This window comes from Rattus norvegicus, chromosome 3 (genome assembly GCF_036323735.1).
Source record: "Rattus norvegicus strain BN/NHsdMcwi chromosome 3, GRCr8, whole genome shotgun sequence".
NCBI lineage: Eukaryota > Metazoa > Chordata > Mammalia > Rodentia > Muridae > Rattus > Rattus norvegicus.
Genome location: NC_086021.1, coordinates 164,074,119 through 164,196,014, shown reverse-complemented (window position 1 = coordinate 164,196,014; position 121,896 = coordinate 164,074,119). Strand labels below are relative to the sequence as shown.

The following is a 121,896-nucleotide window of genomic DNA, read 5'->3' as shown; positions in this document are numbered from 1 at the left end:
CACTACTGCTCCTTATGAGAGGCCGTTGATGCAGATGTCCAAAGATTAGAAAAATCAATGACAGCCCCAGAAAAGTCAATCTCTTCCCTAGCTGGAGTGGTTTTGCAAAATTACAAGGAGGGCTTTGTGTGGCCCTACAAGAAGAATGTTGTGTACATGCAGATTACACAGGAGTTGCCAGAGGAAATATGGCCAGATTACAGGACAGGCAGCTAGAATGAGAACATTCTATGGAATGGTATGGAAGTTTACTCAAGGGATCCCCCTGGCTAACTACACTGGTATCTTCTGTGGCTGGGCCGGTTATTCTATTGCTCCTGTTACTTTTGGACCCTCTACTCTTATTTAGTTAACTTTGCCAAAGACTGAGTCAACACTGTCCAACTTATGGTCCTTAGGTCTCATTATCAATTATTAAACCTTGAGGCCATGGTAACTACTGAGGTCCCAGTATTGCCCTCTTAAAGAGGTACTTGTGAAGGGGAGGGGAGAATGAAGGGCCCATCAGCTAATTCTGTTTTGTGTTCAAATTCCATCTTATATCCAGCTTGTCCTCAATTTGAACTTGGTAACTGGAAAATCCACAGTTTGTTTCAGGAACCAAGATACCCCCAAGTAACTGCCACTCCACCCTTGGTAATGGGAAATGACCAGTGTCATGTCCAGGGCAAATGACTCAAGTTAACCACAATTAAATATATATAGCAAAGTTTATGACACTAGCTAAAATTTTTATGCAACCCATGCTTTCTGAAATGTCATCCAATCATGTAACTGCCAAGTAGGAAAGCCCCTTACCCAGCTTAAACTGTTTAAAAGGCAAGGCTGACACCACTCTGCACCTTCCACACCCATCCGCTGTGCGGGAGAACTTGGAGAAGTCCAAGCATGAGCTTGAAGAAAGACTTTTTGTTTCTGCATCCAGGTTGCACTCCTGGAGGTCCTTGGTGGTCTGTGGGGACCCCACAGTCTGGGCATAACAGTATACAATACGTTGTGGTTACGCCTACCCCCTACCCCAAGTCCCCTCCTACCTTCTCCAGCAACCCCGGCTCTAGCTCTCACCCCACTGTCATGGATTGAATCTGAGCTCCTATGTAGTCTTGAGTGCGATACCTAGCCACAATAACTCAGCAGCAGCTATGTTTGGTCTTTTGAGACAGGATCTCACTGAGTTTGGAGTTTACCTAGTCAGCTATGCTGCCTTTCTGGCCAGAGTTTCAGGAATCTGCCCGTCTCGGCTAGTGCTGACAAGTCACTGCACTAGGCTGTTACATGTGTACAGAAGACCCAATTTGTGTCACAGCGCACCTTACAGACTGAACCGACCGTCTCCCCAGTCCCTCAGATCAGTTTTTGCTGTATCAGAAAGGCAATTCCGATAGAGGCCCCTGCACATCTCCTCTTCCAGCAGCACCTGAGTTGCAGTTCTGCATTTTTCCACACCTCACAGTCCAGACGGGCTGTAGACAAGCCACCATAGAAGACGTCACATACAAAGCTTTCCTACAGGTGATGCACACCATTTTCTTACCAGAACCAACAGAAAAGTATGCAAAATGAAGGACTCAAAAAACTTTAGTTGTAAACAGTCTGACAACCTTCTGAAGGACTTTAGAAACCTGACTCCCTGTGATGTGTGGTGACCTGAGTCACCTTTGTCTGAGAGACAAAGGGAGGCTAGGCCAGCACAGGGACAGTGTCCCACTCCCTGGTTGACTTAATGAAGACACATACACAAAGGCTAAGGGAAAACCAGAAACGGTTGGTGGCGGCTGGAAATAACAACAGTACTGCACCGAAGTAGTGACCCTTAAAGAAATTTAGATCCCAAACAGGCAAAAATGTTACCCCGCTAACATGTCAGGTAATTTAACCAGATAAGTAGGACACGGCAGAGAGGGCCGGGTGAGAGCTCTGGTGCAGGTGAGCCAACCCTGGGTGAGGAGTCTGCACCTAGATGTGAACAGTCACTGTGAGTCTTGGAGAAGGTGGAAGGAGTTCATCACTGTCAGTGCTGTCGCTCCACTGCACGGCAGCCCTGTTGTAGAACCCATCGAAGAGCAGAAGAAAAGGCAAATGCTCATTTTACTCTGTTTTTATTTCAATGTAACATGCAGTAAGAAAAAAAAAACTTAACAGGTTGATTAGCATTTATGATGCTTACAGAGAAAAAGGTCTTAAAAGCAACTTAGTCCAGATTTAAGGAAAATCGCTAATTAAACACTCACAATAAATCTATTCCAAAATACTCATTTTGGACCAAAATTTGAAAGCATTTGGTAATATTTATGTCTGCTGTTTAGGTGCATTATCTTATATACTCTCTGATTCTTGGGATATCCAGCCCCCGTTTTTCTAACACAGCAGGGAAGACATATACATGTGATCAATTAAATTAAAGGAAAAAGTGGAGTTGGGAGACTCCAGGGCTGCAAAAATATATACAAGCATTTACCTTTTCCAGAACTAAACATTTCTTCCATAAAAATATTAAATAGCCAAGCCCTATAGAACTAGGGCCAGGACTACTTCAAATATAACTTCTGTATTTTAAAAATATAGGGCAGAAAGCCTTTTGGATGATATTTATACATTTTCACATAATATTTCTAGGTCCCTAAACGAATCATGAAGCATTATGCAGACTCAACAAAGCCTATTTCCTTACATTATCTCTTAATTTATCTCATAAATCTCTAGTGAGTATGGTAGGTAACTATGCTTTAGTACAAGAATTGGATTCAATAGGAAGTCTTTGTGGAAGGCTTAATATTTATAGTCATTTATTACCAAAGTTCAGGCCTATGTAGTGAATGGGAAGTTGGCAGACATTCGCTCTGTAAGACAAAGCAATAGCATATACATTTTTAACCCTACCAACACAAAGGCAGAGATTCCCTACTTTGGAAATGACTAGGGCTTCTAGAGATGACATGTATCTGCTGTGGTATGAGGGTAAAGAGGGCTGGGGAGGAGCTGAGTCCTCCCTTCACTGACAGCTTCTCAATGAGGCAACCCCTCTGTCACACGTCTCTGCTGATGATGGCAGTGTTAAGGAGTACAGCTGCACGGGTTCAAACTGTCCCAGGACGAGAACAGGACGCGCAGCTAGGGACACAGAAACTCTTTCCTACGGGACAGGGGTTTGTCACACTCTGTGTTCTTGGCTTTATGCTATGCCACCAACACCTTTCAAGGTCCCTATTAGAATAATAAGGCTGATTTTGGGATTTGGCTACAAAAGGGACTCAACTGGCTGAGGTTTCATCCTATTGCCCATAATGTCTATGGCGGCAGCCATCTTGACAGTCTAATGCTAAGCCAAGGTGAATTAACTACAGAGAAGGTCAAAGTGCATTCATCAGTTACTAAAGGAGCAGTCTAAGATAAATGAGTCATGGAAAGAAAAGGGAGATCTAAAATTTTTAGAGGTGAGAAAACTATTGCGGATCAGGACCTGAAGAAGGTAGAAACGGCTCCTGCTGTGTCAGGAGTGGAGTGTGAAGACAGCGCAGCTGTGTGGCTGCTGGATGCTGTTCTGACTGCAGACACTGCACCACTGAACTGACCTCCATCTGTGTTAGAAAATGGTTGCAATTTGAATATTTTAGCAAGGATGAAATGTAACTAAGGTGTTGGATTACATCAACACCATTAAGCTTTAATTTATGTGTAGAATTTAAAAATCAGGAATGATCTTACATGAATTCATCTGAACTTATTTTAATTCTAGATAAATTTCTAAAAACCGTGAGGGAGCCACAGTGCTGATACTGTCTGTAAGTATGGTTTCATATGTGCAAGGCAATAAACAATTACAAACTGAATGAAGAGAGGTATGAAGTCATATGTTGGCGGGGACCAAGTTTTCCCTGAATTCAAATAGACACAACTACTTTGTAGAGAAATGCAAGTCCTGCGTCACTTCCAGAAATAACAGCAGGATGGTGCACTGGTCATGCTTCAGGAATGAAAAACAACAGTCAGGCCAGGCTGAGAAGAGCGGGAGAGCACAAGCTGCAGCTGCTCGTGTGCCCAGACGCTGGGTTAAGCTTGCACCTCTTAGCTAGAGGCTTTACCAGGAAGACCTTGTGTACTGCAGTTTCTGAGATGTCCCTGCAAAGCCCTTTACAACAGCCACTAAGAGACCTGCGCCCAAGTGAGACTCCGGACAAACAGCAAACTGTTGTTAAGGGAACAATCTAGTGGAGTAAGACAGGGAGAATTCATCGCTGTGTTAAATCTCATGTTAAGTTTCTGACTACTGTTTGTAGATCTGCTTTCTGGAAACGTTGAGTAGAAATCCAGAATGACTGGAAGATCTCAACGATAACATTAATTTACTTACTCTCAGATAACTCTCTAGTCACAGTCCAAGTTTACAATAAGATGTGCAACAGGCAGAGAAGGAAAGGGACAGACACTGCAGACGAGTCCCTGGCCTCTGGTGGCCTAAGGTCTCAACAATTACTCTTGTCCAAATCCTTCTGTTTCTTCAATGGCAAATAACAGCTTTTCCTTCAGTTGCTCATAGCTCTTGTAGGGTGGGAGGTCCAGGCGGTTAAAACTGAAAGAAAGAATTGTTGGCTTGAGAAAAGGAAACTACAAAGATGCACAGGCAGTGCCCACAGCATCACTTCCGAGGTCTGACAATGTGTGATTAAACCACACAGCCTTCAAGAACTGCCTTTACCCTTCCAAGTGTCTTCTCTGGTAAACTGGGGCAGCAGCACCCACCACGGTGGTACAGTTAGAAACAGGCACACAGCACCTTGCAGGTACTTAGCAGACCCTCAGCAAATGCCAGTCTTCTCCTGCTGCTCCAACTACCCACTGTGGCCCAGTGGTCAGCAATCTTACTGTAAATGCAGGTGGTTTTAGGTGTATCATGTTAGAATACGAAATGAGGGACCAGCTGTGGTGGCGCAAGCCTTTAATCCCAACAACAAGAGGAAGGGGCAAATGGGCCTCTGTGTGTTTTAGGCTAGCCTGGTCTATGTAGGAAGATTTTGTCTCAAACAAAATCCATATAAACAAACTAAACTAAAATGATCCTCACCTAATACTCTGTTCCCTCTAGAGTCTCCTGTTCTGTTCTTAGCTGTGAATTTCTCCAGCAGAGCCATAGATTTTTTTTTAAAGCAGGGTCTGGTTTCTGTATGTTTCTTTTTTTTTTTTTTGTTCTTTTTTTCGGAGCTGGGGACCGAACCCAGGGCCTTGCGCTTCCTAGGCAGTCTGTATGTTTCTTGAGGCTGGGTCCCACAGTCCAGGCTGCCCTCCAGCTCACTGTATAGTTAGGGTGATTCAGGGCTTCCAGCCCTGCTGCCTTTACTTCCAAGCCCTGGAACTGCAGGCTTTATGCCGCCATCCCTGTCCTAAGTGTCCTCACATTTGTGCAATGCCATCTTCATAAGGTAGCAAGGAAGCTGCTCCTGAAGATGTTACTCATGAAGGAAGATAACTGAGCTTTGTTATCTCTTTGTCAGTATGTTTATGAAGAGCTGGTGAATTAAAACATACGTGTACAACATGAGTGCAAAACCAGTTATATTCTTAGATGGCTCAGCAGGTCAGATGACCCAAGTTATGTCCCTGAGACCCATGTGGTACAAATGAAGGAAATCCTTCATGGCCCTGCCATGTACAAATGTAGTAAGACATCTGCTTCATGTATCTGCTTGTCTGTGTTGATTGTGTACCACATGTGTGTGGTGCCTTTTTAGGCCAGAGAAGAAAGAGTGTCAGGGTCCCTGGAGCTAGAGTAGGTGGTGGTGGTCACCTAAGAAGCTGCTTTCAACCACCAAGCCATCGCTCTCTCCAGCTCATTTCAAAACAAGAAAAAGAAAAAAAGAAAAAACAAACAAAAAAAAAACCCTCCAAAAATCTCCCAAACTGAGCACAGGTCCACACCTTGCTAATAAACTCAGAATGTTAAGGATGAGGCAGAAGGATCCTGAGTTTAAGGTTGACCTGGGCTGCCTAATGAGACCCTACCTTAAACAAAAACCAACCAATTACTTCCTAGGCTGGTGAAATGGCTCAGCTGGGGAAGAGCTTGCTGCCTTGGGTCAGAAGGTGGAAGAAGAAACTGACTGTGTAGAGCATCCTGTGACTTCCTACCGCATGCTACTGCAGCGCCTCCACGCCCACAGACAGACATGCACACACTCAGATAGGCTCATGAATGTAAAAAGTGGCTTCCATTAAAACCACACTCCTTTCTGTAGTAGAACCAATTTTAATCTTGCCCCTGGCTAGCTTACAAACACGTGTAACTCGGACTATGGTTATTTTATTTGGCTTTGATAATTACTGAGGGGCAACCTTTAATCTGCTTCTCTAACTGCTGGCCTGGCCACCTCCCCACCCCAGCGGTGTCCCCTAGATGCCTGGTGTTTCTCCAGGCCTGCGCTAGTGCCACAGCCCATCTCCTCTCTGGTACTGTGTCCCCTCTCCCCATTCAGTCTTGGCCTCTAGCTTCTCCGCCTCCAACCAGGTAACTCAAAACCCACCTATCTTATTTAACCAACAGTTTTAAACTAGGAAACAAGGTTTGCACAACAAAAGCCTGTAACTGTGAGAATTCATTCACAGGCCTAGAGCTTAGGATACAGAATTTAGCATTACAATACAATACATAGCAACAGACCAAACCTCAACAGCTTTCTTAGTGTGAATCTGACTCCCTGCTGCTGCCAGTAGCCCCTACAAAGTCAACTGTGTGTCCCTAGGGGTATTGTACAAAATAAATAATTTACACCCCCCCCCAAAAAAAACCCCAAGAAACCATACATTAGTCATACAAACTGAGGGAAGGATCTGATTCCATACATAAAAAGTACTTGACTTAACCAAAGTCCCAGAGACATACATACTGTCATCGGGAGCTGGAGATTACAAGTGTGTGTTTAGAGAGCACACACCAGCCAATGGATGACAGGGATGCCAGCCCACTTAACAGCACTAAACTCCACACACCTATAAATGGTTAAAGTCCAATGTGCTTGACAGTAGACTGAATTCCAACATAAACTAACTGTACCTGAGATTAAGACCAGTTGATTTTTAGTTTAGTGCATTTTGGAAATGAGGTTAAACTACATTTTAAAAGAGAAAACAAGGGCTGGGGATATAGCTCTGTTACCAAGTTTGCCTGGTATGTGCAAGCAATTCCGAGGATTGCAAAAAAAATTTTTTTTCCCTGTTTACCATATTGCTAAGTAAGGATTCTTAAGTTCAAACTCTGTTTCTTGTTTCAGAGAAAAGGTACAAGTATTCTAACCCCATGGCAAACAACACATAGGGATCCTCTGTAACAATTACGCGGCTGCTTGCATTACCCTGTAAGCCTACCGAGTGTCTGCAAATGAAGATGGGTTTAACTGCCTGGTACAGTAGAAATCCCAGCATCCGGGAAGTAGAAAGATGAGGCATTCGAGAGAAGCTTGAGCTATGAGTCCTGTCCCAAAAAGGGGTGTGTGTGGCACTGCTGAGACAGCTCAGAGGCTAAGCGCTCTCTTGTGGTTCTTCTGGAGGACCTGGGTTCAACGGCCTGGAGCTGCATTAGTGGCTCAGAACACCTGTAACTTACACATGATGCGCATATACTCATGCAGCCTCATACACACACAAAAATAAATCTTTATTGGGTGATCCATAAATTCTGCCTCGGTAAAGTTGTTGAGATACGGGGGAATTATTTAAATTATTTCTTTACTAGTAAGTAGCCATTCATTAGTAAGGCTAAATGAATAAAAGACTGTTTTCTTTATTTCTGATTTTGCTTACCAAGTATGGCTTCTGGGTAACCAATTTTCTTTGCCAACTTTTTCGATGCAGAACTTCTGTGGTCCATTACTCCCTAAAACATAATGAAAGTACAAAGTTTGTTGATTCAGAGTTCTTTAATTATGCTTCCCAGTTCAACAGCAGTATTGCCATTCAGAACCACTGATACACAGGACCTGTCCCAAACCTACTGCAGTAACAACTCCAGGAACAGAGGCCATGCTACATATTTTAACAAGCTTCCGGGTGCTTCCAACAAGTGCTGGCATTTGAGAATCATTTTGTTAATGAAAACCTGCAAATGTATTTATCATTCCTTAGCACATAGCACAATCACGTATTTAATAACAGCCCACATAAGAATACATGAATGTCCAACTGTTGAAACTTTACCCTTTGGATTCAACAGGAGGCCAGTCCACACAGGCCTGTACAGCTGAGCTTCAATGGACCCTCGCCTCTCCACGAGGCCTGCCTCCCCTCCCGTTGGACACAGCTATGCTGCTCATCAGCACCGAGTACTGCTTCACTGACAGGACACTGCTGTTCCCTCGGAAGCATTTACTGTGGCTAACATGACTGTAGTGTCGCTGGCTTCTTTGAACTAGACGGCCCTGATGCCAAATGTTCTAAGTATACAGGACAGCCATGCACAAAAAGTCCCTGTGTCCTACTGACTAAATCCAGAGCAACAGAGACTGGGAGTTCTTTTGTGTCTGCAACAATGAGTCCTGGTCACTAGTAGTGATATACCCCAGTGAGGTAAGGGAACAGGAATGGTTATCACATACAAGAACTGTCAGAAATGTGGACTAAAGAAGACAGTCATTCCCTCTGCATGCTTCCTTTTGTTCGCTACAGTGTCTCTAACTACAGAGACAAGCAGGAGACGGGTCCATTAACATGTAATGGAGAAGATTTGGAATTCAGTAGAGTCACATCCCATGTGTCATAGGGCCATCGCCATGACTGCTCTTTCAAACTAGATGAAACAGTGACATACCAACTTTAAGCTGGAGGTCTGTAATTTCAGTATTGGGAAGTACTATCTGCAGACCAGGTCAAAGCCAACCTCTCCTACAGCTGAGGTCAGCCCCAGTTATTTGTCTAAGAAAACAAGTAAAGAGGAAGAGATAGAAAAGAACATAACATATTTAAATTATTTCTTAGGCTGCCTGTTTTTATCCTTACCTTGACACTGTGCCATAATTACATATCTTCTATGCAGACTCCTGCACTATAGTCCTAATTTTAGTCACCTTTCAAATGAGAAAATACCCTACCATTAAATTTTTTTAAAATATATTAGACCCTTGATTTATGGGGAAATTTTATGCAATAAAAATACAATAACAATAATGCAGGCATAGGGTTTTGTGTGTGTACTTGCATGCATGCTACAGTGCACAACTGGAGGGCACAGCTTTGTAGAGTGGTTCTTTCCTTCTACCTTTACATGAGTTCAAATCATCAGGCTTGTACAATGTCTATCTGCTGAGACATCTGATTAACACACACACACACACACACACACACACACACACACACACACACACACACACAGACGCGCGCACGTGAGATGTTTACATTATTTTATGTATATGGGGGTGTTATAAGCATGTATGTCTGTATCCCAGGTGTGTTACTAGTGGCCAAGAAGCCTGAAGAGGGCATTGACTCTCTTGAAACTGCAGTTACAGTTGGCAGTGAGCTGCCATGTGGGGGCGAGAGTCAAACCCCAGTCATCTGAAAGAGCAGCCGGTGATCTTAGCCTCTTCTCTCTAGCCCCTAAGAATATATATTTTAACAATAAAATTTGTTTATTCCTTTTAAGGATAAAATTCAGGGCCTCAAGCATGCTAGTGAAGGGCTATACCACCAGCCCATCAGTATACTTTTATTAAGTAAGACCTATCTTATTTTTCTCTGACCTTTTATAATTCACTTGGTAAGTGTTTTACTCTACTATATTAAGCCTATTCCTTGTCTTTATTTTTGCGGCTGGGTCATATGTGGTGCAAGCCAGCCTCAGTCATGCTGTGTAGCTAAGGGAGACTGGACTCCTAATCCTCTCCCGACAACCCCCATGTGTGGATTATAGGCATTTGCCAGCATATCCAGCCATTCCCATCTTTCCTTATGCTTTATGATTTTTCCAATGCTTAAGACTTTTTTCTTAAACTCAAATATAATCTTAAAAATGGTAGTAAGAATTTGTCTACTTAAATTTATCTTTGTCTATAGCTCTTTATCGAACATATATGTAGAGGCAGGAGGACCAGGAATTCAGAATTAGCCTTGTCTACAGAGTGAGTCTGAAGCCAGTCTAGGGTACATGAGAACCCGTCATATAAAATAGGAGAAAATGTATTGAGATAACTCCATAGTCCAGGTCAATCGTGGCTGGTTAGAACAGGACATCTGTCTGTTGTGTCTGATGTGTGGCATACACCATTATCTCACAGAATAAGACAACCAGTCTTGGGGTTGGGGATTTAGCTCAATGGTAGAGCACTTGCCTAGCAAGTGCAAGGCCCTGGGTTTGGTCCCCAGCTCCGGGAAAAAAAAAAGAAAAAGACAACCAGTCTCTACACAGACCTCCCGCTATACACACCCATGAGGTCAGCAAATCCTCCCACTGGCAATCGGCAGGTTCCGGTAACAAACTGCAGAAGTCGCATCCTCTTCTCGTTATCAATTTCTTTAACAAACTGTTAATATCACATTTAAGGAGAAATGTAAGTCACACATTATATACAGCATATTAAGCAAGAAAGGAAATGATCATTTCAAAACTGGAAAGAACATGAGGAGTCAGCAACACTAGACAGGAAATTGACCCATGCCCGCCAGAGCCTCAGCTCTTTCCCTACTAGATCTCAGGATGATTTCTGCAGGCCATGCAAGGCCTCACAGCTCCCTCCTGTGCAGCACAAAGGTCTACTTTTCTAGGGCAGCCTTACCTGCTCTCTTTACACCTGGCTGTCCTATAACGCACTGCTGTAATTACGCAGGACTCAAATGCCTAGCTTGAAATTTCTTGGTTTTATTACCAAATCAAATCAAACTCATGAAACCCAATAGCCTCTTTCCTCAAAATTTTAAGAGATTTGTAAGCCACATGTATGAATGGGTTTTTTTTTTATCTCTTAAAAGTCTGGGTCTAAGTATAAGGTATACAGCAGGTAGTATACACTGTAGTGTATTTTGGCTAAGTGAAATATATTTTGTAAGGAATTATTCCCCCTATTTATGAATGCCAATTACTTATTCAGCTGGTTTTGAGACAGGGTCTCATGTAGTCCAGAGTAACCTCAAGACTGCTATATAGCTGACAATGTCCTTAAAAATTCAAAACCTTCCTGTTTTAGCCTCCTAATGCTAGGAAAATAGACATAATTACTTCAGCTAGTCTTTCTGAGGTTGTGAGGTCTGGTGGTGGTGGTGGTGGGTTGTTTTTTTTTTTTTTTTTTTTTTGGAGACAGGGTTTCTCTGTGTAGCCCTGGCTGTCCTGGAACTTCCTCTGTAGACCATTCTGGCCTTGAACTCAAAGATCTGCCTGCCTCTGCCTCCCAAGTGCTGGGATTAAAGGCCTGTGCTCCCACCACCCAGCTCATCTTTGTATTTAACGTGAGTTTTGTTACATGTATAGAGAACATTTTACATTTTATTTTTAAAAGTTATGGTAAGTGGCCAGTGAGATGGCTCAATGGACGAAACTGCTTGCTTTGGCCTGGTGTCTAAGTTCTCTGTCTGTAACCACCTGACAGCAGGAAAGAGCTGATGCTGGCAAGTTGTTCTAACTCCACACACAAATGGTGACACGCATGAACATATACATAATAAACAGACAAATAAGTAAACGGAAGACTGTGGTAAAAGTCCCCATGTTAATTATTGTATGGGTATATAAACTTGTCATGTGCACATGCACGAGTACACATGGGTGCTCATGCGCCTATGTGGAGGCTAGAGGTCAATATTGGATATTTTCCTCAACAGCTCATTACCTTGTTTTTCCTATCTTTGAGACAAGATTCTCGTGGAACCCACAGTTTGTGCTTTCAGCTATGCCAGATGGCTAGAACACCTCAGGGTCGCCCCTGTCTCTGGCTCCTCAGCTCTGTGATTAAGGAGTGTGTTGTTGTGTCCAGCTTTTTGTGTATGTGCTGCAGATTTAAACTCAGATCCTCACATTTTCCTGACAAGCACTTTATAGACTCAGCCATATTCCTAGTTCCCCATGTTCATAATTTTAAGTGGACAATACAGCTGCATTAACTCATCCACACTATTATCTATTGTTACTATCATGAGAACACTTTCATAATCCTAAACAAAATTTACTCCCTATTGCCCGTTACCTCAATCCCACATTCTGTTTCAATAATCCTGTACATATAACCAGGCAGTGTTGGCGCACACCTTTTAATCCTTCTAACTCTAGAAGCAGAGGCAGGCAGATTTCTGTGAGTTTGGGGCCAGCCTGGTCTACTGAGTGAGTTCTAGGACAGCTACACAGAGAAACCCTGTCTCAAAAAACCCAAAACTAAAATAAAATAAATCTGTCCACTTAAAGAATAAACACGTGTGTACATGTCTGGATTCAATTATTTAAAAATTAAGATATGCCTTCAGTAACAGCAGCTGGTAGGTGAAAGGCAGAACTGTAGTGATTCTCCAGCTTCCTGAGGACTGGAAGTACAGATGTGTGCTACCAAGTCAGGCCTCAAAACGTATTTCTTCGCACAGTGCTGGGAACTGAACACAAGGCCTAGGTACAATAACTAGGCAAACATTCTGAGCTATATCCCCAGCCCCGATTGTTTCTTAAACACCCCTTAGCCCCAGTGTTGAAGACTGAATTTGGGGCCTGGAGCATGCTGGGTAAGCTGTACCTCCAGCACAAAATTCACATGTTTTCCTACTTCTGAGATAGGCTTTGCCTAGGCTGAGCCTCTAATACCTGTAATTACAGGCATGAGACACCATGCTCAGCTCAAAATTCATGCTGCTTTAAAGCCTTACACAACATTATGTATCAAAAGTTTCATTCATTTTTGGGGGCTAAATGATATTCCATTATACATACGTACTACTTCTGATTTGTTAATCCATTAATATGCATATGGGTTAATTCTGCCTTTGGGTAAGCCTGAACAATGCTGATAAAAACACTGGTATATAGCAATACCGCTTAGTTTCGTGGTTTTAATTCTTTTGAAGGGAAATTGTTAAATCATGTTAACTACATATTTAACTGTTTTTGTTTTTAGGCAAAATCTCATGTAGCTAAGGCTGGCCTTTACCTCCTGATCCTTCTGCTTCCTAACTGTTATTATAGGAATGTGGCCGCCATGCATGGGGATGTCTGATGTTTTGATGAACTGCCACTCTGTTTCCCACTGCAGTGCATTAAATTCTTACCAGAAATGAATGAGGGGTTTGGGTTTTCCACATGCTCATCAAAGATTATTTCTCTCCATTTCCTAAATTAATGTGCACAAAGTCCTATCTAGCTTGGGTTTTAATTTCCATTTCTTTAAGAGTTAAAGGTTCTAGGGCTGGAGAGATGACTCAGGGGTTAAGAGCACTGACTGCTCTTCCAGAGGTCCTGAGTTCAATCCCAGCAACCACATGGTGACTCAGAACCATTTGGAATGAGATCTGATGCCCTCTTCTGGTGTGCATGAAGACAAGAGTATTCATATACATAAAAATACACAAATCTTTAAAATGTGTCTTATGTGCATGTGACTACAGGTGCTTGTGAAGGTCAAAGGCATTAGATACCCTGGAACTGGAGCTATAGTTTTGAGCCATGGACACGGGTACTAGGAACTGACCCTGGGTCCTCTAGAATAGCAAGCAGGTGCTCTTAACTGCTGAGCCATATGTCCAGGCCCTGATTATTTTTTAAATTACTTGTTTTTGTGTGATTGTGTGTGGAGAGGGTAATAAGTGCATGTGAAATTCAGAGGACAGCTTCCACGAATCTGTTCTCTCACTGTATCAGGTGGACCCTGAGGATCAAATTCAGGTCATGATTCTTGTTGGCAAGTGCACTGGACCACTACGCCATCTTACCAGTCCCATTTTTATTTAAGAAAGAAAGAAGCAAACAAACAAATGAAAGGAATAAGGAAAGAACAAAAGGGAAGGAGGGGTTGGGAAGTTTAAAAAAGACAAAAACTCAGTACCTATTTCATGTGTCTGTACCTGAGTTTATGTATGTGCACCAACTGTGTGCAAGTGCCCACAGAGACTGAAAGAGGACATCAGATCCCCTGACAGCGGAAGCATAGCAGTTTCTCAGCACTGATGTGGTTGCTGGGTCCTTTGCAACCAAGAGCAACAAATACTCTGTAAACTGCTGAGTCCTCTCTCCAGATCCATTTCATTTTTTCAAATAAGTTTAATTGCATTTTTATTTATTAAGTATGTGTCTGTGGGCACAGGAGGGCCCCAATGCATGTGGAGGTCAGAGGACAACTTTCAGAAGAAGTACAACCCAGTCCAGCAGGACTGGCAGCAGGCACATTTACCATCTAAGCCATCTCTCCAGGTTCCAGTGTTATTCTTGCAGTTGCTGGTGGTGGTGATGGTATGTACATGTTGCACAATGTGTTGAAGCCAGAGGTCAATGTTGGAAATTTCCCTCTATTCTCCAGCTGTGTGCGTGTGCATGTATATGTCTCACTGAACCTGGAGCTCACTTACTGACTAGAGTGGCCACTGAGCCCCCAGGGTCCTCCTATCTCTGCTTCCTGAGGGGGCCCAACCTTTCTCCAGGTGGGTATTGAAAATCCCAACTCAGGTGCTCGGTGCTTCCATGGTAAGCAGTTTACCTAAGGAACAGCACGGACAGCAGGCAATTTTTGAGAGATCTCACTATGAACCTAAACTATATCTGTTAAATCTGGGAGCTGAACATTATATAATTCTTCATGAAGTAGCAGGGATCAAACCATACATGATGGTTCTAAAAGACTCCAAAGGAGTCACATCAAATGTAAATGAATCAATTATTTATTACAATTTTTTAAGACTTGTTTATTTTATGTGCATGAGTGTTTCGCCTGCACATAGCACACACACGTTCCTACGGATGGTTATGAGCCACCACATGGGTGCTGGGAACCAAACCTGGGTCCTCTGAAAGAACAGCAAGTGTTCTTTTTTTTTTTTTTAAAGATTTATTTATTTATTATATATAAGTACACTGTAGCTGTCTTCAGACACACCAGAAGAGGGCATCGGATCTCTTTACAGATGGTTGTGAGCCACCATGTGGTTGCTGGGAATTGAACTCATGACCTCTGAAAGAGCAGTCGGGTGCTCTTAACCGCTGAGCCATCTCTCCAGCCCCGCAAGTGTTCTTTATAGCTGAACTATCCCTCCTACTCTTAAATGAGTGAATTTTACCTTCTGGAGTTATCTTACACTCTAGCAAAGGAACACGGTTTGTGTTGCTTGTAATAGTCTTTAAAGGATTTTGTTAAAATCATACTCATTTCTTACAAGGTATTATTACAATGCATAGCACAGAATACCTATTGGTAAATTCTAAGTAAAATAAAATAAAATGTATGTTGTGTCTATCTACAGAAATAAATTCATAAACGAACCTGCCAAAACCACACGATCTGCTTGCTCGTCCTGGTATAGTGACGGTAGATGGCGTGTCTCTGCCAGTCATTCAAATCGATCTCCTGCATCCCACACAAAAGGACCTGCAGGAATGAAAAGCAACATAGCAAGTTGTTTCTTTAGGTAACGAAAAGGGTAAAACCAACCACAGCAATTGAAACTACACAGAGCAAGCTTGAATAGACTCAACATCAAGAGTTCTGTCACAGTGGGCAGTTTCCACGTGCAGTGTCACATACTGAGCAAAATAGTTACTGAGTTGCAGAAAAACCTTACTAATAAGACTTTTTGAGAACCCAATTCTTGACTTATTTTATGTGTGTCTACATATGCGTCTGTGGAGCACTTGAGAGCCTGGTACCCTCAGACCTGAGAATGGAAGTCACGTCCTCTGGAAGAGCGAGCACTGCTCAGAACCTCTGAACCACCCTCTCCAGTCCCAACAGTACATTTTTTTTTTTTAAAGTAATGCTCTTTTTTGCTTTAGTATAAATTAAGGGTATTTCAAACATGTGCTAGCATAAAAAATACAAATACACTGAAACTAAGATTTTAAAATAGATATCTGAAGGAATATTTACGAGTGTGCTAAAGTAAATAAAATTCATTACCTCTAATTCCTTCGCATCAAAATATTGCAAATATTGCTGAGGAAGAATTTCATTAAAGCCCTCAAAGAAAGCTTGTGTCTGCTCTTCAACTCCCCGAGACAACCTCCACTCAGCGACCATCCTGGGAAATAAGAATGGAGACTGTGTCAGAAAATTAAGATTTTACTTTATTAAGTACTGCACATAAAATTAAAAATGTAAACCTTATTATGAAAACCTGAGATATATATATGAGTAGAGTAGCATGAACTTCTGTCATTTAAGAGAGGATCTTACATAGAGGCCCAGGCTGGCCTCAAGCTCAAGACAATCCTGCCTCAGCTCCTATGGCTGTGAGAACAGGTATGGACCACATGCCACATCTGAACACATAAACATTTTAAGAGAATTACTTTCTCTAAACTTTTCTTTACCAAAAAACTGTAGATGCCAACTCTTTTTATATACATCTCTCAACAGTTAAAATCATGTAAAAGTTTTAGTTTTGTTTTAGAATATTTATTTTCTTTAAAATCTTTCTGACAGGCTGGAGAGATGGCTCAGCAGTTAAGAGCACTGACTGCTCTTCCAGAGATTCTGAGTTCAATCCCCAGCAACCACATGGTGGCTCACAACCATCTGTAATGGGATCTGATGCCCTCTTCTGGTGTGTCTGAAGACAGCTACTTGTATACATAGAATAAATCTTTAAAAAAATTGTTTTTTCTCTGACAAACAAATGGGTGTATTTTAGGCATCTGAGTCCTTGACAGTAACTAACCCAACAACAGGAGCACATATGTACACAAGACAGACCATATGCTGGCTTATAACACAAAATGACATTTCAAGGACCTTCTCTGACCACAGATTTATCAAATTAGAAAAATAAGAGAAAGAAAGCAATTGGGTCAGGTTGGTTGACTGGCATATTAAGACCTGACTTTTGTTTTTCATCTATTTGATCCATCACTCATGTCTCCCTCTGTCCCTAGCCAAGCAGGGGCCCACTGAGCTGTGCTTGTTTTATTCAGGCTTGTAGCGCAGACCTGCCTCGGTTCTGCTCTGTAGCCAAAGATGACCTTGACCTCCACACCACTGTCTAACCAGGGGGACTTCAGTCTATGCCACAATGCCTGAGGCAAATCACACCTCGTTGAAAACAGAAAAGAACCAAGTTTTACAAATATATCTTAGATTAAAATTTGTCAATGGCTGATTATTCACCAGCAATTAGTAACTTGATTACAGCAATTGGTAATAAAGTCACCACTCTCATCCAGCACAGGCCCAGGAATGTCTAAGCTCAGCTGCAGTTGGCTCTCACAAAGGTGAGTGAGCAATGAATGAACTGACTCTAGGGTCACAAGTGTGAACCAATGTAAAGCAGCATTGAAGGATGGACCACAACAACAGTTTTCCTCAAACGCTCTTACTACATCTACAGCACTCTCTGTGAAAATATATGCTTTTCAGATTCTTGTTTCAACAGCTCAGTGCATGGCAAAGTATTACAAAAGAGGACACCCATTCCAGGAGTGGCGGTGCCAGCCTTTCATCCCAACATGGGAAAAGCAGAGGCAGGAGGACCTCTGTGAGTTCAAGGCCAGACTGATGTATGTAACAAGCTCCAGGACTGTCAGGGCTACATAGAATCTATCTCGAGATAGCAAATAAATAAATTAGTTAAATTAAGTGAGTCCCATGACTCCCTACCTTTAAAATTCAATTTTTAGGCTAATACTAGAAATAAGTGTTTACGTAAAAATGATTACCATAAAACAAACACATTTTAAAAATACCACCCTTTCCTATTATTAGACAATTAACAACAAAAAGGCTAAATAAATGTTGTCAGAAGAAACATTGTCTTTTCTTCTAGAAATGATGAATATTCCTTTTCTTTGTGTTTAGGTTGTGCGTGCCATGTTTGCGAGTTTCCAAGGAGGATGGAAAAGTGCTGGACCCCGAGCGAGCAGCTGGGGCTTCAGATGGTTGTAGGCCACCTAATGTGGGGGTGGGGATCAGATCAAGTGTCCTTCACTGCTGAGCCACACACTCCCTTACACACATACTTTTAGGGACACTGCTTCTTACCTGATGTACTCTTCCTTATTTTCTTCTGTCACCAGAATATTGCCACCATTGGGTTTCAAATCATGACTCTTAATTTCACCCAGAATTTCTTTATCAACTGAGAAGTACATTTCCAAACCACATTCCTCGATATTGTTTTCTCTGCACAAATGAAATTAGCACTATTCGTTATACATGCAATTCAATCATAATTCAAATGTTTTGATTAAATTCAAATTCCAAGTTTAAGTAATAAGCCTTAAATCATAACATCTAATTCAAAGAAGTTGGATTACAGTCATATTACCTAAGACCTGGATGCACTTCTACAAGGTGTGTCACACTGAACAATGGGAAGGTCTGACATGCAATGAAGCAGTGACATGGCTGTGGTGGGAAGAGCTCACAAGCAGCACAATAAAGCACAAACTGTATTTTAATAAAGGTAAAGAAAACTTACTTAACCCAGATGAGAGAATTGTAAAATTCTGGATCGATAGATTCTAAATCCTTAAGTCCCACTGGTTTATTCAAGATACGTTTATAGAATGGTAAAGAAAATCCGGTATCTATGAATTTCCCATGGAATAGAGCCTATAGGGAGGAAGCAATACCATTTAAGATAATTGTATAAAAGTCATTAGACATCAAAATATTAGATAAAATCTCCATTCAAAAGCAGTGTCGAGGCTGGGTATGGTGGTGTTTGACTTTAGAGGCAGCACTCCGTGACCAAGGGAGGCAGATCTGTGAACTAGAAGCCAGCCTGTCTACACAGTGATAGCCAAGACAGCCAAGGCTATAAAGTGAGACACTGCCTAACAAGCAGGCAAGCATCTCTCTCTCTCTCTCTCTCTCTCTCTCTCTCACACACACACACACACACACACACACAGACACACACACACACACACACACACACACACACACACACACACACACACACACACCACACACTTTCCCTAAACATTTCTAGCTGGAAAGATGGCACAGTAGTTAGGAGAGCTGGCTGCTCTTGCAGAGGGTCCAGGTTCACTCCCAGCTCCCACACAGGGGTCACTCCTGTCTAAACCTCCAGTCCCAGAGGATGTGACGCCTTCTTCCAGGCTCCACAGACACCAGGCATGCACATGGTGCACAGATATACAAGCAAGCAAAACACATGAACAGATACAATAAATAAATAAAAGAAAATTCTGTCACATGGTCTGTTATAACACTTGCACAAAAATTTAGTATTGCTGAGGTAGTAAACACAGTTTTGTGCCTGTACTTACCATGGCAATAAATCTGCCAATAAAACGGAAGTATTTCAGGTGGTCTGGGTTGATATAAGAAGCGGGGTTTATCTGCAGGCAGTAGTTATCCTTCCCTGCATATTCAAACAGGCAATACATTGGGTTCAACACTTCATGTGACAAAAGAAAGAACCATTCTCTGAAATCAAAAGAAAACTTAGGATGAAAAATTTTGTAGGTAACCATGTCCACAAATCACAGAGCTGTCAGGACCTGCCCACATCAACTGGGATGGTTTTCTAACTGCTGTTGAGTTTTCTTGGTTCTGTTCAAACTCCCATTATGTTACACAGGATAGTTATATACTCTTAAATTTCAAATAATCTAATATCTCATTAGCTTTAAAGACTCTGACTTGATTGCCCAATAAAACTTTTCTATCTGTAATCATAATATGCAACTCTAATCTCAGAGATATTAAAATGTGAAAATGGTTTGAGTTGATAGAAGTTTATACACAGGCAAGTTTAAAATTCACTGCTGGGCCAGATAATTAGAGCAGCTGAATGGCAACTACTAGTCTACCTTCAATTAAGTTTCACAGTGTACTTCAGGACAGCCACTCTGCCAGACATCTCATTGTCACTTATTCCAGTCACTCAATTATTAGGAAAACGCCCTAAAAGCTTCTTTTATCCATGGTCTGCCTGTCTGTCCTTCTGTATGTGTGTGCGTGCATGTACACAAGTCACAACTGCCTTTAACTCTCATCCATCTTCTGAACTCTCAGCACTGCATTCTAGCATAACCACCTCCCACCCCAACACACATACATAATTACAGACAACAAACCCTTTGTTGTTGTCGTTTTCCAGACAGGGTTTCTCTGTGCAGGCCTGACTGTGCAGGAACTCATTCTACAGACCAAGCTGGCCGTGAACTCAAGAGCTGCGCCTGCCTCTGCCTCTGCCTCTGCCTCCAAGTGCTGGGATTATAGGCGTGCACCACCACCTCTTGCTAACAAGTAAAATCTTAAATAAGATTAAAAAAAGAGAGAGAGAGAAACCTAGTAACTAGTGAGATGCACTCACCAGTTAGTAAGCACACAAAGATTTGGGTTCTGAACTAACTCATCAAAAACCAGCATTTCAGGGAGGCATGGTGGTATATACCTTTAATCCCAGTACTTAGAGGCTAGAGGAGCTCTGTGAGTTCAAGGGCAGCCTGGTCTATATAGTGAACTCCAGGATAGCAAGGGCTATGCAGACAGACAATGTCTCAACAGACAGGCAGACAGACAGACAACATTTAAGAAGCTAGAGAAATGGCTCAGTGGCTCACAGGACAGGTTGCTCTTGCAGAGGACCTGGGCTCAGTTTCCCAGCACCCACATGGTGGCTCACAACTATTTGTAACTCCAGTTCCAAGAGATCCAAGATCTTCTTTTGGTTCCCCAGCACCATGCACACATGTGGTGCATATACATACACATGGGAAAAACATATATACACATAAACAAAACTAAATCTAAAGACAACAACAACAACAACAACAACAACAACAACAACAACAAGCCCAAAAAGCCCTCAGAGGCTGGAGAGATGGCTCACGGTTAAGAGTGCTTGTTGGGGGGACCTCAGTTTGGTCTCTGCACCCCCACGGTGGCTCACAAAGAACCAGCACCCTCTTCTGGCCTTCAAGGGCACAAGGCACACACATACATGTAGGCAAAATACTCATGCATATAAAATAATATAGGCAAATATAAAGAAAGTCAAAACACAAAAACCCAAACTAAGTATTTCTACTCTTCCTAATAATCCTACAAAGATATTTGCTCAAAATAATAAAAACATTCAAATTCAGTCTTTCCTTCAAAACTCTTGCCTTTCCACATTGTTACCACTTGGTAATTTATTATTTTATTGGAGAAAGGGTTTCATGTAGCCCAAGCTAGCCTTGAACAGATCCTCCTACCTCTACCTCCCAAGTGCTGGGGTTAGTCATGTGCCACCATACCCAGCTTAAATTTTTATTATCTATTCATTTTAAAAATATTTGGTTTTCCTTTAATTTTTATTTATTTATTATCATTATGTGCATGCTAAATGTGAGTGTGTGCAGGTGTATGTAGGTATGTGCAGGTCAGAGCACACAAAGGCCACAGGGTGCATGTGGAGGTTACATGCACATTATACTTGGAGAGTTGGTTTCTTTCCTTCTATGGATTTTGGGAATACACTAAAGTTGTCAGGGTTGTAACTTTACCCACTGAGCTGCCTGTGGCCCTGGTTTAAATTTTAAACTGCTGTAATACCGTCGCAACAAGCAGAGGTGTCTCTTGCTCAAGGATGGCTGGTTTGAACAAATGCTCCAAAATGAATAGAACAGGACAGAGATCCCCAACTCTCCTCTTCACAGCACTGTATTCTCAGTGCTCAGTGAATCCTAGGTACTGCTAACTCTACCATACACTAGTGAAGAGGAAATGACTTGGTCACTGCAGGCTTTAGGTAATCCATGGAGCAGACAGGAGCTGGCTGACTGACACTAGTTACTGGTCAGAAAGTGAAGACCTTACATCTGCACAGCATGGCTCTCTAAATTTCATCATCTACCACAGGGTTATTCTGAGGACCAAGTGAGTGACGTAGGTGCAACCGACTTAAAACAGGCGCTGAGCTAATGTTTGCTGGCATTCTGTAGTTGCAGCATTGTAAAAGCTATAATAACTTTCTAATTTCACTTTCCTGAAACGTAATATTGAGAAAACACTGTGAACAAAGTGTAATGATACCTTTGGAGGAAAGGAACTAAGTTCTGAGTATTCATATATCACTACCTTGCTACACCTCCATAATCTAAACCTTCTTCTCCTGGGAAAATCACCCACAAACGTCTTCTCAGATCTTGCGGACTGAAGCTCATGATCTACAAAACAATAAAGCAAAGAGAGCTGTGACTGCAGCCATGGAGCCATCCCCATCACCTCCCACTGACTCCGCTGTAGGTGACTGAAGGTCCATAGCAGCAGTGCTCAGTTAGCTAACGGTATACATACAGAAATGATAGTAAGGTTTCATACATTTACTATAAGCATCTATATTTTTATATACTTTATAAATGAAACATGTGAAATAGTTCTATCAACTGTGTAGTGTACAGAGAAACTCTAGGCATCAGAGCTGAGTTGGAGGGAAGAGTAGTCGTAGAGCTGATTAGGGTTGGGTTTGTTTCAGTCAAAGGATACACACAGAAAGCTAACTGACTAACAGTGGCTACAAAGAGAACTCACTTATCTTTGGAACATACATGGTGGGAATCTATAAACTATATAGAAGAACTACTACATTGCCTCCCGCCCTGGGTGGCCGACAGTGTCGTGTTCAGATGTGATGGGCAGTAGCACTACAAAGCTACAGTGCATAGATAAACTTGTCTCACCCTCAGTAAAATCTGTTTAATTATGTCCCTTTAGGAAAACCCCACAGGGGCCTGGAGAGGGATAGCTTGATATAATACCTATACTTTATTAAGTGATAAGAAGAATAAACTGTTAACACTGATTGTTAAATTCTCTCAGTTCCTTAGGAAACAGAAACAGATTCACCACTTTCAGGAGTTCGCAGGTTGCTCAAACAGCCACCATCCACTAGAACAAAAAGTCTAGTTTGGCTCTCACTGCTGTGCAAGGTTATGATAAAATACCCTACAGCACCATAAGCTAGGTACTCAGCTACACGCTTGAGGGACATCACTAGGCTACCACTAGTTTGAACAATTCTCTTTAACAAGTGCTAATGTAAAGGAACTTCTTTCTCCATAAACTCCTACCATAAACAGTTGTACCATGCTAATTAAAAACATTAAAAACATTAAAAAAATTAAGGGGTTGAGGATTTAGCTCAGTGGTAGAGCACTTGTTTAGCAAGTGCAAGGCCCTGGGTTTGGTCCTCAGCTGGGGGGGTAAGAACAGGGACAAAATAACAGAAAGACCAAAAACACCATTTAAAGCAATTTTATCCAGCACCTATGAAGAAAACCTATTGCTAACCTTTAAATTTTATCTTATTTTGATATCAGATTTATTACCTTTACATTATAACTGCTCGTAAATTTAGTGGATGCCAAATCTAAGTTGAGAGTTTTAAATGTTTTAGAACATTATTGTGTCTGCAAAAGCCTTTCAGTTTTAAGAGCAAAAAGATAAAGGTCTTGTTTAATCATGGTTTGCTTCTTGTCACTATAGCTACCAGTGAGTTATAGATAGTACAAAAATTAGACAAAATAAAAGATTCAAAAGGCACTGACAGCTCAGTGACAAGAGAGTAACCAAGAGAACGACCGTTACAAATGCGTAAGGGCTGGGCTGAGAATGGCCAAGGAACCTGACATCAGGCCATGGGTATAAACAATTCCCTAAGAGCCTCAATCTCCAAGTCCTCCTCTCTGTACCTATGTAGCAGGGTGCCAACCAACTGGCTTGTCTTTTATGTTAATAACTGAGGTTCCATTAGAAATGGAACGAACTCTTCCTAAAGTGAAGCAGCCTGCTAAGCCAGTGGTTCTGATCTCGTTCCCTTCTGCACTCAGCTTGGTGCTCCTGGAGCTCTCACGATCAGTATACTGCAGGATCTTGAACATCAAGATTTCCACATGGAGTAATAAGACAAAGATGAGCAAGACACTTTAAACAAAATCCCAACCACAGGGTGTTTTACTACTCTAACACAACCGAACGCTTATTGGCCTGATCGTGATAGCTCAGGTAGAAAGGTCAATAATGAACTCACTGAGGGGAAATGAAAACTTTACGGACTACTAAAATTCATACAGCATCTTTTAGATGTTGTTACCAATGGCTAATTTCTTTCCTACTTAAAATCACTAATTCTAAGAGAAGCACATGCTTACAATAAAAAAGTAACAGGAAAGTATGAAACCCACCCCCCTTTCCCTACTCATCACACTATTCATGTGGTTATTTTTATAGCTCTGTCTAGTGACAGATTATGTTTCTACCTATATATCTATTTTGGTTCACACACAGAACTTGAGATTCACTAATCACTCTTACACTGAAGAGAACGCTGCACGGGACACTCACTCACTCCTAACTGGGGAGCACTGACACAGCTGGCAGTAACTGAAAAGTTCAATAGGTGCTGGGGAGTTAGCTCAAGGGGTAAAGCACAAGCATGAGGTCCTAAAGTCAGATTCCCAGCAACCACATAAGAGCCTGGTGGGACAGTGCATACCTGTAAACCCAGTACCAGAGCAGCAAAGACATAGCCTAAGGTTTTGTAGCCAGCTAGCCTAGCCCAGTCGTCAGTTCCAGGTACAATGAGGAACCCTGTCTCAAAATGCAAGGTGGAGAGTGATGGAGCAAGGCACCTGACAGATACCTCTGGCCTCCACACCCACACACATAGACATACAGACACACACTCACACATTCGCTCTCACTCTAAACCTTTGGTGATCTCCAACCATAAAATGGTTTTTGTTTCTACTTTATAATCATAATTTTGCTACTATTATGAATCATAACCTGAATATCTGTGTTTTCAAATCATTTTAGGTGACCCCTGTGACAGGGTCATTTGACAACTCCCAAAGGTTGAGAGCCACTGTTCTAAATTATTATGATCTTACCACGAGTAACAGAAAGTAGACAATATTGAGTAAAGCACATAAAGCACATAATACCTGTTGAAAGGAATCCTCAAACAATGTTTTTCTTGTCACTGTGATCTTTATATGCTGTGGCATGGCCAGTTGCTGAAATGTAAGAAGGATTTAAGTCAACTCTCACCATTAAATAGCCTGGCAACAAAACCAAAAAAGTTTTACATCTTTGTTAATAAAACCAGACTTTGAATATGAATTGATACCCATGACTACCAACACCTTTGTCAGCATTCACACTGCTTCTTTGAGATATGAGGAAAATCAGATCTTATATGTAAAGTACTTATGTAATGACTCAAGTAAGTCTTTGATTTTCAAATTTTAATTCAGAATTATGTTCCTCAGTTAATTATAAGAATTTGAATTTAAATCTTTAACATACTTTGATTAATGCATTCATTTTATTTAGAGTCCGTTCAGACAACGTTAGTCATTTATTTAAACATCATAGAAGGAATATTCAATACACACACACACACACACACACACACACACACACACATTCATATGTGTACTCATCAAAAACTAGACATGGAGTTACACATCAAGCACACATTTATACTCACACCATTCAGGAAGCTGAGGCAGGAGGAATGTGAGTTCAAAGCTAGTGTGGGCTATTTAGATTGTTCTGTCTCAAAAAAAACAAAATCTAAAACACACACATACACAGCCGGGCAATGGTGGCACATTCCTTTAATCCAGCACTCATTTGTTGAAGACAGGTGGATCTCTGGGTTGGAAGCCAGCCTGGTCTACATAGTGAGTTCCAGGACAGCCAGAGACTACACTGAGAAACTCTGTCTTGAAAAACAAAAGACAAAGCAAAACAAACCCCTTTTTCCACATACAAACGTTTTGTTTCAAGACGTATACAACATGAAAATAACAGGTACTGCAGAAAAAAGTGACAATAGTTTCATATCCAAATGATTTCTAGCTTAATCTTTGGACAACCGAAGACACAATTATCTAATTGATCAATATATTTCATTGTCCTAAAGATGCATGACTCCAATGCTTCACACGTTTCTTGTTAATACATGTTTTCATACTGCTGTGTAGCATAAGTAATATAACAAAGAGATACAGACACACAGAGCCAATACTAACCTGACACCAGAACCGGAAATACTGAACTTTTGCCTTGAAGTCCCGAACATAGGCTATCTGGGGTCCGTTGTCTCTGAAGAACAAAGATAAACATGACACATGCAACCGCTTGTAAAAGACATGCTAAAGGAAAGCAATACCCACCTTCCACTCAGTACCAGCCAAACACTAAAGCATCCAGCAGAGCTATCTGTAATGTTCTTTTGTGAATGTTTCCTAGGCACTATTTCCAAGAAAGATCTTGTTGAAGCCTCTGCTGAGGGTGCTTTTTTTCTATGTGGGTGAATCTAACACAGCTGGATAAAAGAGTTCCTACAAAGGAATGTCACCCTTCACATCTACTACTCTATCCTTTGTCCTTAAAAGAGGCTCATGATCAACCAGCAAATGTGACCTAGGACAGACATTTCCCAGTGTGACTACAGGTCGTCTAATGAGCTCTAACTACAAGTGCTGTCAGGGCTTCCAAGAAGTGAAATTTTTAAAGAAGCAAAGATATCAGTTAAGAGTTTTGCTGTTCACCATTCCAGTGTGACCTTTTTCCAAATGACAGCACAATGAGGGAAACCATGCAGCCAGTTGTAGAACAGGGAGAGTTCCAAGTCACTGGAAGCCTCCGTGTTGACTGTGTTTCAATACAGAAGTGATTTTGAAACCTGCAATCCTGGAAACTTGACCACTTTGAGTAGCTTCCTCTATATTCCTCACAATCTCGCTACATATAATTTTCATCTGTGTGAAAGACAGACACCTTAATTCTTCCTCTCCAGCCTCTCTTCTACATCCTTTTCTTATTTTTTTTACACTTGGTTGCCTATATAATACTGAATGGTAGCAATGATCATAACCATCTTCGATCTTATAGAGTAATTAGTCATCATTAGGCATGATGTTGGCTGAGGCTTTTGTCTGCACTCGTGTATGTAAGAGCTTTCCAAGGCAGGTGAAAGTGGATCATAAGATTGCTTTGAATTTCATCGAAAGTTTTTACTGAATTATATGACTTATTTTAAAAGATTCATTTATTTGTATGTACATGAGTCTTGGCCTGGCCTGTATGTATCTCCATATACCATGTAAGTGCCTGTTGCCCAATGAGGCCAGAGAGGACACCGGGAAGTGAATTTACAGATGATTGTTAGCTGCTAAATCGATGCCAGAAACTGAACTGGAATCCTCTTCAAGAGCAGCGATGCTCTTAACTCCTGAGGCAACTACCCCAGGTCGTAGGAGTTTTCTCCTCTAGTCTGTTTTTATGGTGAGTTTACACTGTTGGCTTTAATTTTATCAGAGGAGGGAGTGGGTACCAGAGGAGGTACTGGGAAGGCACTCACCTCCCGGCACCTGAGTTACAGGTTATACATTTATACAGGCATACATCGTTATCGGCCCAGATTATTTTTAAATATTGTGGAGAAATATGCTAATATTGAATATAAGCTATTATTGTTGTAGGACTTTGTGTTATATGTACCCAAACTTAATTATAACCAAAATGAGTAATAACATTATCTACTTATAATTTACTTCCACATCTAAGTTATCTCTATAACTTTATTAGTGCCTGATTGGACTGATTTCTCAGTTTCTGCTGTAAACACACATGCTTTTAATATGCAGAAGTACAAAACTCTCAGCAAAATAGTAGGAAAAGTATTTTAGCATAATTAAAGAATTGATGTCTGAATCCTTCATACCATGTGGGAGTTACAGTTAGACGACACATGAAATCATGTATTGACATAACAACAACCAAGAGGGCTGGAGAGATGGCTCAGTGGTTAAGAGCACTGACTGTTCTATTGAAGGACCAGAACTTGGATCCCAGCACACTGGCTAGGTGGTTTACAAATGTCTGTGTATCCTGATTATATCATTTTTCTCACGCTTGACTTAATCTTGTGTTTTGTTCATCGTGATCTTAGGCTACATCTGGGCTGAGTGTATATAATACATAGTCTAGCTGCGAAAGTATATTCTTCAATGCTCACATAATGAGGCATTTCTCATAACACGTTGAGTGAGTCATACCAATGTATAAGGAACTCCTAGGCAACTCTTTAAGAACAGCAGAAGCAGAGCCAGGTAATCTCTATAAGTTCAAGACCAGGATGGTCTAGAGGGTGATTTTCAGACCACCAGGGCTCATAGCATATCTGTTTCAAAAAGAAAAACCAACAGCAAAAACACCCCCCATTCATAAAATATGACCAAAAAAACTAAACAATTCAATTTAAAAAACATGCAAATGCTACATTGTGGTGGTGCATATCTTAATCCCAAAATATTAGAGGCATTGAAAGCAAAGGTAGGCAGATCTCTGTGAGTTCAAGGCCAGCCTAGTTTACAGAGTGAGTTCTAGGTCAGTCAAGGCTACAAGGTGAGAATCTCTTCCCTATCCCTAAGCAAAAACAAAACAAAACAAGAAAACATCAAGATTACATGTACCATGACCTACATAGGAGCCACCTCAAGTACAACTTTGTCTTTGTTAACTGAAATCTTTCGTGAAAATCCAAGAAATTAGCTGTGCTTCTGATTTATAATGTTTAGAGAACTTACAAGGCTGACTTTCCTGTGCGTGGATCTATGTAGGTAGTTGCTCTTCTATTGTGGTCCACAAAATATGGAATTCCATCCACTGTGAATCGCATTTCCCAGCCTTCTGGTAAGGGCTTTTCATTTAACTGACTAAAAAATACAGAGGAAAACAAAGAATATTAAGACTTTCTTTGGGGTTGGGGATTTAGCTCAGTGGTAGAGCGCTTGCTAGGCCCTGGGTTCGGTCCCCAGCTCCGAAAAAAAAAGAAAAAAAAAAAAAAAAAAAAAAAAAGACTTTCTTCTTTACCAAATACAGAAACTAAAAATACCCACGAACAATAAATCTTTCAGAAAACATACATGATTCTGTATTTTCAGGTATACAATAAGAGATCCCTAGCTGGACATTTTACACACACATTAAAGTCATCAACAACAACATTCAAAATCAATCATCACAGTTCTATCCCAATGCTCTCCCATCCACTCAACAAGTCACCTCCAACAGCTATGGTACCTCAGCTCCCTCCTCACTACCCTCTGACGTCTTCACACCTACCCTTATCTTCCCTCCCACCATGGCTCTAGCTCTCCTCATCTGCACTGTCCAAGCAGCCGCCTATATGGTTCTGCTGCTCCTGGTCTCACCTAGGTCTACATATGATACTGCTGACAGACCTCGTCAATCCAATTTCCCTTTTACACCCCCTCTCAGGAACCCTGAGATCGCACACACATGGCTATTGATCATTTTCCCGAACAAGTCACAACTGTCACAGCCAAATAACATATTCCCCCATTGACAAATTGTTTTCTCTGTTAAAGCAACTTAAATTTCTTTATGAAATATCCCTACCTACTTCCTTCACTTATCTTTATACCAGTCCTGGAACTCTGGGCAACCTTCTTTAACCTTTAAACTTCAGTTTTTTTATCCATAAAATACAGGCAACAGCCAGGCATAGTGGCACACACCTTTGATCCAAGTGCTCAAGAGACAGGGGCAGGTGAATCTCTGAGTTGCAGGACAGCCTGATCTATATGAATGGACATAATGAATTCCAGGATAGCCTGGTCTATATACTGAAATCCTGTCTTAAAACAAAACAAAACCCAAAAAGCGAAAGACAAAACTGGAGGCAACACATGGGCCTAAATGAACTACGTGGGCTATTTAAAGAAACATGATGAGGATATAAAGTTAAGCTGCACTGGGAGAAGCCAGGCAGCAATGCTGCACACCTTTAATCCCAGTGTTGAAGAGGCAGAAGCAGGCAGATTTCTGTGAGTTTGAGGTCAGCCTGTCTACAGAGTTCCAAGACAGCTAGGGCTACACTGGGAAACCCTGTCTTGAAAAAAAAAAAAAAAAAAAGAGATGGACTGAGGAGAACTGGAGGAGCTGGGAGAGGGATGAATAAGACCAAACACACTGCAGACATGAAATTCTCAAAAGACATATAAAAATATTAAACAATCAAGACAATATTATGTAGTAAGACTATATGAGAAAATGAAGTAAAAGAAAGTCTCTCCCAGGACTTCCTATGCACTGAGCACAGCGTCCTCGTCCTTCAAGGTGTATGTTGAAACCCTCCACTTTCCGACTGTTAAGTGAGGGTAGAGCCTAAGTGGATTATAAAGCAATAGTGACCTCTGTAAATAACCTGTTATGTGCCCCATACTTGATGCATTTGCACAAATATTAAAATGAATTCTAGTAAACCCGAGAATTTACAGTGGACATAAATGCAATCAGACTTTTCAGATGGTTGGGTAAAATGAATGAGACTTTTATTCATTTACTTTTCTCTCTTTCTTTTCTTTTGAGATAGGGTCTCATGTATGCTGGACTTGAACTCATCATATAGCTAGCTTAGCACAGCCTTGAACGTCTGACCTTCCTGTCTCTACTTCTCTAGCACTGAAATTACAGGCATATGCCACCCATGGGGCTCTTAAAGATCAAAACCAGGGCTCCATGCAACAACACTGTACCAACTGAGCTGTAGCCTTGCCTCCCACCCCTGTGTCAGATCTGATGGGCTTGCTTTGAGCAAACATTGGAAATACTTAAGTTTACATTACAAAAAACAAAAAGCAGAGGCTTTGAGGCATTTAACATCACTCTATAGAGAAACACTACTAGTTTGGACTGTTAAAGTAACAGTCTTTAAAATGTACTTTAAAAGGATAAAGTACTGTATTCAGAAGAACACTGTCTTTTTTTTTTTTTTTTCTTTTTTCTTTTTTTCCGGAGCTGGGGACCGAACCCAGGGCCTTGCGCTTGCTAGGCAAGCGCTCTACCACTGAGCTAAATCCCCAACCCCAAGAACACTGTTTTAATTGTATTTTATAAACTATTAAAAATGTTAGGAATGTTTAGTCCGAAGACATGGTATGGTTATTAGCCATAAAGTACATGATAACCACACTATAATCAACAGACCAAAAAGAAGCTCAAGGGAAGATGGTTGAATCTTTCTCCAAAGGGGAAATAAAATAGGTATGGAGGTGGATGCAGGGAGGAATCTGGGTGGGAGAGGGGATTGGGTGGAGAGTAGGGTGGGGAATCAGATATAGGGAGAGCAAGGAAGAGAGAATAGAAATTGGTGGTGGGGTGGGGGAGATCTCAGGAGATGTCAGAGACCTGGGATGGGGGAGGATCCAGAGGGTCTGTGGGGGCAACTCTAGCTCAGACTCCTAGCAGTGGGGGATATGGAGCTTGCAGTGGCCACTTTCTGTAGCAGGCAGGACGGACTCCCAGTGGAGGGATAAGGACACCAACCCACCCACAAAGCCAAAGATGTGTCCTGCCTACAAGATGTGCAAATATAAAGATGGAGCAGAGACTGAGGGAGGGAGTGCCTCACACTGAGACCCACCCCATGGGCAAGAATCAATCCCCGACAACACTAATGATGCTCCGTATGAGCGCCTCACCCAGCAGCCAGTGGAAAAAGATTCAGAGACCCATGGCCAAACATTAGATGGAGCTTGGGGAGTCTTATGGAAGAGTTGGGAAAAGGGTTGAGGGACCCAAAGAGGACAGGGACACCACAGGAAGATCAACAGAGTCAACTACCCTGGACCCTTGGGGGCTCTCAGAAAAGGAAACATCAACCACCGAGCACGCCTGAGTTGGACCTAGGCTCATATGTAGGGCACATAGGTAGCAGATGGGCAGCTCGGTGTTCATGCAGGTCCCCCAACAATAGGAGCAGAGGCTATCCCTGAATCTGCTGCCTGCCTGCTGTGGATCCTGTTCCCTTTACTGGGCAGCTTTGTCTGGCCTCAGAGGGACAGGAGGTGCCTAGTCCTGCAATGACTTGATGTGCTGGGGTGCTGACATGGGGTGGGGAGTAGTAGGAGGGTGAGACCTAGAGGGAGCGCCACCTTCTCAAAGGAGAAGGGGAGGGAGAAAATGGAGGATCTGTGTGAGGGGGGCAGGGAGGAGAGGGGGCTGATACTGGGATGTATAGTGAATAATAATTTTAATAAAAAATTTAAGAGAATATTTAGTCATATTCTATAATTCAATACAAATGTCAGTATGTAGGTGGAAGAATGGTCACTCAGGGTAAATGGACATCTCACTGGAGTCCACAGACTTCCCTGGTTTGTAACATTTACATATTACCAACATTAAAGCATGCCTCTCTCCTTTAGCAATGGGGATTAGGACTCCTCTCAGACTTGTCTCTGTAAATGTCTTCCTTCTACTGTCTCTAGTATTTCTCTATAAAAAATATGACTGAATATAATTCGGCAACTCTAGTGGCTTTTGTTATTGCTGTTGCTGCTGCTGTTCTCAGGCAGGGGCTCACTAAGTAGTCCAGACTAGCCTGGAACTCACGATCTTCCTACTTAAAGTCTCCTAACTGCTTGAATTACTGGTGTATAATGCCATTAGAGAGATAGAGATAGGTAGATAGACAGACAGACAAACAGACACACGATTATATATAATTATATATTACACTTCCTATAGGATATATCACACATCTTATAGGACTGGTGTTTATATAAAGAGGTGAAATTGGGGGGTTGGGGATTTAGCTCAGTAGTAGAGCGCTTGCCTAGCAAGCGCAAGGCCCTGGGTTCGGTCCCCAGCTCCGAAAAAAAGAAAGAAGGAAAAAAAAAAAGAGGTGAAATTGGAACAAAAATGTATATATAAAGAAAGCTGGGCTGGAGAGATGGCTCAGTGGCTAAGAGCACTGATTGCTCTTCCAGAGGTCCTGAGTTCAAATCCCAGCAACCACATGGTGGCTCACAACCATCTGCAATGGAATCTGATGCCCTCTTCTGGTGTGTCTGAAGACAGCTACAGTGTACTCACATACATTAAATAAATAAATAAATCTTTAAAAAAAAAAAAAAGAAATGAGGTTGGAACCTCACTCAGTTAAGCTAATGAGTGTTATTAAAAAAAAAGAAAGAAAAGAAAGCTATTTGAAGACTAAAATACTGCTGATACAAGTCAACAAACTATAAGTTAGGAAAAGCCAGGCATGATGACCCATTCCTTTAATCCCAGCACTTGAGAAAACGGCAGGCACATGTCTGAGTTTGAGGGCAGCCTGGTCTACAGAGTGCGTTCCGGGCGGCCAGGGTTACGAGGAGAAACCCTGCCTCAGAAAACAAACCAAGGAGGAGCAGCAGAGGAGATAGAGTAGTGGCTGCTCGGGGGCTGGACCACACCCTTCCCTGTGCCTTCAAAGGTGTCACAGAGTCTGGTGACACCTTGATCTCTGATTTCTAGCCTCTAGAGCGCTAAGAAGATATGCTTACACGTAGAAATAGAAACAGAAACAGAGTTACTCAGTCTACCTCTGCCTCCCAGTGCTGGAATTAAAGGCATGTGAATTACTTTGAGCATGTGTATTTTTTTTTGTTGTTGTTTTGTTTTGTTTTAAACAAGGTCTTAGCTAGCTTTAGCACACAGAATGACAAACAGCTCAGAGAAATCATTGTATAGTGTCATCAAAGCATTAAAAAGGCAACTTGTAACGATAATATCTCTTCATATATGAAATGATAAACATATAAATATACTGAGATGTCTACAACTACAGAATTTTTTTTTAGTTCTGTAACTGTATTTGGTGGGAAAGAGTTGTGCCCTGCCCCATGAAACTCATGAAATTCCAGCTTTTCATTACAGGTAATGATTAATTACATTATAAGCTAATTACATTATGAGCACTCATTTTTCATCTTCAAAGATATGCGGGTAATTCATTGTAAGGTCTTTGGGGAAAATACATAAACGAGTCAAAGGTACATAACCTCTAGAGGCCACACACACACTGAAGTTCTTACCCTTGGCTTCTGGGGTCTTCCCACTGTGTAATCCGAGTGTTGTGGTTGACAAAATACACTCTGCCGTTGCTATCAGTTCTCTTCTCTTCATTAAATAAAAAATGAAACACACAGCATTAATGTTGGAATAGTTTTCCTCTCAAACTAAGACAAAATAAGCTGAATCTGCCCATTCGGTGATTGCTGACTTTGTAATTTCTTTTTCAGATCACACACGTGAAAGTATATTCTAGCTTTTGAGCATATGCCTTGCCCCCATCTCACTAATCCAGATGTTGGAATAATCTTTTTGTACACTGTGTGAAGATGTGTCTCTGTCCTCCTTCACCTGCCTATGGCACCTTTTGATTGGCCTGATAAAGAGCTGAACGGCCAATAGCAGGACAGGAGAGGAGAGGTGGGACTTCCACAAATTCTGGGAAAGACTCATCCAGGGTGTCATCAGCCAGAAACTGAGGCAAGGTAACAAGCCACAAGGCAGAACGTAGATCAGTATAAATAGGTTAAGTTACGTGAGTGAGCTGGGAACAAGCCATCTAAGGTCTAAAGCATTCATAATTAACATAAATCTGCATGCCAGTACATGGGGAACTGGTGAGTCAGAGATAATCCAGCCTTACCCACTCACACTTTTGAGAGTTCTTTCCAAATCTTAGTAAAATTATAAAATATTATTTTTGGGCTGGGAGCGGTCTTTGCACTTAAGAGCACTTGTGCTATTCTAGAGGACCTAGTTCAGTTCCCAGCACCCACATCAGGTAGTTCACAACTGTTTGTAACTCAAGAGTACTCGAGGTTTCTGAGGTATTATGTGCACATATCCACACATAGACCCACATATCCACATAAAATAAAAAACAAAAAAAATTTAAATAAAAAAATTTCTAAGAAGCTAAAAATGATTATTTTACATTGTCCTGCCCATCTAACTTTCCAGCTACTTAGCTTTACACAAATGACATCTCGGTTGGTGCGTGTTAAAGTAGATGTGAACTTAAAGTCTATGAGTACTAACTAGGTAAGCAATTTATGCCTGAGATACTCCTCCCGTAGCTCAGTCTCACAGATACAGAAGGCAAGAACAACCGTGCAAGAAAGCTTTTCTATAAGGGCAACACAGCCCACAACTCAAAATGCTGAGACCAAGGGGTGATCTTTTCTACAGCTGCTTCAAAAGAGTAAAAATGGCGTGATAATAATCACCACCATAAAGACGAGTCCAAGTTCTTCTGCCATCAAATGAAAGGTCGGGGCTGGAGAGGTGGCTCAGTGGTTAAGAGCGCTGACTGCTCTTCCTGAGTTCAATGCCCAGAACCCATGTGGTGGCTCACACCCATCTGTAACTCAAGTTCCAGATCTGACCCACTCTTCTGTAGGCACCAGGTTACCCATGGTACACAAATACATATGCAGGCAAAACATGTGTGCATTATAAAAGTAAACATAAATCCTAAGAAACAGAGGGTAGAATATAAACGTAGGGCTTTCATCTATACACAAATAGGACTGTAGAAACAAAGCATATGATCGATGTGTAGCAATGCAATCTGACAAGTTAGTTTCAACACCAAAGGGTCACACCTCCTTTTCTAAAGCATTTTGTTTTGTTTTATATCAACCATACACTGACCATTCCACTACCCTGACCATCCCTACACACCCCTTCTTTACAGAGAAAGGGCTTATTTGGCTCTGTTTGGTGATGGCTGTATATATGCCTAGTGGATGGGGATGTGCACATATACAAGCACGTTTATGCACATGCATATGGAGCCCAGAGGACAGCCTCACATGTGTTCCTTCTCAGGGACTACTTTGTCTTTTGAGCAAGAGTTTTTCCTTGATCCAGGACTCATTTGATTGAGCTAGCTTAGCCAGCCAGCAAACTCTAGGGATCCTCTCAGGTATCTTCTCCCCAGAGATTATAAACACCTGGCACCACACCCATCTTTCTTCATAGGGAGTGGAGAGTAAACTCAGGTTCTATACTTATACAACAAGCACTTCACTCTCTTTCTGCCTTTGGTTGTTTTGTTTGGTTGAATCAGGATTTCCAATAGTTGATGCTGGTTTTAAACTCAGTGTGTAGACAAGGCTGGCCCAGAACTCCTTGTGCTGAGGTTAGAGGCACATACCAACCATCTCTCTGGGTTATTACTAAAATGTTTTGAGTATAAATGATTTTAAGAAAAGAAACGATGGGTTTTTCTCAAGATGGATTATATATGTTCCCGTCTATGTACAAGCCTGGCTTCCCTCAGATTTTTAGACGAGTCTCTCTGATCCTGGAGGTCCCATTTGATAAGGCTCCGCTGACCAATAAACTTCAGGGCTCTCCTGGTCTCCCTGACTTCCATAGGGCTGCAGGCATGTGCTACCATGCCTGGCTTTCTACCTGAGTTTTGGGAATTCAACTCGGATACTCCTGTTTGCACAGCAAACCTGTTTCTTACTTAAGCCATTTCCCCAACTCAGCTTCTTTTCATTAGAGATGATCTGGTCTAAAGTGTTTGGTGACAGTAACAGACACTGGCATCCCAAGAGTACTACAAGAACATAATCTTGTGAAAATGGCCTTCCTCTGTAAGCATTAGCATCCTTGAGTTCCTTCCAGATTACTGTATCAATAATCTGTTTCTTTTCACTTTTTTACAATGCTAGTGACTAGACTCGGAGCTCTACCCTTGCTAGACAAACATTTCTAGTCCTGATTTTCTAATTAACAGATTTTTTAAATTAAAAAAACTAATGTGCTTACCCCATCCAGGGGGCAAAGGACCAAGGGGATCAAACTCTTTGTTTTGTGATGTAGCAAACAAATCTTGATTCTATAAAAGAAATAAATAATTAAACAAATATAATTCATAACATAAACACATGATTTCAGAGCAAATGTATGAATTTCAGTATGACTTCCCTAGTGTACACAATACAACATATTCTTATAGAATTCACACCTTAGAGAATTTTATACAGTACTAAAATACTTACTTACTAAAAATATCTTTGAAAACCCTATGTTATAGCAATAAATGTTGGTTTAAGATATAGCAAAAAAAAAGAAAGAAAAAAGAAAAAAGAAAGAAAGCAAGCACTATGGAATATTATCTAACATTTAAAAATTATGTAAAATTAAAATAGTACGTAATTACATAAATTCTTACCTATAAATTACTAGGTTTTTTTTTGTGATACAAAGTTTCCTCTACTAGTAACATAAAAATTATACTCCCTACCTCCCCACAAGACATTTATAAAACCAAAACCTAGAGTGGTAAGATAGCTGAAAACAATCTTGCATGTGTACTCAAAACCACAGAGAAACAGGAGACAGATGGAGCTGGAAGTAGAAAGACAATAGGTGCCACCAAAGGGTATTAAGTATCTATTTCTAATAGAAGGCAAGTGAGTCCTGGCGAGATTAAGTAGCTTATTCAAAGTTACTCAAAGTAACTGTGGAACCAAGAACCAGATGTATCTGACTCCCAAGTTATCTGAGAATCCTATGGGAACTAGGGTTGCAAACAGCAGGCAAGTTTAGTAGCCACACTTAGAAAAACAGAAACTAAAATGTAAAACAGAACAGAGCTAAAAAGAAGAAGAAGAAGAAAAAAAAAAAGAGGAAAGAGAGGATATGACTGGCATGAGCTTCTAGCTGTTTAGAAGGCTTAGCCAAGAAGATCTGAAGGTGAAGGCCGGCCTACACCAAGGAAGAGCAGCAACAATGTCTGCATTGGCCCATGGCAGTAGGTTCCCACAAGGACACAAGGTTATGAGGAGTATAGCAAGCTGAGGCATGGCCAGCACTGGGATCACCTTTCCAAGCACATAACGTTTCTGTGGCAAATGATAAGGGGGTATGTGGCTCTGCACCATATGAACAATGCTTCGTGTCACTTGGTTCCTAAGCCACGTGAGCCCTCAGGCTCATGAAGAAGATGGTGAGGATGTACATCCAAGCAAGCCCAGAGGATGTGTGAGGAGCGGAGATGGTGTTGACTGTCATGAGGAAAGCAGCTGCCAAGAAGTTCTAAGTCTACCTACCCCTCAATAAACATGCCCCCACACTGTCTCTGATGAAGACGAATTTGTCCACTCAATAAACAGACACCATTCTAATGATGAGGTCCAACAAAAAAGGCAGCAGAGGCTGGAGAGATGGCTAAAGTTAAGAACACAGGCTACTCTTGCAGAGGACCTAGGTTCTGCTCCCAGAACCTTTATGGTGGCTTCACAACCATCTGTAATTCTAGTTGCATGGGGATGTGAACTTCTGACTCTGAATACTACATGTATGTGGTGTACAGATAAACATTCAGGTACTCATACACATAAAAGTAAATAAGGCCCTAAACAAACAAACAAAAGAAACAGGCAAGAAAATGGAGGAAAGGTACTCTCTGGGAGGGAAAGGAAAGCCATTTTCCTCTGGTGCAATGTGAAGAAAAGCTCACACGGTGCTGCGGCACCAGCAATGGAGAGGCTCAGCTTCTCCCAGCCTGCAGAGCTGGTTCTTTGGTTTAAATTCTATCCACTACTGCAACAAACTGATTTGTTTTGACATGAACTATTTTACTTTTCTCAGACACAGTTCTGTGATACTTTATGACTTTAGGTTATAACATTCCTAGCAGCAAATCACACAGCAAGGAAAACACTGATATATACTTTGTATATTTATCACTATATTTACATTATTAGTCTGAAGAAAAATATGTATTGACATTTAGTAAAGGTTTTTTGTTTCTTTTTGTTTTGTTTTTTGTTTATCTCTACTCTACCCTGACCCAACCCAGACAAGGTGGCTGACCTGGAACTCACAACATAGACCAGAATGACCTAGAAGTCAGAGATCCAATTGCTTTCACCTCCTGAGTGCTGGAATTAAAGCCATGTACCACCATGTCTGGTTATCTTTGGTGTTTTGGGTTTTGTTTTGTTTTGGTTTTGCTCTTGTTTTTTTAGTAGTACGTTAGTGTCTTGAGTTGTCTGGGCTGGTCTTGAACTCTTGAGCTCCACTGAGCCATCTGGTCAACTTCCCAAATGCTAGAATAATAGGTGAACACCATCAGCCCAGCTTTGTAAAGCAAGTACTTTGTAAACTTCCACGGAGTAGACACATGTATAATGTAACACTTTGAGGACCACAAGCTCTTCAGCTGAGCAGCACACCAGTCTATTCAGGAGACTTTATCAGTAAGTTGTTAACCATTCCCAACTATGCAACTAAGTCAACCACTCTGGAAATCAATTTGGAGGTTCCTCAGAAAATTGGAAATAGGCCTACCTAAAGACCCAGATATTCTACTCTTGAGAATATACCCAAAAGATGTCCCACCATGCCACAGGGGCACGTGTTCTACTATGTTCATAGCGGCCTTATTTGTGATAGCCAAAAGCTGGAAACAACCCAGATGTCCCACGACAGAAAAATGGGTACAGAAAATGTGGTTCATTTACATAATGGAATACTACTCAGCTATTAAGAACGAGGACATTCTGAGTTTTGCAGGCAAATGGAACTAGAAAAATATCCTTAGTGAGGTAACTCAGATCCAAAAGGACATGCACGGCATATTCTCTCTCTCTCTCACACACACACACACACAGACACACACAGACACACACAGACACACACACACAGAGAGAGAGAGAGAGAGAGAGAGAGAGAGAGAGAGAGAGAGAGAGAGAGAGTCTACATAGAACTCAAAAAGCTGAAGGGCCCAAGTGGGGACACCTCAGTCCCACTTAGGAGGGAGAAGAAAGCAACCACAAGTGGGAAGGGAGGGAAAGGGGATGGGGTGGGAGGAGAGGGGAACATGATCTTGTATTGGGTTGGGGGGAAAGGACTGAAGTCCTGAGGACCAGCAGAAAGAATGGAAACAGGTAACCTTAGGAGGAAGGAGGTTGGGAGGACCCTCCAGAATGTACCAGAGACCTGGGAAGTGAGAAACTCTCAGGACTCAAGGGGGGGGGGGGAGCTAGATGAAAGGCCCTACAGTGGGGAGAGGAAACTTATTGAATCCACCTCCAGCAGAAAGACAGGGCATCTAGGGAGGAATGGGGTTGCTATCCCACAGCCAAAGCTCTGACCCATAATTCTTCGTGTTTGAAAGAAATGCAGGGATGGAAATGGAAAAGATCCTGAGGAAAAGATGGTCCAGAAACAGACCCCAAGTGGGATCCAGCTCAAGGGGAGGCCCGAGGACCTGACACCATTACTGAGGCTATGAGGTGCTCACCACCCTCCAAAACACCCAACAAACAGCTGAAAGAGTCAGATGCAGATATGTGCACCAACCAATGAACAGAAGCTGCTGACCCCTCTGGTTGAATTAGGGAAAAGCTGGAGGAAGCTGAGGAGGAGGGCAACCCTGTAGGAGGACCAGCAGTCTCAATTAGCCTGCAGCCCTGAGATCTCTCAGATACTGGATCACTAACCAGGCAGCACACACCAGCTGAGATGAGGCCTCCAACACTTATACAGCAGAGGACTCCTGGGTCTGGGTTCAGTCAGAGAAGATGCACCTGACCCTCAAGAGACTGGAGGCCCCAGGAAGTTTAGAAATCTGGTAGGGTAGGTGGGGGGGGGACATCTTTGTGGAGACGGGGGTTCCGGGGGAGGGTATGGAATGTGGAACAGTCAGAGGGTGAGCCAGGAGGGAAATATAATCTGGAGTGTAAAAATAAATAAATTAGGCTCCCTGAGACTTGAACTTTCAATTTTTCTAGTAAGTTACAGGCAATTCTACATTTAGAATTGTTTTAATTCTTTTCAAAGTGCTTGGGTTCATTTTTATTAATCCTTTCTCCATGGATTTTAAAGAGTTCTAACTTCTTTTCTGTCTCTTTTTAACATTAATAGGAAAGAATCCATGACAAGATCAATACCTACAGAGGGCAGCACCTAGGTTACCATCCCACTGCCCTCCATTAGTGCTCACACGATGCATGCAATCAGGGTTTGAACACTGAAGACTGCTTGTTTATACAGAGTTTTGCCTGCATGTACACCTGCATGTTAGAAGAGGGCATAGCTAACTGTAGCTGGTTTTGTGTCACTATGCAGTTGCATGAATTGAACTTAGGGCCTCTGCAAGAGCAGCCAGTGAGTGGTCTTAACCTCTGAGCCTTCTCTTCAGCCCAACACTGAAGACTTTTATCAATTACAATAACCAATAAATCAACCGCTCTTACCCCAAAGATGAATCTCTGGTTAAACTGCTGCATTGCTCCCTGAAGTTGACTACGCTGGAGCTGCCACTGCTCATAGTTCCGGACAGATTCCAAGGTCGGCCTCTGCCATGTTGTGGTTCTCGTGAAATGGTCAACATAATAAATACGTCCCATATTGTCCACACGCCGTTCCCAGCTGAACCAGAAAAGAAACCACTAATTTAAGAAAACTTGTACAAAGCATGTAAGGCTTTTACCTTGAGAAACGACTATTTTTCTCTTTGTACTGACAACGAAATCCAGGGCCTTACACATGCTATTGAATACAGTGTCACTGACCTGCATTCTCAGCTCCTGATTTACCTGAAGTCATTCATTCATATTTACAAAGTGAACTTCAATGTTTCTAAAATTTTGTCCTTTAAAAGCCTGTAACATGGGCTGGAGAGATGGCTCAGTAGTTAAGAGCACCCAACTGCTCTTCCAGAGGTCCTGAGTTCAATTCCCAGCAACCACATGGTGGCTCACAACCATCTGTAATGGGATCTGATGCCCTCTTCTGGTGTGCCTGAAGACAGCTACAGTGTACTTATATATAATGAATAAATAAATCTTTAATTAAAAAAAAAAAGCCTGTAACATGTATCAGTGAGGCCTTTTAAATGTAATATATATTCAGAATAAGTATCAAATGAAAAAACAGTTTACACAGGAATACGACTAACTTTTAATTTACTTGTAATAATAACTTTAAGACAAAAAAGGTTTTTCTTCAAATTATTTCATAAGTATACTATACAGAATTACTAAAGATTGATATATATTATATCAGATTCTTTTGGTGGAGACAAATTAACACTATTGCCAGCATTCCTATAGAGTTTCTCATCAACACTTAATGATATTACCTGCCAATTTAACAAGTCAAACCACTTTTAGGTATGCATTTCTATAAGGGTTAGTCAATATTTGTTAATATCTAGCAAAGTTAATATTTTTCTAAAGATTCTGCACTTCTATGTATATGCACATGTGTGCTGGTGACTGCACAGGTAAGAAGGTAATGGATCCCCTGGAGCTTGAGTAATAGGCAGTTGTAAACTGTCTCATGTGAGGGCTGAGAAACAAATTCACAAACTACAAGGCAAACTCTCAAAGCCATCTTCAACCTCAGAAACACATACCCCTCACTCCATATTTGCTACATATTCCCTTTGAATTAAAAAAATATATTATCTTTCAATTTTATATAATATATACATTAAATGCTTAGTACCATGTGTACCATTTGCAATGATTTTAGTAAACATTAATTTTAATAATAGAGACTTTATCTTAATATCTAATAGGAGCTGCAGTTCTTTTCTTGGAATGGAGCCGCTGAGGCAGGTCTTACAGCACAGGCTGGCTTCTAACTTTATGTAGAGCTTTATGTCACCTTGCTCTCCTGACTCCAGCGTTTACTTCCCGAACGCTGATAATTCAGACAAGTGCCACCATGCTTAGTAGAGTTATACCTCTTGAAGAAACTAATTTAAAATTTTGTGGCTCTTAGCTGGCTAAAAAGCTCAGAGAGAAAAGTAAAAGAATAAGAACTATGGAATCTTTAAATTAGACAAGATAAAAAGAAAAGTCACTCTTCGTGGTATGATACGCATGCTATGGCACACAGGTCTGTAACCTCAGAACTTGCAAGGCTGAAAGGCTGAGGCAGGAGGATCAAGAGTCTTCTCAGGATATGCAGGGAGACTCTAACAACAGCAACAGCCCTCTCAGCGTGCTCAGAGTTGCTGCTTTAGCTCTCGTCCTCCTAGTCTGTGTAGCATCAAGCAAACAAAGGAGAGGAAGCGAACAGGGACCGTGGGAGACCACAGGCACACACACGATTTGGTGTCCTGGAAAAACCGCCATTTTTAAATTCAGACACTTACCCAGGAGGTAGAGGTTCCGGTCTATCCCATGTTGTTCGCTTTTCAACATGGTCTACATAGTAAACACGCCCATGCTGATCTACTCTCTGCTCCCACCTTAAATAGAAGTCAAAGACGAGTAAGAACATTTTGTATTAATTTGGCTTTTTTTTTTGGTTCTTTTTTTCGGAGCTGGGGACTGAACCCAGGGCCTTGCGCTTCCTAGGTAAGCACTCTACCACTGAGCTAAATCCCCAGCCCCTTAATTTGGCTTTTTAATCCTGCCTACATCTTTCTACCTTAAATAATCATCTTAAATAAACATAACTGAAGAAAATGAACCTGCAGTCTATACAGGAGAAAACAGAATTAAAATACAGTCAAGAAATGTCATCTAAAAAGAGAGGGAAAAGCCCGAGAGTGATACCAGCTCAGTGAATGAGTTTTCTTTCTTGTGTTTGTTCTTGAAAAAAAAACATGCATTTCAAAGCCAGTCAATCCACCTAGAAGACCAAAGTGTGTCTATCTAATCTGGCTACACTCCGAACCTGAGAGGAGACAAAAGCATCAATGCCCTGGAACTTGAACAACTGAGCTAACTGAAAGACAACATTTTGACTACAATCTTTAAAAAAGACAGAATTTAAAGCATAACTCTTTATCAAAAGAATTCTTGCACATCACAGGAAGAGAGCTACAGACTAGCCACTGTAATGCTCTAGTCTTCTGTGCAGGTTTGTTGCCAAAGAGAACAGAAAAGCAGGAAACCATCCAGCTTGTTACTTTCACAATTACTTGCTTACTTACTTCTGTGTGTATGGATGCACTGACTGCATGTATGTCTGTATACCACGTGTGTTCCTGGTGCCCACAGAAGCCAGAAGAGGACATCAGATCCCTTGAGAGTGGAGTTACAAACAACTGTAAGTTGCCACATGGGTGCTTAGAATCAAAACTGGGTCCTCTAAAAGAGCAGCTAGTGCTCTTAATTGATGAGCCATTGTTCCAAACCTTATTTTTATTTTTAATTTTATTTTTTAGATTTACTTTAGTGTGCGTGCATGAGTGTTTTGCCTACATGTATGTATGTGTACCATCTGCATGCCTGGTGCCCACAAAGGTCAGAAGAGAGCACACAATTATGACCCATGTAAGTAGTTAAATTCTCATCATGAGTTTAACTTACCAGTCAGCAAATAACTTTGACTGGCATTCTGAGCCCTGAACATGAGTTTTTGTTTTGATTTGTGTGTGTGTGGTACTGAGGGTAGAACCTGGAACTACATACATACTACACAAGTTTTCTACCACTAGGCTATGCATTTATCCCTGATTGAACTCTCAATTTGAATATCACAATGTATATAATGTTAAAAATAGGAGTTGGGGGGGTTGGGGATTTAGCTCAATGGTAGAGCGCTTGCCTAGCAAGCGCAAGGCCCTGGGTTTGGTCCCCAGCTCTGAAAAAAAGAAAAGAAAAAAAAAAATAGGAGTTGGGGAGATGGCTCAGTGGTTATGAATACTTGCTATTCTTACAAAGGACCCCAGGCTCAGAACTGGCTGTAACTCAAATTCTAGGGGTCCAGTGTCCTCCTTTATTCTGCAGGCACCATCCACATGTGGTACACATACAGACAAGACAAGCAGACTTCAATTTAAGAAAAAATTTTAAAGTACAAATTAAAATGGGATTATAGAACTAACTTATCAGTTTACATTATTATATTGCTATGATGATTTTATAATGAAAAATTATTTGAGAATCTGCTTTTTCCCTACCTCATATAACTCGTTTATTACTTGGCTTTTGTTAACTTTCTATGGTGGTGGTGGGTCCCTCACTAACTGTTTGTTTTCCATGTGTACTGGGCAAACTTGGGCAGTAGAAGCAGAAGGGTCGCTACTTCAATGTTACCACAGTGAGTCTGAGGTCAGTGAGGGCCACATAACAGTCCACCTCAACACTTGAAAAAAAAAAAAAAAGTGGAGCAAGAGTCTCATGCTGTACCCCACGCTGTCCTGGAACTCACAACAATCCTGCCTCAGACACCCGAGTGCTGAGATTCTGGCGTGTGCCAAAATATCTAGCTCAGTTTCCCTACTTCCTGCAAGAGGAGCAAGCATTTAGAATACGGTAAGCTTTCCTGGATTCCAAACTCCCCGAATCAATTACGATTACCTAAAAGACAATTACGGAAGAATATACTATAATCTTTTTAAATTAATGAGCACACTCAAAGGCTTAGTAAAAAACAAATATTAACAGTTACTTACCCAGGTGGGAGGGGAGCTTGACTGACAGTATTCAGCGGCCTAGGGCCTGAGCCCCCAGAGATGGTCAGAGGAATTATTAACCCAGATGCTGCTCCTTCCGATGCACTTGAATTTACATTTGTATTTGTGGGTGGCAAAGAGCCTGTGCTAGATCCATCGCTGTCAGAGTTCGTGGATGGTGAGCCATTGACAGAAGCTATACAAGGTTGGGTAAAAGAGAAGAAGCTTTTGCTTTCTAAAATCTAACCAGTACAGAATTTTAACTTAAAACTTAAAAGGGAGTTGACAAATAAAACGGGTCTCATCAAATTACACAACATATACTATTCTAAATTCATAACCATATAAATAACTGTTTGGTTGGTTTTCCTGGTACAAGGAACTTGTGTATAATAGACAAGATACAACTCCTAACCCAGTAAAAACTTTTAGACTAGGAAACCATGGGTATCACTTTCCTGATCCTTAAAACTGCCTTCTCTATGTGACCCTGAAGATATGAGACTAATAGACTAATTTCTGATATTCGTAATGAGTGTACTGATGCCTCTGATAGCTAATTAGAAAATGATATTGTATATAAATGATACTATATAAATTCATACTCTTATTACATGAAATATGTTCATTTAGTGAACATTTTTTGATTTAAATATGATTATCTTTACTAGTAAGCTTGAATGTTTTATCAGATTTATTCACTTAATTTTTGTGTGTTTGACTTGCATGTATGTCTGTGTGCACCACATGTGGTGCCTGGAGAGGTCAGAGGCATCTCCTGAAACAGGAGTGATGGGTGCTGGGGATCGAACACAGTTCCTCTGCAAGAGCAACAAGTACTCTTTTTTTTTTTTTTTTTTGGTTCTTTTTTTCGGAGCTGGGAACCGAACCCAGGGCCTTGCGCTTCCTAGAGAAGCGCTCTTTTTTTTTTTTTTTCCAGAGCTGAGGACCGAACCCAGGGCCTTGCCCAGGGCCTTGCGCTTGCTAGGCAAGCGCTCTATCACTGAGCTAAATCCCCAACCCCAACAAGTACTCTTTAACAGTTGTCATTTTGTTCTTTTTTTTTTTTCTGGTTCTTTTTTTTTTTTTTTTTTTTTTTCCGGAGCTGGGGACCGAACCCAGGGCCTTGCGCTTCCTAGGCAAGCGCTCTACCGCTGAGCTAAATCCCCAACCCCAACAGTTGTCATTTTATTCACCCCTGCCCCAGTCAGCTTTTTAAAAGATAGAATGGACTAGGCAACCAAACTCTTCTGTATAAGATATGTCACAGCCATCAACCACCCAGTTTTACTCTAACTGCTCCGTACTGTTTATAAAACACATGCTAGTTTCATTCATCCATCCACTCTTTCTACCCCTACCCCTGACAGGGTTTCTCTGTGCAGTCTTGGCTGTCCAGGAACTCAATCTGATGGCCAGGCCCACGTCAAGCTCCAGAGATCCACTTGCCTTTACTTCCTGAGTGCTGAGATTAAAAGTGTGCACCGCCACCACCTAGCATTATTTTCATTCTTAGTAAAGTACTGTCTAACGGAATTTTATTCCTGAAAGAAAAACTTACAGAAAAGGCAATTCCTAATTAGATGCCTATGGAAAGACCCTTCTCAGTTTTTAAGTTTTTAAATGTAAAAATGCAGGGGGCTGGAGAGATGGCTTAGCGGTTAAGAGCACTGACTGCTCTTCCAGAGGTCCTGAGTTCAAATCCCAGCAGCCACATGGTGGCTCACAACCATCTGTAATGAGATCTGGTGCCCTCTTCTGGTGTATCTGCAGACAGCTACAGTGTACTCATCTATAATAAATAAATAAATCTTTAAAAAAAATGTAAAAATGCAGAAGCCATATAATATGTGCAATTCCAGCACTTGAGAGTTGAAGCAGGATTACTAGGTTGGAGACCAGCCTATACTACAGAGTAAGATTCTGTTTAAATAAAATACCAATGACCTAAAACAGCCTCCCTGACACCTACCTGATAATCAGTCCCCAAACAGAACAGTATTTAAAAACACTAGGCATGGCAGTATTTTCTTTTCTTTTATTTTATTTCAGAGCTGGGGATCGAACCCAGGGCCTTGCACTTGCTAGGCAAGCTGCTCTACCACTGAGCTAAGTCCCCAACCCTGGCAGTATACTCTCTTGATCCTAGGCTGAGGAAGGAAACATTTGAGGCTAACAAGGGCACCATCTGGAGGCTCTCTTATTAACCTTTCCTACCAAAAAAAAACCCTACTATTTACAAAACAGCACCAAAGGCTGCAATACATACCTGGTCTTCGTGGGGTGGGTGGAGGTGGTCTTGAAGGTCTAGGAGGTCTAGAAGGCTTAAAACCACCATTTGAAAGGGATGGAGAATTGTTCCCATTGGCCCTCTTGTTTTCCCCCGAGGCTGCAACCTCAGGGTCCTCTGATCCATTTGTGCTCACTCTGGATAAAAAGAAAACCACCTAATGATGTCATTTATTAAAAAGATATTTTTTTTTTTTTTGGTTCTTTTTTTCGGAGCTGGGGACCGAACCCAGGGCCTTGCGCTTCCTAGGTAAGCGCTCTACCACTGAGCTAAATCCCCAGCCCCTAAAAAGACATTTATTAAAGAGAACCCTTAAACAATGTAACTTTTTTTTTTTTTCTGGAGCTGAGGACCGAACCCAGGACCTTGAGCTTGCTAGGCAAGTGCTCTACCACTGAGTTAAACCCCCAACCCACAATGTAACTTTTGAAGGCACCAAAATCATACATATTGCTACCATGAGGACACATTCTCACAATTCTCTCTTGAGAGCCTGCACTCATATCTTGATGTGTACTGGCCTTTCCTAAGTGCCAGACAGGGCTACACATGCCTACAAACACAGCACTCTGGAAGTAGAAACAGGAGGAATTAGGATGTTTAAGACCAACCTTAACTACAATAAATGTGATTCTAACAAGGCAGAGTTCTAGTTGCTCTGACAGAACCACACTACAGACTTTGATTTCCCTAAAGACTTTAACAGTGTGTTACTTTTCTTCCCTGCTGGGAATGGAACCCATGGCTTTGGGCTCACTGGGCAAGTGTTCCAGCAACTGAGTTACAGCCAAGCTCTTTAAAACATTTTTAACATGAAAACGTCCACGTATTACATAGATAGGTAACATAGGCGTTTGCTGTACTAGTCTACCCAACTTCTTAACCATAATACTTTACTCTACTTCCTTTTATACAGCACAGTCTAGCCTTAAACCCAGATAGTCAGAGTTGGTCTTTGAATGCCTGACCCTCCTGACTACTTCCCAAGCACTGGGACTCCAGGCCTGTCCCCTGCTTGGCTCCTGCTTCATCTGTTCTCCCCAGCAGCAATGTGATCAGTTGACATGTTCTTTCTCTAATGACTTCTCTTATGACCCATGACATTGCTTTTTTGGTTCTCGTACTTTTTAAAGATTTATTTATATGTAATTACTTGTGTCTGTGTATAGGCACATATATTTAGGTAGGTGCCCACAGAGGCCAGAGATCCCCTAGAACTGGAGTTACACACAGTTTGTGAGATACCCAACATGTGTGCTAGCAGAATGTGCTTTTGGTTTTTTTTTGTCTTTGAAAGAGCAGCAAGCACTCCCTACGCTGAGCCATCTCTCCAGCCCCTTGCTATAGTTTTTGTTTCTGTAGAAACTAGATTTCATGTAACTCAAGCTGGTTCTGAATTACTAATCCTATTCTTTCTCCCAAACTAGATTATAAATGTGTACTAACACTACCAACTTTTTAATGATTATTTTTTTTAAAGACAGAGTTTCTCATTTAGTAGCCTAGGTTAGCCCAAGTCTACACTATATAGTCCAAGCTGGCCACCTAAATGCTGGGACTATATAGGTAAGTCAGAATACTTAGCCCATAACATATCAATCTGAATCTGAAAGTCAGTAATTATTCCCGTGTGTTATGTATGCACTTGTGCATGCATATAAGATGTGTTTACATGAGTGTCTGTGAAAGCCAGAAGAAGACCTCAGATCTGCTGAGCCAACTTTCCAGCCTCCTGAACCCGAAGTTTAAATGAATGGACGTAAGTTTACTCTCTCTCTTTCATGCCTATGTCTGCATGGTAAGCAGTCATGAGCTCTTACCTTGTTTCATCTTTGGGTCTGCAGCCAGCGTCATTCTGTGTAGCACCTTTAACATCAATAAGTTTAAACAAAATGAGATTCAAGAGAATAGTTTTCAACTTAAACTAAAAGAAAAGAAAGCAAAGCCTTTTATTAAACTATTAAATCTTTCTAATAACAAATATAAATCCAAACATGAACTTTAAAAGGAAAATATGATCTTCAAATTCTTCAATTCCATACAAGTGCATATCAATATTTAGTGAGAGGTTAGCTACTTCTGCATTTTCTTGAGATCTATTTATGGCTCTAACTCAACAAGCTAGCACTGGACTCTGCACGCCTTCTCCTCAGCCTTGTAGGATTAGAGTTGAGCATCTTCACACACAGCTTTTAACCATTTACTTTATCTGAGACATGGGAGAAAGTTACTAGTCAACAGTCAATATAAAAATAACTCCAAAATAACAAGGCTAATAATAACTCTTTATATAAAAATAGCTTGGAAAAAAATCAGAGAAAATGAAAGACACAAAGAATTCTCTGAGAACAAGACTGTCTGAAAAAACAAGTTTCAAAGAAACCAAAATGAATGCTATAATATTCATACATTCTTCCAGTTTTATTCACAGGAAGGATTCCTAGGATTCTGTCAGGACTGCTGCTAGAGGTAAACACCAAAATCAGTCTGTGGACACTGAAAGAGACAGAAAACTGAAAACCACATAGGGCTCTAGATGAACATGTTAGGAGAATTTCCTGCCTGCAGGAGTCTCCCCATCTGGGAGTGGAGACCCCTAGTGAGCTTGCTGACCCAGCGTTCACTGTCAGGAGAATTTCAGGAAGGAGTATGTGCCCCTTTACCTTGACTGGTTAGCTCTACCTCCAGGGGTCTGACTGATTGTATAATTGGTTAGGTAGTGGAGACCTTCGAGAGGGGGTGTGTGTGTGTGTGTGTGTGTGTGTGTGTGTGTGTGTGTGTGTGTGTGTGTGACCTGTGAGAGGGTGTGTGTGTGACCTTCGAGAGGAGGGTGTGTGTGTGTGTGTGTGTGTGTGTGTGTGTGTGTGTGTGTGACCTGTGAGAGGGTGTGTGTGTGTGAGGGTGTGTGTGTGACTTGGTGACGTATTCATTTAGCTACCTATTCTTACTTCAAGCCAGATGACAAGGTATCCTCGGATTGGCTGCCTGTAGCTGTGGTTGGCTGATCAGGTTCCTGGATCCAGGTTCTTATTTCTGAGAAATAGAAATTTTGGCCTAGTCTCCCAACTGCCAGTTTGCAGCCTGTCACGGAGTCATCCTTGCTCTGGCTAACTCAGTCCTCTCAGACTACATGCAACTGGCAAAAGCACAAAACTCCCAAAACACAGTCATGACTGCAGTAGTAAATCGCTAGCATACCACACCACAGCTACTTGTAAACTCATTACAAAGACACTGATTCATAACCAGATTATGCCACAGCTAGCAAGGGTGGTAGAAATCTGTTTCCCTTTTTATTTTAATTTATTTTATGTATGTGAGTACATTGTAACTGTCCTCAGACAGACCAGAAGAGGGCATTGGATCCCATTACAGATGGCTGTGAGCTACCAAGTGGTTGCTGGGATTTGAACTCAGGGCTTCTGGAAGAGCAGCCAGTGCTCTTAACCACTGAGCCATCTCTCCAGTCCTTTTTTCCTTTTTTTAAGTACTAATGATCATAGAGAAATATACATTTAAAAATGATACAGTGGAATGAATAAATGTGGAATTGTTTTGTAATTGAAACTGTATTAAAATCTACAGTATTAAAAACAAACTAGTAAACCATGTCACCTCAAAAACATGCTAAGTATGGGTTGGCAGATGACAGACAAAGGTGATTGCCACCAAACCTTACAACTTGCGTTTGAACCCTAGAACCCATCTGATGGAAGGAGAGAATGACTCACAAACGCTGGCCTCTAACCTCCATAGTCTCCCATACTCATACACACACATATGTAGAACACACATAATAAATGAATATAGTAATTTCTATAAAAAAGCATTTACTATACACCCAAAATGGTGAAGAACCTCATGATATATAAGATGTTTCTACAAACATAAAATGGTGCTGCTGGGAGTTCTCTGGAAGTTGGCAGTGAGGTGCTGAGTGACCTCCAGCAAAGTAGTAAATTTCCCATGTGGACAAATATACGTGAGGAGTTCAAGTCCCAGCATGTCAGCTTGCCCAAGGATATAGCCATGCTAGTCCTAGAATACATCTGATGTCCTGCATCTGATTAGAGATATCCTGGCAGTCAGCGAAGTCAGGAATGGTGACCCATGAACTAGAATCTCACATCCTACTGTTTTAGCAGCCATTACCCAAGAAGCCAAAGAAATGAAGCTGTGAACACCACCTTTCGAGCTTTACATGACTGTTCTTCCTCTCTAGCATTTTTCTGACAGTGTGATTATGTTGCTTTCTACTTTCTCACTTCAGTATTTAAAAGACGTCTGATCAATATACATTAGAATGTGCTTGCACTGTTCTTGAGTCAAGCCAATAATGCCATAGCCCTGTCATATGTGTGTGACTCTAAAGCCAGTGTGCTCCAGATCCAGCAGGCCACATGTGCTATATTCAGGAAGTGTCCAAGATCAGTTCACAGCTGTCACAGGGAAAGTTTGAGTTTCTTGTGGTGGTTTTTCTTATACAGGTGTTATATTTATGGTGACATGGATTTATGTTTCATTTCAATACACTGGAAACTTCCCATTTTATCTGACAACCTGTTGCATGTTACAAGACTGATTTAAAGAGGAGAATTCATAATCTTAAAAAAAAAAAGCCAAACCAAAACCATAACGGTGTAGGTCACTTGGTAGAACGCTTTCTTAATATGCACAAAACCCTGAATCTGAGCCTCAACAATGCATACACCAGGTGTGATAGTTCACACCAGTTACCTCATCAAGAGACTGCAATTAGTTCAAGGTCAGTCTGGGACACATAATACATTACAGGTCAACCTGAGCTCCAGTGTGAAACTATCGCAAAATAAAATGAAACAAAGCTTTTCATGTGCATCATCTCTTCTTTAAATGGTTGATGATGCACAGGACGTAAGTGGAGTGAGAGAACTATGCCCCAAACAATGTAGCATTGAGTAGTAAATCAAGCCAGTATCCCATTTCTCCCATAAGTAAAAACGTCACCAGTTGGAGTAGGGTAGCTCAGCAGGTAAAAGTGCTTGTCACGCAAGCCTCACCACTCATTTAATGTCTGGAACTTGCATGAAAAATCTAGACACAGTGGTGTGCACCCATAATCCAGTACTTCTAGAGCAAGCCTGGAGACAGACAGAAATGCCTAGGATCTCCCAGGCCAGCTGCCTGGGGTATACCGTAGAGCACAAGAAGAGGCCCTGCCTCACCTAGGCAGAGGTGAAAAACAACCCCAAAAACTGTCTTCTGACCTTTACACATGCACTATAGCAAATGGGGCACACACACACACACACACACACACACACACAAACACACACACACACACCATACAAATACACACACACACACACATGCACATGTACGCGCACAAGTGAACGCACACGAATAAATGAGAAAGTAACTTGAAGATGAGCATTGTGATAAGAAATCTTATCAAAATTCTAGATGCACAGGTTTTATCCACAGGAAGCTCACCTAAGTAAGCTAAATTAACAGAGTCCTCCCACCATAAAATAAGTTCCTAAAGCAACTTAGCAAACTTCTTATTCCTTATTCCTTGGCTGCCTGGCAATCTCAGAAACAAACATAGCTTGATTTGACATATCAGACCAGAAGCAGAACGCAGGTTCGAAACACTTTTATCTTGTGGCAGTTACCAGCTTTGAGGTCAGTCAGAAAGCCTCAGGCCAGCAACAAGGTAGGGAGTACTGAGCCAGACACTGCACTGGGCTGGGGACCCCAAAAGTAAAGTCAATGCTTTTTGGTTGCAGCAAACCCTGGTACTAGTTAACAAAAAGACATTTTCTCCAAATCAAAGAATTCCTGTTAGGCCTTTAAAATTTGGATAGACCAAGACAAATGGGAAATTTGCAATCAAAGAACATAAAATAGAAACCGAATGAGCCCCAATGAGGGAAAGAGAAAAATCATTTCTAAGTCAACATAGTGTTGCATGCCTATAATTTTAGTATTCAGCACTCAGAGGCAGACTCAAAAGACTGCTGCAAACTTGAGGCCAGCCTGATGCTCTATTTACATGGTGAGCTCCGGGCCAGCCAATATTATATATCAAGATCTCAAAACACCAAAAAATTTTAAAAAATCATTTATATCTTCAAAGGGTTTGGATAGAATTATTAAATAGGAAATATAGAGGAAAATCAGATCAAAAGAAAATAAAATTAGTGTACTGGGCATGGTAGCATACGATAGTAATCCCAGTACTTGAGAATCAGATAGGCTGCTGAATTTGAGGCCAGGGCTACTTAGGGAGACCTGTCCCCAAAAACTAAAGATAAGGGCTGGGAGTGGAGCTCAGAGTACTTGTCCGAAATGTCAGCAGCCCTGGGACTCACACCTAGCACCCATAACACACGAACGGAACGTGTGGTGCACATACCTTGATCCCAGCTTTTGGGAGGCAAAGCAGAGGACCAGAAAAATCCAAGGCAATCCCGAGTTACAGAGTGAGCATGAGGCTTGTACTACATGAGGCCCTATCTCAAAACTAAACAAATCTTTCAACATCCCCACACAAAGCCAGAAAATGTGAGACTAGCTACACAAGCACTAACAATTCCACTTACAAGTATATAACCAAGATAGTAAAACACCAGAGAAAATTTTCCTGAAAGTTAACAGCATTAGTTATAACTCAGAATAGCCAAAAGAAAATTCAGCTAAATGCCCACCTCGAGACGGGTAAATTGTAGTGTACCTGTCCAGTGGGATGTCAGCTACCAGCTCAGAGAGGGGGACTTACTGTGCAAGCATAAGGACCACTGCGCAGAACCTAACGTGCACATAAAAGCCACACCACGTGATCCAGCACATGCTATAACCACAGCACTGAGAAGGGAGGAAACAGGAGTTAGTGCTGAGCTTGCTGGTGGTCAGTCGGTCAAAATGCCAGAGCTCCAAGTTTAGCAGAAGATGTTGCCTCCAAGGAACAAGGCAGAACAATAGAGGAGAAAAGCCACTGTGTTCTACCTGCAAGTGTATAGCTGAACACACATAGATGTGCACACACATCACACGCACTCACAAACGTTCAGCTACAATTTATTATGATGTAGTGGTTAACTTTCATTGCCAACTTGACTAGATTAAACAATGCTTGGGAGGTTAGTAAAGCACACTCTGATGGCAAAGATGACGAGCTCGTCTGACTTAATGGAAACATTATGCTGGCCTTCTTAAGAGGTTGTGGGAAGCAGGAAATGGGGACTTGATGAAGGAGGTCATGGGGCAGCAGTGTCCTTAAGAGAATGTGTTTACTTGGCCTTTTCCTATATTCCTTTCTCTTAATTGCTGTCTTCCATAATGTGAGCTACTTTATTCTGTCATAGTCTTCCCTGTTGTGATGAACATATACTTCTGAAAGCAGGAATCAAAATAAGTAATTCCTTCTTTAAATTGTTTATGACAAGTATTCTGTCAAGGGGAGAGGGAGAGGGAGAGGGAGGGAGAGGGGGGAGGGAGAAGAGAGAGCCGACTCTTCAAGTTGTCTTTGGACCTCCACATTAGTGCTATGACATGTGAAGGCATCCACATACACAAATAAAAAAATGTGGTAAAAACCCTTTTTTAAAAAGAGGACTGCTTCAAATTTAAGACCAACACAGGGTACAGGGCAAGTTCAAAGACAGCCAAAGCCACACAGTGAGGCAGGCCCTAAAATAACAACAATAATAAAACCTAAGGCAGGCATAGTGGCTCACACTTAAAATTCCCAAGGTTCAAGAGGCTGAGACAAGAGGATTACCTTGATTTCAAAGTCAGCCTGGACTACAGTTTGGGACTGTTTCAATGTTACCCCTACCCCAAATAAAAATGTCGGGTATGTGGTCAATGGTTTAATGCTTGCCTAGCACAAGTTTAATTCTACGAAGAGCTTGGGGTTTTCTTCTCCTCATGGTATTTTTTTCCCTGTATTTTAAACTTTATTATTAAAAATGTTTCAAAAGTCTTTTTAAAAAAGAATAAAGATCTCTGTACACACACTGTCTTGTCTTAAAAAAGGCAGGGAGGGGAGGGAGACACAAGAAGTTTCAGTTGGTTAAGGCACTTGCCACCAAGACCAATGAGCTAAGTTCAGTGCCCAAGACACACAAGCTGTCCTGACGTCCACATGCAATGCACATTCACACAAGTTCCTGCTATAAAACAAAGCTGTGAGCTAAAGAGGAAATCAATCCTCCACTAGTGCGCACCAGAGGGTACCAGAACCTGACAGGCAGACTGCTCTATAAATCCATTCTAAGTAAAGTAGTCTGCTCAGACTAAACACCAGCTATTACTTTATGTTCCATGTCATAGGGCCTTTGGAAATCTGTGTTAAAAGCAAAATTAGAGACAGGCATAGTGGCACACTCCTTTAATCCCAGCACTTGGGAGGCAGAGGCAGGTGGAGCTCTGAGTTTGAGGCCAGCCTGGTCTACAGACAGTTGGAGCTACATAGTAAGACCCTGTCCAAAAAAGTAAAGTAAAGAAAAAGATAGAGAGGGAAGGGGAAGCAGGAAGAGGATTGAAATATTAAACATGATTAAATAAGTTTAGCATATTACTAAATGAGAAAAATATCAGTTATGAATATCCTGGAAAGGTTTTACTAAAAACACAATAATAAATCAGATAATCAGGGATCACTAGAAACTTCTTCATTGTGGTTAATTCCTCTTTAACACAAACCAGTATATCCTACAAACTATAAAATGTACCAGTACACAGATAATTAATCAGGCTTTCTACTGTATTATCACAAAAGCTATCTCTGCAAACATGGCTCGCAGAGTGAGTAAAAATGGCTAATGTGTTTTAGTTTGTACTGACTATCTTGTACTACCAAGGACCTGAAGTCATTTAAACTCACTCAGACACTGCAGTAGATGGTTTTATGTCCACCGTTGGCAGTGGAGGGATGAATCTACGAGGACATCATGAATACATCATGAATGTATGAATAGCATTCAGGATGTACTTTATCACTCAGTTCAGTAGTCACAGGTCAACTAGGACTCAACTTTTACTCACCTAACTCTAAAAATTCTTAGAAGCTGCAACAAATAGTATTTAATGTGATCAGCATCTTTTCATTATTTGTTTACTTTATTTTGATGCTGGGATTGAATTTAGGGCCTCACACATGCTAGGGAATATTCTACCACTATATTCCTAGACCAATGCCTTTTTAAAAAGAAAATAAACATTTTTTAAAAGAACAGCAATTAACAATAATTTCAAATACCACACTAGCCATTTTTGTCAGAAGAATCACAAAGTAGTAACTGAACTGGAAATGCTGGCCTATATCTGCCTATAATCCCAGCACTTGGAAGGCCGAAGTTAGAAGACAGGAGTCCAAAACTAGCCTAGTACTCCAGTCTAGCAGTACTGGAGAGATGGCTACACAAGCATGAAGACCTGAGTTCAGCTTCCTAACATCCATGTAGAAACCTGGCGACGCAGCACATGCCTCCCAGCACTGAGCAAAAAGGTGGAAGGCAGGTAGATCCAGGACTCTCTGGCTAGACAGCCTAGACAAACTAGATCATCATGAGAAATCCTGTCTCTAAAGAACACAGCAGAGGGGGATGGAGAGAGGACTTGGTGATTAACAAAATATACTGCTCTTGTGAGGGCCAGAGCTAGATTACCAATGTCCCTACTAGGCAGTTTACAATCCCCGTAACTCTAGCTCCAAGAGATTCCAGGGGAACCTATACACATATGACTTAGGCTCACAGACATGCACACACAGACAAACAGACACACACAGAAAGAAAGAGAGAGAAAGAGAGAGAGAGGGAGGGAGGAGGGGGGAGAAGTCTACACTATAATATTGTCTTCAAAGGGGGGGTGAAAAAGTAGCCACTTACCCTCTGAGCATGAAGTTTCACCATTAGTAACAACTTCAGCTTCTACTTGCAGCCCATCAAGACAAACTGACAAATCTCCCATTGTCTCTGTTGGCTCTTTGTCACCTACAAGCTGCAAAGTCATAACTACTTCCTCAACTAAAAAAGAACAAAAATTATGTAAGAAAGATCACTCTTTCCTATGTATAAAGTATTTTACTTAACAAAGGATTAAGGACCTTTGAGACCAGAACATTGCTTCCCCACCCCACCCCCTAGATCACTGCTTTTTAAAGAGAATGAACTTCACCAATATATATATAACATTTACTATGTGTGTGTGTGTACATGTATATGTATATATATTATATGAATCATTTATTTTATTCATCCCAGGATTTTAAGACCATAGTATAAATCAAACCAACATGAAAATAAAGATCATTTAGCAACATAAACTTGAGATCTATTGAATAAAAACATAATTTAATAATGGATTATATATCATAAGACCTAAATAAGGAAAAAAGTCCTTAAAATTATGTCAAGGAGTAGAACAATTCATATTCAAAATATGATATGCTGAGTTATGAATTTATAATTAAAATATTTCTCCTTCATCTGCTTTAAATCTTTTAGTTTTCTATAATTATGTATTAATTTGTAAATATTTATTTACCAAGATAAATATTTACTAAAACAGTAATCTAAAATAAATGACCAAATCAAAGTCAGAACGCTTTAAACAGTTTTAAGATTTTTCTGTCATTGTTTAGAACCACATAAATAATTGTACTTGCTTTGTTTGCTTTAATCTATTTGTGACCACACAGTGTAGCCCTGGCTGGCCTGGAACTCAGAGATCCATGTGCCTCTGCTTCCCAGGGCAATGACAGCATCACCACCAGCAGCTCAGTGACCATTTAAATATAAGACAAACACTGATATGAGTTGTTCCACATTTCTAACATAACAGTTTCTTCCAAAAAAACACAGTATATTTTATGCTATTCTAACATACATACGTTTCATATTGTTTGACTTTAATGTTTCATAAATATCTAATCCAGCAGTTCCCAATAAAACATCAGATTTCAGGGTCTGGTGACTCCACACACGAAAACATAATTTACTCATAGGGGTAACGATACTGAAAGTAAAAAAGGAAAATGTTATTTTCATTAACCATCACAATGAGAGCCTTAATACGTTACAATAAAGCTGTGATGTCTAAACTGTCTTCATTGTACTCTTTTTCTTAAACTCAAAAAAATTATACTTATTTATTTAGTTGGATGTGGGGGTCAGATTATCCTCTATCTTGCAGGAGCGGGTTCTGCCTTCTGCTATGTGCGTCTCAGAGATTAACTCAGGTCACTAGGACTGGAGCAGGCGCCTTCACCTGCAGAGCTACAGCCCAGTCTCTCACTGAGCTTCTTAAAGTCTGCTATTCCTCCAGGTGGTCTATGCTCTCAGATCTCATGAAAACCGTATTTGAGTAAAACTGGACTATAGGAACATCATAGATACACAAACACTGGAAACAAAATAAAACTGCTTAGAAAGCAACAAATTATTAAAGGAGAGGATTTACTGAAACAACACGATATGCCCAAAAAGAATTTTATGTGTTAATTTTAAAATGTCTCTCTCTTTTTTTTTTTTTTTAGAATTCTTTTTTTTTCTTTTTAAGATTTTATTTTATTGTATATGAGCACACTGTTGCTATCTTCAGACACACCAGAAGAGGGCATCAGATCTCATTACAGATGGTTGTGAGCCATCATGTGGTTGCTGGGATTTGAACTCAGGACCTCAGGAAGAGTAGTCAGTGCTCTTAACCACTGAGCCATCTCTCCAGCCCTTAAAATGTCTTTCTTTGCTTTTTTTTTTTAAGTCTTTATGTTATTTATATGAGTACACTGTAGCTGTCTTCGAACACACCAGAAGAGGACATCAGATCTCATTACAGATGGTTGTGAGCCACCATGTGGTTGCTGGGATTTGAACTCAGGACCTCTGGAAGAGCAGTCAGTGCTCTTAACCGCTGAGCCATCTCTCCAGCCCTAAAATGTCTTTCTTAAAATAGTGAATTTACAATCAAATCCTTACATATGTGATAAATTTTACTGAATTTGAGGTATCATCTACACAGTTAGCTTATCAGGTGGGAATTAATACTAAAAGTAATGCTCCTCCGAGACGGGGAGCAAACTGCCAGGGTGGTGCACCTAGGAAGCTAGCTGAAGTTTGGAATACAGTCTACTATTACACACCCAAAGTCCTGCCGGCCATCACTCATGGGAGGAAAGTCGATGTGGAAGCCTGGATAAGACCCAGTCTCAAAACAGAAGCACAGACATCATGCATGGCAAAGGCACACAATAAAGAATGTGCTCTCTGAGAGACATTTCAGTTGTTAAGAGGATTAAACATGCTTCCAAAGGACCAGATGAGTCCAGCACAGGGAAACTGGGCTTCTGGCTTTTTTTGCACATACATATAAGTTAAAAAAAATATTTTAAAAATGAACATAATAAAAACAATGTTATAGAATGAAACATATAGTACAATTGTTTGGTATTAACTTTTTATTATGTAACATTATAAAAATACAACAAAATTGAATGTTGGTTTGCGGGGGCACTATAACTTTTAAAATACATGGTTTCTTTAAATAGAGTTTTGCCATGTAGCAGGTATGTCTAATACCTGATATTCTCCTATCTCAGCCTAAGGAGGGCTGGGATTGTATGCATGCACCATCATACCCAACATTAGATACAGATACAGATACACACAAAACCCTATTTAAGAAAAAAAAAAACAAAACTGCCTGGAGCGGCAGTGCCCGCCTTTAGTCCCAGTACTTGGGCAGCAGAGAGCGATGTCTCTAAGTCAGAGGCCGACCTAGTCCACAGAGGAAGTCCCAGGACCGAGACGGCTGCACAGGAGGACAGCGAGGGCTACACAGGAAAGACTTGTCTCAAAAAGGAAAAAATAACTAAGTGTGAGCCTGGGAGCACACACCTACAGCACCTGCACCCAGGAGGCTTAAGGCAACAGGATAGAGAATTCAGGCTAGTCTGAGCTACACAGCAAGTTCCAAGCAAGGCCTGGACTACACAGTGAGACTCTGTTTCAAAAAAGAACAAAACAAAACCAAAAAAACCAAAAAGGTTTTAAAAAGTGAATTACTATTAACCTGATTCAGCCCACGTGTAAGAAAGGGGCTCCTGGGACTAGAAAGATGGCTAGAGGTAAGAGCACTTGCTCCTTTTTCAGAGGACCTGGTTTCTGTGCCTAGCAGAACATGGTGGCTAACAAACATTTACAACTCCAATTCCAGGGGATCTAATACCTTCCTTTGACCTTCAAGGGTACTATACACATTAGTATAGTCATACATACAGGCAAAACACTCATACACAGAAAATAAGAATAAATCTTGTTTAAAGGCTATTATACTGATATAAATATATCATTCATGTATGAAATTTTTCAAAAATTAAAAACTAAAAATAACAGGACAAACTATTGTAAAAAGCTCTTCCTACTTTTCTTCAGTGGCAACAGTGAAACCATCACCAACTAAACTAAGAAAATGAAGACAGACAGACAGACAGCACTAGACAGAGCAGGAGGGGACGAGTGCGAGGAAGCCAGCGCTTCGGAGTGGCTCCCTGCTCGGTGCCACACTGGGACTTACACTGTGAGGGGCTGCTTCCACTTGGGGCTGTTTGTATTGTTGCATTTTTCTGTCTTCTTTGACTGCCCATCTACTGTGACTTCTACATAAGGACTTGGTCCAAACCAATTCTTTTTATTTTCTTTAAGTTTGGCTGAGATGACTATAAAGAAAAGAGAAAACACTTTAATATTTGAAATAATAGTTTACTCCTTGGTCAATGACATTTCATTAAAGATTAGGCCAGTTATTTTTATTTGGAAGCAGCTATTCCCTAAAATATATCAATTTTGTTTATGATAATTATATTTCTTATATTTTCCTTATATTAGTAAATATATACATATGCACAGGACTTCTACACACCAGACACTCAAATAAGTACCAAGAAACCAGGAGACACCCCCCACAGTCAGTGCCAGGACCATGGGCACGCACGTGCGCGCGCGCACACACACACACACACACAGAGTCAGTGCCAGGACCATGGGCACTACCCTCCCCAGTCAGTACCAGGGCGGACCATGGGCACATCGCCCACACCCCCATGCCTGGCCAAATGAGTTACAGCACAGCTCTCAAGCAGTATGTCATGGAATCGCAAAACATCTAGAAGCCCAGCAAGCATATGCCAGGGGATGGACCCAAATCTCTGACTTCCTACACATCAAGTGGTTTTGAGTTGCGATGCTCATATGTCTTTGTGATGGCATTCAAGTCAGCTGCAGAGTAACTGTCCCTATGATGTCCCACACTCTGAACTGGAGCTTCGTCAGTATTTTAAAATGAGTAGCTGTGATGACTTGCATAAAAAAGTCTCACAGGATGTGACACTGTTAGGAGGTGTGGCTTTGCTAGAGGAAGGGTGTTACTGGGGGTGGCTTTTGAGGTTTCTGAAGTCCAAAATCAGGCCCAGTGTAAGCTTCTTCCTGCTGCCTGTCAATCCAGATAGATAACTCTCAGCTACCTCTCAGGCAACAGGACTGCCTGCATGCCATCATGATTCCTGCCGTGACCATGATGGACTGAACCTCTGAACCTATAAACCAGCCCCAATTACACATTGTCCTTTATAAGAGTTGCCATGGTCAACTGGTATCTCTTCAAAGCAGTAGAAACTCTTACTAAGAGAGTAAAATTTTCGAGAGATGATGGCAAATGCCTTTAATCCCAGCACTTCATAAGCAGAGGCAGGCCAATTTGTTAGCTTGAGGCCAGCCTGGTCTACAGTGAGTTCCAGGACAGGCAAGGCTGCACAAAGAAACCCTGCCTCAAAAAACAAAAAACAAACAAAATATTAAAAACTTGAATACTGTATAAACATGCAACTCAACTCCTACATACACACCCAAGTGAAGAGAAGGCATTCATCCTCACAAAAACTATATAAACGTTCATATCATTATTCATAATAGATTAAAGAGTACAAGTCTAGCAAGATGGCTGCAGAACACAGGTGCTGCTGAGGACTTTAGCTTGATCCGAAGAACCACATGATGGAGGAGAGAACTACTGTCCACTGGCTTCCATATACATGCACATGCACATGCACACTTGCTTGTGCACAAAATGAACACACACACACACACTAAGTAAATATAAAAATATAAAAGCAGAGGGGTTGGAGAGATAGCTCAGCAGTAAGATCACTGACTGCTCTTCCAGAGGTCCTGAGTTCAATTCCCTTCTACAACACAGTGGCTCACAACCATCTGTAATGGGATCCGATGCCCTCTTCTGGTGTATCTGAAGACAGCGACAGTGTACTCATATACATAAAATAAATAAATCTTTAAAAAAAATATACTAAAGCAGAAACAATCCAAGCATCCATCAACTAAAAGAAATGCATAAATAAAATATTGTACATTAAATCAATGGAATTATTGTTTGTCAGTAAAAAGAAATAAAGTACTACTTATACATGCTATAACATGAATAATCCTTAAAAACAGGAATGGTAAAAATGCTGTATATGAGCAATCCAAACCCACAAAAGTGGGTAAGTGAATGCCTAGATTTGTTTACCCAGAGTAAATAGTTTGTAATGCTAATAGACACAGGAATTCTTTCTTGAGAGACAAAAATAATTCTAAAGTTGTTGAACCAGATTTGGGGGACATATGTCTGTAATCTCAGCACTTAGGAGGTGGGAAGCAGGAAGTGTCCTGTTCAAGGTCATTCTTGGCTACATATCATATGTGGCACAATACTAAGCTAGAAGGTCTTGTCTAACAAAACAAAACAGAGAGAAAATAAATAAAAACATGATACATCCAACAGACGTGACACGCAACACATCTACAGAATAGTCTACCCACTACCAAAGACCATACAATCTAAACCATATGATCTACTTAGGAGCCCATGCGAGTTCCTCTGAAACAGACAGAAAACAAATCTCAACAAAGTCAGAAAAGCTGAACGACTCTGTGTATCCTATATTACCACAATGTGATAAAGCTTAAAATAACATCAAATGAATCTCTGGTAATCACAAGAAAAATAGTTGAAAAATGTTGTAAACTATAGATCTGATAAAGGATTCGTGTGTGTGTATGTGTGTGTGTGTGTGTGTGTTTAAAGATTAAACACATTACTGAATGATGGATGAGTCAAAGAAGCTTAGGAAGAAATCTAGAAAGAAATAAAACTTTCCTTGAAATACTTGAAAACGAAAAGACAACAAAACCTCTGGACACATTAAAAGCAGTTCTAAGATGGGATCTTATAGCTCTAAGTACCTATGATAAAAAAAGAAAATGGATCAAAAGGAGCTGGACAAACAGCTCAGAGGATAAGGGCACTGGTTACTCTTCCAGAGGACCCAGGTTCAAATCCCAGCACCCACACGGCAGCTCACCACTATCTATAATTCCCAAGTTCAGGAGTGAAGGCATCTTCACACAGATACACTTAAAGGCAAAACACAAATACACATAAAATAAATATTTTTTAAAAGTGAATCAAAGACCTTTCTGCGAAACCTGAAACACTAAGATGCTGGACGAAAACAAGAGCAGTGCTCTGAAGCTAAAGGTGTGGGGAAGGAGGGCTAAACAGGGCTCCATGTGCTCCAGAATTAGGGCTGACAATTGATGGTGGGGGAGGGAGGTTCTAGTTAGTTCATCTGACTAGAAGTCTTCTGTGCAGCAAAAGAGACAATCAATTGAATTGAGGAAGAAAAATGTTGTCAACTATAGATCTGATAAAGGAGTCGTGTGTGTGTGTGTGTGTGTGTGTGTGTGTGTGTGTGTGTGTGTGTGTGTGTGTGTGTCTGGAACAGCAGTCAGAGCTCTTAACCGCTGAGTCTTGTCTCCAGCCCAAAGGATTAATTCTAATATAAACAAAAAACTCAAACCTATGGGTCTGAACACAAGAGTTCTCAAAAGAAGAAATCAAAATAGCTAAGAAATTCTCTTAAAAGTGTTTAACATCATCAGCAATTTGAGAAATGAAAATTAAAACTACTCTGAGATCTCATCTTTCCCCAGTCAGAACAACTAAGATAGAAAATAATAAACTGACTAACAAATGCTGATGACCAAATTGGCAAAGAATCTTCACTCACTGTTGGTGGAACGGCAAATAGGTGCCACCACTAGGATTATCAGTGTAAAGAATTCACAAAAAGCTAAAAAGTAAATATACCATGCGACCCAGCTACATCAACCCCTGGTGTGCCATAGCCTACTTTCCAGACACTTGCTTAGCCATTTCTACCGTTGCTCCATTCATAATAGCAAGAAAATGGAAACAGTCCCAGTGTTCAACTGACTGACAGATAATGAAATTGCTGTACATTTATACAACAGAATTCCATTCACTGCAAAGAAAAGTGAAACCATGCAATGTGCAGGTCCATGAAGAGAACTAGAAGCCATCATCCTAAGTGAGGCAGCCCTAACCCAGAAAGATGGCAGCTGCATGTTCTCTCTTACTTGTGGATCCTAGCTCTGAATCTTTAGATCTGAGTACATAACCTGGTATAACTGCAGAAGCCAAGAAAGTACAAAGAGATCATGGGACAAAGTAGAAGGAAGTGCTCTAAAGAGGGGAATAGTAAGACATGGGTTCTATGAATGGGAAAATGGGAGAGAAAGGGGGCAACACACTGTAACTAGGAAAAGGGAAGGCAATACAGAGAAAGGGAAGGAAGGAGGAAGGAGGAATAACATTAAGGAGGTTTGAAAAAGTCATAGGGCAACATTTTATGTTCACATATATATCTTATATAATATATATAACTTAGCATTTACACACTGCTTCCCCCTAAGAACATCTAACAAAAACCCCAGTGCTAGACATGGAAAACCTCCCTTTGAGCTGTTGGTCAGGCAAGTCCAAAAAATTCCTAACACAATATAAGCTACTGACATTGCTCTAACTTACCTCTCAGGACTTAGAAGAATTGAGCTAGAACTGACCTAGAAGCCTCTTCCCTGTGGACTACTTTTCATAGCATCCAAAGGTGCTAAGAAGCTGCTAGAGGAGAAAAGCAATCAATAGTCCTACCCAGATTTAAAAGCTATAAACCGTAACAATGACCAGCACAGCAAGGGACCAACACGGGTACACTAGCAACACTTATATCTCAGGGATAATAACAGCTACTTAATTAAACTTAAGGCCCACTCAATTGGAGAGAATTTACAACCTGTGGTTGGTAAGTTCATGGACCCTAGAGGAAAACCTACTCCTACCACTTTCCTAACCGTGTAACTCCTTACTGCTCTCTAAGTACTCACTCATCGTTACACCCATAAGTAGGTGTACTTTTCACTCTTCATCAAAGTGGCTTCTTTTTGCTGCAAGTAGAGACCATCACAGAAATCCCAAACTGGTCAAAATCAAAGAATAATCAAGCACAGAGTAGTTAACCCAAACGGCTACATCTACAGCACAGTCCCTATACCTAAGACTCAGGGAACATTACAAAAGAGAGAACAGAAAGATTTGAAAAGCTAGAAGACTGGACTTCGGCTACAAGACAGTGTCTTCTATATATGACAGGGAAGTTATACCCATGAAATCTCAGCAGTATAGTCACCTAAACAAGATCTGCTCAACAATAGCTCAGGTGACACTACCGTGACTCAGGAGAACTCTCCTAAGACCCACTCCTAGGAAAAACCAAGAGGGGGAAGAGTCAGGGTCAAGCTCCCTGATAGGTTATCCAGCTCCAAGTGGTCAGCCCTAAACACACACTCCACACACACACACACCACACACACAAACACACACACACTCTCTCTCACACATACATACACACAACACAACACACACTCACATACCACACACATACACACACTCACACCCTACATGCTACTGTTTTGTGTGTGTGTGTGTGTGAGTGGTGTGTGTGTGTGTGTGTGTGTGTGTGTGTGTGTGTAACAATAATGACTAAAGAAGAAGTCATACATTTGAGGAGTGAGGAGGAACACAGGAGTTAGAAATGGAGGAAATGATGTAAATGCTATATTCCCATATGAAATTCTCAAAATTAAAAATTTAAAAAGGTAAATAAGTAGTAACTGATCGTAGTGATAATGGATTAATTCTGTTTAATAAATTATTAAATTATATAGTAATGCATAATATAATTCATATATTGAAATATAACAAATTAAAATTATTAATATTAATAACAACAGTAATTGCCTAGATACCAGTTTAATGGAGGAGAATGAATCTATAGGACATCTTAAAATAAAAATGATTTTCCTATACCTTAACATTCCATTCATGTATTCATTCATCAAATACTGACTTAGTGCCTAAAATGTAATAGCCCACTACAGACATCGCTCTTGTAAGATTTTTAAAAAGGGAACTTTTTTATTTTTCTATTCAGATGTATGCATGTGTGTAAGTGAATGCCACATGAGTGCAGGTGTCCTCAGAGACCAGAAGAGGATACTAGGTCCTCTGGAGTTGGGGTTGTAAGGCCCCACGTATGACACAGGTATTGGAAACTAAACCAGGGTCTACTGGAACTGCAGCAAGTGCTCTTAACCTGTGAACCATCTCTCCACTCACCAAGATTATTGTTTTTAATACAGGAGGCAGAGATATAAGATACTGTACCTTTGTAAAAGACTTACCAGTAATCTGAAGTTGAGATTTCATGGTCAGGCTACCCATTGAATCGAGCTGTGGTGCACTGTCAGACATACCATCAATAAGACAGCAAACCTGAAAACAAGATAAATGAAATATTATTAGCATCTCTGGCCTTTCCTAAAGGCTCCATAATAATCAATGGTCTTCACACTGCTCAACACAATTTTCAATTCTAGTATTTATTCTATTATCAGCAAAATTTAAACTTCCTCTTCCCTTGAGTTCCCAAGACACATTTTCTAGGTTTACACTCTTCTGATTATTCTCAGTTTCTTAAAAAAGCCCTCTTGTAGGGGCTGAAGAGATGGGTCTGTGCTTAAGAACAGAACTTAGTGCTCTTATCAGGACCCCAGTTCAGATCCCAGCACCCACAGGAGGGGTCAGAACAATCTGTTTTTCCAGTTCCAGATCTAATACCCTGTTTTTACCTCTTTAGGCACCCATTATACTCGTGGTACACAGACATACATACAGGCAAAACATGAATATACATAAAACAAAATAAAATTTTAAAATGTCCTTGCTCTCTGTTCTTAATACTGGCTTATACTGGCTCAATTCCTGCTCTCTCTATATTCATTCCCTGAGGACACTATCAGGTCATAGAGCTTTAAACTGTTTCTACATAACAACATGACCCAAAAACTAAAGCTCTGGCCCACACCTTACTCCTAAAACCTAAAAAACTTCACTTGGTTATCAAAAAAATGCCCCACACTGAAAATACCCCAAACTGAATATCCTGATAAAATACACCCCATAGTCATCAGTAGTCACCTCGGACACAAGAGAAATGAGATGTGATGTAAGAGCTTCAACTCTTCATAGTATGATGTCACTATCTGATTCACAAAGGAACCTCAGAAACTGTCATTCTGTGTTTACCACCTATTCTCCAATACCCAAAAGCATATTTGCCACAGATCTATGAAAAAATTAAGAAATACATAAGAAGTCAAGGAGCAAAATTCCTTGAGTTCTTAGAATAAGACCAACAGTAGTAGGAAGAAAATCTTGCAATTAAAATTATATTTCTTCCTTTTACTCTCATTACTGCTTCCTTCATATGACTCTTCTTAAACTACTATAATAGCTCAACATTCCACATTCCAAAGCCATACACCAGCTGGACCTAGGCCTCTCTGCACATAGATAGCAGATTTACAGCTTGGTCCTCATGTGGGTCCTGAAGAATTGGAGCTGGGCTGTCCCAAAAGCTGTTGCCTGTATATGGCATACGTTCTTGTAGCTGGCTGCCTTGTCTGGCCTCAGTGGGAGAGGATGTGCCTAGCCTCACAGAGACTTGACGTGCCCTCAGTGAGGAGATAGCCAGGGAGCCTACACTCATCAGAGGAGAAGGGGTGGATGGGGGAAGGATTGTGGGAGAAATGACTGGGAGGGGGCAGTGAGCAGGATGTAAAATGAATAAGTAATAAAATAAAATAAAATAAAATAAAATAAAATAGAGATCAATGGAGGAGCTTAGAGAGATGGCTTGTAGCCAAGAATTCCTGTTGTTCTGACAGAGGATCAGAGTATCTATGTAAGCTGGTTCGTAACTACCTACAACTAACATCTTTTCTGGCCTTTGAGGGCACCCACATGTACATACATGCCACACACACACACACACACACACACACACACACACACACACACACACACACAATCCTTTAAAAAACAAACAAACAAACAAACAAACAAACAGTAGTCAAGATGGCGCAGTAGGTTAAGGCACTTGCTGCCAAGCCTGCCAACTTAAACTTGACCCTGGCACCCACATGGTGGAAGGAAAGAACAGTTCCCACATATTGTCTCTGACTTCTTCATACACACAGTGGAACATGGGTGCCCACACAATCAATCATCAATAAATAAATAAACAAACATAATTAAATAGAATTAAATTAAGAATAGTTTTTAGAAAGTAAAAAATTAAAACCAACTATTGTTAGGTAAGTACTGAAACCTGTCAACCCAAAATACACTCATGGGAATGAGAAGAAAGAAATGTTTGGTACCCTTGGAACTTAGGCACAATTAATGCAGGAAGAAAATATAGAAAGATCTGAACTTGTTAGAAGATTAGGAGCTGTGGTAGACAACCTCCAGCATGAGCCCCAGGAAGCCTTCCTTCAAATGTTTATATAACTCCTCTCCCACAGTGGAATGCTTGCCTTTGTGACCATAAGAATACAGTGTAAAAAAAGGTAAAGTTGTTTCCAAAGCTATATTATAAGACAGTACAGTTCTGCCTTGCTTTCCAGAACTGACTGCTCTGGGAGTAGCCAGCACCGCATCATGAAGAACTCAGGCAGTCCTAAGTAAAACAGAACTAAAGCTTCCCACTAAGCCAGCACCAACTTACCACACACAAGAAAGACAACACGCAAGCAACCTCCAGTCCCTGTCAGCAGAGCTGAAGAGACTTGCAGCCTGAGAAGCCCTGAGGCACAGCAGTCAGTCAAGTTGCTCCTATTTTCTACCCATCAAGTTTTTGAAAATTAACAAGCAGTCATGTAGTAAGTTATACAGCATAGCTATGGAAGCTAGCATTCTTAACAGAAACTGTTCAACCTGAGTCCAATAGTAAGAAATGATATACCCAGAATGTAAAACTCTACAGATCAAAGTGTGAGCATCATGAAACAGATGACATAAGAGGGCTTCTATAAAGTAAAAGCCTTAAGAAACAACCCACTAATTCTGGAAACAAAAATCATAAAAAATTTAAACAGAGAACTAGGATTTCCATGAGTTTGACACCAGCCTAGTCTCTATAGTGAGTTCCGGGTCAGCCAGTGCTACATAGTGAGATTCTGCCTCAAAAAATATTATAAAATTTAACAAAACATGATAATACTATTATACTATTAATAAATTACTATTCTGTAGCAATTTCTTCCAAGATAACACATTGCATCTTAGAGTGAAAATTCAGGAAGCCCCTGAAGCTGGCCGTTCACTAGACCCTGGCCTCCTGAAAGACAGGCAAAAACCACTCTCTAGCCAGCGAAGCTGCCTGGGAAGACTCCCTCCAACCTGCCAAGCTGCACACAAGCTGTGCAGTGAGCTCCGGCTTCCCAGCTTTCCCGTTCTCTTGTCTCCCATGCTGGAATGGGCTTCTGGTTGATGCAGCTGTCTTTGGGTCATTTCTGCTCCTGTGAGTAAGCCTCACCCACATTGTTATAAATAATCCCAATAAAATTCACTGGCCACTAAGTGGACTTCCATGGTGTCTGTACTTTCATCTATGATTGGCTCCATATCTGGGGTGAGTAGATGCTTGTTTACATCTCCCCAAAATAGTGTCACATGATAGTTACATGGGAAAATACTTGTTTTTCTTTCCAGAAATAATACAATAATGGTTTAGGGTAAGATGATAACTATAAGCTTTGTTTATTTTTTTTAAAATGCTTGTCTAATTTCTGTATGTATGTTTGGTGTATACACGTATGTATGTGTATATGTATATATATGTGTGTATGTGTGTGTGTGTATATATATATATATGTAGGTGTATGTATGTGTGGAGATCAGGTGCCTTCCTCTATTACTCTTTGCCTTATTCCTTTGAGACAGGGTCTCTCCCTAAACCTGAAGCTCGTGGGGTTTGGTTTGGTTTGTTTTTTTCAGCTAGGCTAGCAGCCTACCAGTCCCAGTGATCCTGCTACCTCCATCTCCTCACAGTGCTATGTAACGACACCAGATGTCACACAGACGCTGGGATAAAAACTCAGGCCTCACAGATGTGCAACAGGCACTCCTAAGTACCAAACTATCTCTCAACACTATTTTCTGGTTTGCTTGTTTGTTTGTTTGTTTATCTGTTTGTTTTGAGACAAGATCTCACTCTGCAGGTCAGACTGTTCTAGAACTCATTATATAATCCAGGATGCCCTGAAATCCCAACAATCCTCATGCCTAAGTCTCCCAAATACTGGGAGTCCAGGCATGAGCAGTACACAGCACAGTGGCAGAAGAAAAGAGCTTTTCCCTCAATGAGTTAGAAAATGAGAACCAACTCCCAAAAATTATCTTAACCTCTGCCTGTTTCACCCTCTGACCTCTACCTACACACCGTCTCCCCCCACTCTCCTCCCCCCGCCTCTCCCCCCCACACACACACAATGAATTTTTAATTTTTTTTCAAGTCACTCTGAATCTGAGGTATAACTCAGAGGTAGAACACTTGCTTAAGAATCAGTACCACAAAAAAAAATATTGAAAAACTTTTAAAATTAAATAAAAATATCACCTAGGGATGAGAGACTACTGGGAAGCTGGCTCAGCTGACATGCTTACAAGCACAAGGGACCTAAGATCAACTTCCAGTATCATCATAAAAATAGGGAGAGTGACACGGGCAGACAGGAAGACCCTTTGTGTTCACAGACCAGCTGGTGTAGCCAATGGAGGAGCCCCATGTTCAAAAAGAGACCATGACTCAGGAAAGTGGAGATGGAGTGGGGGAACAGCGACATTAACTTCTGGTTTGCACATGCATACGTGCACCTTTACATGTTTATACTGGTGGTGAAACAACTGCCTAGAATGCATAAACCCTTGGGTTTTAAGCCCAGGAACATGCTCAAGATCCAAGAATGAAGAAATTGTGTGTGTGTGTGTGTGTGTGTGTGTGTGTGTGTGTGTGTGTGTGTGTGTGTGTTCGTGCGCCCAACACTGTAATGCCTTCCCAAGATTTATATCCATCCAAAACCTTAAAATGTAACTTTATCTGTTCTCATAGGGTCTTTGTAGACACAATCCAATCCAATCCACGTGGACATAGGGACACACACAGAGTGCAGATGATGTGAAGACACAGAATGGCATCAGAAACAGACACAGATGAGAAAGAATCATACACAGGCCAAGAAACACCAATGATTGTAGGCAACCAGCAAAACCTAGGAAAAGGCATAGAATGAGAATTTTCCCTGCTCTAAGATACTGTCTTAGACTTCTGGACTCTTACCTGAACTGCAAAACATTACCTTTCTATCCCCACAACTTTAGGGTAATTTTGGAGGGAATGTTTGTTCCTGGCTTTACAAGATAAAGTCTCACTCTACAATCCAGGCTGGCCTCAAATTGGCAGCAGTCTTCCTTGCTCCGCCTTCAAAGTCTGGCAGTGCAGAAAGAACCACGCCCAGCTTGTCCTGTGACAGCAGACCTTGGGAACCGACACACCCACATCCTAGGCTGGTGTTTACACAGCATTCCTTTTGTTTTCCTTTTGGCAGACTGTTACACATGTAGTTTAAGCTGGACCCAAAGTGCTAGGATGATATATAATACTGTTTTTAAAATTATTTTAGATTATAATTATATCATTTTCTGGCCCTCTCTCCTTCTTCCCTCCAATCCCTCCCCATGTAACCACTTCCCTTACTCTCAAATTCATGGCCTCTTTAATGAGTTTTGTGTGTGCATGTATGTTCCTACATAAATAGTACAAATATAACAACATTCTCAAAGGGGTCAAAATTGTTAGGGCAGAAGAATGCAAGTGTTTCTTAGGAGGTAAAAATGAGAAGACAGAAATAACTACAGAAGAGGGCCCTTCTTACATGTGTTTGTCAAAATTTGAAAAGCTGTGTACTAAAAAGAGTGAAGATAGTATAATCTTAATAAGGCTGATTCCAACGAAGCAAAACTATACTACAAATTTGTTGAGCAACATTACGCTGTTGCCAAGCATGGTGGCAAACAACTTTAATATCAGCACTTGGGAGGCAGAGGCCAGTGGGTCTCTCTGAGTTCAAGCCCAGGCTGGTCCACACAGCAAATTCCAGGCCAACCAGGGATGCATAGTGAGACACTGTCTAAAACAAACAAAAAGTTGTTAATCTTGTTTCTATAATTAAAAAAAAAAAAAGAAGCCAAGCTGAACTGGAGAGATGGCTCCGCGGCTCAGATCACTTGCTGCTCTTGCAGAAGATCCAGATTCTCTCTCCAGCACCACAGGGCAGTTTGTAAGTTCCTGTAACTCAAGTTCCAAGAGAGCTGATGCCCTCTCCAGGCCTCCATAGGCACAGGCCTGGTGCAGCTGTATTCAAATGCCAAATTCTGTACCCCAAGATCTGGTTGTCCCAAGACAAGTAAATCCTCAAGAACAACAACTTTTGTTGTGCAAACCTTGCTCCCCAAGTTAATTGGTCAATAAAAGCCTATAGCCTGTGATTGGACAGTAGAGAAAGGTGGGACTTGAGAGTCAAGTGAGAGCTCACAAGAAATACCAGAGGAGGAGAAGGGAAGAAAGTAAGAGAGGAAAAGAGAGGAGACAGAGAGGAGACAGAGAGGAGATGAACCATGAGCACGTGGCCAGGAGAAACAGCAAGTAACAAGGGACACTGGCTGGGATATAAATTAACATAGCTCAAAGTCTGCCCAACCTCGGTTTACAGCTTGTAAATAAATACCAGGATTATGTGTCTTTTATATGGGCTTGATAGAATATAAAAATATCATTTACAAAAACTTTTTTTTTCCTGGAGCTGAAGACCGAACCCAGGGCCTTGCACTAGCAAGCGCTCTACCACTGAGCTAAATCCCCAACCCCTACAAAAACTTTTTTTTTTAAAGATTTATTTATTTAATGTATATAAGTACACTGTCACTGTCTTCAGACACACCAGAAGAGGGCATCAGATCCCATTACAGATGGTCGTGAGCCACCATGTGGTTGCCAGGAATTGAACTCAGGACCTCTGGAAGAGCAGTCAGTGCTCTTAACGGATGAGCCATCTCTCCAGTCCACAAAAACTTTTTTAAAAAAATAAAATTACCCTTACCCTGAACATCTTGGGAAGATTTCTCAAAGACTCACTGTTTTTTCCTAGAGTCTCCTTTCTACCCACATCTCCTCAATGCCAGAATAACTTATGTCTCCCAATGTCCTTTTCATTTTACAATCCAGCTTTACCTCTTCTACCTGCTCCTCTTTGACACTGAGTTGTTTTGAAAGTTTACTTTTATTTTTCTTCATGTGCATGTGTGTTTGTGTGAGTATATGCCAGGTGTGTGGGGATACTAGTGGAAACCCAAGGAGGGTGTAGGATCCCCAGGAGCTGGAGTTACTGTGGTTGTGAGCTGCTAGCCAGGGTAATAGAAACTGACCTGGAGAAGCACTCTGAACTACTGAGCCACTGCTCTGTTCCTAACACTGAGCCTTTTTTAAAATAAGGTATTTATTTTTATTTCTGAGTATTTTACCTTCGTGTACATATATACATTTCATGCATGCCTGGTGCCCACAATAGTCAGAAGAGGGTACCAAATCCCCAGGAACCAGAGTCACAGAAGGTCACATGTTGTTATGTGGGTGCTGGGAACTGAACCTGGGTCCTCCGCAAGAGCTCCTGACCACTGAGCCGTCTCTCCAAACACCTATAATATTGACTTTTTAAGCCAAATTTTAGCTGTGCTTCCGTCTTGTAGATCTAAAATTCGTGAGATACACAGATGGATGCCTCTGCATGACTTTCCTATGGGTGGGGGATGACGCTTTACATATAATTTCTTTTTAAGACAGGTCTCGGGCATTTAGTCTTGACTTATCTCAAGCTAAAAAGCCTCCTAAGTACAGAGTGGCATGTGTGATTTTTTTTTAAGCCTTCACAATCAACTATAATAGTTGAAAATGTACAATTTCACCTAGTAAATGACTGTGCTATAATCAATGAAAGTATCAGTTTGAATCTAACTCTATCCTATTGCCTATGAGTTTGTCAATTACAATCTTCATGTAGGGTTAATTCTTAACACTGCCTATCATTTTAGAAACATCCATTATTTAAGACTTGTCAATCATCTTGTCCTGCCTACAAGATGGGCAGGGATAAAGTTGAAGCAGAGACTGAGGGAATGGTTAACTGGCCCAACCTGCGATCCATCCCATGGAACCCCTGACATGAACGATACTTTGCTATGCTTGCAGACAGGATCCTAACATCACTGTCTCTATTTCCAGCAGTGGATGGAAATAGATACAGAGTCCCACAACCAAACATCAGCTGGAGCTCAGGAAGCCTTGTGGAAGAGTTGGGGATGGAATTGAGAGAGCTAGAGGGGCCAAGGACACCACAAGAAGACCTGCAGAGTCAACTAACCTGGGTCCATGGGGGTTCACAGAGACTGAACCACCAACCAAACAACATGCAGGGGCTGGACCTAGCCTCCCCCCAACATTTATAGCTGATATGCAGTTTGGTCTTCATGTGGGTCCCCTAACAATTGGGGGACAGGGGAGGCTGTCTCTGATGCTGTAGCCTGTCATCGGATCCCTTCCCTTACCTGGACTGCCTGGTTGAGCCTTAGTGGGAGAGGAGGTGCTCAGTCTTGCTGGTACTAGATGTCCCAGGGTGGGGTGGTACCCAAGCGGGGGGCTTCCCCTTCTCTGAGGAGGAAATGGGGGAGGGACTTGGAAGGGTGGGACTGAGAGGAAAAGAAGGAGGGATATTTGAGTGGGATGTAATATAAATAAAAAATCAATTGTGGAAAGAAAAAGATACTTCCTATCATTTGAGAGAAACACTTATTATTTGTGATACACAGAATGCCTATTGTAAAAGTAAGGGCTACAATAAAGCCAGAGGTAAAACTAATTTAATATCTTCCTGTAAGGCAAAGAAAAGAAAAATGCAGAAAATAGACAATATCTTGTCATATAAGCATGTTTATCACCTTATTTTAAATATGCCTTCTATTTCTAGACAATTAAGATACTTGGTTTATTTTCAAAAATAAACATTCAACATAATTTATTTATAGACTTCAATCTACTTTTAAGTTTTAAATAATTAAATGGAAGCCTGTATTTTCTTAATCAAAGGTACCAAAAAGACACGTTGGTTTGCATCTTTTCGCCAGAAAAAGAAGGGAGTAAACTCAAACCCACTCAAGTAGGGAGGTGAAAGGTAAACCATTTTCTTTTCCCACAACAATGTAACCTTGGCTCTGATCTTAAATCACTGGGATCCTTTTTGCCATTCCCAATGAAATATCAGCATAGTTCCTAAAGCATATGTTACAAAACAGAGAAACAGGGAGCTGCAACTTTCAAGGTTCAATAATAGAGGAATAAAAGCTGATAGTGGCAGTAGTGTCTAACACTTAACATTAATTTGGTGATTCAAACTCTTTGATAATTTGAATGTAAAATGCCCCCACAGGCTGTGTGTTTAAACACTTGGTCCCCAGATCATAGCACTGTTTGGGAAAATTGTAGGGCATCTGCCGTCAAGACCTTGCTGGGAGAAGGCTTCAGTGGAGGGGAGAACCCTGGAATATAATAGCTCACTATCCTTTCAGCTCCCTCTTTACTTCCTAAGAGCCAAAGCCCCTCGAACTTCTACTCCCATGCCTTTGTGACCTCAATGGACTGCATCCCTTTAAACAGTAAGCTGTTCTGTAGGCATTCTGTCACAGCAGACAAGAAAATAGCTAATACAAACTTGCACTTAGTATTCCAATACCCCAAACAGCCTTCTAGAAAACAGTATTAATACTATAGAAAATTAAGTACTACAGAAAAGTAGTATTAGCTAGTGTTACCAGTTGTTTCTGGCTCTGACTGACTCATTCATTACTGGCTTTAAAGGATTTGGTGTGTTTCAGAGACATAACTAATGCAACAACACTACAGACCTGCTGTTCTCTCCAAACAGCTGTGCAAGATTATACAACTCAGAAAGGCAATAAGTTCAGTTTCTAGCTCTCAAGAAGTTCTTGTTTCTGATCATCTCTTTACACTTTATAGAATACCCACAAATCTTTAAAAATAAAAGACCCTGCTGGTGAGGATGTAGCTCATCCTAGCAGTACAAGGTTTGAGTCCTAACGTCACATACACCAGGCATGTAGCTAACATCTGTAATCAGCACTCAACGTGAACATTTTGCCAAAAGACATAAAATTAGCAAATATATGTAAAGATGCTTAGAAAAAAATGTGACCAAAACCACAAGGTCCCACTTTTACCCATCAAGACAGCTACTATTAAGAGAAGAAAAGAAGAAAATGAATGTTGGCCTGGCTGAAGCAAAAGTAACCCTAGTGTGCTGTTCCTGGGGTGTACACAGGTAAACCCTGAGGGAAGTACTCTTAAGCTTAGTCAATCACTACCCTCCATCAACGCAAAAGTTAGGAATGCTGTAACATCTGACAGGCATGTATATGTCTGGAATCTTAGCACTTGAGAGGCAGATGGGGAAGAGAGAGAATTTGAGGCCAGCCCAGCCTACAGGTCAGCATTGAGAACTTGTCTCAAAAAAATTTTTAAAAAGCTGAGCATAGTGGCCCACGCCTTTAATCTCAGCACTTAGGAGGCAAAAACACTAGATCTTTGTGAGTCTGGTCTACAGAGCAAGTTCCAGGACAGTCAGGGCTGTTACACAGAGAAACCCTGTCTTGAAAAACTAAACAAACAAACAAGTCAGGCAGGATGGTACATGCCTTTAACCCCAGCACTCAGAAGGCCAGCCCTGTCTCAATCAATCAATCAATCAATCAATCAATCAATCAATCAATCAATAAAAAGAAAAATGTCAAATCTATAACTTTCAGTAGCTCAGTTAACTCATACATAGTATCATTGAATATGTTGATATGTGGCTTTGTGATATGGCTAAAACAAATTCAGATAACATTTTCTACTTAGAAGCAGGTCATTCAGAATAACTTAAATCCATGTCCCTAGGCTTTTGTTTCTTATATTTCACAACTTATTTTTCTAATCTTGAAAACATTTTAATCTCTATAACCATTACATTTGTGGGTTTTCCTAAAACCTTAAGTAATATTTCAGTTGATTAAAAAGTATGTATTTAAAACATACAAAATATTTTGAATTTTATGTATACTGTGGAATATCTAAACTAGGCTAAATAGTAGATGTATACTCCCACCTACTGCGGTGATGTGTGTATAGAGAAACCTTTAACACCAGGCAGTGGGTTATTGTGCTGTATAAAAGCATGTACGCTTTAATCCCAGCACTCAGGAGGCAGAGGCAGGCTGATATCTGAGTTCAAGGCCAGCCTGGTTCAAGGCCAGCCTGGTCTACAGAGATGAGTTCCAGGCTACATAAAGAAACCCTGCCTCAGGGGAAAAAAAACAAACAAACCTTGGCTTGAGCTGAGGGTACAGTTCAGTTGGTTGAACGTTTGCCTAAAACGCCTGATACTCTGGATTGGATCCCCAGCACCACATAAATCAGATGTGGTGGCACGTTCCTGTAACCTCATCATGCAGAAAACAGATGAAGGGGGTAGGGGGTCAGAAGTTCAAGGTCACACAGAGAATTTTAGGCCAGCACGGGCTGCATGAAACCATCAAAACAAAAAAACAAACTTCTGGGCCTCCAGGGTCAGACCTGTGATTCCACTCACAAGACTTAGACTGATGGATCTAAAATTCAAGGTTAGCCTAGACTACAAAGTAAGACCCTGTCTTCAGCTTTAAAAGGTAGAGTATGGTGGCTCAAGATTGTAATCACGACAGAAGAGGTCACAGGAGGACTGCTGTGAGTAGCACTCTAACTAGGGCTTCTAAGTGAGACTGGCTCAAAAGGAACATAGAAGGATGAGGACGTAGCTCAGCGTATATGGTTCCTGCCTTACATGTAAGAAGCCCTGGGTTCAATGCACAATACCACAAAGCGGTACACATGGTGTAATCCCAGCACTCAGGAAGTAAAGGATCAACAAGTTCAAAGTCATGGGGGTTGGTGAGTGGCTCAGGAGGTAAGCCTGAGCTTGTGCAAGCCTCACAGCTTGCATTCAATATTTGGAACCATGTAACAGTGGAAGGAAAGAATCAACTCTAAAACATGTTTTTTTCTGACTTCCACAAGAGTATGACCCCACCCTTACACAATAATAAAAATTTTAAAGTTCAAGGTCATTTTTAGAGAGCACAAAGCCCACCTACAACACATGATATTCTGTCTCAAACAAACAAAACCTGGTAATAATAATGAGCCAATGACTTTCCAAGTTCACAAAGTCTCACTCTGATCTGTCTTTACAGACTTAAATGTTTATCTAGCTCTTACAAACACCTAAGTCTACAATGTTCTTCAGCTCCGGCACAGTTAACCTCTGGAGTAAACCGTTAGCATCCTTCCTATTATCAAGACGGCATTGAGAGCTCTGTTCTCACACTAATGACTAAGAAGTTAATTGTTTTACCTAAACACAGACAGCAGATAGATAAAGGTGCTTGCTACCAAATCCAACAATCTGAACCTGATCCCCAAAACTCACAGGGTGGAGAGACCCTAATCCTGTAAGTTGTCCTCTGACCTCCACACCTGTACTAAAGCATCCATGCACTAAAACATACATCCCCACCCACCCCAACACATACACACAAATAAATAAATACAATAAAAAATTTTTTTTGCTGGGTAGTGGTGGTACATGCCTTTAATCCCAGCACTCAGAGGCAGCAACAGGCAGATCTCTATATATTCAAGGCCAGCCTGATCTACAAAGTGAGTTACAGGACAGCCAGGGCTACACAGTAAAACCCTGTCTCAAAAAACAAACCAACCAACCAACCAAGTTTTCTTTCGTAAAATGTGAAACCCAAATAAAACAGTATTGATTTTCTCAGAAAGCAAGTTTATTGTGGGGCTGAATGATGGTTTAGTGAATAAAACAACTTACTGTGCACAATCATGAGAAACTGAGTTCAAACCCAAGCACCCACAGAAAAAGCCAAACATGACCACGTCCAGATCTCCAGTGCCATATAGAGCAGAGGCAAGAGGACTGCCAGGGCTTGGCGGTGGCCGGCCTGACTCTAAATCTCTGAGGAGTCTGTCAGGGGCTTGTGCAGAGTGACAGGACACCTGACTCCTCTTCCATTCTAGGCACACACATGTGCACACTCACCATACACATGCACACACATGTGCACATTCACCATACACATACAAGACAAAATACCAGAGAGCAAGCAAGCCACTGTTGGCCTTTCTGTGGGGACTAAGCTCAACATGCTGCTGCTACTATAAATAGTATGGTGTGGAAATGCTTCTCTTTTCTGGGATAGAAAACGATGTCTAAACATTAGGGTGAAGTTTCTAGACGTAGAGAGAAGTGGCAAGTTTCTTATTAGCAGATACTGCTTTCTCTTCTTTCTTTCACTTCCTTTCATCTCTTGAGAAGGGTCTCATGTAGACACAAGGGGCTCAAACTTACTATATAACTAAAAATGACCATGAATTTCTGATCCTCCTGAGTGCTGGGATCACTCTGTCATGCTATGGGCCAAACTAAAGGCTATGTGAATGCTGGGGGGTCCTCTACCCACATTTCATTATTTTTTAATACAGCCCAGGCTGTATTTGTCAAAAAATAACAAACCCCACTAACATTTCTATGCTTTGTCTCCTTCAAGTCTTTATGCCAAAGTTTTTTTTTTTTTTTTTTTTTTTTTTTGGGGAGCTGGGGACCGAACCCAGGGCCTTGCGCTTCCTAGGTAAGCGCTCTACCACTGAGCTAAATCCCCAGCCCCCAAAGTTTAAGACAGAAGACAACATGCCCCCCACCCTCTATTTTTTTTGTTTGTTTGTTTTTAAAAACAGAGTCTCTTTATGTAGACCAGGCATAACGGGCTGGCCTCAAACTCAGAGATATCCAGCTGCTTGTCCCCGAGTGCTGGGACTAAGGCTGGCTCGAGCTTCTCACTTGTAAAACAGTGAATATTAGAAAATCTTATGTTACTGATATCAGTCCTATAGGGTGATGTCAACAAGGTCCTAAGGAAGTAGTGAAAGACAAGGTGGAATCAGAGAGTGAACAGAAAGACATTGGAATGTCACAGGCAAACCTTCAGTAGGCAGACGTGGGGTGGGCATCCTTGAAATTCTAGCATTTGGGAGGCTCAAGGTCATCCTTACGTACACAGTGACCTCAAGGCCAATCAGTGTTAGCTACCCTATCCTTTTTTTTTTTTTTTTTTTGGAGGTGGGGGATAGAAAAGTCTGACAGATTTAAGTCAACTGCAGAAGATTACAGAAGACAAAAAATACAACACAAGTCTCCCAGGTATCTTTCTTAAAAGAAATGTTTTGTGAGCTGGGGTAAGATAGATACTTTAAGGAACATTTTAAGATAGTTGAAAACAGGAAGTCTTTCCCAGTACTGGAAGACTTTTTTTTTTTTTTTTTTCGGTTCTTTTTTTCGGAGCTGGGGACCGAACCCAGGGCCTTGCGCTTCCTAGGCAAGCGCTCTACCACTGAGCTAAATCCCCAACCCCGAAGACTTTATTTTTTGTTGGTAAGTTAGACCATCATTGAAGGAATGGAAGCTAATTTGCTTCTTTATTGCAGATAACACCTTCTTTTCTTCCCTTTTTAAAATCTACATATTTTCATCTTTATGCCTTGTACCAATCTGAGATTTCTTTGCGCTCTAATTGCCTCTTCTCCCTCTTACCACCTCCTTCACAAATCACACCATTATCTACTTCCTTTTTCTCCGTATCTATCAAAGAGAACATATTTAGGCAAGCATTTGATTACAGCTAGTAGGACTCCTTTAAGAAGCCAACCAAGCCTTGTTCTGTCTTAAACATTTAGAGATTAGTTAACACAAACACAAACTAAATCAAAAGGTCACACAATGAGAGACGAATAAGCATTAATGTTCATGCTTGAGTGTGTTAAAAGAGACAGCGATGATGGTGATTGACAACTAATTGTCTCAAGGTTGTAGTTAGGCACTAATCTTCATGGACCAATGCTTTCTTTTTCCTTTTTCCTCTGATGTTTGTGTCTTTTTGAAACAAGATCTCAGATAGTCCAGGCTGTGTAAACAAGGATAGCCTTGTACTCCTGATCCTTCTGCTTTGGCTGTCCTAGAATTTACTATGTAGACTAGCCTTGAACTTACAAAGATCTGCCAGCCTCTGCCTCCCAATGCTGGGATTAAAGGCATGTGCCATGATGCCATCCTTTCTTTTAAAAAAAAATATCATCATTGTATATGCATATATGTGAGCATAGGTCCATATGGTAATCAGAGGATAACATCTGGGAGTCGGTTCTCCTTCCACATGGGTTGTAGGGATCTAACTTGGGTCATCAGGCTTGCTCAACAAGGCTTCCTCAACCTTTTTTTTTTTTTTTTTTTTGCTGCTTCTCTGGGGTGCATGTGTGTGTGGTATGTGTGTGCACGTACCTGTGTGCTCATTCGTGCATATGATATGTACTTTGTGTACATGAATACAGATGGCAGTATTAACAGATGTAGCCTTTAAGCCTGAGGGTTATTTTATTAGAATTTAAAAGAAAAACCCCAGAAAAGGCAAGCTGCAAATCCCAGCTGTCAAGAGAAGGAAACTGACAAAGAGGAAGAGAAAAAACCATGCCATTTAAATTAGCATGTTCAGCAATGGAGGTTAGCATGAGGTGGACAAGCAGCAGCACTGCTTATAGTGAGAAGGGGGTTAGACTTCATAGAAAAAAAGAGCAAGAAAGGCCAGACTATCAGGGAAAGCATGATCTGGAAAAGGCAGGACTCAGAGACAAGGGCACATTTAACCCAGCTACATGGCTGTGGCTCCATAAGCAACTGCTCAGGTCTTTCCTCAGTCTAACGCCCTTCTATTTTGATACAGGGTCTCTCACTAATCCTAAAGCTTACTGGTTCTTCTAGGCTGACCAATGGCTTCAGAGATTTGCTGGTCTCTGCCCACACTCCCCACTGTAGGAGGCACAGGTACGCCAGCACCATTGCCTGGCTTCTTAGATCAGACTCGTGCTTGTGCGGCAGGTCCTATACCAACCAAGCCATTTCCACAGCCCAAATTTTATTCTTAGTTCACTTCAAGTACCTTATTGTTACTGCATTCTGAAGGGGCTAAAGGGAGAGAAAGCCTCACCAGGTAACCCACTCTAACCTCAAATTCACAAGCTTCCTACTTCAGTCTTCCAAGAGCTGAGGTTATAGTTATTCCTCTTTTAATTCTTTTTTTTTTTTTGGTTCTTTTTTTCGGAGCTGGGGACCGAACCCAGAGCCTTGCGCCTTCTAGGCAAGCACTCTACCACTGAGCTAAATCCCCAACCCCCCCTCTTTTAATTCTTAAGTTTGTATCATTTGACCAACATCTTCCTCTCAGTAACATCCTCCTCTCCATTTTTTTTTTTTCCTTTTCTTTTTTTCGGAGCTGGGGACCGAACCCAGGGCCTTGCGCTTGCTAGGCAAGCACTCTACCACTGAGCTAAATCCCCAACCCCCCTCCTCTCCATTTTTAAGAGTGACTTTTCTACAATCTCTATGTAAGTGAGATCATTTATTTGTCTGTTCATTAAGTTACCTGACATAATGTCTTTCAGGTTCATCTATGCTGTCCCGAATGGACAGCTTTCCTTCTTTTTCAAGGCTGAGTAGTACTTTCTGTTATGCATATACATTATATTCTAAGTGTGTGTATGCATAAAATAGTTTATAGTTACCCATTTGTCTACCAACAGACATGTCTGTTTCTATTAACATGGCTATTAAAAATAATTCTGGGGGATGGGGATTTAGCTCAGTGGTAGAGCGCTTGCCTAGGAAGCGCAAGGCCCTGGGTTCGGTCCCCAGCTCCCAAAAAAAGAACCAAAAAAAAAAAATAATAATAATAATTCTGCAACAAACCTATGGTGGTGCAGGCATTTCTCAGAGGTAATTACTGTAATTCCTTTGGGCAAATACCACAAAATTCTCTCTTCAGCTTCCTTACCTAATAGTTCACTTTCACCTGAACTACTTCATTTTATACTTTATACATTTTCACATATACCTTAATCTTTCTCTCTTAATCTTGTCTCTCTCTCTTTTTAAGGAGACAGGGTCTCACTATGTTGCACTGGCTGATCTAGAGCTTCCTATGTAAACCAGGCTAGCCTCAAACTCACGGAGATCTGCTTGCCTCTGCCTCTGCCTACTGAGTAAAGGCATGTGCTACCGTCCCCAGCTCTACTCTTTCTTGACCTCTTCAAGTGAATCTATCTTGTAATGTTTTCCTTATAATAGTACCAATTTATCCTATCTTAGATCTAGATATCTTCGGCTATGAATTAATTTTCTTTCTTTCATTTTTCTTCCCCAGACAGGGTCTCGTGTGTCCCTGGATGGCCTCAAATTCACTGTTGTCAAAGGTGACCTTGAACTGCTGACCGTCCTGGGATCACAGGATCGTTCCACTACACCCAACTACTTCAGTGCTAGGGTTGCACTTTAGAGCATCATGAACATCAGGCAAGCAACTGAACTACATCCCTGGCCCCTGATTACCAATTCTGAAGACTTAATGTACATTGTTTTATTTGGTGCTCACAATAATCCCAGGGAGGTAGAAGAGAAAAATTATGTCTATAAAGAGGATAGATAATCTGAGGCCAGGAGGACTAAGAAAGTTGCCAAAAGCTACAGAATCTCAGTGCAAAATCAAACCAGAGCCCACATCTTTTCTTCCTATTTTCTGTACTGTACTATGATGCCTTCTTATTAATTTTCCACTTTTTCCCTCCCCCGAGGCAGGGTTTCTCTGTGTAGCCCTGGCCATCTTGGAACTCCCTCTGTAAACCAGGCTGGATTCAAATTCAGAGATCCACCTGCCTCTGCATCCTGAGTGCTTAAATCAAAGGTGTGCATCACCACTGCCCAGCAATTCCTCTGCTTCTTAACCATCATGTACATATATCTGGCCATGTTTAAGGAGATAAACGTAATACCGCACACATGGAAAAGCAACTGATGTAAGCACTAACACTCTCCCACAGAGCTCTCCGTAGGAGTTAGATGAGCAGGACGTGCCCTCTACTCCATACTGCCCCCAAATGTCTCTCACAGGAATGTCACCACACCTGAAGTTCTCAATGGTTGAGTCACTTCTGAGGGTTAAGGCGTTGTTTCCAGAAGGCCACTGTGAAATGCATGTTACCTGAAAGAGAAGAAGGCTCCATTAATAAAGTACTCTGGTTAAACAGAGAGATAGGGGATGATCTTGGGAATCTCACAAAACAGGGTCTTTATTTCCCCCAACATAAAGCCTTCAACAAAAAAAAAAAAAATCCACAGAAAAGATTTTTCTTATAAAGCATGGATAAGCTAAGGCAGCAGCAACTTTTGAGGAAATGACTTGTACACAGTAAGGGATATTAATAATATCCACTTGGATAGGATGGATATTTGCAAAGTCAGGATGGACATATACACACATATTCTCCTATAAAGGCCACTGTGAAGTCGACTCCCACAAGTCAGACACTCCTAGGGACAGCATCTGAGAATTACTAGATTTAAAAAGCTGCAAAAGAGCTGGCAGCTGCTTTCCAACAACACTGACTATCTGACTAGAGAAGGACAGGCCTCGGACAGCTTCTGATTAGTATTGTTATTCGTGAGAATAGCTGCAACCTAGTATTTTCAGATGAGGGCAAACCTCTAACATGGAAGGCTACAATTCTATTCTGTGAATCCCTTGCTGATCTATATTGACCCCAAACCAGTATCATTTACAGTACAAACATTTGCATGTCTTTACTGAATGCTTATTATGAACCCATAATTTGACTAGGCACTATAAATACAGGAAGAAAGAACAAGCTATACTACTTTTGCCTCAGTTCTTACTATGGAGTCAATCCCCAAGCGATGAGAGGTAAGGCACAAGGAAGGAAAAAGAACCTGAAGACCGTCAGTTTCCTATTACTACCAACTCCATTTCCTGAGTTAAAAGGAGTAAGCTAGGGGTTGGGGATTTAGCTCAGTGGTAGAGCGCTTGCCTAACAAGCGCAAGGCCCTGGGTTCGGTCCCCAGCTCCGAAAAAAAGAAAAAAGAAAAAGAAAAAGAAAAAAAAAAAAAAGGAGTAAGCTAACCTCACATCTAGGCTAAAATTCTTCATTAAACTCTTATTTAAACAATAAATAAGCATAGGCTAGAAGTTGTTTTTGTTTTGTCATCTGACACAGATGCTCTTAGCAGCATACATTCACCATGGTAATCTGAAGAATTAGCAGAGTTGTAACACTTGGTTGTAGTCTAACTCTGACTCTTAACTAATTATGGTAAAATACTATTTTTTTCTTCTCCTTTTCCTTCCTTCTCATTTTGAAATAAGGTCTCATTGTGGCTGGCATGGAACTAGTTGTAAAAGCCAGGCAGATGGATCTCTGTGAGTTCAAAACCAGTCTGGTCTATATACTGAGACACTGTCTTCAAAAACAAAAACAGAAGCTAAGAGATGGGCCAATGTAAGAATAGTATATAAGGTATATATGTGTATATGCAGCATGTGCATACACACTACCAGATAACTGTTTACTAGAGATATCACATCAATCATTACATACTTCCCCAGAGAACTAACACAATCGGAATCAACTTTTGGGTGTGGGGCAGGGTCCTCACATTGAAGCAGACTGGCCTGGAGTTCACTGTGTAGTCCAGGCTGTCAATCCTTCTGACTCAGATTCCTGAGTGCTGGGATTAAAGGCATGAGCCACGATGACCAGAATCCTCCCTAATAGTACTTACAGAAGCTATTTCCAATCAAAGCTGGCCTACAACCTAAAACACATTTGCCACTTTAATATAATCTCTTCCAAATGTAAAGCTCAAGTACCAAGTTTCTGTGACTAGAAAACAACTGACCAAACATGGATCGATGTGCTGATAATAATCAATTATAGTCCAAAACTCACATTCTCTTCCAAATTGCATCTCACCTGATTCTAATTTCTCAAAGACACTAATGAACATATTCTAAAAGCAAAAGAAGCCCTCAATCAGACTAGCCCTAAAACAATCCCCATCCAAAACCATAGCAACATTATTACATCAGCAAAATGAGACACTAACCTCTTAAGGAAGCCCCTCCGAGGCCAGCCTGTCACCTACCAGGGAAACTTCTGCCACAGTTACTCGGGCCCTTTCACTTTTATCATTAGAGCCATCTTTTTAAAATAAACACCAACTTACACCACTTCCTTTCCCCAAAGCCTTGATCTCTCACAATATAAAATTCAAGAGAGTGAGCACCATACACAGACCTTTTCTAGTGCAGGCTCCTTTTACCTTTCTGGTCCTGAGTCCCATAACCCTCTCCTCCACTGCTTTCTGTGCACTGAACCCCTTTTCTCCCACATCCCTCCTAAACCACACACGCCTCAACGTCTTGAGGCGTTTCCTTCGGCACTACCTTCCCTTTCTTCACCTGTCACATTCCTACTCATCCTCCAGAACAGCGGCTCTCACCCTTCCTGACGCTGTGACCCTTTAATACAGTGCTCCATGTAGTGGGGACCCCAACCATAAAATTATTTTTGCTGTTTCTGCATGATTATAATTTTGCTACTGTTATGAATACAATGTAAATATTTTTAGAGCTAGACATTTGCCAAAGGGGTCAAAACCCTCGATTTGAGAACCACTACTCTAGAACTTCAGGTCCATAGACAAAATCTTTTTTGAGCCAGGGCCCACTATGTAGCTCTGATGGGCTGGAACTCACTATGTTGCCTCTCATTGACAGGTCTTGCCACTCCCCTCAACAATTCCCACACTGACCACTTCCACTCTCTCTCCTATCTCAAAGCTTTCTGTGCTGTCCTTGTTATAACCATACTATTATTTGCCTCAGTGTTCCCAAAACCATCCCCACTACCTACAGCACATTTGTAATAAAGTGAGAGAAGCCAATGCAGATCCACTAATCAATCTCAAAAGTGAGACCTGAGAACGTCTACTTTTTAAAAAGGGTCTCGAGCAGCCCAGGCCGGCCTCACCTCCCAATGCTGCTGAGAGTTAAATAAACTCTGGCTCTTGTCTATGGTAAACAAGTGCTCTACCAACTGGGCTGCAAACTCTACTTTCAACGATCTCCTGGTCCAGCAAAATAGTTCAACAGAAAGCCACTTGCTACACAAGTCCGATGACCTGAGTTTGAACCCTGGAACCCACAGGAAAGAGGAAACACTCTTGAAGGTTATCTTCAGACTTCCAACTCAAGTCATGGTGTGCGCACGCACACATACACACACAAATAAACAAATCTAAAAATTTCTCCTGAGCCCATTCTGATGGTATGTACCTATAATCCCAGCACAAGGGAGGGAGAGGCAAGAAATCAGAATGTTTGATGCCAGTCTAAGTTTACTACAGTGTGTTCTAGTCCAGTCAGAGATACATAGCAAATCATGTCTCAAAACAAAAACAAAAAACCCAAAAGCTGGGGTTGGGGATTTAGCTCAGCGGTAGAGCGCTTGCCTATCGACCGCAAGGCCCTGGGTTCGGTCCCCAGCTCTGAAAAAAAGAAAAAAAAACAAAAACAAAACAAAACAAAAAAAAAAAAACCCAAAAGCTCTTGTAACTGTGCTAATGGACAAATTCTGGGACCATGGATCAGTCTGTCTCTTAAGTAAAGCTAGTTTTTGTTTTGTTTTTTTTTTTTTTTTTTTTAAAGAATGTAGAACTTACTCTAGAATACAATAAAAAGGTATTAGGCACTTGCTTTTGGTTTCATAGTATATCCTTGTTGACATCTATTCTAAAGTCTGAATTCCTGAACTCATGCACACAAAGTATATTCACTGTTCAAAAGAGAATTTCAATCTTTCCTAAACGTGCAAAATTAAGCCTTAAGTAAACCTGTGATACACAAGGTTGAATTTCAAATGTGTCCCCTAAAAGACTTTATTTCAGATGAGAACGGAGCCCTTTGCCAATCCTGGGAGTGAACAGACACGGTCTTTACCTACTTTCATAAGATAAGGAGACAGGAGAAACACCCACTTAAGAGAACAATGATGGGGGGCTAGATTGTGTTCTGTCAACTTTGAAGAGGAAGAAAACCTCACTCTTCTCCCCCAATGCTCCCTTTAGAGAGAGTTCACTGCAGCTCTTAAAGAGCAGAAAACTGAACAGGATTAGTATTCTAACACAGTCAAGAAAACAAGTGACTGGGGAACCGTGAATTTTGGGTACTTTGCAAGTTCACCTGGTCACATCTCTAATTGGGGCCCAATGTCTACTTCGGGTGCACTGACCCTTTATATATATTTTTTCTCTTTTGAAGTTGCAGCCAGGAACTAAGTCTCAAAACGCGAGTCTTCTATTTAAAAGTCCTGCCCTCATCAGGCTTCCACCTTTCAAATACGCTCACCTCTACTTTTTTTTTTCCCAAAGAAAAGTACGCTCTCAGTAGGAAGGACTGTGACAGCTCCACGTCTGCAAAAGTCGGCGGCGCCGGCCTGGGCCGGGACCACCACGAGTGGGGACAATGGAGGGAGGAGGGAAGTACAAGACAGAAGGGGAGGCAGTCACTGGGGAAGGTCCTCCGCGAGTGGGAGCTTGGAAAAGTCTCGGGGGAGCCTGCCAAGTGGCAGGTGGGCCCGGCCGCCGCCCCTCAAAGGGCCACGTCGCGCGGGCGGGCCGCTGCCACCGGGCCCCGCGCGTAGGCCGAGCCGCAGGAGAGGAGCCCCCGGGCGCGGCAGCGGGGCGCGGGGCTGGACCCTACCCACGTCCGCCGCGGCTCGGCTCTCTCCCAACTTGGGGCTTGCGGGTCCACAGGCTCCGGGCGCCTAGGCCAAGCACTAGCAGTTCAGCTCGACCTGCTGACCCACCCGCCACCCGGCTCCGGCCACCAGCCCGCTCTCCGGGCGCCCCCCACGGACACCGGCTGTGGGAAGAGCAGCCCCGGCTTTAGGTCTCGACTCGAACGCAACACTCCTCTACCCTTCGCATTCTCCATGCCTTTTCATCCAAGCTCCCTCCAAGCCACAGAAATGACCCCAGTCTGCCTGCGGGTGTTTACCGGGACTCGGGGCGGCGACGACTCCTCAGTCCCTCCGCTAAGATGGCAGCCGGTCCCGAGCCCCGACTACAGCGACTAGAGCTAGTTCACACTTAGTGCGCAGGCGCGTCCTCTTAGACGCAGTCCGGACTACAAGCCCCAACAGGCTTTGCGCGCCAGCCTGCTAAATCATTTTTCCTCACCTCCAGGTGAAGTGAATTTAGCCTTGCTCTCTACATATCCACGGCTTTTTCTTTTCTTCCTTCTTTTTCTTCTTTCCTTTCTCCTTTCCTTTCTTTCTCCCTTCCTTGTTGCTTCCTTTTAACCCCTTCTTCCCTGCCAGAACCTCAAAAAACTGTTACCAAACGCTAGGGTGTCTCAGAATCATTTGACCAGCTTTTAAAAACAGACTGCTGATCTCCACCACCAGTTTCTGACTCAGTAGATCTGGCATGGAGTGCGGGGTGTTGGGGGGTGTTTTACAATTTGCATTTTTAACAAGTTCTCTATTGATACTCCTGACAGCAGGAATCACAATTTAAGAAGCACTGTGCGGGTTCTATCCTTCTGGAGTTACACTGACTGGGTTCAAATTCTCCTTTCTCCACCTTTTGACAGGGCGTTCTTAGGAGGGTGACAGTTTGACGGCGCCAACGCGGCCTGAATTCTAAAAACTGGAAAGCATACTTCCTAACGTTTACAACAAAACTGAGAAAAATGTCTGTTGTTACCTTTTCAGATGCTTACATTAAACCGCGTGCAGGAAAATCGCATCTAACCCAGGCAAATCGCATCTAAGCCTATCCCCAATCTCCTTCATGGAGGTGTTTGTGAGAATTAATAGGCTGTGCAGTAGTAGTAATAGAGGTACTACTTAAGCACTTAAATAATTAGCAGACTTTGCTATTAATGTTTATCCTGTCTCCTCGTAAGGAAACCATCTAGAAAGTCACTTACACTTTTTGAAATACCTTTGAAACCACCATATTATGAATTACATGCCGAGGGGTTGGGGATTTGGCTCAGTGGTAGAGCGCTTGCCTAGCAAGCGCAAGGCCCTGGGTTCGGTCCCCAGCTCCGAAAAAAAAAAAAAAAAAAAGAAAAAAGAAAAAAGAAAATGAATTACATGCCGAGAGAGTTTATTAAACAATAACGATTCTGAGTTGGAAAGATGGTCCAGTGGGTAAACACTCTTGCCGTGCAAGCACAAGGATGCTTGAATCTCGGCATTCATGTAAAAGCTGGCACAGACCCCTTTCCCCCAGCACTGGCGGGCAAACCTATGAGCTCTCTAGTCGACCCGCTTAGACTACACAGTAAGCTTCAGGTTCAGTTAGAAGACAGAGACAAATGGGTTCACGGTTAGCCAGGCCTAGATATCTTGAGATTTCTGGACCAACTAATGTTACATGATGAAACCCTAAGTTTGGGTTTGGTGTGTGGGGGCGGGGTGTTGCTTTTTTAAGTATTTAAAAGTTCTGCACTTCCAACCAATGTTTGCGCACTAGGGATTATGCAGTAAGGGCTCGAGATGTAACTCACTAGTAGAATACCTGCTTAGCATTGATAAGACCCAAGATTGTATCCCCAGTATTGAGAGTGGTGTATTCTAGGAGAATCTGTGTGTGTGTGTGGGGGGGGGTATTGTTTGTTTTGTTTTTTTTTTTTTAACTAGCATCCCAGATGACTCCTGTCACCAAGCATACTATAAGATATTTTAACAAAATACTATAAATGTATTTTATTACTTTGTACAGAAGACAACTGACTGTAACGGAAATTATTAGTTGGCCCAAGATCACTGAGCCAGAAACCAAGGTTCCAAGCCATGTCATCTAGCCCCAGATAGTCTTTAATCTACAGTTTTTATTTATTTAGGGGACAGATTCTCACTATGTAACTCAAGCTAGCCTCAAGTTCAGGATGCTTCATTCTCAGCCTTCCCAGTCCTGAGATCACAAGCACGAACTACCACACTCGGCTTGCTACATGTGTATTTTATTTCTATTTTATTTATTATAATTAGCGTGGAGGTCAGAGGACAACTTCCAGGGACTGGTTTTTTCCTCCCACTGTGGGATCCAGGTATCAAGCAGGGACAGAACCCAAGCAGTCGGGCTTGTAGACTGGTTGGCCACCCCCACAATTTAAAATTTCTATGATAGTCGGTAAAACTAAGGTGTTGGGAATTAAAAGCTACTCTCCAAACGTCTCCCATGGAAGTTTTTTTTAAAAAAATTATTGTTCTGTGGATTTGATGTAGGACTGGGATATACTTACTACACATGTGTTGTGTCCCTGAGATAGACCCAACCCGTAGAAGTTTAGAAAGTTCTAGGATGAAGCCAAGAATGGTAATTTTCCCGGTGAGGCTGATACCCAGGCATTACGCTTTGTGACCCACTGAGCCATATCCTGTCTTAACCTTCTGCCAGTGTCAACAGGGGGAATTACTTCTGACCTGTGAGGCAGGAACTAGCAAATGGGCTTCAGAGAAATATGGATTTAAAAATCCAGTCCTTCTCCCAACAACTTGCTGTTACTGAAACCATGTCCAACTGCTTGCCACTGAATGCCTTTCTAGAGAAAGGAGACTGAATGAAAGGGAAACCACTTTTATTCACAGACCGACATCCTGAGGAGATGAAGCCTATTGCTACAGAGTCTCAATTCAGGAAACTTGAGGTCACAAAGTCTGTGTGTGTGTGTGTGTGTGTGTGTGTGTGTGTGTGTGTGTGTTTACCTATATATCTATGTATCTCTGTGTGTGTGGTTCTGTGTATATGTTTGTGTATCTGTGTGGGAATCTGTGTGTTTGGGTATGTATCTCTATGTGTTTGTTTGCTTGTATGTATGTATGTATGTATGTATGTATGTATGTATGTGTGTTTGTGTGTCTGGGGGTAGAGGGGAATGCCAGAGGGTAGAGGTGGATGCTAAGTGCCTTCTTTAATCACTATCTTCTGAGACAGAGTTGCCTACTAAGCCAGGATGTCTCAATTCAGCTCAACTGGCTGGCCAGCACACCCCAGGGGTCCTCCTCTCTCCTCTTTCCAGTGCTGGGATTATAGGTGTGTGCTTGTATATACATGGGTGCTGATCACCATAGCTTTATATTTGAGCAGTAAGCACTCTGTCTACTAAGCCATCTCTCCAGCCCAATGAAGGGCTTTTATAAGAAAGGAAAAAATTGGAGGGTATGCAGGTGGCAATGGGCAAACCTAGAACAAGTAACAAACACGCTACATCTCTACAAGCTAAACATCATAGCAACTTACATGTTTTGTGTTACCTGATGCCCAGAATCAAAGAACATGGAATGACTGTCCACATTCTGATGTTGTATGAAGCTCAAGGTCCTGTAAACCTGAACTAAGATGACTTAACACTTATCCCCTTAACCGCCTAAGTAGAAATTTTCCTTGAGAATCTAGAATGAGAATTTAGAATACCCAGCCAAGGGAGGGGAACGAAAAGCAACCCAGCCAAGGGAAACACTCGAGTGCACAGCCGAGGTTACCTCGCTTCCAAAGTCTCACAGTCATCTGAGCCTCCACAACCAAATCACCGTGTATAACAGTCGATCCGGTAACCGAGTTGTGAGGCTCAGCCCGGAAAAGGATAGCCCACCTGGCCCCCAAAAGCCAACCAAAGAGAAAATAATCTCAACAAGCAACAGAGATTTGCTGCACTGTGAACATGACGAGAACAAAGAGGTCCAGTGAGCCCCTCGAGTCCAGCTTTAGGGTCCTGTCAAGAAGCAGGGGTTGCAATGGCGGGCAGGGGGCATACTTAACTAAGCAGTCATGGTTAAGGTGAGGTCTTGCTCACAATCATTGTCTGGACTCCAGCCTCTCTTCAAAGGTAGTCTGGTAAGTTGGTCAGAGCTATGTGAAATCTTCCTGGGAGACAAGTTTTCTGCCTGGACCCAGCCTTTCCCTATACCAGAATGAGACTCCTGGAAAGGTTCCAATTTCATGGGTTCCCTTGTCCCAATCGTTTGACTGCTGAAGCACACAAGTGTCTCTTTGGATGTCTTCATTCCTGCTAGGATGGTTACAAGCCCACCTTTCAGGATCTGGTGAGGATGTTCAGGCAGATCCAAAATAGGTACTTGGCAGTTCTCCAAGAAGCCGTGTTGGTCAAGGCAGCAAATCACAGCCAGGCCATTTCCTCATTCTTTCAAGCTCTGTGGTTCTGGCTCTCAGGTTCCCTGACTCAGAACTCAACCCAAATTTTGGCTTGACTGAAAAATTAAAATACAAAAACAGTGGTTAATAAAACCTCAAACCACTTTCATTTTCTGTCTGCCTAGGCTGCCAAGAAAGAACAATCCCTTGCTACAGCAAGAAGTCTGAAGGAGCTGGCTATAGGTAAAGGGAAGGGGAGGCCCAGGTGTACAGGGGCTACATGTCTGTTATAACTGAACTCTGAAGACAGAAGCAGGAGGATGAAGAACTTAAAGTACCCTTAGCTACACAGTGAGTTTGAGGAAACTTGAGGAGAATAAGACCCTGTCTGAAAAAACATTAAGAGGGATAAGAAGAAAGAGGGTAAGGAGGATGGGTAAAAGGAGGAAAAAGATGGACGGGGAGGAGGAGGAAGGGGAAGGGGAAGAAGAACAGAGAAGAGGAGGAGAAGGAAGGGAGGAGGAGGGGAGGAGGAGGAGGAGGAAGAAGAGGAGGAAGAGGAGAAAGAGAGAGAAGGAAGCCCCTTTAAGAACTGAAAGGAATTCAGAAGGACTTGCCACCTGTCCCTTACTGGCTTTCCCTACAGAACACTTAGCCATGCTGCTGTCTCTGGCTTGCCTGGATTTGCTCCACTTTCTCTCTTTTTTTTTTTTTTTTTTGGTTCTTCTTTTTTTTCGGAGCTGGGGACCGAACCCAGGGCCTTGCGCTTCCTTTGCTCCACTTTCAATTGCCACCGTCAGGGAAGGCTTAAAAAGCTGTGTTAATGGAGAGAGACAGGCAACAAGCCTCCCGAGAGCCTGAGATCTAGATCCAGAGACCCCCCTCAAGGTCTAAGGCCAGGGAGCTGAGGACGGAGCTCAGTTGGCAGAGCACTTTGCAGAGCCTGCATGGAGCCCTGGGTTTCATCCTGAGTGCCGCATAGACCGCATGTAGTGTGGTACATGCCTGCAATCCCAGCGGTGGGGAAGTAGAGGTGGGAGGATCGGTTCAAAGCCATACTTGGCTCCTCCATAAGGAGTCTGAGGCCAGCCTGAGGTACATTAGACCTTGTCTCCAAAAATAAGGGGGAGAGGCAGCTCAGTGGGCGAAAGACTTTCTACCATTTCTAAACACCTAAAGTCAACCCCTGGGACCCACGTAAAGGAAAGACTTATTCAAATTGTCTTCTTACTTCCACATACTCAGCACATGTTGGTATATAAGTGTGTGTGTGTGTGTGTGTGTGTGCGCGCGTGCGCGCGCACACACACACACACACACACACACACACACACAGAGGGAGGGGGAGGGAGAGGGAGGGGAAATAAAATACTGAAAACCAGCCTTTTGCTCAGCCTGGTGGCATGCATGCATGTACCTATGATCCCAGCACCCGAGAGGTGGAGCTAGCAGAATCATGAGTTTAAGGTCATCCCCATACAGTGCTCCAGGTTAGCCTAGGCTACACGGGACCCTGGAGAGTGTGGAAGGGGACACCTACAGCTATAGGACATCATTTCCTTTAATTGAGGCTGTTTCCTCATCTGAAGAATGAGTTACACAGGTTCTGTCTTGGCTCCTGAGTCAGGATAAAAAAAAACAAAAAACAAAAAAAAAAAAAAAAAAAAAAAAACAAGGAAAACCGTAAACCGTAAGACACGAAAAGGCAGCAAAGAGCTTGACACAGCTTGTCTCTTGCCAGCTGGGAGGTCAGCACGATTAACGATAACTAAGAAGGCTGCCACCATAAAGATATTTCTTTCACTGCCAGACATTTACTGTTAGAATAGCCATGAGCTAGGCTTCTGGCATGAGTGTTCACAACCTCAGAAAGGTCCTGGTTCCTCTCTCCCATACACTTCCTGAGAATCCCACAAACAAGACTACTCACTTTGTTTACGATAAACGTCCTCTAACTGCGTCCCTGGGATCTAGACTCTTTCCTTATCGTTTGCAACCGGGTCAGATGAGCTCACCAATCCCACTGCAGTAGGGTCTTTAGGAACACTTTGAAGAGAATAGTTCCACAAGCCTCCAAAAGGGTATACACACAGTTACTATAAAGGCCACCCCACCCTTGAGAAGGCTAATCCCATGTTCTCCCCAAGGATCTTTGTTTATTTTTCTTAAGCATCTTCTTCCTTGGAATCTTCGTGTTTAAAACCTGTATTAAAGCTGGTTAACCGGATCAGCGAGTAACAGCTCACCCGCTTGAGCTGGAGGGTCTGAGTCTAATACCTGAAGCCCCCACAGTGGAAGGAAAGAGCTGACCCACGACCATTACTGTCTACTGACCACCACACTCCTACACCTCACTCACACACAGTAGGAACAAATACAGAATATTCTAAAACTCCATTTAAAACCCTCCAGTAGCTTGGAAGAAACCTCAGCCATAGCAGCTCTTTCTGCTCTTCCAGAGGACCCAAGTTCCGTTCCAAACACAGGGACCAGGCTGCTCACAGCCACCTGTGACTACAAATCCAGGGGACCTGACACACTCTTCTGGTCTCTAAGGGTCACTGTATACACTTGGTGCATGTGCGCACACACACGCGCGCACACACATGCACACACACACACACACACAGAGAGAGAAATAAATCGATTTTTTTTTCGGAGCTGGGGACCGAACCCAGGGCCTTGCGCTTGCTAGGCAAGCGCTCTACCACTGAGCTAAATCCCCAACTCCATAAATCGATTTTTTAAAATGACTGCAGGACATGATGGCACCTGTCTTTAATCTCAGCAATTAAGAGGCAGAGTTCAAGGCCAGCCCAGTCAACCTAGTCTACATAGTGAGTTCCAGGCCAGCCAGAGCTACACAGTGAAACACGGCCTCAAAAAGAAAAAGAAGGGGTTGGGGATTTAGCTCAGTGGTAGAGCGCTTGCCTAGGAAGCGTAAGGCCCTGGGTTCGGTCCCCAGCTCCGGAAAAAAAGAACCAAAAAAGGGGCTGGGGATTTAGCTCAGTGGTAGAGCGCTTTCCTAGGAAGCGCAAGGCCCTGAGTTCGGTCCCCAGCTCCGAAAAAAAGAACCAAAAAAAAAAAAAAAAAAAAAAAAGAACCAAAAAAAAAAAGACCCCATATGTCAAATGCTTATTCACTGACTCAATCTTTAATCTTCAAAATCTTAGCTCAGAAATTTGTTTCTCAGTTGCTACAAGAACTTGAAGAGTGGAGATATGGCTCAGTGGCTAGGGTACTTGCTCTTAGAGAAGGCCAGCACACACAAAGCACCTTACAACCATCTTTTTTTTTTTAATTTATTTTTTAAGATTTTATTTTATTGTATGAGTACACTGTAGCTGCCTTCAGACACACCAGAAGAGGGCATCAGATCTCATTACAGATGGTTGTGAGCCACCATGTGGTTGCTGGGATTTGAACTCAGGACCTCAGGAAGAGCAGTCGGTGCTCTTAACCACTGAGCCATCTCTCCAGCCCCCCCTTACAACCATCTTTAACTCAAGTTCCAAAGGCTTCAATGTCTTCCCTGGCCTCTGCATGGTGTATATATGTTCAGACAAGACATTCATGCATGTAGAATAAAAGCAGATATAGAATGTTTAGTGTAAAAATATTTAATGTAAATAACACTTTGATTAATCGACTGCTTTTATTTTAGAGCACGCACATAGTAAATACTTGGAATAAAAAAATAAACATGTAGAATGCCTGGTTTAATCTGGATTTCAGATAAATAGCACAGATAGCCATACCCAGTTTGAGCAAAGCCATGGGTTCAATCTCAGAAGCTCCCTCCTAGACAATAACAAATAAAGAAAATGGATAATACTTCAATAATGTATTTTCACAGCCAAAATTGCATGCCACTGGCCTATGCTAATTCTTTTCACTACCTAAGACTCAAAACACATTTTTTTTAATTAAAAAAAAATTGAAACTATGCATCTCTCGCTGCCTTAGAACTCACTATGTAGACCAGGCTGGTCTTGAACTCACAGAGATCCACCTGCCTCTGCCTCCCAAGGGCTGGGATTAAAGGTGTGTGTCACCACACCTGGCTAAAATGCAAAAACTTTAAATATTTTAAAATCTCTTTTATTTTGCTTTAAAATTTAAAATTACATTTTATTTATTTATTTATTTATTTATTTATTTATTTATTTGGTGTCTGTGCGAAGACATGATGTGTGCAGAAGACATGATGTGGACAGATTGTAGGAGTTGGTTCTCTCTTCCCACCACATGGGTCCCAGGGGTCAGTCAGGCTTGGTGACAAGTGCCTTTACTGTTGATTTGTAGTTGGCATAGTAAGTTCTGTGTTTCCTTGTGGCATGTATATACCATGATGCTCTCTTCTTACTCACTTCCCCACTACCCTCCCTCATGGCCCTGAACTCCAAAAATTCAAATTTAACTGGGCATTCTATATGGCATTGGGCAACTCTGCTTCCAGCTACCAACCAAGGGTAGTACATGCAAATGCTCCTAAAGACCAAGTAGATAAAATAAAAAATTCCTAATGTCTATATCTTACATGGTAATCACTAAATCTTGCCCTAAGTGTTTTACGTGCACTATGTCCTTAAACAGGTATGCCAACCTGGGAAGGATGGTCAGTTTCCTCAACCATAAGATCGGAACAGTAGGGCTGGAGAGATGGCTCAGCGGTTAAGAGCACTGACTGCTCTTCCAGAGGTCCTGAGTTCAATTCTCAGCAGCCACATGGTGGCTCACAACCATCTGTAATGGGGAATCCGTTGCCCTCTTCTGGTGTGTCTGAAGACAGCTACAGTGTACTTACATAAAATAAATAACTAAATCTTAAAAAAAAATTGGAATAGTAATGCTAATTTAATGTGAGGGTTAAATTAGCGCTAAAACATGTAAAACACAACATCTGCCAAGTCTAGTGGTTTGCTGGAACTTGGAAGTCTGAGGCAGGAGTTTTGCAAACTGTCCTAAGCTATATAATGAGTACCAGGCCTTGAAAAGTGTGTTTGTCTGTGTGTGTGTGTGTGTGTGTGTGTGTGTGTGTGTGTGTGTGTCAGACAGGGTAGCTAGCATCTCAATGTTGAGACAGGAGACACAGCTGACACAGGAGAATGCCCAGAAACTTAAAGGCCTACACAGTAGCCTTTGTCTCAAAGAAAATAAAATGCAAGGACACACACACACACACACACACACACACACACACACACACACACACACAAGTTCATGATTAAAAAGAACAAAATAAAATAAATTTTAAGCTGGGCATGATGGTGTATGCCTTTAATCCCAGAACTCAGGACGCAGGGGCAGGTAGATAGCTTGAGTTCAGTTCCAGCACCAACATCAAAGAGTTCACAAGTGCCTATGACTCTGGATCTGAGGGATCCAATGCTGCCCTCTGGCCTCTTCGGGAACCTGAATGCATGTGGCAATACTAACACACAGATGCACGCACACATATATAAATGAAAGCAAATCATTAAAAATTAAAAAGAACTTTGGCAGTGGTGGTACACACCTACGCTCCCAGCACTCAAGAGGCAGAGGCAGTAAGATCTCTGAGTTCGAGGCCAGCCTGATCTACAAATCGAGTTCCATGACGGGGCTACAAAGCGAAACTGTCTTGAAAACTAAAAAGGAACAGAAAAGAAAATTAAAAGAAAATGTTGGAAACCAATTCAAGGTGTTGTGCTATACAGGATAACTAGTAAACTAGTAAACTTGCCAGGTATTTATCCAGACAATGAAATATGAATACGCAAAGAGAAAGAACAAATTGTGGTGACATAGAATGCGACTGTGTGAAAGATAGTGGATATGTGGGTAGGTGGATAGGTAGGTAGGTAGATGGGTAGATGGATGGATGGATGGATAGATAGTTGATAGATAGATAGATAGATAGATAGATAGATAGATAGATAGATAGATAGTAGATATTGATGTGTCCTGATTTCTGGAATGCAGTTCCTAAAAGTGAGAAACATCTTTTTGCGTGTTGAGTGAGATGGCTGGCTGCCCCTAGGTAACTCTAGGATAGGGATATCACTGGAAAAAAAAACCAAGGGTAGAAGGATGAAGCTTTCTCAGCCACAGGCCCCGAACTCTGGGGAAGATGAAAAAAAAAAATGAATGTTAATCTGACCACCACAGGCCAATGATAAAATCGGTCTGTCTTGTGTAATCAAGTTTGTCTTTTCTTCAACATTGTTTACTATTATTGCGTGTGTGAGTGCACATGGAGAGAAAGATTAGTATGTCTGAGTACACATGCATGGTGCAACCACGATATATATAGAAGTCGGAGGAGAGCTTCCAGGAGTTAGTGCTCTCCTTCCACAGTGCCATGACATCGTCTCATGTTGCACACCTGCAGCTAGCAAGCCCAAGAGGTTCCAGGGATTCTCCTGTCCCTGTCTTCGAACCTCACCAGAAGAGGGCTGGATCACAGATGGGCATCATCGCCTCTCCGTATTTTTTTTTTTTTCTTTTTTCTTTTTTTCGGAGCTGGGGACCGAACCCAGGGCCTTGCGCTTGCTAGGTAAGCGCTCTACCGCTGAGCTAAATCCCCAACCCCTCTCCATATTTTTTATGTGGGTTTCGAGAATCAAGCTCAGGTCATCAGTCTTGCTCAGCTGGTACTTTACCCGCCAGCCATGCCACTGGCCCCAAACAAGTGAGCCCATTTTGGTTTGGCCCACTGAGCCTAGTGCAGGAGCTCAGTTTAAAGCAGTGGCTGCCTATGTGTCTTCTTCAACATAAGCAAAGCCAAATGCTGGATACGGTTAATGATGGACACGCTAAAGCGCTTCGGGGTAGAATGACCTCTACGGCTTTGCAGAAATCATCAAAAGGAAGTCGGGGTGAATGGGTAGAGACAAGGAGGGGTCAATAAAGAAATGCATGACAGACCAAACAGCAATTAGTTAATAATTACAGAATCTAAGTGGTAGGCAGCTGGGTATTTTCTGGTCCGTCCTTCTACTGTATACAGTTCTTTTTAAACATTTTCACAATGCAAAATTGGGGGGTGGGAATCCTGGCATACGGCCCCCACCATTCTCTCTTCTTGCTTTCAAATCTAAAGTTGTCCTTAGCCCATGAAAACCTCCAGGGACTCACCTTTATTCATTGCAGACTCCAATATTTTCTTTCCCTAGAGGGCTCAAGACGTCTGTCCTAAACCAGAATCTGCATTTCAAAAAGGAAGAGGAAGAGGAAGAAGAGACCGCAGCAACAACAGTAACAACATCATCATCATCAACAACAACAACGAAAGTAGACTAAAGTCACACCTAAAAATTCTTCAGGCAAAGATAGAATCAAGCAACAAGTATCCAGGTCACTTTACGTAAGCTGGGAAGGTGTCAGACAGAAACACTCCCAGGAATCTCAGAAGTCATCCTGATTCACACAGACTTCTCCGAGGGTGGCACAGGGAGCAACGAGAAGAGAAATATGCAAACAACAAGACTTTCTGCTCAGTCTTTACGAACTCTCTAGACTTGGATGGAGAAGAGACAGGTCCCACAAGGTCAACTGGTCTAGTCAGCTGCATTCGGCCTGTTTCTTCACCTGTGAAGCAGTACTCGTGGTAGTGTCTTACCTCTTAGGCTCACGGAAAAATGAACCAAGAAGGCACTGCCCAGGGCAGGGTCAAGGGTGGTGCAATAAAAATGCTTGCTTTTTGCCAATGCAGCAGCAGCTGTGTCTCTGAGTAGTCAGGTGGCTCATGAGTAGGACTCAAATCTCGCCAGCCCAATTCCAGGGTCATCTCATTCTACCCAGATAAGCCAGTGTCTTTTTTTGTTTTCCCTCTTCAAGACAGGTTTTCTCTGTGTAGCCCTGACTGTCCTGGAACTCATTCTGTAGACCAGGCTACTCAAATTCACAGAGATCGGCCTGCCTCTACCTCCTGAGTGCTGGGATTAAAGGCATGCACCACCCACCACTGCCTAGCTTCAGCCGGTGTCCAATAAGGAGTTGTATAGGGCTGAGGTGGTTAAGAGCACTGACTGCCCTTTTGGAGACTGTGAGTTTAATTCCCAGCAACCACATGGTGGTTTACAAACATCTTTAATGGGATCTGATGACCTCTTCTGGTGTGTCTGAAGATACAAACTCTGTGTGTGTGTGTGTGTGTGTGTGTGTGTGTGTGTGTGTGTGTGTGTGTCCGTCTATCTCTCTCTCTCTCTCTCTCTCTCTCTCTCTCTCTGTGTGTGTGTGTGTGTGTAAAATAAATCTCTTAAAAAAGGAGGTGTATGGATGGATATGCACAAGACGATTTTACATCGTGCCATAAATGATCATATAAAATTTTTACTGCTTTCCAGCTTCTGGCTATTATAAATAAGGCTGCTATGAACATAGTGGAGCATGTGTCTTTGTTATATGTTGGAGCATCATTTGGGTATATGCCCAGGAGTGGTATAGCTGGGTCCTCAGGTAGTGCAATGTCCAATTTTCTGAGGAACCTCCAGACTGATTTCCAGAATGGTTGTACCAGTCTGCAATCCCACCAACAATGGAGGAGTGTTCCTCTTTCTCCATATCCTTGCCAACATCTGCTGTCACCATTATCCATTCTGACTGGCATGAGTTGGAATCTCAGGGTTGTTTTGATTTGCATTTCCCTGATGACTAAGGATGTTGAACATTTCTTTAGGTACTTCTCAGCCATTCGATATTCCTCAGCTGAGAATTCTTTGTTTAGCTCTGTACCCCATATTTTAATAGGGTTATTTGGCTCTCTGGAGTCTGACTTCTTGAGTTCTTTGTATATATTAGATATTAGCCCTCTATTGGATGTAGGATTGGTAAAGATCTTTTCCCAATCTGTTGGTTGTCGTTTTGCCCTAATGACAGTGTCCTTTGCCTTACAGAGGCTTTGTCGTTTTATGAGGTCCCATTTGTCAATTCTTGATCTTAGAGCATAAACCATTGGTGTTTTGTTCAGGAAATTTTCCCCAGTGCCCATGTGTTCGAGGCTCTTCCCCACTTTTTCTTCTGTTAGTTTGAGTGTATCTGATTTTATGTAGAGGTCCTTGATCCACTTGGACTTAAGCTTGTACAGGGCGATAAGAATGGGTCGATTTGCATTCTTCTACATGCTGACCAGTTGAACCATCACTATTTGTTGAAAATGCTCTTTTTTTCCACTGGATGCTTTAGCTCCTTTGTCAAAGATCAAGTGACCATAGGTGTGTGGGTTCATTTCTGGGTCTTCCCTTCTATTCCATTGATCTATCTGCCTGTCACTGTACCAATACCATGCAGTTGTTTGTTGTTGTTGTTTTTAATCACCATTGCTCTGTAATAAAACTTGAGGTCAGGGATGGTGATTGCCCCAGAAGTTCTTTAATTGTTGAGGATAGTTTTTGATATTCTGGGTTTTTTGTTATTCCAAATGAATTTGCAAATTGCTCTTTCTAACTATATGAAGAATTGAGTTTGAATTTTGATGGTGATTGCATTGAATCTGTAGATTGCTTTTGGCAAAATGGCCATTTTTACTATATTAATCCTGAGCATGGGAGGTCTTTCCATCTTCTGATATCTTCTTCAATTTCTTTCTTCAGAGACTTGAAGTTCTTATCAAACAGACCTTTCACTTGCTCAGTTAAAGTCACACCGAGGTATTTTATATTATTTGGGACTATTATGAAGGGTGTCGTTTCCCTAATTTCTTTCTCGGCTTGTTTCTCTTTTGTGTAGAGGAAGGCTACTGATTTATTTGAGTTAATTTTATACCCAGCCACTTTGCTGAAGGTGTTTATCAGGTTTAGTAGTTCTCTGGTGGAACTTTTGGGGTCACTTAAGTACACTATCATATCATCTGCAAATAGTGATATTTTGACTTCTTCCTGTCCCATTTGTATCCTTTGACCTCCTTTTGTTATTTGATTGCTCTGGCAAGGACTTTGAATACTATATTAAATAAGCAGGGAGAGAGTGGGCAGCCTTGTCTAGTCCCTGATTTTAATGGGATTGCTTCAAGTTTCTCTCCATTTCATTTGATATTGGCTACTGGTTTGCTGTATATGGCTTTTACTATGTTTAGGAATGGGCCTTGAATTCCTGATCTTTCCAAGACTTTTAGCATGAAGGGGTATTGAATTTTGTCAAATGCTTTCTCAGCATCTAATGAGATGATCATGTGGGTTTTTTTCCCTTTGAGTTTATTTACATAGTGGATTATGTTGATGGATTTCAGTATATTGAACCATTCCTGCATCCCTGGGATGAAGCCTACTTGATCATGAAGGATGATCGTTTTGATGTGTTCTTGGATTTGGTTTGCAAGAATTTTTTTGTGTCGATATTCATAAGGGAAATTGGTCTGATGTTCTCTGTCTTTGTTGGGTCTTTGTGTGGTTTAGATGTCAGCTATCAAAAACAATGACATCATGAAATTCATAGGCAAATGGATGGAACTAGAAAATATCATCCTGAGTGAGGTAACCCAATCACAAAAAAACCCACATGGTATACATTCACTGATAAGTGGATATTAGCCCAAAATCTCAAATTACCCAAGATACAATCCACAGACCACCTGAAGCTCAAGAAGAAGGACAACCAAAGAGTGGATGCTTCAGTCCTCCTTAAAGAGGGAAAAAAATATTCATAGGAAGGGATGTGGAGGCAAAGTTTGGAGCAGAGACTGAAGGAATGGCCATTCAGAGCCTGCCTTACCTGGGGATCCAGCCCAAATATATACAACCACCAAACCTAGACAATATTGATGAAGCCAAGAAGTGCATGCTGACAGGAGCCTGATATAGCTGTCTCCTGAGAGGCTCAGCCAGAGCATGACAGATATAGAGACGAAAGCTAGCAACAAACCATTGAACTGAGAATGGGGTCCCTGTTGGAGGAATTACAGAAAGGACTGAAGGAGTTGAAGGGACTTTCAACCCCATAAGAACAATAATACCAACCAACCAGAGCTCCCAGGGACTAAACCAGCACCCAAAGAGTACACATGGACAGACCTGTGACTCCAGCTGCATATGTAGCAGAGGATGGCCTTGTTGGGCACCAATGCGGGGAAAGTCCTGAGTCCTGCCAAGGCTGGACCCACCAATGTAGGGGAATGCCAGGGTGGGGAGGCAGGAAGGGGGATGGTTGGGGAGGGGGAACACTCTAATAGAAGAAGGGGAGAGGGATGGGATAGGGGGCTTACTAGGATGGTAAACGGGGAAAGGGAATAACATTTGAAATGTAAATAAAAATATCCAATAAACAATAAAATCAACAAAAATATAATTTGCTTGCAAAGAAAAACAACTTTTACTGCTAGGGATGTAGCTCATTGATAGAACATATGCTTAGCATGTCTGAGATCCTGAACTTAATTCTCACCACACAAAGAAAAAAATAGTGTGTGTGTGTGTGTGTGTGTGTGTGTGTGTGTGTGTGTGTGTACATGTGCGCATGTGCACAATAACACCACACAATAACACCATTGTAACACTTATTTTCTCAGATGCAGGGATGAGATGAGAGCCACACCCAAGCTTTACAAATACACAGCTTGGACTGAGCCCAGAGCATTTCTATCTCTGTTCTAACTATCCCTAGGCTTAGGCCTGGAAGCTTCTAGCCTCCCTACAATTGAATCTAGGCCTAAAATGTTTCAGCCTCTGAGACCTACTGCTGGATCAGCTCACCCTTTCTAGTTCTTTCTCAACTCAGCTGTTGTGGCTCAAACTCCTTTCCAAGCTGACTGATTCAATCTGGCTTCCTTTGGCTTCTCTCTAAATTGCTCTGCTTGGCCTCAAACTAACTCTGGCAATGAGTTCTAATCTGGGCTCCTTCTTTTTTTTTTTTTTTTTTCCCCCGGAGCTGGGGACCGAACCCAGGGCCTTGCGCTTCCTAGGCAAGCGCTCTACCACTGAGCTAAATCCCCAACCCCTTTTTTTTTTTTTTTTTTTTTTTGGTTCTTTTTTTCGGAGCTGGGGACCGAACCCAGGGCCTTGTGCTTCCTAGGCAAGCGCTCTACCACTGAGCTAAATCCCCAGCCCCTTTTTTTTTTTTTTTTCCGGAGCTGGGGACCAAACCCAGGGCCTTGCGGTCGCTAGGCAAGCGCTCTACCGCTGAGCTAAATCCCCAACCCCTGGGCTCCTTCTTATTCTCTGGCTTTAACTTCGTCAGCTGACCTGCACTGCACAAACTGCACAAATTGAACAGAGCTAATTAATGAACTCAACTGAACTCAGCCGCACTGTACGAACTGTACTGACTGAACTGATTCAACAATGTGTACCGCTCTTAAATGGCCTCTCTTTCCTATGCTGTTCTTGTGAGAGGTGGGCATATCCTATCTCTGATTCATTCTGTCAAATCTTTCTCTAATTCATCACTTTGTCTGTCCCTCAGTTAGATGTCACTTTTCAAACACGGGTGCTTCCTTCTACAAACTAACTTTACCATCATTGGTTGGGATTAAAGGTATGTACTAAGGGCATGTCTGTATTCCACAAACTACACAAATTGAAAGTATTTGAATGTGATTCCCCTGTCAGAGCAGCCATATTGCTGGATTAAAATTCCTCTATATTCTATGATAATGTTTTTAATAAGAAAGCCAATGATAGTAGCACATGCCTGTAATCCCAGCACTCAAGAGTTGAGGGATCAGTTCAAGACAAGCCTCTACTCTGTGAAATCATACCTCAAAATTACAAATCTTTTGGGATAGGTATGTAGCTCAGTTGACCTTATTTGCCTAGCGTGTGGGGGCATGTACAGCTGTGGACTTAACTTGCGGAGGCCAGAGGAGGACCTTGGGTGTTCTGCTCTCAGTTTCTGCTTCAGACTGGCCCTGAAGAGAGTCTGGTGGACTGCAAGTCCCAGCAATTCTCCTGTCTCGACCCCTCAATACGCTGGGATTAGACGGGAGCCTGAGGCCAAGTGTGACTTTTTATGTGGTTGCTGGGATATGAACTCAGGTCCTCACACTTGCATGGAAAGCACTTTACCAACTGAGCTACTTCCCCAGCATTATTTACTTATTTATTGTGCTCCTGATTAAACCCCGACCTTTGCCCATACTAGACCAGTGCTCTAACGCAAACTGCAGTCCCCAGCCCTTAAAGGTATTTTAGTTAATTAAAGCAAAATCCATATAAGATTAAGCATTTTAAGTGAATAGTTCACTAGTTCTTTCTGTCTGCTTCTTTTGTTTTTGAGACAGGATCGTCTGTAGCTCAAGCTGGTTTCTGAACTAACTACATGTAGCCGAGAATGACCAAAAGCTTCTGATCCTTTTCCTTCCACTTCCTGAGTGAGTGCTGGGGTTGCAGACATGCACTGTCACATGTAGTTTATGTGGAGCTAGGGCCAAGGCTTCATGCGTGTCAGGCAAATACATTTCCTTTTTCTAAAGATTTATTTATCTAATATATATGACTACACTGTCGCTGTCTTCAGACACACCAGAAGAGGGCATCAGATCTCATTACAGATGGTTGTGAGTGACCAAGTGGTTGCTGGGACTTGAACTCAGGACCTCTGGAAGAGCAGTCAGTGCTCTTAACCACTGAACTTCTCTCCAGTCTGGCAAACATATTTTCAACTGAGCTATATAACTAGTCCAAAAGGTTTGTAATTTTGAGGTATGATTTCACAGAGCTGAGGCTGGTCTTGAACTGATCCCTCTACCTCTCGAGTGCTGGGATTACAGGCATGGGCCACCATCACTGGATTTATCATTAAAAAGGTTATCATTGAATATAGAGGAATTTTAATCCAGCAACTTGGCTACTCTGACAGGGGAATCACATCCAAATATCTTTTTTTTTTTTTTTTTTGGTTCTTTTTTTCGGAGCTGGGGACCGAACCCAGGGCCTTGCGCTTCCTAGGTAAGCGCTCTACCACTGAGCTAAATCCCCAGCCCCTCAAATATCTTCTAGGGACACAAACACCACACTCCACACACACACAAGGTGGATAACACTCCTGACACTGACTTCTTACCGCCACATTCACACATACATATGTGCACACCCACAGGCATCAGGCATGCACACATACACTCGTACACACACAGATAGATGATAGATAGATAGATAATAGATAGATAGATAGATAGATAGATAGATAGATAGATGATAGATGCTAGATAGATAGATAGACAAGTCACCATTAAAGAATTATAGGGTGGAGGAGGAAATATGACTCAGCCCATAATTGCACTGTCTGTTCTTCCTGTGGGCTTCAATTCCCAGAACTCACATGATGGCTCACGTCTATCTGTAACTCCAGTCTCAGGGGCTGTGAAGTTCTCTGATGGCCTCTGTATGTCCTATGCACGCACATGGTGCAGACATACATGCCAGCAAAGAAAATAATAGGCTACAGTTTTTACAAATATTGTACGGTGAAGAACTATAGTCAGAACATGTGAAGAACGCTTTTAGCTTGTGACAATGATGCAGATGACCCAATTAAAAATATACAAAAGATTCTAAAAGACAATTTCCCAAACGAGATGCAAAGATGGCCAGTGAATACATGAAGAGGGGGCCAACAACCTTAGTCATAAATTAGACATGAATGAAAGTCACTTACGGGAACGCCATTTTACACCCAACAGAATGGCTATCACGAAACCCAAAACAAACAAAACCCAGACCAGACAATAACAAGGCTGTGGGAAAAGCAAAAGTCTCGGATGTCGCGGGGGAATGCAACACGGAAAAAGATGTGTGCTGACCCAGAGGGCTCATAAGGGACTCGGGGGATGGGGGTGTTCGGCGTGTTGTCCTGATAACACAAAATCCATATGCACAAATCATTTGAAATGAATGCTTACTATTCGTTCAGTGTCCAGCGTATATGTTATAAATTGACAGTGTTAAAGCAATGGAGAAGAAAGGCAGAGGAAGGCACATGGTTACTTGAAGGGTTTTGTCGATATTTTGGAATTGTATTTTGGAGGAAGGTTTTACAAGCTGCCACATTATTACTTCAAAACACTAAATAGGGTCTCGTGGCACTGCTCACAGCCTTGGACACAGGCTGGAGGATTGGCAGAAGTTTAAAGCCAGCCAAGGCTGCACAATGAGACCCTGCCTCAAAACACCAACCCAAACAAACAACAAAAAGTCCCGATTTTATAAACCAAAATAAGCTCAAAATCAAACAAATGGGCTCATACCCAGTGGAGGTGTTACATGGGTAAGACATTCACATGCATATAGCAAAAATAAAGTCTTAGAAATAGGTGGAACTTTAATTGGAATTCTGAAGGGGATATTTAAACAATATAAACTGTCTATGCCAGTGTGGGATCTGAGGAGCTATTAGTGCAGTTGTGAGCCCTCCCGTATCATGATTTTCAGATTGACAGGACTGAGAATCATTCAGAAGACCAACTTCCCAGTGTGTCTGTGAGAGAATTTCTAGACTGAGTTATAGGACTTGCCCCACCCTACATGTGAGCAGTACCATTCCGAGTGATTTTAATTTGAGGGTTTATTTTTATTTTATGTGTATGGGTCCTTGTTTGAATGTACATCTGTGAGCCATGCACATGCTTGGTACCCCACAGAGGCCATTAGACAACATCAGATCCCCTGGGACAAGAGTTACAGGCAGTTGTGACAGACATGTGGGTGCTGGGAATTGAAACCAGGTCCTCTGCAAGAGCAAACAGTGTTCTTTGTAAAGATTTCCTTTTATTTATGTGAGTACACTGCAGCTGTCTTCAGACACACCAGAAGAGAGCATGGGAATTGAACTCAGGACCTCTGGAAGAGCAGTCAGTGCTCTTAACCACTGAGCCATCTCTCCAGCCCTTTGCAACCAGCGTTCGGAACTTCCATCTCTCCAGTCTCCAGTATATTTTTAATCTCACATATATCTATAGGTTTGACATCTTTTATATCTTCCATATGTTCACTTAATTTTTGGCCATATATACTATAGTTACAATCACTGCTTTAATGATCTTGCCTGCTGATTCTAACTCCCATTTCTGGGTTGGTTTCAATTAATTTCCACTATTACAGAAAAGCACTTAGGTATAAAAACCCAGTGCTCCTCAAAAGAAATGAGACAGCAAACTCAGAAATAAAAAAAAGATTTATTTGTAGTTTAGTCAAAACAGAGAGAGAGCAATTCCTAGTTCCACTTCATCATGTAGCTCCAGTACAATGTTATTAAAGATGATATAGTGTAAGTTTATAGGAAGGAAGTGTGCGTATGGTGATTTGTCAAAGCTGGTTAAAATCTGAGATGGAGGGGTTGGGGATTTAGCTCAGCGGTAGAGCACTTGCCTAGCAAGCGCAAGGCCCTGGGTTCGGTCCCCAGCTCCGGGAAAAAAAAAAAAAATCTGAGATGGGACTCAGATTGACTATAGTGAGTTCTGGGCCAATCAGGGCTACATAGCGAAACTTTCTCTCAAATACAGTACCTATCTTATTTACGTGTGTGTGTGTGTGTGTGTGTGTTCCAGCACACACATGTGTCCATGGGCTTGTGTACTGTGGCATATGTATAGAGGTCAGAGGAAAGACAACCTCCTGGGGTGTTCTCTTCTTCTACCATGGAGGAGCTGCAGATTAAGCACAGGTTTTTCAGACTTGGCGGCAAGCATCTTTACCCACTGAGCCATCTCACCAGCCCTCACATTTTTTTTTTTAAGAATGCAACTTCTGTAGCAGGCATAGCAGCATATTCCTGTAACTCCATTAATCAGGAGGAGTACTGAGAATTCTGGAATTTTGGTTTCTTTAAAAAACAAAAAATATATTATAAGAATATGTTTTTATTTTGATCCCGTGTGTGGGATATGGGGCTGCTTCAGATTGTCCCCAGAAGCTGACTATGATTTGCCTCAGGCTCTGTCGGGGGCATAATTTCATCAGGTACAGATAGTTCTGGCAATTGTATGACTGTAGGTTGATGTCCAGGCGATACATGATTGGACAGTAGAGAGTGGGGCCTGGACAAAGTCTTTGTAAGAGTCAGGCTCTGTCGGGGGCATAATTTCATCAGGTACAGATAGTTCTGGCAATTGTATGACTGTAGGTTGATGTCCAGGCGATACATGATTGGACAGTAGAGAGTGGGGCCTGGACAAAGTCTTTGTAAGTCTTTCCTTTCTGAGGAAGGGGAGGGATCAAGATAGCATCTACAGAGAAGGATGGTTCAGATTTAGGTGGACTAGATCGATTTTATCTTGTCTAGGTGGGCGGTTTATATCTTTATCAATTGGCAGTGAATTTATTGTGTGGATGAATTGTGGATTGAGAATTTAACATATAAATCTAACTGCTAAATTGTAAGTTTCTGGAACTTTGATTTTTACCAAAAAAGAGGCTAAAGAGGACAGTGTGTGAAAGAAATGGCTGAGAGGCAGTTGGAGCAGGCAGATACTGTTCTGTTGCTGCGTGGAGTGAGAGCACGCAGGACCCACAGAATGAGGGGTGTGTGTGTGTGTGTGTGTGTGTGTGTGTGTGTGTGTGTGTGTGTGCCTGTATATATGTGTGCGTGCGTGCATGCACGGAGGCAAGGGTAGCTAAAAGGGAGAAGCTGGGAGAGGGCAGCTTGCAGACCTCATGGCAGAGTAGCAGCTGGAGTGAGTGGATCCGGCTCGCAGGAACTGATAGAAAACGTTCCTTTTTAATTTTTTACCGCAACATGTGGCTTTTGGAATTCTGAGGATTTTTCAGAGGGTATATAAGTGCTAGGGCACTGAGAGGCAGATTGGTTTGTTGTTTGGTCATTGTTGGTCACAGTTTGTTAAGTGATCATGAGCAAAGAAAAAAACAAAAAGAAAAAAAATTAGATATCCTGATGGCAAAGACTTAACTTGCCCCAAGGAACTTGATGTCCCTAAATAGCAGGAAGTAGGCTGACTTTGTTAAGTCTCTTTCCTTTCCCTCTATCCTTTTTTCTCTCTTAGCTAGTGTTAGGGGGTTGAAAGGGAGAAGGATGAAAGAAAGAAGAACCCACAAAGTAGCAAAGAACAGTTACAAAGAGGCACAGGCAGAATCATCAGGAATATGAAGCCAGCATAGATTACACAGCAAATTCCAGGCCAGCCAGGGTTACATAGTAAGAAATGCCTTAACACAAAATAGAGCAACGAAAATACTAGACTGAAAGGTAAGTGCTTGTTAGAGTTATTTTATGAGTTTGGTCATAAATGAATGAAAAAAAGAAATTAAAAAAAGAAAGGACTTGGCTGCTCCTAGGTATGGTGGAGGAGGAGGTTTACTGTGGATAAAAAGGAGAGCATAGCTAGAGTCAGAGACACCTGGGAGAGTCCAGAGTGAGCATGGCCAGACTGAGCCAGACCAGGCAAGGAGATAGAAGAGGAGGAAGAGAGGAAGAGGACAGGAACTGCCAACCAAGAGGGGCAGCCTGGACCAACAAATTGTCCAAGAGTAAAGGGTAGATTTAAAAAGGCCAAGTAATTAAAATGGCTGGGTAATATAGATGAAAATGGCTGGGTTATATAGATAAGGGCAGTGGGGGAAGGGATGGCCCAGCCCCTGGACTGAAGGCTAGGGTTGGGGGCAGGGTATGCCAGCCATACCCTGTAACAGGTAGGGATCGAGTGATGCTAGGAGAACCTGGCATCTTCTTTGATACATTAATGGACACCTCAGTTAGCCATTTGTCCTGAGTTTGAGACCAAACAAAAAATTATTATTGTTGTTGCTGTTTTTAAAGACAGGGTCTCACTGTGTAGCCCTGACTGTCCTGGAACTCACCCCATAGACCAAGATGGCCTTGAACTCAGAGATTCTCCTGCCTCTGAGTGCTCAGATTAAAAACATGGGCCACCACCATGGATAATATTTTTTTTTTTTGAAATGTGGTCGCACTATGAAGGTCTGGCTGGTCTGGAAAGTATTATGTAGACCACACTAGCCTTGAAGTCACAGAAATCTGCCTGCCCCTGCCTGCTAAATATTAGGATTAAAGGTGAGCACCACCACACCAAGCCATGAATTCTTTAGAAATTGGTGAGGGAGCTCATAGGATGGCCCAGTGAACAACTTGCACTGGATTTCCGGAACCCATATTGAGGTGGAAGAAGAAAAAGGACTCCATGAAGCTGTCCTTACACATGCACGCGCACACACACACACACACACACACACACACACACACACCACCACCAACACCACCACCACCACCACCAACAACAACAACAATGTTACAATGGGATCAGATCTGTGGTTGGCAAGACTCAGCCATTTTAGAATTTTGCAGAAAGTTTGGCAACTGACCAACTGACTAGTTAACTTCCATTGTGTATAGCACTTGAGGAAAATAATTATGATTGACAGCATTATGTTAGGATCGTCATCTTTTTTCTCTCACTCAATTTTTTCAGCCTAATGAATGACAAGACTGGTCAAGTAGGTGACATTTATCCACAAACCCTCAGGAGAGCGCCCACCTGACATGTAGGAAGCTCCAAGTTCAATCCCCAGCAGTGCAAATGAACAAACAAGCAAGAAAACAGAAGAAGAAAATGAAGTTGGACTGGAGAAATGGCTCAGCGATTAAGAGCCCCGACTGCTCTTCCAGAGGTCCTGAGTTCAAATCCCAGCAACCACATGGTGGCTCACAACCATCTGTAATGGAATCTGATGCCCTCTTCTGGTGTGCCTGAAGACAGCCACAGTGTACTCATAAAAGTAAAATAATTAAGTTAGAAAAAGAAGAAGGAGGGGCTGGGGATTTAGCTCAGTGGTAGAGCGCTTGCCTAGGAAGCGCAAGGCCCTGGGTTCAGTCCCCAGCTCCGAAAAAATGAACCAAAAAAAAAAAAAAAAAAGAAAAAGAAGAAGGAGGGGGAGGAGAAGGAGAAGGAGAAGGAGAAGGGGAAAAAAAGAAATCAGGAAGTCGTTCAGGGCATTTCTTGGAGTACACAGGGCTAGGACATATCTAGTTTTCTTTGCTTAAAGAACACAGCATAACACCTGAAGCCTGTAATCCCAGCAGATGTGGGAGGAGGATCTCCATAGGTCTGACGTCATCTTAGGCTACACATGGAGTTCCAGCCCAAACCAAAATGGCTGAAGAAGGAGACCTTGCCTCAAAATAATAAACAAACATTGTAGCTATAATCAATTAGGAACACAAACACCAGGCTAGTGTGCTGGTTGGTTTTATGTCAACTTGACCAAATTAGGGTCATCTGAGAGCGGAGGGAACCTCAATTTGAAAAAAATGCATCCATAAGATTGGGCTGCAGGCAAGCCTGTAGGGCATTTTCTTAATTAGTGATTGATGCAGGAGGGCCCAGCCCATTGTGGATGGGGTCACTCCTGGGCTGATGTTTCTGGGTTCTATAAGAAAGCAGGCTGAGCAAGCCACGAGGAGCAAGCCAGTAAACATCACTCCTCCATGGCCTCTATCTACATCAGCTCCTACCTCCAGTTTCCTTCCCTTCTTGAATTTCTGTTCTGACTTCTTCCAATGATGAACAGTAATGTGGAAGTGCAAGCCAAATAAACCCTTTCCTCCCCAGTTTGCTTTTGGCCATGGCATTTTAATCGCAGCAACAGTTACTCTAAGACTGGAAAGGTTATCATCTTTAACACTTCTAGTTTAGAGGGCCTCATCTTGGCCTGGAGAGATGGCTCAGCGGTTAAGAGCACTGACTGCTCTTCCAGAGGTTCTGAGTTCAATTCCCAGCAACCACATGGTGGCTCACAACCATCTGTAATGGGATCTGATGCCCTCTTCTGGTGAGGACAGCGACAGTGTACTCACATATATAAAATAAATAAATCTTTAAAAAAATTTTTTTTAAAAAAGACCTTAACATAACAGGTCCTTGAATGAAATCATCAGAAAATGTAAACAACTGACTTACTAAATGCTAAAATCTTGTCCCCTAAGCTAGTAGCTCTTTGAAAATATCACTAAAACGGAGACTTACTTTTGAGAAACACTTGTTTCTTTAGATACAAAGAATTTGCTCAAGTTTTACATTGTTGCACTAAATTTTGACCTTAGGGAACCCTTTAGATAAAGTTACACAGATTTTGAGCACAGAGGATACCATTTAGCAAATAGTGCATTTGCCTAGAAGGTGCAAAACCTTCTTTTGACTCCCCCTTATCACATAAATCAGACATGGTGGCACATCCCATTATCTCAGCATTTTCTAGCTAGGGGCAGGAGATTTCTGGAAATAAAGTAAGTTTGTGGCCAGCCTGGGCTATAGAAGTCCTATCTCCCAAAACAAAACAAACAAAACACAATTTAAGAATAACATATTTTGGGGCTGGGGATTTAGCTCAGTGGTAGAGCACTTACCTAGGTAAGCGCAAGGCCCTGGGTTCGGTCCCCAGCTCCGAAAAAAAGAACCAAAAAAAAAAAAAAAAAAGAATAACATATTTTAAGTCAAGTGATGACGGTGCCTGCCTATAATCTATCCCAGCATTCGGGAGGCAGAGGCAGGTGAATCTCTATGAGTTCGAAGCCAGTCTGGTCTACAGGGCAAGTTCCAGGATACCCAAGGCTACACAGAGAAATCTGTCTCAGAAAAAAAAAAAAAGCAAAACAATAAAAGCATATTTTAACAATGTGGTCATCCTGTAAATGCTAGGTATTAGCTTGTGTGTGTGCTTGCTACCATACCGTGGCACACAGGTAGAGGTCAGAGGACAACTTGAAGGAGTTAATTTTCTTCCTTCCCCGGGGATTAAACTCAAGTCATTAGTGAGAGTCTTTACCACTAAGCCTTCCTTCCTAGCACTGATATTTTTTTTTTCTTTTTTCTTTTTTTGGAGCTGGGGACCGAACCCAGGGCCTTGCGCTTGCTAGGCAAGTGCTCTACCATTGAGCTAAATCCCCAACCCCAAGCACTGATATATTTTATTGTCTACTGGCCATTGTGAGTTCCACTAGTTAACTGGTAGACCATCTTGTAATCCTTCAGGTTTTAGCTTCTTCTGGGATGCAACTCAGTTATCTATTAATGGCTTGATCTTTTGGAGTCTTGCTTTTAATAGTAAGTGTGATCAAGGCACTTTATACTTTCGGGCTAATTTTCCTCCAGTACTGTGGCAATTCCCTCCTTTACTCTATCAAAAGCCTTGGGAATCACAAAGCTTCTTAGGGATGCTGGATGGAACAGATGGCATCCCTGGGCCTGAGTGAGCCCTGAACACTGCTATCTCTAGCCCTTTGCGGTATTTCTCCCCTTATGCTCAGATAGCTTCTTTGTATGCACATGCTATTGAGTGTAGAACTGTTCGTGCAGCAGTCTCCCTGAGCCCTCTCTTCCATACACTCCTGCCTCCTGACTCTCCCCAGGTTCAGTTCCTTCTCCCTAGAGTCTGTAGGTCTCTCCCTGGGTTTCCTTACCCTGTTTTATGACCTAATAACTGTCTAGCAGTCTATAAAAATCATGGTCTTGTTTTCAATCCTTTGAAGGCTGCTTGATTTGAATTGTTTGCCCCCATCTTCATTTTCAGATGGTCAAGTCAATCTAAGTCCCTTTAACTTCAAAGGGGACAAGGCTTTAACGTGTTTTAGATGTCTAGGCCATGTCCTACATAGACAATCGGATCCAAATCTTTGAAGGCATCAACATTAGCCCCTTAGGTTATTCCAACATGCATCCAAACTTAAGAGCCAATAGTTTTATTACTTTTCCCATTTATAAATCATTTACTTGGAGCCTGGAAAGATGACTCAGTTGGTAGTAGGGTGCTTACCTTATGAATGGGAGGAGCTGAATTAAGATCTCTACAACCCATGTTAAAGGGGGAGAGCCAGGCACAGTAGCACACCTTGTAAACCAGGGAGGGTGAGATGGGAGATGGAGACAGGCAGATCCCTGGACCCACGGCAGGCCAGCTAGCCTGGGCTATGTGGTTCATTTCCAGGCCAATAAGAGACTGCATCTCTAACAAAAAGATAAAGATGCCTTAGGATTGATACCCAAGGTGTCTGCCCATCACACTCATGCTGTGCAATGCGTGCGCGCGCACGCACACACGCACACATACACACACACACACACACACACACACACACACACACACACACACACAAAATTACTTATTTCTTTATTTTCACCTGTAATTTCAGTACTTGGAAGTCTGAGCCAGGAAGATTGTGGATCATGAGTTTAAGGTTAGCCTGGGTTATTTATTTAATGAGATCATCAACAACGACGACGACGACGACGACAACAACAACAACGACAACGAAACCCCTCTTCTCTTCTTAACCTAGCTTAACTGCAGAAGCAAAGTGCTGGAATGTATTTGCAAGTTCTGTTGAAACCTTGAATAAAGACATTGATGTCCCCTGATGAAAACTCTGCAGCCGGCCTCAATACCCCGTGAGGGGTGAGAGTTGAGACGCTGCTGGGGCGGGGCTGTACCTGACAGTCGGAGGGGGCTTCCGCTGTATCCTACTCTGCCAAGTGTCCTTCCATACCTGCCTCTGGTTTCATGCCCCAGCAGCCCGGAGGCAGAATTCACTCTCCCTGTTTGACAGATGAAGAAATGGTGTTCAGAAGGTTGAGAAACTTTTCAAAGGTCAAGTCCGTAGCACGGTTAAAATTTAAACCTGATTCCCAGAGATATAAAGAGCAAAACAATCCTTTGTGGGGCAGTTTCGAGGGGTCAGGGAACATCCCCGGAAAGTGCTGAGATAGAGGAAAGTTTTTGAAGGCAGGTTTCCTAGTAGATGAGCCAAGAAGGAGGAGTTCCGGGGTGGGGTGGGGTGGGGAATGACAGCTCATCCAACCTTTCCACTCAGCCTTAGGGAGGGGAGCGGGAGGTTCCCAGCAGGTACCGCTTCTCTTTGGCCTTCCTCTAGGCTCTTCTCTCAGTGAATGAAGACCAGAGTACTGGTGAGATGGCTCATTGAGGAGAAAGCGGTTGCTCTGCAAGTCTGATAACCTAAGTTGGATCCCTGGAACTTAAGGTGGAAGGAGAAAAGTGTTCTGCAACCTACACGACCATGCCATAGCACGGTGTACCCACACTTACGAGCACACAAGGTTAATAATAAATAAACAAGCCGGGTGTGGTGGGGCACGCCTTAAATCCCAGCACTCAGGAGGCAGAGACAGGTGGATTTCAAACCCTGTCTTGAAAAACCAAAAAATAATAAACAAACAAAAATTCAAATAACTAAAGACCACGCAATATCACAGCAATATTGCCCCCGTCTGTGGGGGGTTTGCTATGTGCCAACCCCTTCCCGTCTGCCGTCTTATTGGATCTGCATTCTAATTGTATGAAGTCTTTTTAAGACAGAGGAGAGGCTGATGAGATGGCAGGGGCAAAGGCTGCCAAGCCTGCTGACCCGAGTGAGCTCAACATCCAGAACCTGCCCGTGGGAGGGGTAAACTGGCTCTTGAAAGTTGCCCTCTGGGCTGGAGAGGTGGCTCAGTGGTTAAGAGCACTGACTGCTCCTCCAGAGGTCCTGAGTTCAATTCCCAGCAACCACATGGTGGCTCACAACCATCTGTAATGGGATCCCATGCACTTCCGGTGTGTCTGAAGACAGCTACAGTGTACTTGTATATAATGAATAAATAAATCTTTAAAAAAAAGAAGAGAAAAAGAAAGTTGCCCTCTGGCTTTCCCCACCTACCCCATGTGTGCATCATGGCGTGTAGACACCCACACTCACATGCATACTTTATACACATACATATAATAAATGAATAAAATTTAAATTTAAAAAAGATAAAGAAAAGAAGGAAAAGTGTTTGCCTTCATGATTTCTGCATAAGAAATTTCTCCAAAACTTGACAGTTTAAAACCATAAGACTGGGTTATCTTACCTGTTTTCTGGGATCCTGGAATTCTCAGGAGGCTCGGGTGAAGAGGTGAACTAGAACTGCATGTGTTTAAAACCTTGAGTGAGGGTCCAGGTCTAAGAGGGCTCACGCACATGGCTGGCAAGTCAGTTGGCTGTTGGAGGGGTCTCCGAACTTGTTCACGATCTGAATGTCTCTTCTAAAACTCGCATTAATGTTTACGTGCTATTCTGAGAGTGTTGGGTGGCATGGTTGTCAAGAGGTTAATTATATCAGAAAAGCTAAAGCCAACATTGTGAGAGTGGGTTGATCATGAGAACGAAGAGCAAGACCAGGCCCCCCCGTCCCCGACCCACTCTTGCTCATTTTCCTCCATGCACCTTGGCCACTATTCCTCTTGCTGGGTCATATGCATCAAGAAGACCCTCGGCAGAGGTGATCTCAGTCCCAGACTTGGAGGACTTTGAGCCAATTAAACTTCTTTATAAGTATTATAGCAGCAGAAAATGGACTCAGCCACTAGCTGTGTGGATCTTTCCACTGGGCTACCTGACCCAGGAGCTGACTCTCCCCATAGCCAGTTACTCAAGCGAGGTAGAACTTCTAGTGGCTTTTCCGATCTGAGGTTGGGCTCTCACTTCTGCAATCCTCTGTGGTTACAGAGACAAGTTACATTCCTGGGAAGGAAGCTGCCTACAACCGGGAATAGATACCTTGAGGTAGAGACCATTCAGAAAACTGTCTACATAGGGGCATACATACCCTGAGGTAAAGATCACTGAGGGCCATCCTGGAACTACTCCCACAGCAACAAACTCATTTATCCAAGGTCACTCACCTAGGAAGTGTTAGCCGTTAGCTTTTGTGAGTTTGTGTACGTGTATGTGTGATATGGGAATTCACACACGTCTGGGGATGTGCCAGCTTATACGGGTGTGTGTTGAAGCCAAGGGTCAACAATGGGTGTCTTCCTTAATTGCTTCTACACCTGACTTTTTTTTTTTTTTTTTTTTTTTTTTTTTTTGAGCTGAGGACCGAACTCAGGGCCTCGAGCTCTGACTTTTTGAGACAAGGTCTCTCACTGAAACTGGATGGTTTGACTAGATTGGCTAGAAAGCCCCCACCCACCTGTATGTATTCACTCCTACACTGGAACTACACTGCCACGCCTGGATTTTATGGGTTCTGGAGATTTGAACTCTGAAACTTGTGCTTGTATAATAAGCCCTTTACCCACGGGGCTAGTTTTCCAGCCTCTAGAGTCAGGCAGGCTTTGAACTCTAGCAATTACATTACAGACTTGACAATCAGACAGGCAAGTGCCTGCCGATTGCTCCTGTGTGTCCCAGAGATATGCGCTTGAGATCCTGCTCTAGATTCCATCAGTCAGGTGACCAGACACCGTGTGATGTGTCAGATGGACACTTACCAAAGATGTGGAATTGAGCGTGCTCATAAACGGCAATGCAAACATCACTTCTCGGCGTGGGCTTACGGTGTCAAAGGGAGCCTGGATTTTAGCTTCAGCTTCGAGGTTGACTTACTGTGGGACCTCAAACTACTTTCAGCCCTGTAGGGATCCTTTGTTTTCTCATCCACGCCAGAGTAGTTCAATTCCACGGACTCTGAGGTCCCCTAGCAGGGAGATTGGGGGATTTCACATATAAAGCTGTTCTCGGGGAATGCTCAGGGATTCCCTTCCCACATTCCCTGACTCTCCCCCACCCCCCCCGTCCACCCTTGCCAAAGTGCTTTAGGAACTATCTCTGATTGGTGGATACTTAAGCTGTCCTCCAGTGAAGTGGACCCTTCAGGTATGAGGGGCGCCCTTCTGAACACCCCAGATCAGTCCAGGCTGTTCAGCCCTGCTTTACCCGCAGCTGGCTGGTACCATTGTTTGCCCATAAAGCCGGGCTACTTTCCAATTGCTGATGCCCTCTGGCCAGGGGTGAGGCTCAAAGGACTTAGTTGTATGGCTTCCTCCCTCCCCTGGGGCAAGCCTGGGTCACCCAACAGGCTGACTCAGCCCCTGCAAAGGAACAAAGAAGATAGGGATGGTTAATGGAAAGAATTTGACATTTACTACCGCCCCAAAAAACTTCCAAATAATTACCAGGAGGAACACCCCCCCCCCACTTATTCTGCAGTCCAGTGACATTTTACAAATGTTGGGGTGTGGGCGCTGTTCTCAATCCCAGTACTTAGGGACCCAGTCATTTTAAACAATTTGGTAGATTTGGGGTGTGTGTATGTTGTGCCTGTCGGTGCACTCATGCATATGTGTGAAGGCCAGAGGTCAAAGTTCAACCTTGTCCTCTATCGTTCTCCAGCTTGGTTTTTGGGAGGAAGTTGCTCACTGAATCTGGAGTGGGGTTGGCTGGCAGCTGAATCCTGGGGATGCGCCCATTTCTATGCTCCTGTGCTGGTGTTATTGATGATCATACCATGTTTTGAGTCCCCAGACCGTGTCCTCATTCTCCTACAGCAAGCACTTTACCTACTTAACCATCTCCCCGACCCCAATAATCCTTTACTTTTCAAAGATTCTCCTCAGTAGTAAACCCTGTAGGAATTATGAAGAGGAGGCTCCACCCCCTTCTAAGAGCATGAAAAGACAAAGACAGAGCAAAAAGAAAAGCAATCCGGTCTCTGCGCAGCAAGTGACGCAGAGCCCTCCTGTGCGTGTAACTCAGTCAGTCCTGTTTTATTTTTTGAGAGAGGCTCATGAAGCCCAGGTGGATCTTGAGAACTCATTCTGTAGCCCAAGACCATTTTGAACTCCTTTTCCTCCTGCTTCCAGCTCTCTGGTGGTGGGATTAGAGGTATGAGCCACCACACGCACCACTGAATTAGTCTGTGTTCGTGTTTGTCGAGACGAAGATTCC

At 42.0% G+C, this 121,896-nt stretch overlaps 1 protein-coding gene and 1 long non-coding RNA gene across 5 annotated transcripts; one reads left to right on the top strand and one right to left on the bottom strand.

Annotated features, from left to right (window-relative positions):
* Positions 1-2,082: 2,082 nt before the first annotated feature.
* On the bottom strand, positions 2,083-93,525 carry Itch (itchy E3 ubiquitin protein ligase). 2 transcript variants are annotated; one of them, NM_001005887.2, is made up of 25 exons: positions 90,143-90,219; positions 85,194-85,270; positions 67,306-67,396; positions 61,223-61,364; positions 58,539-58,663; positions 57,535-57,672; positions 49,480-49,525; positions 47,639-47,796; positions 45,370-45,565; positions 43,117-43,212; positions 41,207-41,381; positions 36,768-36,837; positions 34,010-34,094; positions 28,712-28,840; positions 26,150-26,222; positions 25,055-25,126; positions 22,188-22,276; positions 19,385-19,544; positions 18,568-18,701; positions 18,129-18,269; positions 16,053-16,173; positions 15,420-15,524; positions 10,406-10,502; positions 7,792-7,864; positions 2,083-4,570 (listed from the first exon to the last, which is right to left on the bottom strand). In NM_001005887.2, exons 3-25 carry the CDS (start codon positions 67,373-67,375, stop codon positions 4,471-4,473), a joined length of 2,595 nt encoding a protein of 864 aa, NP_001005887.2. In that variant the 5' UTR covers positions 67,376-67,396; positions 85,194-85,270; positions 90,143-90,219; the 3' UTR covers positions 2,083-4,470. The 2 variants fall into 2 exon arrangements, with proteins under 2 accessions (NP_001005887.2, XP_008760558.1); XM_008762336.4 differs by lacking the exon at positions 90,143-90,219 and adding an exon at positions 93,400-93,525 and having other exon boundaries at positions 2,084-4,570.
* On the top strand, positions 88,767-102,478 carry LOC102549926 (uncharacterized). Of its 3 annotated transcripts, none has more exons than XR_010065002.1 (3): positions 88,767-90,330; positions 94,437-94,494; positions 101,409-102,478. It is a non-coding gene; the product is annotated as an uncharacterized LOC102549926 (long non-coding RNA). The 3 variants fall into 3 exon arrangements; XR_005502672.2 differs by lacking the exon at positions 88,767-90,330 and adding an exon at positions 93,145-93,837; XR_352749.5 differs by lacking the exon at positions 88,767-90,330 and adding an exon at positions 93,151-93,993 and having other exon boundaries at positions 101,409-101,946.
* Positions 102,479-121,896: the final 19,418 nt, after the last annotated feature.

Excerpts from the sequence above, each read along its gene's own strand:
- Itch (XM_008762336.4), bottom strand. The coding sequence starts at position 67,375 with ATGTCTGACAGTGCACCACAGCTCGATTCAATGGGTAGCCTGACCATG. Across the intron at positions 61,365-67,305 it reads ATCTCAACTTCAGATTACTG|TCATCTCAGCCAAACTTAAA; the intron begins GTAAGTCTTTTA and ends TTTTCTTTATAG. Across the intron at positions 47,797-49,479 it reads AGACCCAAAGATGAAACAAG|AGTGAGCACAAATGGATCAG; the intron begins GTAAGAGCTCAT and ends CTTTTTATCCAG.